The 109,136-nt window shown below is 46.9% G+C and overlaps 3 protein-coding genes across 8 annotated transcripts; 1 reads left to right on the top strand and 2 right to left on the bottom strand.

Annotated features, from left to right (window-relative positions):
• Nucleotides 1-1,973: 1,973 nt before the first annotated feature.
• LRRC20 (leucine rich repeat containing 20) lies at nt 1,974-73,695 on the bottom strand. 6 transcript variants are annotated; one of them, XM_072971363.1, is made up of 9 exons: nt 73,626-73,695; nt 72,676-73,409; nt 72,349-72,406; nt 70,177-70,264; nt 62,684-62,759; nt 55,996-56,141; nt 37,840-37,989; nt 22,835-23,002; nt 1,974-4,518 (listed from the first exon to the last, which is right to left on the bottom strand). In XM_072971363.1, exons 6-9 carry the CDS (start codon nt 56,075-56,077, stop codon nt 4,364-4,366), a joined length of 555 nt encoding a protein of 184 aa, XP_072827464.1. In that variant the 5' UTR covers nt 56,078-56,141; nt 62,684-62,759; nt 70,177-70,264; nt 72,349-72,406; nt 72,676-73,409; nt 73,626-73,695; the 3' UTR covers nt 1,974-4,363. The 6 variants fall into 6 exon arrangements, with proteins under 6 accessions (XP_072827464.1, XP_072827466.1, XP_072827465.1 ...); XM_072971365.1 differs by lacking the exon at nt 72,349-72,406; XM_072971364.1 differs by lacking the exon at nt 72,676-73,409 and having other exon boundaries at nt 73,626-73,694.
• A 108-nt stretch (nt 73,696-73,803) lies between these two features.
• On the top strand, nt 73,804-90,464 carry EIF4EBP2 (eukaryotic translation initiation factor 4E binding protein 2). The gene is made up of 3 exons (XM_015246623.3): nt 73,804-74,239; nt 88,447-88,632; nt 89,634-90,464. The coding sequence occupies exons 1-3, from the start codon at nt 74,095-74,097 to the stop codon at nt 89,663-89,665; spliced, it is 363 nt and encodes a 120-aa protein (XP_015102109.3). The 5' UTR covers nt 73,804-74,094; the 3' UTR covers nt 89,666-90,464.
• A 9,117-nt stretch (nt 90,465-99,581) lies between these two features.
• NODAL (nodal growth differentiation factor) lies at nt 99,582-106,558 on the bottom strand. The gene is made up of 3 exons (XM_006212877.4): nt 106,363-106,558; nt 101,336-102,033; nt 99,582-99,734 (listed from the first exon to the last, which is right to left on the bottom strand). Exons 1-3 carry the CDS (start codon nt 106,556-106,558, stop codon nt 99,582-99,584), a joined length of 1,047 nt encoding a protein of 348 aa, XP_006212939.2.
• Between the last annotated feature and the right edge of the window lie 2,578 nt (nt 106,559-109,136).

The following is a 109,136-nucleotide window of genomic DNA, read 5'->3' as shown; positions in this document are numbered from 1 at the left end:
TCATCGGGAGAGTGAGCACCACGGGGGTGTTGCTCATAGTAAAGAAGAAAACACAAGTGCTTGCCCAGTGCTGATGAACAGCTGGTGCTCAACGAGTGGCCCTGCTCGGACGGGAAGCGGCTGGGCTTGTGTTGGTTTTCTGAGAGATGGTTCTGGCCTACCTGGCCCCGAGGCCCACATCCACAACCCGATCCCGCTGCTCCTGGAGCCGGCCCAGCGGCCGCATGTGACATCATCTCCCAGGCCTGCCCTTCCCGGCCTCGGCATCTCTCCCAGGGCTCTGGCCAGGCCTTCTGGGGTGGCTGCCAACACTTACCCTTCCAGGAACTACTCCCAGCCCCAGGGCCGGCTTTCTGAGAAGGGACAGGCATGTTTCATGTAAAGGGCAGCTCCAGAGTAGGGCCCTAGCATCCGATACTGTATCTGGGGGAGACTGAGAACCAAAACCCTCTATGTGTGGTGATGGGTGTTAGACTTATTATGGTGGTTGTTTTGCAGCACATACATCTATCAAATCATCATGTCACACATCTGAAGCTAATACAATCTTAGATGTCAGATGTAGTCTCAAACAAAACAACCCTGTAGCCCCACACAGCTTACTGTCAACATTACTGTGACTTTGTATTCCACCATCTTCAACATTACAGTGCTATTCCAGGAAACTTGCCCAGGAAGTAATAGTTGTAAATTACTTTATTGTTCATTCTAGAAGACTCCTGAAATAATTATTTAAAGGCACATCAAACTGCTCAGCTTTTCAGTAAACAGTGTCAAAAGAGGTTACACCGTAAGACTCTTTGAATCCCTCGCATTAGAATGTCTCCTTATGGTGCCCACCGGTCCTAAACTATGTCATGACCTTTATGCGATCCTAGTCAAGGTGCCCTTCCCTGCACTGAAAGTCCCAAACCAGACTCCAGAATCTCCTCACTACCATGACTTTGCCCTCTCAACTCTGATATGCCAGAAAGACTTGGTAGAGCTGTCCCTTACTGGGAGAAGAGTCAGCTCAGCTTTGTAGGACCAACAGGTAGAGCTATGTTTTTGCTGAGCCAGCATTCAGCAGGAAGAGAGTCAGGTGGGCGTCTTCTGTCTGACCTTTGGGGTGGGGGTGGTAGCAGCCTGAGCCCAGGCTGGTCCACAGGGAACAGTTACAGCAGAGCCCCCAGAATCAGAGAAACAGTGACCATGTAAGTTCTGGAAAAACCCTCAGGGATCTCCGAGTGCAGCCCCTTCCCTTTACAGGCAGGTAACTGGATCAGAGACGATTAAAGGACTTGTCCAACTCACAGAGCTAGCTGGGGTTATTACATGGATTCAACGAGTTAACATCTGTAACTTGCTTAGATGCTGCCTGGTACCCACTAAGTCCTCTGTTTGTTAAATACAGATGATGGAGTGTTTGGCCTAAAACTCAAGGCAATCTCAGGTTGATCCTCCAAATTTAGAAAACAAAAACTGACTTTGACTCTGAACCTAGAAGCGGTTTCTAACTTGCACCAGAACACTCGGAGGGCTTGTTAAAACAGAGTGCTGGGCGGCACCCCCAGAGCATTTGATTCTGTAGATGGGGGGTCGGGAGACGCCAAGATGTGCACATCCAACCAGCTCCCTGGCTGATGCTGCCGGTCCAGAGACCCCTCCTTGAGAACCTAGGAGCCTGAGAAGTAAATTGTAAGGGTGGCATCGGTCAGGGAGAAGTTAGGGGACAGCGGGCCCCTTTGTCCTTTTGAGTACCTGTCCCCCCAAGGCTGATGTTTAGTGCTCTGCAGCAGCACGGCTTCAGGACAGGCATCAGCTCTGCCCAGCTGTGCCTGTACCCAGTGTGAATATTCTGAGCCTCACCCTCTTCTAGCTTCTTTATCTCATGCTTTCAGCCTCTTCGCTGGTGGATAGGATTAACATCCGGGCCATGTAAGATCTGTGCCCTGAGAATGAATCAACACCAACCAGGCAGATGAAACCAAGGCATTCTTTATTGCAGACTGAAGCTAAGGGCTCACTCACACAGTGGGCTCTGACTTGGGGGCTTCTCTGCCTGCCCAAGGGCAAACTCTCCAAGCAGAGTGGAAGACAGCTTCCAGAAGCAACCCCTTCAAAGGACCTGTGGTGAGGACCTGGGGAAGCAGCAGCTGGGCATGCAGAGGTTACCCAGAAAGTCAAGGTTCCAGAGGGCGGGGCAAACCTAGCCCTCATCTCCTGTGGCTTTGTGTCAGTCCCTTCACTGGGAGTGCCACGCAGACTCTGAAGAGATCTAAGAGGCCAGGGTCTCTGGGGGCTGGTTTAGGGAGGGGGATGAGCACAGACTCAGAGCCCTGGCATTGCAGGGGGAGAGCTGAGAACCTTTGCCCTCCGCTCTGAGGACATCCCCAGGGTCACCGCCAGGCCCTTGCTTCTCAAACAGTAAAGTGCTTGCAGGAATAACCTGGCGATCTTTTGAAATGCAGGTTCTGATTCTGGAGCGCTGAGGTGGGGCCTGGGATTCTGCATTTCCAATGAGCTCCTCTGGATGCCCATGCTGCTGGCCCACAGGCCACACGTGAGCTGCAAGGCTCTGGCCATACAGTGCCTCTGTGAGTGTCAGAAAAGTGCACCCCTTCTTCAACAAAGAGAAGCCCCACACCAAGACACAGGTTGGATGGGGCTAGGACAGCCTGGGCTGGACTGCAGGCCCACTTGTCCCCAGTGTCCAGGGCTGAACTTGGAAGCCCTAGAAATCGTTTTGACCTCCTCACCCTGAAAACTCTTTTCCCAGAGCTTGGCCAACGAGGCCTTGGGAGACGAGCAGGCTGAACAAGGCATCTCTTGGGACGCCAAGTGCTCAATGATGGACCAACAATGGCCCAACCTGTCAGCCACTTGTCAAGAGACAGGGGGCCTGGGCAGGGGCAGGCCTCAGAGCTGGGGAGGGGGCACGGGACTGGGAGCATTCTGAGAAAGGGTTAGTGCTCTGAGCAGTGGTCTGAGCTACGAACAGCCTAACCCTAGGAGTGGAAAAGTGGCCACTGCCCCATGGATGTAGGATTTGGGTGGCCTGGCTTCCCCAAGTCCTAGGGCCTAAGGAGTCTCCCACAGACCAGACCTGGTGGGCTCTGAGCTCCAAGTCTGCTTGCTCCACAGATGAGAAGGTGGGAGGTAGATACCTGGTGATGCAGAGGTCAGGAGTTCTCCAAACCACAGGTGTTGTCAGGAAGCAAGAGCCCCGGGTCCTTTCCTGGTACAGGGACCAGTTGCCCCTGTTTACCAGGTACTGTCCCAGTGTTAGCTATGAAAGTCCCATGTCCCAGGAAAACCTTCAGTCCTGGGAAAACCAAGATGGTTGGTCATCCTATTGCCTGGCCACACCCTAGACTCCAAGATGACTAGGTCATCAGGGCTTTGGGTGGTGGCCTGGAAGCTGGCCAGCCACAAATCCAATGGTCCATAGTGCCCCGACGTGGATCAGTGACAAGGCAACCAGACTGCTGCTGGAGGGGCACTGTGTTGAGGGTGGCACAGGCACAGATGGCTTTGTTTCTCTCCAGGCCACCTCTCCTGCAGCTCAAGGGCCGACACCAGGCACACGCAGTCACTCCAGAAGGAAGGATGGAGCATTTAGGGCTTCCTACCCTGCCGATTTCTTAATCACGAGGAAGGGCAGAGCCAACTTGATTTGCTCCTCAGTGTCCAGCCTGCTAGTCCTTGGGCTCCTACACAAACATTCTCTGCCCTGCTGCAGCGCCAGGCCACACTCTCTCCGCAGCTTTCCTACAACTCCTGGTTCCAGTTCCCACCAATCCAAGGACCCACAGGCCTGAAGATGGGGTACTGTGGAGGGCCTCATCTGGGTCAGTTCTCAGGAAGCAATAAATAGATGGAGGTTGTCTTCTGTCCCTCTCAGGGCAGCGGCTGGCTCTCATCATTAGAAACAAGGCCTCAAAACCCACACTGGCCCAGAAAATGTTCAGCGATGCTCATCCGTGGGCCCAGAAGGTATCGATGATTTGAAGGTAACTTGGTGCTCCCCTCAAAACCTCCAAGGAACCCAAAGGAGGAAAAGGTTCCCCCACTGCCACCCCTTTTCTTAAATTACAAGGCTCAGAGAAGGTGAGGATCTGCCCAGGTTTGCACAGAAGCTTTGAGTGCCCAGAGTCTGGACTCCTGCCCACCTCCTGGCCTCCTGCCTCTGGGCATCCCAGGGCCCACTGCTGCTCTATGCTATCTATCCTGGACCGCTGCACCCCTCCCGCCATGCACTACTCAGCCCACCCACCCCCAGCCCCCCAAGCTTGGCCTCCCATGGGCCTGTGGGACTCCCTCCTTTCAGGGAACCAGGCCAGGTGGCCTCTGCCCCTTGCTGGGCGGGCATGAGGAGGGAGGCCTAGCGTGGGGGGGCCCGCGCACCCTCTGGAGACATGAGCATGTCGAACTTGATGAGTGGCGGGGCGATGACGCGTACCTCGGCGTTCAGTGGGTTGAAGCGCAGGTTGACGCTGCGCAAGGCGGGCATGGCAGCCAGCTTCTCCACAGGCACGTCTGTTGAGGAAAGAGGGACAGATCAGGGGGCGGGGCCAAGTGGGCAGAGTAGAAGGATGATGGATCACCTGACGCGGGCTCAGTGCCTGGCGCCCGGCCCTGTGTGAGGGGCCATCGGGGCCCACCAGGCCTGCCTGTACTCTTAACAGTACTCAATGAATATTAGATACAATTATTAAAGGAAATTGAGGCCCAGAAATAAGTCATTTCCAGAATGCAAGGCTATGAGCAGACGCTACTCTGGGGAGGAAGGAAAAGCAAAATCAACTGATACCAGTTCCCACCCACCGTCTGCTTTCTCTGGAGCTCATTCGGATGCTAATGTCACACAGCTGCCAGCAGCCTGCTCCTCTATGCCCTTTACTGGGTGGGGCAGCTGCTGGAGTGGGGGCTGAAGGAAGGGGCTGCCTGTGGCATTTCTTGGCTCTCTTCATGCAAAACTGGGCTCCCATTCTTCCTACCAATAATGGCTGAGAAGAAAAGGGCTAATTACTTGGAAGCTTCTCTTTCTTCATATTAGTACCACAGCCATGGCCAACAGTGGGCAGGTGAGACAAACACTATCCCCTCTGCCCTTGATAGCCCAGAGAAGAAAACCTTCTTGCCTTGGGCTTTTAAGAAGTCAGGTCATTTCACAGGGTATTATAACCTACATGTAACACGGGAGGAAATCCAGGCCCAGGGAGGCTGAGCTGTTAAATAGGCCCAGCAAAGGAGGTTGCTTCTGGGAACTGATATTTGAGGCCCCATGCTAGGTTGTTCCTCATAATGACCCATTTTGCAGAATAGGAAAGTGAGTCTCAGATTCTCCGTGCTGACCAAGGTTCTCTAAATCTGCTCTGGCTCCCCTGGATTTCTCAACTAAGCCTGACTTTTGTGCTTCCATGTTCATCTCTCATTGTCCAATTTTAGCAAGAATCCTGCTATGTTGTTTAGCCAGAATCCTCCTCCCTCAATATCTAAACAGGTTTCTGATCCCCCAGCACTCCCCAGGTGATGTCTGATCACCCTGGCCAGCCTTCAGCAGGAACCCTGTAAGGTCTGTTTAGCCAGGACCCCCTCTCACCCTTGATGATTCCTTTTAAATTTTTCATCCACTGACCTCCACCCTTCTCTCTCCTTGGCTATAAATTTCCACTTGTCCATACTGTATTTGGAATTGAGCTCCATTCTGTACTGAAGTCTCTTTCCCCCTATTGCGACAGTCCTGGATAAAATCTGTTTTTACTGCTTTAACCATTGTTCAGCTCTGGTTTTTCTTTGACAAGGTCCAGGATCACTAAGCCGGTCAGTGGTGAAAGCAGGACAGTTCCTGATCCCAAAGCCCACAGGCTTTATCCCACAACACAGGGGCAAGGCCAAGGCCAGAGCCGGTGCTCTCGCTGGCCACTGAGCCCCCAGAAGGTGATCACAGGTAAGTTTCACTGAGCAACTCACTAAGAACTGAACCCCAGGCTGAGGGCATCATACCCCCAACTGTCAATACAGCCTCATTCCAGATATGAGGACTGAGGCTCAGAGCTGCTAAGTCACCCATCTCCCCACATGCCACTGGGGACCACTGCTTCTGCCTCAGTTTCTCCAGAGTGGGTTGAACTAGGGGGCTGCTAAGGACTTTTCTCTCTCTGGACTCCATGACTCCTCCATCTCGCAGTCAGGGAGGCCTGTGGGCTGCAGAGCTGTTGTTCATGAGACAGGGGTGGGTGGGGAGGGACCCCCTGTGATGCCCCTGCAGAGATTTGCCAGGCGTGGCACAAAGACCAGCTGCACCCCAGCCTTGGAGCAAATCTCCATGACTCCAGGCCTAGAGAGAGCAGTGCTGCCTGATTTCTCAGCCTGTCATTTCCAAGTACCACCCATTGAGCTGGCCTCTTCAGGGTCTGAAGCATTCTCCAAACCACTCTGCTGAAGGACAGTGATGGATTAAGTGTATCCCTTTCCCCTGAATTAACTGCTAAAGTCGTTCGAGCAGCTTAGAGGAAGGAGCAGTGGGGCCACCAGACTGTGTCAAAGCTGGCAGAATCAACAAATCAGACAAGCCAAGTTAGCAAGCAAGAAGCCCAAGAGGGAGTTTCTGGATAAAGCCTAAAGAACATTTACACTCAGAACACTCTGACAAGAGGGGAGATGCCTGGAGTATGGAGAAGAGGATCTGAAATGATCTGCATTTTATGGATGGGGAAACTGAGGCTGGAGAGGCTACATAAGCTTCCCAGGGCAACATGGCACATCAGTGTCATGGTGGAAACAGAAGCTAGGTCCCTGGACTTTGGTCCCCCTAGAGAGGAAGAGAAGCCAAAGTCCTGCTGATCCTCAAATTCTGGCTCAAAGGCCCCTGCCCCTGTCACTCACTTCTGCTGGTCCCCATCGAAACTCCCATTAACACTTTACATGAGACCTGTATCACACATCACACTCTGCATCCTGGGACATGTTTGTTCACCCCGTACGTGCTCACAGATGCTCAATAGCTAATTGCTGAATGAATTAATGAATGAATGTTTTACCTCCTGAGCTATATCATAAGTTCCTTCAGGTTCAGGACCACGCTGAGCTGGGCACACAGTGGACCCACCATCAACACCACTTGATTAAACAATTCTGACCTCAGTACATTCAAGAGTTAGGGCCCTTTCCCCAGCCTGACCCATTCTGGGCACAGCCCAGAATGCCTGTGGACCAAGGTTGTGACCCTTTAGCACCAGTAATCCAATTTAGAAAATGAGAAAATATTGATGAGCAAGAAGAAAATTACCCATAGAAAATCACCACCTAGAACTAATCACTGCTAATGTGAGGCATACGTCATGACGAACTTTTTAACATACGTATGTGTATATGTGCGTGCACATCTATGTTTTAAAAAAATGGACCCCCAGATACTATGCTTTTCTTGATGACACACTGTTAACATCTCTTCTCGTTACAAGTTGGTGACATTATTATGGCTGCATGGTAGTCCACGGAATGGAGAGACCACACTTGGGCTCCTGTTTCTATTGTTGGACATTCAGGTTGTTTCCAACTTTCACTGTTACAAACAGTGAGAGGCTATGAGTCCACAAGGCACTGGGGTTACTTTTTCTCTTTCAGCCTGTGATTCTAGGATGTAGGATGTGGGGTTCTAAAATCCTTTTATGAACCCAGAGTAATGGTCCTTTGACTTTCCCAGGGCCCCCAGGTGCACGGTCACAGTGGTGAGTAATGGACTTCTATTGCGAGCTCTAGTATCCTGGGTGGGGACTAAAGCCACCCCGTGGCCCATGGAAGGGAAGAAGGACCCCAGCCTGGATTAAACACCATGAATGCTGACACCGGGGGGCACAGTCCACTGTATCTTCCCATCATCTCACAAGGCTGTAGCCAGAGACCCCATGCTCTATTGCCCCTCCTCCCACCTGAGCAGAGGGATCCAGCTTCTTACCCACTCAGACAGCCCTCCCAGACTCCTGCCTATGTCTATGGAAGCTTAAGATAATAGCAGCAGAATCAGAGTGGGCAGTATTTAGAGAAAATTACTTCTCTGAGGCCAGCTCGACCTCCCTTCAATAATTGTTGGTACTATTGACTGGCAAACTTGTTTCATGCCAGTGGGACCAGTTAGAGGCAAGATGATAGAAATGATCGATCCAGAAAAGTATTCTTCATGTGTGTGGTGCCCATGGACTAAATGGATGCTGAAAGGAGGAGGGGTCTGCACCCAGGGAAGTGGTAAAGGGTACTGAGCACAGAGGTAATCCAGCAGAGAGCAGTGATTTCTGAGACCCACTTTGGGTGGGGCTGGGCCCCAACACATCTAAGGTCCCTCCTGGAATTGGGATCAGAGGCTCTCCAACCAGTTCTCTGGCTTCCTTGGCCGCTTAGAAACAAATCATGGCGCCTACAGGCTGCCCAGGGTGGATACACTGGAGAGTTTACATGTGGCTAGCTGTCCCACATCTTATCCAGACAATCTCTTTCCAGCCAGAATGCTCAATTTTCCATCCCCAAGGGATCTCAGCCAGTGAGTGTGGAGCCTGCACCTTCGAAACACCTCCTTACAGTGGCAGCTGGGGTGCTAGGTAAAGATGTGGAGGCAGCGCCCCAGCCCTAGTGCTTCAGGCCTGTGGACAACATCTGGAAGGCCGTCTAAGCCTCCCTGGGTGGCTGTGGGCACATTCGTGCTCGAGAATCCAGGTTTGCCTGTCAGCCAAGGCTGTCCCCATACCCTGCCTTGACGTAGCTCTTGGTGCCTGGAGATCTAAACAACAAAGATCAAGGATACTGTGCTGAGCTGAGCTTCACGCCCCATTCAAAATGCCACAAGAGATGAGCAGACAAACTGTGGTAACCTGGTGGGGCAGAGAATCATGCCTGTAACACTCAGGCCACACTCACAGCTGGGTCTATGCCTGAGCCCCACCCCCACCCCATGGAGCCCTGGACTGGGCATCCTGGTGGGGGCAAGGGAGACACAGGAAGAAAGCAGAAGCAGCCCCCGTGCCCAGGAAGCTCACAGGACGCTGCCTGCCATTGACAGTCCTGCAAACAGAGTCCTGCAGCCCTTGGGGAAGGCTGTGCGGCTTGGGGCACTCTAAGTCCCTGCTGAAAGAGGCTGTTTGGGAGAGTGGACAGGGCAGAGACCCAGACCCTGACCTTGGATCTGCTACTTGGAGTCGTGCAACCTCAGGCAGGCTCCTTAACCTCTCTGAACCTCAGCCTCCCATCTTTAGACAGTCCTCTGCTTCATGGGGCCGCAGGGGCCAGCCAAAGAGACCATTCGGTGCTCCCCAGGGAGGTGCGTGGAAAGTGAGCAGGCATCCCATTAAGAGGATGAGGAGCACAGAGTATTTTAAGAATCCACTAATGAACCTACACTTTCTGCCACCCAAGAACAAACGCAGGGAAAGACAAACAAAGAGGGAGAAAGTCTTCTACAGTGATTCCCTCCTCCACCGCAGGCTAGCCGGCACGGTGGGCCCATGGCCCGAGTGCAGCCACCTGCGAGAGCCGCCTCCTGCACACTTGCCCCACCAGGATCCGATGTGCAGTCAAAGCTGGGCTATAACGACTCTCTTCAGAAATAACACAGCCCTCTTGTTGGCTGCTCCAGACACAGCCAAGTAAGTAGCTCAAACTGCAGGCCCTCACCTGGCATTTATCTTCCTGGTCAGGTTTCCAGTCTTTGCTTTCCTGTGCCCATCCCCATTTCCTCTGAAGTCCTTGTTGTCTCTCCACCTTCCACTGCAATTGGGCCCCTGGAGGCCCCTGCAGCCCTCCACCCCTACCCCAGGGTGCTCTGGCCTCTTTCAGTTCCTCCAACTGCTTCAGTCAGATACTCTGGGGAGGACCTCAGAAAACAATGACAATTTGCTGTCACCTCCTATTGTGTCTGTGGGCCCCTCCCCTTGAAGCTGGTGGTGTAGGTGTGTCTAACACTGGCACCAAGGACCAGAGCTGCCCATCTGCTCTGCGTACGCCAAGAGTCTGCAAGTGAGAGGTGACAAACTTGCAGGATGGAAAAGGAATGATCTCCCCTGAAGGTTCTCCTGGGTGGGGGCAGAATGTGAATGGTTCCTTTGTAAATCCTCTCCATGCTTGGAAATAAAGTCTGCTACCAACTTTACAACTCTCTCTGCTCAGGTTTCAGAACATTGTCAGAGAAATTACAATTGGGAAAAGAAGAAGAAAAGCTCCTGGGTGGGGAGGGATAGACTGGGATTTCAAAATTGTAGAACAGATAAACAAGATTATATATACTGTATAGCACAGGGAAATATATACAAGATCTTATGGTAGCTCACAGAGAAAAAAATGTGACAATGAATATATGTATGTTCATGAATAACTGAAAAATTGTGCTCTACACTGGAATTTGATACAACATTGTAAAATGATTATAAATCAATAAAAAATGTTAAAAAAGAAAGAAAGAAAGAAAGGAAAGAAAGAAAGGAAAGAGAGAAAGAGAGAGAGAAAGAGAGAGAGAAAGAGAGAAAGAGAGAAAGAGAGAAAGAGAGAAAGAGAGAAAGAAAGAAAGAAAGAAAGAAAGAAAGAAAGAAAGAAAGAAAGAAAGAAAGAAAGAAAGAAAGAAAGAGCGCCTACGATAAGCACCAGGTGGGAATAGTTACGTAGGGCTATACCAGCTTCTGGAAACCAGCTTCTGGGAAACAAAGTGAATTGAAGGTGGTGGGTAGGGAAGTGGGTGGAGTGGTCAGGACACCAACAAGGAAGTGGTGGGCTGGCTAAGGTTTCATAACCCACCTCTCGTGGGGGAAACCCTGATTTGTAGCATTTACTGATTTTTCATAGTGTAAATGTGCCTACCACGACCAATTTCAAGCTATCAGGATAAGTCACAGAACTTGAGCAAGCGCCTCCAGGACTGAGGAGCTGAGTGGAGTAGCCCATCCAGGCAGGACCACAGACTACTGAGCAAGAGGTGCCAGAGCTCAGGCCAACTCCTGTCCACTTTGGAATTCTTTGGAATCAACTTGACCTGTGGGAACTGGCCCACTGTTTTGCTGTCTGTACGTTCTCAGTTGCCTTTGGTTCATCGACAAAGTTTCTTCTGAAAATTCCAGGTGGGCGGGTCGCACTACAGGGAAAGCAGGAGGGGGCGATTATGGGCACTAGGGCAGCAGAGCACCATGCCCAGGGTCCAGTAGGGTCAGTGGAAAAGAGCCCCCCAGAGCTCACCTCTGCCACCCTCCCAGGTCTCATGGCTGGGCTCATTGCTTTTCTCATCCTGATGTAGCCACACATGCGTGCACACACACGCATGCATGTATCACACACAGCAGACGCCGGGAGGACGAGGAAGAAGGAACTTACAGCTTCTTCAGGGACAGAATGTGCTTGTTGATGGAAGGTTCTGGTTTAGCTCAGTGGTACTGTCTTGCATGCACATTGGAATCATCTGGGGAGTCTTAAAAAAATCATTAATCCCCAAACCCACCATCAGAGATTCTGACTTAATTAGCACAGCGTATGGCCTGGACACAGGTGTTTCTTTAATCTCCTGAGTGATTTGAATGCACAGCTAGTCTGAGCACCACTGGTCTTCCCAGTGAGGCTTAATGAGAGAATCTGGTGAAAATACCCACATAGCATTTCCATCCTAGGATGCCGCCTACTTACTTCACTGTGTGAGGCAGAACTGTCAGGAGCTAGGCTGATTGCCTTCGTTCGTGACTGAGGGAACTCTGCCTCAATATCGTACACTGGTTTCTCCACCCCAAGGGACTTTCCCTCCAACAAAAGTTAATGTGCTTCAGCCATAACTTTCCTGTGGCTTTCAATCTCCCTCCAGCTACATGCAAAAATTGTCTCTCCTCATAAGAAGAAAAGGGACTGTTGATGGGAATGCAGTTTGGTGCAGCCACTATAGAAAACAGTATGGAGATTCCTTAAAAAACTAAAAATAGACTTACTATATGATCCAGCAATCCCACTCCTGGGCATACATCCAGAGGGAACTCTAATTCGAAAAGATACATGCATTCCAATGTTCATAGCGGCATTATACACAACAGCCAAGACATGGAAGCAACCTAAATGTCCATCAACAGATGACTGGATAAAGAAGCTGTGGTATATTTATACAGTGGAATACTACTTGGCCTTAAAAAGGATAAAACAATGCCATTTGCAGCAACATGGATGGACCTGGCAATCATCATTCTAAGTGAAGTAAACCAGAAAGAGAAAGAAAAATACCATATGATAGCACTCACATGTGGAATCTAATAAAAGAAAAAAGACACTAATGAGCTTATCTATAAAACAGAAACAGACTCACAGACATAGTAAACAATTTTATGGCTACTGGGTGGAAAGGGGGTGGGAAGGGATACAGTGGGAGTTCGAGATTTGCAAATACTAACTAGTACACATAAAATAGATAACCAACAAGTTTCTTCTGTATAGCACAGGGAACTATATTCAATATCTTGTAGTCACCTATAATGAAAAATAATATGAAAACAAATATGTGTATGTACATGTATGACTGAAACATTATGCTGTACACCAGAAATTGATACAACATTGTAAACTGACTATACTTTAATTTAAAAAAAATTCTCTCCTTACTCAAAGCACTGTCCTCAACAGCCAGGGTTCTGAAGCAAGACTGTCTGGATTGGGACCCTGGTTTTGCCCAGGCAGCATGACCTTGGCTAAGTTATTTAACTTCCCTGTGCCTCAGTTTCCTCACCTGGGGAGAATAATGGTATCTGCCTCATAAGATTGTCAAGAGCGTTAAACAAGAGCATACTTGAAAATGCTTAGAGAAGATCCAGATGTGAAATAAACAATCACTAAGTATCAGCCAGTGTAACTGACCATGCCACAAGCCTGTGAGAACAGGGAGCAGCCTTTGTCCATCTCTGCCTCCAGCACAGTGACTAGCACAGAGCAAACTGCTCAATCAAAAAACAACTCGTGAATGAACACTTCCCAAATGTCTAAATCCATGTTCCTGCCCCCTAAGAGCCTCTTATTCCCTGAATAAGGCCCTTGCAAGGCTGAGCTTTGAGTCAGAGCATCTGGGCTGCTCTCCAGCACTCTGGACAGGGACAGACAGTCCCTTAGACTGGCTTGCCTAAGGACGCATGGAAATGTTTTGTTTTGTTTCAAGCAAAAGTCAAGAACTTTTCTTGCTGTTCGCCTGTGTGCTACCAACAGAGTGCCAAGAGCATCCTGGATAATTGGAGCTTCTGGGTAATCAAGGTTTTACCACGCAGTGGTTGGCACAGAGAATGCCATTTGGGCAGGGACCAAGTGTGTGAAAGGTCTTCTGCCCAGAGATCTGGCTTGCTAGTTCCCTCCAGGCAGACACATGTAGGCAGGAGTCGCAAACAGGAGATTCCCTCCCTTTCGTGTCTGGCAGCTACCTCTAATTTGCACTAATTGCTGTTAAAGTCTGTTTGTTTACTCCCGGGCCTCTCCCTTGAGTGACTCCACAGCCAGCAAGTGCTCCTGTACTGTGTCTAATGATGGCTTCACGATCGATGCCTGTACGGACTGCTCACTGCCTGTGGGCACAGTTCAGGGCTCTGGCTGGCCTAGACAAGGGTGTGCTGAGCAGTGGGATGAGCCTGCTGTGCCATGCAGGTAGCTGCCACCTGGGAGGGTAAATCATCTTCCCTTGGGCACCGCGACACTCAGTGCTTGGGGGACAGGGCAGGGCTCAGGCTGCTACCAGTTGGCTGTGCTCAGGGGAGATCCAAATCCAAATCCCCAATACAATGCAGATGTATTGCACTCCCTCTCCACTTCCCCCCGGATGGGCTTGGAGCCCCAGATCCAGGGGCAGGAGAAATGTGTCAGGGGTTTGACGTCTTCCCAGACCTACCTAGTCAAATGCTTGCCAGGCCTGAAGCTACACAACCCAACCGCTCCTTCTTCTCAGTTCCTAAGTGCCTGTTTCAAATCCTTCCTCACCAGACCCATGAGTGGGACCTGGAATGACAGTGCAGCCTGCTTCAGGCTGCCTGTGTGTGGTGGGGGAGGCGAGGTGGGTTTCAAGGCATCTGGGAGGGTGCCCCGATTCTGCCAGGAGCTGGCCACTCAGAATCCTCCAGAAAGACAACTTTGACAAACCTTTCCTGGTCAGGTGAGCCCTGCTTTGGATCCTGTGTCCCCTGGTTAGCCTCTGCCCCACCGTTCAGCAGTGTCCCCTGCCACCTCTCTCCTGGCTCCAGGGTAAATGCAAGAAGAGGCCCAGCAGGCTGAAGGACAAGGAGTTGGAGAGGGTCTGAGCAGACAGCATACAGTCAGGATTTCGGGTGGGCTGGATGTCTGGAGGAGGGTGGAGCTGTCCTCCCATCTCTGCAGTGGGCAGGAGCTGGAGGCTCGCAGGGGTGAGGTGACTAGCTCATGCTAATGGTGTAAGTGGGGCTTCAGATCTGTGCCTTTTTTGTTACAAAACTCTGAGAACCCAAGGGAGGGGAAGGAGGACTGCAACGTGGTCAGGGTTGAGTGGAGTCCAAGTCAGAGGCTCTTTACCCCGGAGTGGACCCCAAACCACCAGGAGAGGAGTGGAGGCAGGCAGAAGAGGAGCCTGCCCTGACTTCTGTTTTGGTTATCACCACAGGGCATCCCTTTCTGCACCATCCAGAGGGAGGTCAGCGGGCAGCCAGGGAAACACTGAGAAGCCTTTCCTGCCTGTGCGCCAAGCTGCCTCTTGGGCACAGGGAAAGCTCCAAGGGCAGCTGGCACCAAACGATCAAGGAGCCCGCCCCAGCAAGCTGTGGAGACCTGAGCCCCCACCATGCCACTGCCTGTCTGCCAGGAGGCAGGGCCTTGTGTCCAGAAGCATTTGTTTTGAAGGTCCTGGGTTTACACCCCAGTATCTCCTCTAAAAATAAATAAATAAGTAAACCTAATTACCTCTCCCTGAAAAAAAAAATTAAAAAACAAAAACAAAACAAAAAAACAGAAGCATTTGTTTTGGCCATGATTCCTTACTTCCTGCCTCCCTGTCCTACTGAGCATTCGTAGGTCTCCAGAGTGGGCAGCAAGCCTGACCTCTCAAAGCCTTGAGGCCTCGGCACAGTCTCCCCTTAAGGTAATATCTCCCTGGGGGTGGGTCTCTCCTATAGGGCCTGGCATCTTCCACTGACCAGGACCAGGGCTTGGCTAAGCCTCATGTGGTATCAAATGGAAAATTTTGGTAGAGCTCAAAAGATACAACCAGCCAGATTTCCCTAGTTACCCTAACAGCTCTGGCTACTGACAGAACAGCTTGTTGGTACAGAAAGACACACATACCAGTCACCAATTCACGTGCATTTTAGGCCAGCCCCACCCTCAACAGAGCCCGGTAGCTTCATGGGGAAGGGTCAGGAGGCCATGAGGCCAGCTTCTCTGCTTTGACCTGTCTTGGGAGCTAATGGCCTTTGGTGGCAGCCAGGGAGCTTCAGGAAGTGTGCTTACCAGTTGGTCCCTTGTAAACACCAGCCAAAAGGCCTTGTAGTGCAAACCCTCGAAAGGAGAGCTGCTTTCTCTGTAATGACAGGGCTTGTGCCAGGGCCAAGTAAGGCCAGCGTGGGAAAACTCTCCCCTTTCGACCTAGCCAATAGCTTACAGGTGCCTACCAGACACGGGGCACTTGCACCTACTACCCCAGGTGCCACCCTCCTCTTCCATCCATGAGGACCTGGCAGACTCTGGAGTGCCAAAGACCTGGGTTCCAATCCTGCCTCCACTGTGCTGTGCTGCCTGCTTAACCTCTCTGAGCCTCTCTCTCTTCCCAGCTGTCCAGTGGAGATAACGCCCCCAACCCAGAGGAGAGGCCTGAGCAGATTAAATGAGATAATTACAGAGAAGCTGTGCCAGGCAGCCATAACTATTAGGTTTCAAAAAGACTGTGCAATTTTATCTTTTCAGATCAAATAGAGCATTATCTCCACTTCTGCTTTTCTAGGGTTTCCTTTGTTAAAAAAAACTATTTCCTGGGCTCCAGTGAAAGAACTAGTAGTGAAACTCTCCCCCTGTCCCACCAGAAGCTGTGGAACAAAGGATTGGTTCCATTCGCTCCAGCTCCTCTGGGAAGCCCTCCCAGCCAAGCCTCCATGCGCACCACTCACTCAGCACTTGGCACCTAGTGTTTGTGGCTCTTCCCCTCAACCACAGGAGAGCAACCAGAACCTGCAGAGCTTCTCACTAAGGGGCAGCTTGGTAGAGCCCCCAAATGAAATAAATTCACGTTCCCTCTGCCCACATGATGCTGAACAATTTATTCCATGAAACAGGGTGAGGCTGCAACAGTGATGTCAATGGCAGGGGAGGATGATCCTGAGGTCCATTTGTGCCCCAGGCTCGGGAGGACAGGGCAAAGACTGCATCCTGGAGCATCTCTTCTACTGATGGAGACCAGCGTGAAACTGCGGCTCCCTGGACAGATGTGCACCTCACCCTCAGTCCCTATCCCCACCTGCCCAGAGAAGGGAGAAGACGCTTTAACACATGGCCTGGGCCCCCAGTGATACACTGGGCCATGGAAAGGGTACAGGTGCCCCCGAGGGCCAGGTGTGCTCCCTCCAAGTCCCCACAGTGCCCCCGACTCTTATCCTTATATCCCAGGGGACAAGGATACTGCACTTTGTGGAAATCTTATGTTTGAGGGATGGTGCCATGGCCCAGATAAACTATGATGAAAGACTGGGAGGGAGCGGGCTGTGAAATATGAATGGAGGAACCAGTTGCAATAGATGATTCAGGAGGCAGAGCAGGCAGGACTAGGTACTGACTGGATAGGTGTGGGGTAAGGGGAAGACAGGAAAAGCATCAGTTGCAGAGAGATTCTCAAGCAACACACCACTGCCCCACCGAGGGCACTTGTTGGAAATGCAGGTTCCTGGGCCCTATTCATAGAAATTCTGATCTAGTAGGTCTGAGAGAAGACCCAGGAGCCTTACTTGTTAACAAGCGCTCCAGGGGGATCCACACCCTGAGGAGTTTTGTGAGGCTTAAGGAGTGATGTGCTTGAGTCAGCTGCTGGGAGCTGGCACATGGTACTCTAGGAAAAGGTCCTGCACTTCTCAGGCCCTGCTGTTCAGAGAAATCACTTGGGGATTTTGCTCGGGTGCGATTCTGATTCAGGTTGCAGGTTGGAAGTGCAGCCTGAGGTTCCAAGTTTCTAACAGGCTCCCGGGTGACGGCCACACTGCTGCTGGTCTGTGGATGACACTTTGAGAGGCCAGAACCTTGACAGGGGTTCTCAGACTTCAATCTCCATCTGCATCACCTGGGGAGGGGTATTAAAACAAATTGCTGTTCCCCACCATTTCTGCTTGAGATCTGTGGAGGGGCCTGAGAATATGTGTTCCTAACAAGTTCCCAGGTGATGCTGCTGGTCCTGGGACCCCAATTTGAGAAATATCAGCCTTGACAGTAAAAAGTGAAACTGTATGAGGGCAGAATTAAGTAAATGCAGTCTAAAGCATTCCTATGGAATAGAGATGTAGGTTTCCCTCACTATTTGAAAGTAGAGCATTCCTGCTAAAGCTTTCTTCTAAAAAAAAAAAAGAGGGGGTACTTTATTTTATTTGTTTATTTATTGAGGAGGTACCGGGGACCAAATCCAGGACCTTGTGCATGCTAAGCACGCGCTCTACCATTTGAGCAATAACACCCACTGAAAGCTTTCGTAAGCAGAAATGATGTAAAATGAGGAAGTAATTACCTTAGAACACATCTTACCAGTGGACACACAAAATAAATTGAGATAAAGCACAGATGCTCACAGACACAGTATAGCTCAGTGACAGAGCGCATGCTTAGGATACGCAAGGTCCTGGGTTAGATCCCAAGTACCTCTATTAAAAAAAAAAAACTCGCTGCAAAACAAATGTTGAATACTATTTGTGCTTTCCTCCTTTTTTTGGTAAAAGCAAAAATTCTCCTCAGTCTTTTAGTGAAAACAGGCACTAGTGCAGGTCTTTCCTAAAAGTGAAGTGGCGCAAAGCAAACTTTCGAAAAGCAGGAGTTACAATACTTTTCTTTTTCAAAGTGCTGTTGCTCTATTTGTTAAATTTCCAATAAGAATTTGTTCTGTGATTGCTTGCTCTTTGGAACAGTGGGTACATGGAGGGGGAAAAAGCAGCGAACTGAGGGTTATGGAAAGTTAAATTTTAGTTTAACCGAAGTAGTCTCCTGCTTAGCAAAGTGAAATGTCCTAAATGCTTGGTTTTCCCTTCACCCCTGCATGTTCCAGGAATGTGTTGAATTGCTCTGCAAGACTGAGTACTTGTGAGCAAGTTATTGGGACTGAACGCTGCTCCCGCACCCATTTTCCAATCATGTGTGATGGCTGCCAAGGTGAAAAACTAACTTTCTGGTTTTCACAGGATCGGTAACCCATCTTCTCCCCATGTTATCAGTCACAGTTAGACTATATGCTTCTACCTTCTCCGAAACCTTCCCAGGGCTCTCTGAGGAGCCCCATCTCACAACGACACACGGACAGCCACCCTCTGCCTGGGAGTCCTCACCCAGGCACACTCAGACCTTCCGACCATATCTTATCTAGTAGTTTATTCTCTGCTTCCACTCAGACCTCCCCCTGACCCACAGCCTGTAAGCAGTTTGAGGTCAGAACCTGCATCTCATTCATCTGTAGCTCGTATTTCTGCAGAGACTCTCTCTCCCCAAGCAGTCTTGTTTATACATATTCAGAAGCTTCCATATACCTTTTTTTGTAGTTTGGAAAATATCAGGAACATCCAAAATCTCAGAGGCTAATAATTCACTGTGGTCTGAATAAATACTCTAAGCTACATACTTTTTTCTCCCTCTCCGGAGTGCCTGGAGAAAACAACCGTGTCCTGGACCCCAAGGACCCAGGAAGCCTCCTAGCTGGATGGGGGCACATGCTGTGTGTGTGCCAGGGGGTCAGCTGGGGGAAGGAGGAGTCCTCTGACTTGCACCACTTCCTGTCCACCTGCACCTGGCCTGGACCTGCAGACTCAGGGGGTTTGGCCACAGGCAGAGAAAATGGTAAGACATGAGACAGGAATTCGGGACCAAGAGCGCAGGCCGTGCAGGCGGGTGAGCTGGGATGAAGTGGAGATGAAGGGTCAGATGGTATTGAACCTGTCATCTACCTGGCTCCACACTCTGGTGAGTGGAGCTCATCCCCTCAGCCAAGGCCTCACTGCCCGTCCTCACGCCACCCCACCAACCAGTCAGCAGGAGGCTGCAGTGCTGGTGACCACCGTGGACAGAGATGCAGGTGGAGCTGAGAGGTGGGGGGGATGTAGCATACTTGAGGGGTGTGAGTGGCAGGACAGGTAGCGAGGCTGGCTGAGAACAGATCCCAAATCTCTGTGGGACAACTCATAGAAGCGGCTTTCAGTATTTTTTCATCATGACCCATGGTAAGGAATACATTTTACATCATGATCCAGTACCTATGTCTGTGCGCGTATAGTAAAACTGAAATAAAAAGTCACAAAGCAGTACGTACCATGCTACAAGTGATGTACTCCATCACGTGCTGATCTCACCCTACTAATCTGACTTCATGACTCCTTAGTGGGTCATAGCCGGCAACTTGAAACAATCTGCCCTATTGTGTGTCAGCCATTTCGGAAGGCCTTTGAGCCTTTGGAATTTCTGCTCTGCACAATGCTCCCCACTGACTGTGTGCCTGCTGTATGCAGACACCATGCTCATGCTGGGTGGGGGCGGCTCCGGGATGGGAGGCCACAGAGACTACATCACACACACAGACCAGAGGACTGTCTGTACAAGGTGGCAGCAATGAGGCTGCCACATGCTATCTAGATGTACGACCTGAGGGCATCCTGCTACCGGTGAGCAGCAAGGACGGGGACCCCCTGCCCCCAGGTTGAATCAGAAAACAGACAGCAGTGTCCCTGTCCCTCCCAGCCTGCATACCCTGTTGTGGTCCTGTCCCTTCTCCCTTCCACGCTGTCTCCTCTTCCTGCACCATGGCCCTGAGAGTGGAGGAAGATCTGACAGCAGCACTATTCAGAAACAAGAAGCTGATGCCGCTGCCCCCGGGCAGCTTCTGGGCCTTCCCGAGGCCAGGCAGAGGCATCTTTTAAGGAGGTCCCTTCAGAGGTTCCTTCGGATGCACCTAGGGGCTTGTTTCAGAGCTGCTTGTTCTCTATTGAACTAAAGTTTAAAGGTGTCTTACGCATCTCCAATTTATTTCTTTAAAACATTTTTATTTTCGTTTTCCACTACCCTCTGAGGGCTCCGAAGTGGAAAAATAAGCCACTCTTAAGGCATTCTAAGCTCCTACTGCAATTATCCCAATGAGACCCTGCAGGAGATCGGCTACAATCTGTGAACGGCGCAAAGCTGTTTCCATAATGAAGGACCGAGCCGCCCTCACCTTCCTCACTGTGATTTTTGCCCTCTTCCCTCCAACGGGGCTGTGAAGGCTGTGGCCTGGCCTTCCACTGCCTTAGGAGTTAGGAAGCCATCCACGTAACTAGGATGGATCAGAGAGAGGTAGAAGATAGAAGTGAGGGGATTCCCGAGAGGGAACCACAGCTGCCTCTACGTGCCCCTTCTCTCCACCCGTGCAGGGAGAACACCCAGGGCCCACAGTGGAGCAGGTCCTGGGGTCAGCCAAGCGCCTCTGGGAGCCACTGGGCACTTGGGGAGAAACAGGAGGCTCTGCTGAATGGGGGCAGTTCCCAGCATCTCCACTTCCCCCAGGCCTGGCCCAGGCTGGGCAGCAGGGGTCTCTGCACAGACTGAACTGATGGGGAAACACAACCCAGTGCCGGATGTCTCTTTCACCTGGCCAGGTTTGCAATAAACACTCGGCCATGAAGGCAGGGGGAATGTCTTAGCGCCTCAGTTTCTACATCTATCAAACGGGACGATTACCCTGTTGCCTTGGGCCTGCACACAAGCATTCTCGGTAAACTATAAGATGCTTCCATGGGTAGAGTTATTGCTGTCACTCTGAAGAAAGGCAGAGATATGTTTACGAGAGAATGAGTCACAACAGCTGAATTTTTTCCTCTGGGAGCTGTTGCCGCTAAGGGATGCTGTCAGCCTTGTGGGAGAAGGATTGGGGGATCTGTGTTGCCTGGTACCACCCACTTTGGGGATAGTCACTTCTGTACTGCAGCCAGTACAGACGCCCACTCCCTAGCTCTCCTGCTTGGGGAAAAGGCACCTTCTGGGGTGTGGTGGGGAGACCCTCCATTTTAAAGCTGAGGAGAAGCTGAGGCTCAGAGAGGTGACATGAGTCTTCCAAGGCTGCAGGTAGGAAGTGGGGAAGCCACAGGCCAACACTTGTCCCGACCTGCCTGCCTGCACGATGCATGCAGCTCTGGCCTCAACATCAATCAGAAATAGCCCCTGCTTGGTTACTGCTCCATTTGGATAAGTGGCCGAAGGAAGTGGAGGCATCAGGAATGGGCTCTAAGAACAAGATGGAGGGAGGAAAGGCCGAGCAAGGAGGACCTGGCTGAGAATGAAGGGCTCAGCAAGAGACCCCGGGGGTCAGGACAGCACAGGCGGAAGCGCCTTGCAGTAAAAAGGCACTTCTAGGCATGTTCCTTCTGCTTCAAGACAGCACAAGGGTCTGAGTGATCGGGGGGCCAAACCAGGGGCCAGCCACTCAGGGATCCTGGTCTTGGGAGAGCAAGACTGAACCAGAGCCCACCCCAGGCCTTCCCAGAGGTAAGGGAACCCCACCTCGGGCACAGGGCTGAGTTTTAGAATCATGTATTCTCATCCTGGCACTTCTGCAGTCTTACTGTGCAACCCAAGGCTCTCTAACCCCGCAGAGGTTTATTCGTCTCAGTTTATTCGTCTGTAAAAGGATGGACCCACAAACTCAGAGGTTGGCCATTCCCACCTTCCACTCAGTGAGGGCGGGAGCCCTGCTGGCAGCATCCCTGATAGATGGGCCGCTCATCAGTGCACGAGGCAGGCCACCCTCCATCAAGCAGCTCCAGACCACTAGAGACCTCTTGCTTTTAATCAAATGGCATAATGGTTGTGAAAGAGCTTACAAAAATAAAAGCATAACTGAAGGAGGCTATTATCAACACCATCAAAACCAGAGGCAACATGAGAGAGGGAGAAATGGGGCTGAAGGTGGGCTTCCTGGGCCCGCCCAGGTCGCTGCGGGAGGGAGCTGAGGAGGAGGGGTATAGAGGGCCCCTGTGAGTGCTGGGCTCTCTCTCAGGAGATTGGACAGCAGCTGGAGACACACTCAGGTCCTGCTGAGAAGGAGGTAACTGCTACAAAAGGAGGAAAAGAACCACTCCCCTCACTCAGAGGAACCCAGCACACTGGAGTCTGCTATTTGCAGAAAGCTCATCTCCAACCCAGAGGGCGAGACCCTCTGGTTCCCTGGGGGAGCATATTTACACGGGAAGGCACAGAGGGGCTGTTCTGAATATGTTTGCCTATCGGCTCCTGCTTAATAACAGTAAAGAGCTCACTGTGAAGCCAGGGACTTGGGCAGGAGTCAAAGCACAGAGGGTCCAAGCTGAAGAGTCACAGTCACAGCCGAGACTCACAGAGACGCGAGAGGGAGAGCTCGTGACCCAGTGTGGCCCAGCTAGTTCAGGGCTCGCTGTGGGGAAAGCCCAGGCCTGCCACCTGCCAGGGGAAAGCAAGTGTCCAACCCGGCCCCTGGCAGGTGGCAGGGCCTCCTAACGGTTACCTTCCCAGGCTCCGTGCCCTGTGCTCAGGAATCTCAGACCAGAAAGCCCAACCTTGCCCAGAGCCCCGTGTCTTGTGCCCTGTGAGCCTCACTCAGGAAAGGGAGCTCAGAGGAGGAACGGCAGACAGAGGGAGACAAGGGGCCAGGTAGGCTGGGTCCACTCACCCACGATCTCGTTCTCCTCCAGATTGATGGTCTCCAGAGCAGGCAGTGTGGTGAGCTGCTCCGGGAAGTCATGGAACTGGTTCCGGGACAGGTCGATGGCCTTGAGGTGCTGTAGGGTGCTGACCTCATTGGGGAGGCGGTGCAGGAAGTTCCCTTCCAGGCGGAGCTCTGCCAGGTGGGGAGGAAGAGAAAGGGCGGGTCAAAGGGGAGCCACCCAGAGACCGCATTGACTGCCGGCCACTAGGGCCAGAAGGCAGAGAGGGAACTAAGGCCAAAAGGAAGTCCCCCCAGGGGCTAATTCCATATTAATGCAAAAGGAGAGGTAACTCCCTCCACCACTGCTACCCCTCATTCCAGCTGGGCTCCCTGCTTTTGGCTTTGGAATGGAAGGCTCTCCCGACAGAAGCCTGGGCCTCAACGTGCTGGCACGTGCCTTAGACAGGGCTTCAACTCCAGGCCTTGATGGGACAGGTCAGGACAGGCAGCCCCCAGGCTCCCACACCCCACAGCCCATCTGACGGACCCCACCTCCCACTACCCTTCTGCTCAGCGAGCCACCAGGGGCAGCCAAGTTCTTTCTGCATCAAGTGACCCTGCTCCCCAGCCTAGTCACTGCTGGACAGATGATCGTGGGCTCCTGCTCTTAGAGTGTCTACTACCAAAGCTGACGGCAGCCCACGCAGGGTCCTGTGTGAGGGGTGAGCTGGGACGGTGGGAGGCCCTCTGCTGGGAACCAAGGCAGGGCTGGGGGCTGTGGAGGCTGACGCTGAAATGTGTGATCTACCTGGAGAAAAGGTGGGGTGCCCCCAGGGCCCTGTGCAAGGAGAAGGGATGGGGCGGACACTGAGATACAACAGGCCCCCTGCCTCGCCATGCCGGGGCTCTGGCAGACAGGAACTGCATCTGATTCATCTTTGTTCCCTACAATCAGTCCCCAGAGGGACGCCTTGTGGTCAATTAGCAAATATCTGATGAATGATGACTCTTCTCCCCTGCAAGAGGCAAACAGGTAACCAGGGGGCCTGGCCTGCCTCTTATTCTCCATCTTCAGGAATATCCTGAAGGCAAGACTCCATCAGCAGAACCAGGGCTGGTCCCACACAAACCCGGACCTCCAGCAGCCAGGTTCTTAGATAGCCACGCCTTCAACTAGACAACAGCCCTGCCCAGATCACAGTTATCAGGTCACAGTGCTGGAAGGGACATGAGAGAACATCTAGTCCTGTGCTCCCCAAGTGCACCTCTGCCAGACAGCATTTCCTCAGACTCTGAGCACGCTGCCACCTGGGTCTCCAGGTGGCTCCCTCTGTCCAGAATGCTCTTTACCAATATATTTGCAAGACTGGCGCATTACTCCATTTGTGTTTGCTCAAATGTCATCCAACCTGAAGTAGGATCATGTCCCATGGGTTCCTATCCCCTTCCCAGAGGTATCTGCATTCATAGCATCTGTCAGTACCTAATGCATCCCCGTGTTTGTATGCTGCCAGCCTCTGCCCACGAGAACGGAAGCTGCATGACAGTGGGGCTTCATCTCCGCTGTAGAAACATGCCCCTACCTGTGCCCGGTGAGTACTGTGTAAATATTTGATGAGCACACAAATGAATAAATGAGTGCATATGAGTATCACTCACAAATTTTTGCCAAAGTTCTGTTCCACACATATCCTTGTTTTTCCTTGAATTGATTTGTTCCTTTTTTACTTATATATAAAAATGGGAAAAGTTGTTATTGCCTTCCACACAAACAGTGTTGCTTAATTCTTGCTGGACACTGTTACCAAGTGAAGAATCTGGGCCCCAGGCAGATGTGCACCCGTGGAGGGGATGTGCGGAGAACCCTGCAGGCGGGAGTGAGCTGGTACGGGGCCAGCCGGGGCCAGCCGGGGCCAGGCAGGGGGCAGCTGCCTCGTGGAGTCTCTCAGAAGCCACTTCCCTGGAAAGAATATTTGTTCTCGGGTGAGAATGTGGCCCATTCTTCCCAGCTGTTTGGTTCCTGTTTAGGGCATTTCTCCAAGCCCTTGTTTTCTAGGAAAGTGCCTACCATGCTGGATGTGGGCTGGTGGCCACAGCACCTCCAAATCCCCGACTTCCAGCCAAGCAGCCAGTGGGGCCTGTAATGGGCCACTTCGGGAGCTGGCCTGGCCCCCACGGGGCAGCAGAGGGCACAGTTCCACTTGCCGAGCTGGACAGCAGGCGCCACTCAGTGTTACAGATAGGGAGGTGGCCACTGTGCTCAGCTGTCACACGGTCAGGAATCCCATCACTCTGAGAAGGCTTCCTCACATCCTGGCCCCGGACCCTGCCTTCCAGGAACCTGCTGCATTCCCCTGGCAGGTCCTGTCCACTGGGTTACACAGATGAGGTTGGGGTTGGGGGCTTGTAGTGAGAGGCCGTACGGGGTGGGCGTGACAGACTCAGGCTCTGGGGCCTGGTGTCTCCGGGTCCTGATTCAGGTTCTGTCACGTTCTGACTGTGTGACCTTGGGCAAATTGTTTTTCTTTATCTCTGCCTCTGTTTCTTCATCTGTAAGATGAGGACAGGACTAGACTTTCTATAGGATTGCTGTGAATTGATACATGAGAAAGGCTTTGACCAGTGCTAGGCACACAGTCAATGCTATGGGGCTGATACCATGCTAACTGCTTTCTGTGCAGGGTCTCCTTTAAGTCTCGTGACCGCCCCACAAGGTCAGCATTAGCATCATCCCCATTCTGCAGATGAGATGACTGAGGCTTGGGGAAGTTCAGTACTTAAGGCCAAATCCTGCAGCTGTTAAGTTGCAGAGCTGGGGTTTGAACCCAGGTCCACCACCTCCAAAGACCACATGCAGATCATAGCGAGGCTGGGGGAGGAATTGGATAGACTTAAGACGGGGGAGAAGAGGTCTACCCACTACAGGGTTCTCCCCTCCTGCAGCTACGGCGACTCCTCATGCAGACTCAGAAAGCTGCCCTACCCGCACCCAGCGAGGCCTCTCTTCTGAACTTCAAGCCCTTCTGGTAACAGCCATGGACATGACCACCTGGAGGCTCCCAGAGATGGCAAACTCACAACACGACTCAGGTCCACAGCACAAGCTCTCATCTTACCCCAGCCCACTCACCTCCAACCACCATCACCTCTTCCACACTCTCCAGCATGGGCATCAGCCCCACCATCTCCAAATCTGCCAACCTCTACCCCTCTCCTCCCTACTTCTGGAACCTTCTTTCCCAAGGGAAGGGCTTCTGGACATCCCATGCACCAGCGTTTGGAGGGTGGGAAAGAGACTCTCCCCCCTCTCAATTTTGTTTCCCTCCAAACACATCCTTAGGGCAGAAGCAGCCCCTGTCACCTGGACCCCTCTGCCAGCCTCCTCCCTGGCCTCCTGCTCCTCCTCCAGTTGCTCTCCAATCCATGCCATACAGTGGGGCCCATTTACCTCACGAGTGCAATTCTGAGCTCACAAACTTTCAGTGGCTCCCTAAGAGACCTGCTCCCCAAGACCTGCTCCCCAGGCCTTCAAAGCCCTTTGTGAGCAGGCCCCACAGCTCTCTGCTCCTACAGGCCCAGTGCTCACATCTGGGTATGTGCTCCAGGCTGCCCTGGAACGTACTCTGGTATGATCTCAACTAAAGCGAAACATCCCAGGAAAAGTCACACAACATCATTTTGCCAGAATCCAGCACGGCTCGGAATCCCATAAAGAAGTGGTAACCAGTTTATCTTTATTTTAGGACTTACAATGAGTCCCACACACTGCCAGGAGCTGACGCTAATTATCACATTTGATCCCCAGAACAGCTGTGCAAGATTTATCTTATCCGCTCCATTTGACAGAAGCAGAAACTGTGGCTCAGAGGGGTTAAGTAATTTGCACAAGATCACAATGCCAGGAGGCAGGGATGCCAGGATTAGAATGTCCCAGATGATCCAATGTTGGTCACAAAACATGGGACAAAGGAGCTGGTGACAAAGGAGACAGGAGGGACAGGTATGAAGGTTTACTGAGTGACACTATGTGCCATGTGATTTATTAGTTGTTCATGAAATTTCATATAATGCTCCCAATAAATTTCTATCTCAATTAATGGATGAGAGCACTGAGGCTCACAGAGGTTAAGTGACCTGCCCAAGGTCGCACATGCCTAGGAGATCCATGCCTGGTGGTCAGATGTTCCCCATGTTCCTTGAGATTCACAGATAAACGAAGGGGAAAAGAGATAGGCAGCCCTGCTTCCTTAGGGACGTGGGGTTGGGGAGGGGTCCACCCAGACACCAAGAGTAGCACAGGGCTGGGTGGAACGTTCAGGGAGCAGGGTCTCTGGGGGAGGCTGAAGACGCTTCCACGTGAAGCCCAGTTTGCACATCCTCCAGACCAAAGATAGCTTGAGCCATCCTGCTGGGGAGATGTGCCTGGGATCAGCTGGGGGCGTCTCCACAGCTGGGGAGCTGAAAAGCTTTTCATCTGACTGATATCGTTTTAATAAAAGCTCAGTGCGTCCTGCCAGGTCTCTTTCTGGGCTGTTCAATAGCTTTTCTCTGTGTCTCTATCTTGCCGCATTCATGACTCAAAGGCTCTGCAAATCTCCTGCCCTTGTGTGCGGCTAGAATGAATGTCACCCCAAGGTTTTTGTGTGATCACACCCACTCCTCTCAGGGCTGGGGGAGAAGCAGGAGGACAGGGACCCTCTGCCTAGAACACTCAACACATATTCCCTGAGCTGGGCCTGGAACCACTGAATAGTGGTCACAGCTTCACTAGATGAAAAGATCTGCCCTAATCACCTCCCTGCTCACCCTGGGCAGGCCAAACAGCTTCTACAGTCTGGGTTTTCTTGACTGTAAAATGATGTATATCCTTTCTCTTTCCTACTCCTTAGGAAAGGAAGGAGTTAAACGTTTATTGAGCACCTGTTATATGTTAAGTGCTATACACATATCGTCTCCTTTAATTTCCATAGCAACTCAGGAGTAAGTTTTATCACCTCTTTTTTCAGAGATGAAAAACCTAGAGGCTCAGAGACATTAGTTGATTTGCCCAACATTGCACAGTTAGTAAGTGGGGTAGCTGAAATCTGATACTGGATCTGTCTGGCTCCGAAGACACTGTGGGCTGCCTCCAGAGGGCAAAGGACTTTAAAAGCAGAGTTGAATGAGAGAATGATGACCCTGAGGTTGGAGAGGCTCAGAGCCTGGCAGACCTGTGGGAGGCTTAACAAACTAATGTCAGTTCCCTATATTCTGACACCACACGTGTCAGAAGGCCAAGACTGCTCCCTTCGCCAGCATGGTTAATTAAAAAGCCCAAGCCAAACAAGGCATTCCTGCGCCAGCGCTGTTTGCTCAAGATCCACTCTGAACAGCAGGCTCTTCTTCCTAAGCTCTCTTGCCCCTCATGACTTTACGGCTTGATTCCATCTGGTCGGACCCTATTCTGGAAAAGGGCAACATCCACTTCCATCAAATCACGGACTATTTGCTCACTAGGTGATCCATCCCAGAGGTACAGCAGATCCTCCTGAAAAGTTCACAGTCTGGGCTCCTCGGGTCAATGTTCTTGGGAGGAGCAGGCAGGGTCTGGACATGACTCCATAGGGGGGCCTGTTACATAACAACGAACAGAGCTACTCATCTTGAGCACTCACCACACACCGGTACTCTCTTTTCTGTGTAGCCACATCATACCTCAACTTAATTCTTACGACGGCCCACTAGAGTAGACGTGGAATGATTCCCATTTTACAGATCACGACATTAGAAATGGCAGAGCCAGGTTCTGACCTCAGGCCAGTGTGGCTCCAGGGTCCACAGTTTTAGCCATGCCACTTTCTGACTCTCTGCCCCCTGACACACACAAGGCCGCTCAGCCAGCTACCACGGATAGCATTTGCAGCTGGTTTGTCTTGGAGAAGCTTCAGAAAGACGCACTGCTTAAAATTAGATGTTGCTGCTCAAATTTGCTATCACCAAGGGAGATATCTGTCATCATTGTTTTAATATTTTTCCCGCTCTGTGCATAGACCTCCTGGGCTTTGTTTGTGCTAGAGTCATCTTCTCGAGAAAATTCACGTCCAGTCCTCGATCACCACTGATCGCAGCAAGTCGCCTAGCACTCAGGCGTGTGAACAGTGCCCATAACCAGCACAGAAAGCAAATGCTATCTCAACTGTAAATACAAGATTTTGTCATTTTAAGCCACTGAGATTTGAAATTATTTGTTCTTAATGCAAAACTGTCTTATCCTGACTGATACAGTTTGTTTCACTTTAAATGCATTTTCTGCCTCTAATAGCAATGAGTGCTTATTATAAAAATAGAGACATCACAAAAAGATGGAACACAGCAAAATGTGTTTCCACCCCTAAAGAGTACCAATGTTGTCTGGTATTCATTCTTCCATATTTTTCTAGGCACATGCTAATGGATGGATGGATATGGATGGATGGATGAATGGATAGATGGATAGACAGATAGATAACTGTTTTAAAAAACAAAATGGGATCATTCACTACCTATTTTTTGAGACCTGCTTTTTTCACTCAATAAAGCTTAAGCAGCTTTCCAAGTCATTGCTTGGTGCATCCCTCTCTAGAGATCACTGCTCTAGAGATTAAGAGACTTGCAAATACAAAATTATGCCCCTGTCCCAGCTTCACATTCCCCGGGGAAGGCTACTCTCTGAAGCCTAGCCTTTCCTCAGTGGCAGACTCCAAGAAAAGGCTCACCTGCAAGGAGAACGAGCTGCATCCATCTGAAGGGCAGCCTCTCCCCCAGCTACGAAGCTTTTCTGAAAAGCAAAAGGCGCAGAGAGAGTAGCAGCTGAGCAGGCAGGGCTCGCACCCTTAGTGTTCAGCTCCTTAGCTGCATTAGGGCAATCAAAGGAGCTGTGCTGAGATTGGGAAGGAAGAGGAAGCTTTCCATTACTGAGCTTCAAAGGGGACCCAGATCTGCTCTGAAAAGGCAGTGTCAACCCACTCCAATTAATCAGGCTCATACTGCATCAAGAAAGTGTTGAAGTCCTGGGATTGAGTAGGGGAGGGTTTCCAGGAAAGAGTTCTTGTACCAGATACCCAGCCTCACTGGGGGTGGGGCTTCTAACAAAAAGTAATGATGATGGGTAACATCTAATAAGCACTACCACGTTCCAGGTACTTGTTCTATGGGGTTTACACGCAATCGTTTTAATTTTCCTATAACCCATTATCCCCAATGTACAGAGAGATAAACAACTTGTCTGAGGTGACACACACTCCAACCTCTCCTCCAGATAAAGTGACTTTCCTCTCCCTACCCCCATACCAGAATGTGAAACCCAGCCAAGTTTCCCAAGAGAATTGGGCCTTTCTGGCAACTTGTGTTTTCCAGTTTTGCATCCCTAATCCCTGGGCACCTGTCCTCAGAGTGGACACTCAGCAAATCCCTGCGTATTCAGCGGTGAATGAGTAATGGGCAAGGAACCGTAAGGACCATGGTTCTGGTCTAATTCTTCATGTGTCCTCGGGCCCATCCTCTCTCTGGATGGCCTCCATGAGGTCTTCCCTGTCCACTTACAGCGGGGCTGTGAGGGTGAGTGGAGAGTGCTGTGAAAAGCAGGACATACTGCACAAAACAGTATTTATTAAGCACCTACTGCATGTTCAGCCTTGTACTTGAGCATGAAAAGAATAATCTTAGAAAAGTAAAAGCACTCATAAAAAACATTGTTTTAAAAAGTTAAAAAACCCGAAAAGTAAAAGCACTCAATATATGGAACTGTTTCTGTTTGAGAGGCACCAGATCCACGAGATTTAATTACTGAATTATGGAGCTTTTTGTGGAAACAAAATTGAAAGTTAACATTAAAGCAGAAATCAAAAGGTAAAATAAAACAAGAGGAGCTGGATGCAGCTGAGACACGTGGCTTGCAGGAAAGTCAATCAGACACAGTGATACCGGAGCAGCCTTTCCTCATTCACTGAAAACATAGTGCTCAGCACCCACATGGGGCAGGATCTGCGTAACTGCAGGAAAATAGTGGTGGGTACTAGACCCCTCCCTCAACAAGCTTGTACACTAGTGGGGGGGAGAAAGTAATAAACAAGAAAAATAAAATAAATAAATAGGATTATTTCAGATTTCTGGGAAGGCATTTCAGGGCAGAGTGAGGGATGAGAAGGAACCAGTTCTGCAACGTGCCCGGTGAAAAGCTATCAGAGGAAATGCCAAGTAGAAAGGCCCTGAGGCAGGAAAGAACTTGGCACATCCAAGGAACAGAAGAGGTCAGTGTGCCTGGAGTAGGGAGTGGTAGAGAAAAGGCATTAGAGATGAGGTTGCAACCAGGTTATTCAGAACCCAGAAACCTTGGAAAGAGAGTGGGTGCACTCTAAGTGAGATGGGAAGCCAAAGACAGCACTGTGCGGATGTGCACGTGACCTGGTGGGGCCTGATGTTGTTGCTGTAGATTACATGGGGGTTTCTGAGCACACAATGATGTCATCTGCAAATAGGGACAGTTTTATTTCTTTATTTCCAATCCACATACCTTTTCTTTTTCTTGTCTCATTGTAGTGGTTAGAACTCTTAGGCTGAGTCAAGTCCACATCCTTACCTTGTTCCCAGTCTTACAGGGAAAGCATTTCATCATTAAGTTTGATGTTAGCTGTAGAATTTCTGTAGATGCTCTTTACCAAGCTGAGTATATTCCCCTGTATTCCTTGTTTACTCAGAGTTGTTTTTTTTTATCATGAAGGGTCTTGGAGTTTGTCAAATGCTTTTTCTTTGTCAACAGATACAATTGTGTGATTCTTCTTTAGTCCTTTGATGTGATTATACTGATTCATTTTCAAATGTTTAACCAGTCTTGTACATTTGGAAAAACTGGTAAACCCCACTTGATCATGGCATATAATTCTTTTTATGATGCATTGTTAGATTTGATTCCTAATATTTTGCTGAGAATCTTTGTGCCTTAGTTCATGAGAGATATTGGACTGTAATTTTCTTTTAAATAGTCTTTATCTGAATTTGAAATCAAAGTAATACTAGCTGCATGAAAGAGGTTGGAAAGTGTGCACTTCTCCTCTACTTTCTGGAGGAGACTATGTAAAACTGATGTTAATTCTTGCTTAAAAGTTTGATAGAATTCTCCAGTGAGATAATATGGGCCTAGAGATTTCTTTCAGGGGATCTTTTTATTTATGAATTCAATTTCTTTCATGGTTATAGGACTGCTCAGATTGTCTATTTCATCTTGGTTGCATTTTGGTAGTTTGTGGTTTTCAAGGAACTGGACCATTTCTTCTAAGCTGTCAAATTTATGAGAGCCAAGCTGTTCACAATAGATCTGGTAGGTTTTGAGTGGGAACCAAACCATGGAGCTGATTCCAGGTGCCCCCTCCAGGGCAGGACAAGGAAAGCAGGTTCCCTGGGAGGGATGCCCCCGTATCTGCCAAAGGCCCGGTCTTGTCTAACCCCTGGGAATTTCTGTCTAACCCCAACCCGGGCACTTGAGGTTTTCCCGTTGTTTCCACTTTAAAGGAAGAACAAAAGTGTGGTTGTAGCCCCAGCCACTTGATCACCTGGTGCACCGAGCTTCTAACTAAACACAGTCGCAGCCACATCTAGCTTTGCTTCTCCTCCTTGGGCTCACAACTCAGTCTTTCTTATTGGTGGGGTCACAGTTACACCCAGGGTCTCTGTACCCTCTTTTTTTTTAACTGAAGTAGAGTCAGTTTACAATGCTGTGTCAATTCCTGGTGTACAGCATGGTGATTCAGTCATACATATACATACATATATTCCTTTTTGTATTCTTTCTTACTATAGGTTACTATAAGATATTGAATATAGTTCCCTGGGTTATACAGTAGAAACCTGTTTATCTATTTTTTATATAGTAGTGTGTATCTGCAAATCTTGAACTCCCAATTTATCCCTTCCCACCCTCTTTCACCCCTGGTAAACATAAGTTTGTTTTCTATGTCTGAGTCTGTTTCTGTTTTGTAAATAAGTTCATTTCTGTCATTTTTTTGGATTCCACATAAAAGCAGAATAAAAGTGATTCATATGGTATTTTTCTTTCTTTCTTAGCGCCCTCTTATCCCAGGGGGCTATATTAGGGGAGCTCCAGATGTTTCTTTCTCCTCTGGTTCAGTGTCAAACAACCTGGGCTCCTAGGAGAGAAAGGGGCTCTGGGAGAAGACCTTCCTCCATCCTCATCCCAAGACTGCTTCCAGCCAGAGAGCAGCCAGGCATGACTCCCTTATTTATTATCTCTTCTGAACTGTGGTTTCCGGTGTCTGTTAAATGGATCTCTCCTTCCCCAAGTTCCTCTTATTACTTCCGCATCATCCTTATCTTGGACAACCGCCAGAGCTGATTCAGAGGCCTCAGACTGACCCAGAGGAGAGACAAGGCCTTCTGATTCCATTAAGGGAGAGATGAGGCCGGCCTGCGGTAATTACGCAGCCAGGCAGTAAAGGAATGTGCCAGAGCTCCCGAAATACCTGCCCAGTGAGGATCAGTCAGTGCCTTGGCTGCCACCCTGTGTCAATGAGCAATTCTGTTCCTGCCTACAAGGGCCCTCCTGCAGGGCAGAGTCAGCTGGTCAGGGGGACAATAATTGTCCTTCAAATGGCCCATGCTCAGCACTGAGAAAGCTTCACACAGAGACAGCAGCTGACCACGGGGGACAGAGGGGACAGGAGTGAAGTTTCCGAAAGCCACCGCCATTCCTTGGGTGGACAGAGGGAAGGGGTGAGAAAACTTCTAACTGAGGAGGGTCTGGGCTAGACTAAAATGAAGTGCTAACCATCCTGCCCCCATGGAAAGGATCAGGTGGCTCTCACTGCACCAACATGAACCAATTCCTAAAATCTACTGCTGACTTAAAAGGCAAGTTGCAAAACCATGCATATACTCTAATCTCATTTGTAGTTTATAAAGGAGCTCTGAATCTGGACCCACAGTCCTAGCCCCTTTCTTTCTCGCCGTGTGACCTCAGGCAAGTTACTTAAGCTCTCTGTGCCTCAGCTTCCTCCTGTAAAACAAAAACAATAAAAGTACTGATCTTGCAGAGTTGCAAAGATTTAAACAATTTTATACTTGCTAAGAGCTTACAACAGCGCCTGCCTAGGGTGGCATATCGTAAACACTACTACCATTGACAATGTTTATGTTCACATTGGCCTAAAATATCTCTAGAACTGGTACCGTGGCAGCCTCTTGGCAAGGGAATTGAATATATAGCACAGGAATAAGAGGGAGACTTAATATCCCAAACCTTGGAATAGGGTGTTTATCTATTGCCTTTTTAAAAAGAAATAATAGGGACATGCTTTCAAATGAAGCCTCAGAGCTTTACTAGAGAAACTCCCAAGGGAGGTGGAGGGTACTTTTCTAAATCTCTGAGCCAGGAGCAAAGGAGATCTGTGCTTAGAGCTCAGAACAGAGAAGTGAAGGAGACTTCGAAGTCCCATGTCACATGGTGGGTGAGAAGAGTGAGCCTGGACCCTGGAGGACTGAGGCATCAGTTTATGCAGAGTTGCAAACAACATCCCTGGGTTCCAGGTGTGCAAACGAGTCCCAGGCCAGGGGGGCAGAGGGACTGTTGGGCTCTGCTGATCTCCAGGGGTTGACAAGATGCAGGATGAAGGAGAAATTCTCCTGCCTGTGTGGCAGGGATACCTCTCCAGGCTGCCTCCAACTCCTCTCCAAAGGGAATTGACTTTATTTATTTCTGTCACTTTCTAAGAAGAGGATATAGTTTGGTTTATACGGATACATAAACAAAGATAACAAATTAATAGCAGATGAGATGTATACACTGCCTTGAAATAATACAATTTTGCCCATTTTAGGATGAGAAAATGGAAGCTCAGAGTGGTCCAATAATTTGCCCAAAGTCACAGAGCTTAGAAATGCCAGGGCCAGGTTTTCAGACCCCATTAGCAAACTCTTTCCTCATGGTTCCGAGCACAGTGCCTGGCAAACAGTGGGCACTTGAGAGCTAAGCAGGTAAGGAATGCTAAAAACTACCACCCATCAGAAGTCCAGTTAACATCAGCTAAGAAGTCACTGTGCCCTGCAAGATACCCCACCCCTCATGCCTTTCACAGTGAGATTTTACAGCAACTCCCATCAAGAGGTGGAGTTCAGCTCCCCACCTCTTAAGTCTGGGCTGACCTAGTGACCACTTTGACCAAAAGAGTGCAGCAGAAGTCACGTTCAGTTTCTTCAAATCAGCTTCTCCTTTCCCTTTGCCTGCATCCACCCCTGGGTACCAGATGTATCGGGGCCCTGGGAGTAGAAATCCAGGCCTCAGAGTGAGCAGAGAGCTCATGATGTGCAGCCCCCTCTGGCACCAAATGTAATCATTTAAAGATGATCCAACTCTGAGGGGCTGTGACCCTAGTAGAAGGAAGTCCCCAGGGTGCCCACAGGATACAACTTGGCCTGCTGGGCGTAAGCAGGTGGCTCTATCCCCAGCACCAAAGCAGTCCACCTCCTCTGTCAAGCATCGGAAGAGGATGTTAGTGGGCTGCGTGGAGCCCAGCAAAGCCTATTCAAGCCTCCTCTTCACACACAAAAGGAGATGGTGTTTCTATTTGAAAGAGAAACCACAATAGAGGTTGGGGCCAGAGCCATCTCTGTGGGAGCCAAGCGGGCCTCTCAGCTCCAGCCCCTGCCCTGCCTGGTCACCATCCCTTAGTCTGCTGCTGCCTCTGCGAAATCCAATTCCTGGGCACACCACTGCCTTCCTCTGTAATCCGAGGTGGCGTTGGGGAGACAGGAGCCACCAGAGCTTGGGAGGGACTTCAAACAGCATCCTTCCACAGACTTCTTTTTTTTTTTTTTTTGGTCTGTGGGAGATCATTAGGTCTATTTATTTATTTATTATTAGTTTTTTGTTTGTCTGTTTTTTAATGGAGGTATTGGAGATTGAACCCAGGACCTCGTCCATGCTAAGCATGCACTCTACCACTTGAGCTATACCCCCTTTTTTTCTTTCTTTTTTTTTTTCACAGACTTCTGATGGAAGGATATTATGATAAGTGTATTTCTGCACCTGAGGCACAAATACAGGGGCCCTAAACGCCTTTCTTTGGTGCTCGCTGCCGTGCTCCCTGGAGAGGGCCTACCTACTCATCCTGCCACATGTCAAATCCTCTCAAAGGGACCCTAAGCTAACACAGGTGGCCTGGAAAGGCTGCCCTGCCTGGGTGTACTGTTCTGAGAGACCGGACAAGCCCCTTCTTTCCCTGACCTTCCTTCTCCACCCATGAAATGAGATGGCAGAGACAGCTCTAATATTTTATGGGAGATTCATCCAACTGGTGGCCCGTGGGCTAAGTCTAACTCGCAAAATGTATTTTACTGGCCTCCAAATTATGTAAAAATTGATAAAATTCACATAAAAATCCATATTTCCAGCTTCAATTGCATAAAACAATCAGAACAGTCTTGTGGCATATCGGCAGAAGCCGAGCAGGGCAGGGACCAGTTGGCCACAGTCTCCACCACGCCCTCTTGTTATCTGCCCAATCTGAGTCACTCATCACTTCTATGCTAGTCTCTTAGGCATTTGCATTTATAACCCCTGAATGACAGTCTCAACCTTGGCTGTCAGCACTTTAGAATGTCTGATAAAGGTTTTAACAGATGCCTAGGCCCAGGCCTACACACCCACACACACATTCTGATTCAACTGGTCTTGGGGTAGAATCAAAGCAATGGTGTTTACAGAAAAGCTCCTCTGATGATTCTAACTGCAGCCAGGCTGAGAACTGCTCATCCGAGGGCCCTGCTGGCTGGGAGGACCCGTCTCACCTGTGCAAAGAAACAGCCACCAGAGAAGGAAGGATGAGAAAAGTGAGCCTGGTCAAACTTACCCACAGGTGCCTCTGGGGAACCAAGTCTTGCCCTGGAATCCTCCCAGCCCCAGTCATAAGTACTTAAGCTTTTTAGGCACAAATGCAATGAGCTTTGCGAGCTTCAGTCAGAAATAACTACCCAGACGGATCCCTCCACCTTCCTTGTGTCTGCACCCAGTCCAGGTCCTGCCCGTTGCTCCCTCCTGAGCCACTGTGCAAGCTGCTTCCGGTCCCTGGACAGGGTGTGTCAATTCACGCTTCCCTCTCCCCTCTAGGCTCCGCCCGAGGCTCGCTCTTCCTCCAGGAAGCTGCGTGAGATGTGCGTGCTCAAGTCCCTCAGGTTCCATCAGCATTTTACATACTGGTTTCTCTAACCAGGCTCTTAGGCCTTTTTCATGCCCCTATCAGATAGAGAATCCCAGAAGGCAGGAATCGCCTCTCTTACACCTCCTGTGCCCTCCCCAGTTCTCCCACTCCACCATTTCACAAACACACACCAAGCGCCCAGGCTGCAGCTCCACCCCACTGGTCCCTGAGCGGCAGTGGGCTCTCTCAGGATGGAGAGACTCCTCTCTGGAGAGGGTGTGGGCACTGCAGGGGCCACTGCATCCTGCTCATCTACCCAGAGGAGCCATTTCAAATGAATCTACAGTGCCCACCTGCTGGCCTCCTGCCCACCTCCCTGCCAAGCACCCGAGTCCGCTTGCTCTGTGTGTGTGTGTGTGCCCAGCAAGGAAAAGAACATCTTGTCAGCTGTCACCCCTGAACTGAGAAGGCAACATGGAGAAAGCAATGGGAGAACAATGCTAGATTGAGGGCGGTCACAAGGGGGCTCACACAGGTCTACTGATAAATAACTACTCCTGAGATGCAGAACCCCAAATACCCCACTGGTCTGTTCAGAACAAGACAGTCACTCCAGGACCCACTCCCTTGACCATTAATCAATCTGAGTCACAGCCAGCCAGAGACAGGAATGACACTTAGAGATTCCCAGGCTGCAGGGAAGACACAGGTCTTAAGGACAGACCTTAAAAGCTTCCCCTGGGAATGAGTTCCTGAGTCTAGCTGACTGGCAACCAGCCCTGGTGACACTCCCCAGGCAGGGCCGGAGCCTGAAGCACGAGGGCCAGCAGCAGGCCCTTCTGGCCTGAGCTGACCAGGGCTCACCTCTGAGCTGGCAGAACGTGGTCATGAACTTGCTGGTGAGGGATTTGAGCTCGTTGTTGGCCAGCGTGATGAGGTGGATCTGGTCAGTGACATTCCGCAGGACCTTATAGATGCCGATGGGGAAGGAAACCAGCTTGCACTCGGCCAGATCTGTAGCCAAAGGACAAAGGCCAGAGTCAGCAGCCACAGGTGCTCATGGACTTACCCCAAACCCATGTACCCCGACAGCCCGTCTCTCCTCCCAGCCTCCCTCCTCTCCTACCTGTCTTCCCTGTACCAGGCTCGAGACCCGGCCCTCCCTCCTCCAAGAGCCTTCATCACCATTAATCACACTTGTCCCAGCCTCACACCTTGAACCTTAGGGCTTATTCTAGCACTTTCTCTAATAGTACAGCTGCTAGCCAGAATGCAGAAGGAAGAGATCTGCCGGGACAGTGGTGACCAGCACTTGTAGCCATGTGCCTGAGGCCCCACAGGGTCCATAAGTCTCTCCAGGATCATCAGACCCAACTGTGAAGCTGCAGCCTTAAGGGTACTTTGTAGGAGTCTACTCCTTTCAAAACAGGCAATTGTGCTCTGATCTGCCTCCCCATCCTGTCATTCTGAAGACAAGCAGGGCAGCCTCTGTGGAGAACAGTCTGGCAGTTCCTCAAATGGTCAAACCTAGAGTTACCATATGACCCAGCAATTCCACTTCCAGGAATACTCCCGAGAAAAATGAAACCAGTTTTCTCCTCACAAAACACAGTACACGTGAATGTTCAACAGCAGTGTTAGTCATAATGGCCAAAAAATGGATGAACAACCCATGTGTCCATCAACAAATGAATGGATAAGCAAAATGTGGTATCTCCATAAAAGTAAATAAAAGGAAATGAAGTACCAATATATGCTACAACATAGACAGGCCTTGAAAACATGATGGTAAGTGAAAGAAGCCAATCTCAAAGGACAATACTTTGTATGAGGCCATTTATATGAAACATCCAGAATAGGCAAATGTAGAGACAGAAAGGAGATTAGGGGTGACCTAGGGGTAGGGGTATGAAAGGTGGCAACTAAGGGGTGAGGGGGTTCTTTGCAGGGGTAATGCAAATGTTCTAAAATTGCATCTGGTGATAATTACACAACTCTAAATACACTCAAACCACCGAACTGTACACCTTAAGTGGATGGATTGTACATATATGAATTATATCTCAGTAAAGGAATTTCATATATATGGCAGCAGAGAGACACTGAAAGCATGGAGGCTCAGAAATAAGGCTGTCCAGCTCATCTAAGTCACTTAACTTTCCTGAGCCTCTATTTCCTCATCTGTAAAATGGGGGTATCATCATCTACCTAGCAAGGCTGTAAGGAAAAGTGAATAGAAAAAAAGTATTCAGTGTACTAACCAAGTGCCTGTCATGTACAAGGTCCTAGCTTCAATCCCCAGTACCTCTATTAAAAAAAAAAAAAAGAATCCCCTGTACCTCCATTAAAAAAAAAAAGACTCTCTAAAAGTGAAGGTGAGGTGATAACCAATTTTATAAGGCTGCAATAATTAAGACAGAGGATAACAGGAAAATAGATCATAGAAAGAAAAAATGTAGTCCAGAAAATATAGCCCATGAATGTCATAATTTAATAAATGCTAAAGGAATCCTCACAAATAAATTGGGAAAGGGAAGGATTAATAACTGATGTCAGAATAACCAATTGACAATTTTGGGAAAACAAGAGAGAGTGACTCTCAATTAACCTAAGAATCAAAATAAAACTCCAGACAGAATTACATTTTAAATATTTTTTTGAAATCAAACCAAAAAAATCAGAAGTAAACACAATTTAACTTTTGTACAACCTCTCAGGTGAGGATAACTTTCTAAACCTAGGAGCCATAAAAGGATCACAAAGGGACAGATCAACAAACCTAGCTATAAAAAACATAAAACACCAGGATGCTTAAAAAAAAAAAAAAGCAAGAAACAGGTTGTGAAAAAGGATCTATCAATAGGATGCATAAAGAGTTATCCTATTATTTAAAATGCTCAATATAATTCAATTTACAAAATTAAGACCACCAGATAATAGATCTTCACTAGGGAGAAAATAAAATTAGAAACAAATATATGGCCCCAATATGTGCTACCAAACTGCTTTCCAGACTGTGTATACCAATTTACAGACATCCTGGCCAACAAGTAAGAGGATCATTAAAAAAAACAAAAAACAGCTTTGCTAATGTGATCAGAGGAAATGGTATCCCTTGCTCTACTTTGTAATTCTTTCATAATAAGACTGATTATCTTTTATTGTTAATTAACCATTTTTATTTCCCCTGTGGAATCCTGTTCGGGTCTCTTGCTTTTTTTCTGTTTGGAATTCTCACCTTCCACTTATTATTTCACATGTGCCAGGTTGTCAGAGCTGTCCTCGCTGTACGCAGGAAACTGCAAGTGAGTGCCTTGCCCAGGGTCATTCAGCTAAAATAGGGAAGTAAGAGTTGGACGCAGGGTCCTAACCATTGTACAATCCTGCACTCTTGAGTCAATAACATACCCAGGTGCCTGCCTCTAGGCCAGAGAAGGGGAGTTCATGCTGAGCACCTCAGTGGGAAGCCAGAGCCATGGCTCAAACTCCTGGAGGCCTTTCCAGGTGGGCACCTGTGATCTGGAGACAGGCTCTGGAGCCTTCTTCACAAGCCAGTCAGCTTTTACCCTCAGGAAATTCTCCAGGTCTAATCCAGAGCATGGGTACCTTCTCTACTGGCTATAACTGTTTACAGTAGAGAAAAGCCCCCTGGCTTGAGCCAAGTTCAATGCTGGGGCTTACAGGGGGAGACAGCACTACTTCCAGAGGACACAGCCAGGATGTGGCTGGGGGCCAGGTCCCACTAAGGGAGGGGGACCCTACCCAGGGAAGAGAAGACCCAATCTGGAGACAGATGAGTTGTCCTCCAGGAGCCATGGGATGTCACCAAGAGAAGAATCCCATTCTCTATGGGTCCTCAGAGCTGATGGGACAGGGCAGAGTTCATCAGTCACAAAGAAAAGGTTCCCTGTGGGACGTGGGTGCCCCATCATGGGGTGTGATCAGGAAGGGTCACCACAGAGAAGATTCCTGAACCAGATGGAGGCCGGGTGATCTCCAAGCTCTCACTCAACTCAATAAAACAAACATAGCTAACATCATGAATATGGACCATGTGCCAGGCACTGTAGTAGGCACTTCTTAATGTATTAACTCACTAAATTCCTATAACAATGATGAGTTACCTTCATAGGAGGAAAGTGAGGCCCATGTTGATAGGTATATTGTCCAAGGTCATTTTCATAAGATGATGGAGTGCAAAGAATTGGAATGCAAAGATTCCGGTCATTGGTAGGGTGATCAACTTGTCCTGGTTCACCCAATTTTAGCCTGGTTCCAATTTTAGCACCAAAGGTTCTGCACCCTGAGGGACCTCTCCTTAGTCCCAGACAACTCAGGACAGTTGGTTGCCCTAGATTTGGGCTGCATGCTGATGGATGAGACAACACTAGAGTCAGAGAGGAGAGAGGGAAGGCAACCCAGGCATGGGCCATGGCAGGAGCAAAGGCCCTCTGGGGCTCCACCTTTAAGCCCTGCCTCCTCCTGCAGTTTCTGGGAGCCTCACCAGAGAGGAAGGCTCTAGCTCTGAATCATTTCATGCTACTTGGTGTTGCATGCATGCCCACAGACCCCAACAGGGGCTCAGGGGTAACAACGACAGGGGGCAACATCAGCCTCCTCCATCAACATCTGGACAGCAGAAGGATTCAACCGTGCCTTTCCCCAGGGCACCCCCCCAATCACCCACACTTAAGCTACAGTGAAGACCAGAGACCCTGTGGGGAAGGCCCTCTAATAAACACAAGGTATAATTATCCTTATAATTATAATTATTATTGCAAGAAGGCCAAACTGCATGTCCCCCAACCTCTAATTAGGGCAGTACTTTGTGTTAATAAAAAAGCTTTTTAATTCAAGATACACGAGTCCTTCATTAAAGGTTATCTTGTTAATTCTAATGAATGCCCGATGAAAAGTAACTGGTGGGCAGAACGGGGGCAAAACAAGCAAAATCCAAGCAGTAAGCAGAACGTTCTGCGGGAAGTCAGGAGGGCTGAGTCAAGCTTGTGTTGTTCTCTAGAAACACAGAACTCTGACCCCTGCTCAGTCCCTGCTGAGAGGTGGGCCTGGACACAGGGCCCCGCAGCGGGAAGATGAGAGGGTAATGAGCCCCTACAGCCAAGTCAAGGGGCCCAAGGGAAAAGGTCGGGGACTCAGGATGGCAGGCCCATGGGCCTCGTGGTCTGACCAAGAAGCAAGGAAATCTGCCTCCAGTGTGACCCAGTCCCACCCAGAATATCTTTTTTTTTTTTCACAAAATGTCTATTTTCACAAATGTCTTTTTTCATGGACTCTCAGGATTAGGAGACTGGATGTTACTTAGCCCATGTTTTCCAAACTTCCCAGGAAGAATCATCTGGAGAGGTGGGTCCTAGGCCTCTATCCCTGAGATTCTGCCTCAGTGGGTCAGGAATGGTGCCAAGGCATTTGTGTTTCTAACAGGTATTACCAAGTGACTCTTACCAATAAGCAAACTGAGTAACAACGCCTCCAATTAAGACCCGAAATTCTCTTAATGCCTCCACTGGAGGGCTCAGAGTTCTTGAATACTTTTGGTGATGGGGAGCTCACCTCCCTTCCACAGAATGTTTTTAACTGTTAGAGAGTTCTTTCATGAACCATATGATAACTGCTACCCTGCCACTACCTGGTGATCCTTCTGCCCTCTTGGATCATACATAGATATCTGCCCCTACGTGACAATCCTCTTCATTAGACAAGGATGAAGTTGATTAAAGCTTTTCAGGCAAGAACATCCCAGAAACTTCAATCTCCATGGTTTTAGAAGCTCCCTTCAGAGAGCTGGGACTGGACCAACTCAGACTGAGCCCCAACCAGAACTTGCTCCTGTGCAGGTTTTCAGTCTTTGACATATGACTGCAGCCACCTTTCACTGACACCAGCTGCGTGCCCAAAACTGCCCAGGGCCTCAGACCTACCATCTCATTTACTCCTCAAAACTACCCCATAAAGTCAGGTATATACTTACCTCCATTTAACAGAGGAGAAAACTGACCCTCAGAGATGTTAAAGATTAGATTGCTCAAGGTCACATGATTGATCCAAGGTCACCCAGTTAATGAAGTAAGAGTTTATAGTTATAAGGTGCTTCCTTACGTGCAAGGCAGTGATCTCAGCACTGTCACAGTAACTCTTCTTACAATTTTATTTTTAGTTTTTTTTATTGAGGTATAGTTGATTACAATGTTATATAAGTTTCAGGTGTACAAGTGATTCACAACTTTTAAAGGTTATACTCCATTTATACTGATAAAATATTGGCTAAATTCCCATATTGTATAATATATCCTTGAAGCTTTTTTCATACCTAATAGTCTGAACCTCTTAATTCCCTACCCCAATCTTGCCCCTCCCCTCTTCCCTCTACCCACTGGGAACCACTAGTCTGTTCTCTATACTTGAGTCTGTCTCTTGTTTCTTATATCCACTAGTTTGTTGTATTTTTCAGGTTTCACATTTAAGTGTTACCATACAGTATTTGTCTTTCTCTGACTTATTTCACAAGCACAATACCCTCTAAGCCCAACCATGTTGTCGCAAATGACAAAATTTCATTCTTTTTTATAGCTGAGTAATACCATATTAACTCAATCCTCACCACAGCTTCATGAGATGGGAACTAATATCACCAACTTCGTTTTTAGAGGAAGAATCTGAGGCACAGATCTGCGGGCTTGGTTAGTAAGAGGCATAGCTGGCCCCGAACGCATGTCCCTAACCACCATAAACACAGCCTCCCTACAATATGTAACTCTCACTTGGGATGGTCAGCTGCTCTGAAACAAAAGAGAAGATTGTGAGTTCCAAAGAGCAGGCAGGTTTTCTGAGATTTACAGAAGATTCCTGTGCACACTGCTATATTGTAGTTACCACGGAGCTATACTAAGGGGGCTTAGAGTTGAAAAAGATGGTGAAAGAATTATCCTGTATCAGAGCCTGAATGTGTCACTTATGGGCTATGGAATCTCAGGCAGGACCCTTCGACTCTCATGTCCTTGGTTTACATCTCAAGGAGATGCCAAGGTAGGAGCTGATTATCTATCTCCAAGACCCCTCCCAGCTGCCATCGTGGGTTTCAGCTGGTGGGTCTCAGGCTGGCTACACACTGGGTCAATCACCTATAGGCTCTTGATACCTGAGTCTCTTTCCCAGAGATTGTGGCTTAATTAGTGTGAGCTGGGGCTTGGGAATCAGGGTTTCTCAAGCTCCCCTGGTGACTCTAATATGCAGCCAGGGTAGAGAACTCCGCACTACACCATCACCTCTCAGACTACAATGTGCCAACAGATTATCTGGGGATCTTGCTAAGACGAGGCTTCTTATGCTGCCAGACTGGGGTGGGACCTGAGATCCTGCGTTCCTACCAGACAAATCCAAGGACCACTCTCAGTAGCAAGGGCTAGTGCAAGGCAGTGGTTCTCAGAGTGGGGTCCCTGGACCCACAGCATCAGCATCTCCCCAGAACTTGTTAGAAATGCACATTCTCAGGCCCCACCCCAGACCTACAGAATCAGCTCTGGGGGCGGGGCCCAGCCATCTGTGTTTTAACAAGCCCTCAAGTTCAAGTTGGAGAATCACTGGCATAGAGGGACTGGGCCTCCACCAGCTGTGGTGACTTGGCCCTGACTGATGGTGATGATGATGGCAATCGCAACTTAACTCACATTAACAAAGTGCAGGGGCTTTAAGTGTGCTCATTCGTGGAAGGTTATTTTGCCCTGGGTGCCTCCTGCTTTCCCTCAGATCAGGCTGTTTCAAGACAGAGCCACTGTCTCTTCATTCTTCTCTCTTGCTTGCTCATGTTTCTGGCTCTGAGGGAGGAACAGGTGGCCCTCAGTGTAAGTGGCTGGACTCAGGTCCCGGCCCCTCTGCTATCAGCCGTGGGGTCTCAGGGAAACAATTTTTCTGGGGGTTTTGTCTCCTCTTCTGTAAATGAGGGTTTCGACCATGGAATTTTGTGGTGGTGGCGGGGGGGGGGGTGTCTCAACCAGGCTGGACATTCTGGGACTCCCTGTTTTTACTGGGCAAAGATCTTTGGCCAGTGCTCTTGTCAAAGCAAAGAGATGGCAAGCTGCGGCCACGCGTTTCTGAATTGTCCTTCCTTAGAATGTGCTGGAATATGCACTCTAATGGGGGTACCTGAGGCTCAGTGGAGCTGGCCACCCATGTCCATGAGTAAAGAGCGGGGATTTGAACCCAGGGTAGTCCGACTCCAAAGCCCACGGTCTTTCCACAGCCCCACACTGCACTCACTCTTCCTATCATGGTCAGAAGATAGTCCTAAAAAAAGTAAGATAATAATAACTTACGCTTATATGCTTCTTCCCATGTGCCCAAGACTTTTCTAAGCATCTGACACACCTTATCTAATTTAATCTTCACAACAACCTCATGAAGTAGGTAGTACTACATTCATCCCTGTTTAATCACTGTAGAAACGGAGGCCGAGTTGGTGAATAGAGGAGGTGCAGCTGGAACCCAGACAGTCTGGCTGCTCTACCTGAGAGAGCTCAGTCCAGCAGACCAGGACGTGGGGTCGTGTGAGGGCAGCAGAAAAGAGGCCCTGGGTGAAATGGGACTCTCGTTCAGGAGGCTGGTACAGAGAAAACAGATTTCTCTGGAACGTGAGTTGAAAACTTAAACATGGGTCTGCTGGGGACAGCCAGCAGCCCAAACTCCCAGCACCTCCATGTGTATTCCAGGGCTAGGGGCTGGGAGTTGGCATCCTGGCATAAGAAGCAAAACTGTAAACAGCTGGGCCTCTGGGCCTCGGGCTGCCAGCCTGTGAAACGCCGTTTGATCTCCAAAACTGGGAGGCACGGGGAGCAGAGAGCGAGCAAACAGCAGTCACCAAGGACTGGCGTCAGTGCACCACTGCACACAGTTGGGCTGGACTCTCACTGGTACTTATGCACAGTGTTCACAGAGCGAACTAACTCTAGAAGACTGAAGACAAAAAGAGTCCTGGCCCCATTGTCAAATCCCCTTCCCCAGAGACAACTGCTTTAGGGATTTTTGGGGATTTTGATGGTGTTTAATTCCCAATCTCTAGCACAGCCTTTCCTCGGAAAACCCATCTGTCTCATACCACCTGGAGAGGAAAGGTCACAGGAGGAGTTCACCAAGCACTGCAGAAGTCCAGAAAGTTCCACCACAATAGCAGTTATACTGGGCCCTGTCAGGGAGGCAGAGAGAGAAGGGCAAAAGGCACTCAGGAAAGGGGAAATGTGCATGGTGTCTTCTGGGAACAGGGGAGACCACTGAATTTGAACATGGCCACAGGCTTGGGGATGTTTCTTTTATCGCCTACTTTATAGATCTCTGTATTGTGTGATATTTTTACAACAAGCATTTATTACTTCTTACAGATGTCCTCAGTTTAAAGAAACTAGCATCCCTAACATCCAGCTACCCATGGGGAATGTGCTCAAAGAGCTGGACCAGTGGAGAGCCGTCTCGATGGGGACGTGGGGAACAGGGTAAAACCCCACCAGGGCCAAGCTCAGAGAGGCTACTGCAGAGCACGGCCAACAGCCCAACAACAAGTGCTGCACACACGAGAAACCGGAATCTTAGAGGTTCTTTTTCCCCAACCTACTACAGAGTCCCAGCCTCTCTGGTAAATGCTGGGACTGCAGAGTGTCTGCCTCCAAAAGCAAAGCTGAGCTTCTGGCCCCTGGCCAGCAGCCAGCACAGCCAACAGTCAGGACAAGCCCTAACCACACAGGAACAGCCAGAGCCCTAAAAAGGAGAAAGTGCCTACGGCATGGGCCTGAGAGCTCTCTCTTCCAGATCCAAGCTGAGGCTTTTCTTAGGCTGGGGATTTCTTGCTATGGGATCTCAGGCAAGTTACTTAACCCCAGCTTGAATTTCTCCTGCAATAAAATGAGAACAAGAATTCATGCAAAAACCTTCACATGCATGTTCCTAGCAGCGTCATCACAATAACCAAAAAGTAGAAATAGTTCAAATGTGTATCAGCTGAGGAATGGATAAGCAGTGCGGTAGCTTCATATACTAGAATATCACTTGGTCATAAAAAGGAATGAAGTGAGGGAGGGTGTAGCTCAAGAGGTAGAGCACATGCTTAGCATGCATGAGGTCCTGGGTTCAATCCCCAGTGCTTCCTCTAAAAATAAATATATAAATAAACCTAATTACCTGCCGCCCCCCCCCAAAAAAAGAGTGACAGTGAAATAATCATTAATTATATATATATATATATATATTTATTTATATATATATATATATATATATAATTAATGATTATTTCACTGTCACTTTATATATATATATATATATTTATATATATATAAAAACAGGAATTTATATATATATAAAAACAGGAATACATTTATATATATATAAAAACAGGAATGGTGTGCTGATACAACATGGATGAACCTCAGAAACATTATGCTAAGTGAAAGAAGCCAGTCACAAGATTCCCTTTATATAAAATGTCTAGAATAAGCAAAGCCATAGAGACAAAAGGAGACTGATGGCTGCAAGGGGCTTGAGGAGATGGGGGAAATTGGGAGTGACTGCTTAACGGTACAGGGTTTCTTTCTGGGGTGATGAGAAAATGTTCTAAGATTGATGGTCACGATGATTACACAACCTTGTGAATATACGAAAAACCACAGAATGTTACACTTCAAAATTGTGAATTTAATGGTATGTGAATTATTCCTCAACTTACAAAAAAATGAGGACAAGATGATCCAACTATCATGGTTGTTCTGAGCAGGAAATACAATGTCCACAAGGGGCTAAACACTGCATGGCAGACGGTGTGTACTCAGTAAACAGGAGATGCTGTTAGGAGGATCCAAAGACATTGTTTTGATGTGAGAATTCATTACAGGGTTGTGCTTCAGCTCTGCTGCTCCCTGAAGAAGGAAGAGGATCTCTGGCAGTCACTTATTTTAACAACCCCACAACAAGGAAACAACTCTGTGCGTGTGTGTGCGCGTATGCGTGTGTGTGTGTGCGTGTTATCATGGGATCTGGGACTTGCCAAAACAATCCCTGCTTCTTCCTAGCAAGCCAGCCAACAACCTTAAAAAAAAAAAAAAGCTATATTTAATTAAAATCAAATAATCCCACACAGAAGACAACGAAGTGATGCACGATCACTGATTTGAGATATTAAATTATTTAATTCAATCCATGACTCATCGTAACACATAGGACAAAAGGGAACAGAAACGGCAGCCATGATGATGCCGACAGGGCGGCCACCAACAGCTCTGAGGCTATCACAGCTGGTCGGAGCAGAGGCCACATGCTGAGTCAGACTTGGAGAGGCCTGGGCAGGCCCTGAGGTCTTCTACAAGGACAACAGCAGCCAACACTGACTAAGCATCATCTCATTTAATCCTGACTACAACCTCCAAGGAAGGGCGTTGTTGAACAGTCCCCTTTTTGCAGAAAAGGAAACTAAGGCCCAGAGGTTAAGAATTTGTTCAAGGTCACACAATTAAGTAAAGAAGAGGTAGAGCTTGGCTTCCTCTCAAGGATGTTGCCTTGCAGAGCAAGTCTGGAGACCTGGATCTGCTGCTGCCCTTAACACAGGTGACCTCGAGCAAGTCACTCCTGGACCTTGATCTGATCATGTGAAAAATACAGGGAATGAATTCAACTCGTCTCTCTCCAAGTGCGCTTGTCTCTCTCCAAGTACAGAACACATAAATTTGGCAACTACAGATCAAACTTCTCACACTGTCACATGCTCATGAGTCACCTGGAGATCTTGTTAGGATGCAGGTTCTGATTCAGCAGGTCTGGGGTGGGGCCTAGGGATCTGCATTCCTAACAAGCTCCCCAGTGATGCTGATGCTGCTGATCCTCAGACCACACTTTGAGAAGGACTTAGATGGTGATCACTTTACAAATGACAACAGTCACACAATGAGAAAGTCCCATTTCAAATTCTCACTCCAGAGTCAGTCATCACCCCTAAAGTCCTTGCTTTACCTCCTCTTTATGGGGGAGCAGATTCAGGCCCCACAAGAATACCTAAGATTCCATAACTGTGTTCTGCTTTCATATTTATCTAGATGGTTATCAACTATTAATGAAAAATTACGTTGATTTTCCTTTTACAGTAATAATATAAAGTTCTCTTTAAGTTGTATCTAAGCTAAATTTATTTAAAGAAAAATGATCATAGTTAATACTTTCATGGCACTGAGCACATGCCGGCCACCATTCTAAACATTTACAGGCATTACACAATTTTCATCCTCCCAAAAACTCTAGAAAGTAAGGACCTTTTACAGATGAGAAAACTGAGACTTAGATCAGACTTAACTTGATAAGATCAAGCAGTTTGCCCAAGATCACACAGCTAATGAGTGGCTGAGCCAGGCTTCAAACCAGGGCAGCCTGACTTCAGAGTCGATCACATTACTCCACCGATGACAGAGTACAGCTGGCCCTCTGACTTGGCCCAAACCGTGACCATCACATGCACATGGTTAAAGGGAGGCAAACACTTGTTCCTTGCAGGCAGGGACAGTGACCTTTCACCTCTCCACCTCCCCAACACCCTCAGTGCCCGGCAAAATGCCCAGCCTACAGGAGAAGCCAACAAATGTCCCAGAATAAATTTCCCTGGTCTGACTCATTGGGCAGAGGAGACCTGGCTGTCTCCTTGCAGTAGCTGAGGCTGCTGACCACAGGGCAGGAGTCCACATGCACGGGTAGGTGTCACCAGGGGTAATGAAATGCCAGACAATTCAGCCTGGAGCCCACTTCCGAGCGGGGTGGAGGGTGAGGGGGCTGTGGCTGACAGCTGGGGAGACTGCACTTACTCAACAAAGGCGGCGTCCCGGGCATGACAGAGCTGCAGATATTGACTGGATTTCTACAATGCCTTTTATCTTCCTCAAATAATCACTCAGGCTTGTAATAATAAGGAATTCTACCCTGCAAGGAATGCTTTCTCAGAGCAGTAATTGGGCTTCCTGAGGTCACAGCTGGACAACTGAATGGACCCAGGAAGCGGTAGCAAACGCCTCCAAGCAGCGCCTTGTGCTCAGCATCTGACCTAGCCAAACACCAGGGCCTGGCTGAGGGCCACACGCTCCCCCACATCCACCTGCCAGTCCTTGAACTCACCACCCAGATGTGGCTCACACCATTCCCAGTCTAGAATCCCCTTCCCTCTCCTCTCTGCCCCGACAAATCCTCAAGCCAGCCCAGCCCCACCTCCCCCAGGCAGGGCGCCCCAACCACCTCACCTCCAACCTCAGGACACCTGCCTTAGTGCTCGTGTTGGACCACCATCTCCCAGCTGGTAAGTATCTGCAGACTTGCCTCCAGGACCCGTGAGCAGTGAATGTGCCTGGGGGAGCACGTGTCCTCCTGCTGACTACCCTCGAGCCTAGCACAGAGCTGGGCAAACACTTTTGAACTTAACTATACCCTCAACCACTGGGAAGCTTTGTCTTGGGGGGTCCCCCTTATAAAATGAAAGTTCAAAAGCCCTTTTGGGGAATGAAGGAAAGAATGAGCTAATGTCTTGGCTTTGAGCTCATGGCAAGAACAATGCTGTCTATGACACAGATATGATTATTCTAATATGGTTTTACTGTTACCTGAAAGAAACCAGCTTTATAACCATGTGGCTGTTTCTCCACTGAGGAATCCCTCTCCCTGGCCTCCTCACCCTGCCCCCACCCTCCATCCCCATCACCTGAATACTGCTTCCCATTCAAGAACCTGTGGGAACTCATGCCACACAGGGTGAACACACCCTCTGCAGCCCAGCATTCCTGCCAAGGATGTGGGTCCCACCTCCCTTTTTATATATCCTGCTTGCAACTCTGCTCCCACTCTCCAGCTGAGCCAGATTGCTCACTGTTCCCTGCAAATTCTTTCTTTTCCCACGTCTGTATTTTTGCTACTTCTGTTCCCCATTGAGTAGAACATCCTCCTTTATCCTTAAAATCTTTTTCTGGAAAAGAAGAGAAAAGGAGAAACAAGGTCTTATTTAAATGCCACCTCTCCAAGAAGCCTTTACTCAGGTCCTCAACTGATGTAACTGCTACTGCCCATAAGTGCCCTTCGCATGTTTGCTGCCTCTGTCTGGGCACCTCTGTCTGTGTCTTAGTGAGGATGATGAATGTGTTTGTCTCACTCTTCCTGCTTGGGTGGAGAGCTCCTTGAGGGCAGGGATTAGGTCCCACTGAGATGGGTGGCATGTTCCAGAGGGCACAGGAGGCCAACAGACTCCAGTTCGAATTTCAGCACAAGACTTTTTCTGCTGTGAGAATCCAGGCAAACCCCTGCATCTCATGAAGTCTGTTTCCCCTTCTATGAGTGACATGAAAACACCACCTGTCCAGAGCTATTGATAAATCAGAAGCAATCATTCATGCAACAAAGATCTCCTGAGTATCCAGTACATGCTAGTACCATCCAAGGATACGATGGTGAGCAAGACAGAGTCCCTGACCTCAAGAAGCTTGCACGTTAGTGTGGGAAGAGTGGTAATGCAGAGGCAAATATAAGAAAGAATGTCAGGCAATGATACCGCTCTCAAAAAAATAAAATGGTATAATGGGAGAGCAAGTAAGAAGGGGGACTAAGGCAATCAACACTAGGGTGGTCAGGAAGGGCTTCTCAGAGGAAGCAGCATTTAGCCAAGATAAGAATAAAAAGAAAAAGAAGCAGGGCATACAAAGATCCGGGCAAAAGACAATCCAAGCAGAAATACCAGCAAGCGAATGGCCTAATGAGACACCTGCTGGAACTCAGTAACAGCTCTCACCTCCTTCTCCTCTAATCTTCCTGTCCTCTGCAGAGCTACACAGAAAGACACAACGCACATTGAATATGTGTTTGCCAAAATGGACTTGGCAGAATGAGGAATCCTGGGATAAACTGAAGCATGAAAAAAATATGCATGTTAGCAAAACACAGTCAACCAAGATGAGGCAGATGCCAATTAAGTGGCTCTTAGTTCCTCATCTTTGATGATAATGACCTTTTGGAGCACCTGTCTCAGAACACACTACAATTTCCTGATGTCTAAAGGAAGTCAGAGAGCAGTCATTTCAGCCTATGTCACCACATCTACAGCTCAGGGTTTGTCATGGCTCCATTCCAGAATGACTGGCTTTGCCAGGCCCCTGCGTCATGTACCTCCATCCCCAGCTGCCTTGTCAGCCAGAGCCATGTTGCATTTCTGGCAGTATTTGATTTTTTTAAATTTTTAAAAATTAAAGTATATTTGATTTACAATGTTGTGTTAATTTTCAGGTGTACAGCAAAGTGATTCAGTTATATACATACATACATATATATACACACTTTTTCAGATTCTTTTCCATTATAGGTTATGATAAGATATTGAATATAGTTCCCTGTGTGGAAAGAAGGTCCTTGTTAATTTATCTATTTTATGTATAGTAGTATGTATATGTTAATCCCCAACTCCTAATTTATCATCCCACTTCTCCTTTGGCAACCATGATACGTTTTCTATGTCTGTGAGTCTATTTCTTGTTTGTAAATAAGTTCATTTGCATCACTTATTTAGATCACACACATAAGTGACATCATATGTTATTTGCCTTTCTCTTATTTACTTCATTTAGTATGATAATCTCTAGGTCCATCCATTTGCTGCAAATGGCATTATTTCATTCTCTTTTGTAGCTGAGTAATATTCCATTGTGTATATACATATACCACAGCTTCTTTATCCAGTCATCTGTCAATGGACATTTAACTTGTTTCCATGTCTTGGCTATTGTAAACAGTGCTGTTATGAACACTGGGGTGTGTGTATCTTTTTGAATTAGTGAGGAGTGGGATTGCTGGATCACATGGTAACTCAGTTTTTTAAGGAACCCCCATACTGTTACATAGTGGCTGGAAGTATTAGATTTTAATAAACTCCTCAGTCTTGCTAAATCACTGCCCCCCACCAAGGCTAACACTTTCATACTTGAGCAACGCAAGCTTTTGATGCCACAGAATTATCTATTCAACTACCTCTCTGAGGCAGAGCATTTTCATTCTTCTACCAGCATACATTTTTCAAAAGCTGATAATTATGCTTCCTAATACTGCACTTCCTCAGTACCTTTCCTCAAAAGACTGCAAAATCAGATCCCTGTGAGAGTCAGCTAGGAATGCAGACACAGGGTGTGAGCTGGCCTGGAAGCCCTTGGCAGGACCTGTGCACTCACAACAGCCTGGTCAAGTCCTTGTCTCAGCCACCTGTCACCTACCAGTGACAGGGCGCCATCTGCTGGTGGGAACAGGAGAAAAGTGGCCAAAGTGAGGTGAGCCTGGGTGGAGGGAGGGAAGGCGGACAAGGAAGGAGGAAAGTCGGGGAACACATCCCTTCTCTCATTAGCCTTAGTCTCCCCACTTGGTTATCTCACAGCTCCTAGCCTAGTCGCTCAGTTCCCTGAGGATGGATCAAGACCATGTTCCTATTCATTCCTGCTCTCTCTCCCTCTCCACCGCCCCCTTTCTCTCTCACACACATACACACACAGAGCTATCCAGAGGCCTGCCTAGCCCCCCAGAACCCGCCAGAAGAAGGAAGTTCCAGGTCGTAAATAGTAACAGTGGTTCCCAAAATAAAATTCGAGGCAGGGGAGAATCACACAGGTTCATGTTAAAATGCAGGTTGCTTTGCACCCTCTGAGATTCTACTTTGAAAGTGGAAGCAGCTCATGGGGGCTGCCCCACCTTCTCCTTACCACCTGAGACATCCTACATGGCCAGGCAGACATTAGCCTCTGATTACTTTCCTCCTTTCAGGGAATGGGGTAGGTCAACTGTGGTTCCGAAACAATGTGAGACGAGAGGCAAGGTAAGGGGGAAGAGGGAGCTTCAAGTTGCTGGGGTCTCTGAGTTCTCCTCTTCCTCGACCCCCAGATGCTCAAGGGAGGCAGTGGGGTACACGGGAGAAGGCAGGGCTAAGCCGCACAGAGCTGTGAACTCTGGCTCCACCTCTAAACTGTTGTATCACCCTCAGATCGCCCAACCCTCAGCCCCAGGATCTATAAAACAGGGAAACGCCTACTTCCAAAGCAACATGGCAGAGAGAAGCTGAACAGTTTCATGCTACGGAACACTTAGAAACACTGGATAAAAAAGTTCCATGCCTCAGTTTCTTCATCTGTAAAATGAGGATGTTAATATCACCTCTGTCATAAAAATTCTTGTGAGGATTAAGTGAGTCAAAACCAGTAAAGTGCTGATGACGATGCCTGGCATTAAATAAGAGTGAGCCCCAGGAGTTAAATAATTGAGAGAAATTTCAAAGAGAGAGTGATAGGCAGGTATTGATGCTTTGCTGGCCAGGGCTGGTATGACAGTCTGGGCAACCAGGTGCTAAGGTTTAAAGGCCCAGAACGGAGCAGAAAGGCACCTCTGGACCTGCTTCAGGTGGGAAGCAGAAGCTGAAGACTCCTGCAGAAAGCTGGGATTCTGAAAGACTACCTTTAGTGCAAGAGTGAACTAGGGAGGAAATACACTTTTTGATCATTTGAAAGCTGTTTGGTCTTTGCCCAAGCACTGAAAGAATAAAAGATCCCCTAAGATTCCACATCACAGGCTTCTAGAGTGGCAGGTGGTCCTTTCCCTAAAATCTATTCTTCTCTACTTGTAAAAGTAACATGTTCATCAGAGAACATTCAGAAAATGTAGAAGAGTATCTTCTAATACCCATTTGCGCTTATTTCTTTCCAATTTTTATCTATGTATATATACATGTTTAACATAATTAGCATCTTACCATCTATATAGTTTGGGGTCCTTATTCTTTTCCAATTCACATTATACATGAGAATTTGCCACTCTTCATTCAAGCACATAGTGAAATTTTACGTGCTATGGTTAATAGCTACATAAATTGCACAATATAGCTGTAACAAACGTTACTGAAGCCATTTTCCAGTGCTGGTTTTTTCGGCTGTTTCAGATTGCTATTTTATATGACCCTCATATTGGGTTACTTCACTTCTCTTTCAAGACCCACTTCAATCCACACCTCCTCCACAAAGCCTTCCCAGATTCCTTCAACACCCATCAATATCTCCCGCCTCTGAATTATGACCACCTGTGGACCATCCGACACAACTCAGCATGGAGCCCGTGTGTCACTCACTGCTCTCATAGCGGCAGGCCAGTCTCAGGTGGAGAAGTCCACTGCACATATCCCTGGGAGCCCCCCAGCACCTTGCACACAGCAGGTGCTTGATACATGCTGACTCCTTAGACCCCAGACCCCTCAGATCGCATGAGCCTGATGAGCTCCACCTGCCAAAAGGTCAGGATTGCAGGTGTCCACAGTGGGCAGCTCCAACATCCTGCTTCTTTGCTGGGCACTAACTTTAAAGACCCAGCCACCTCCATGGGAAAGTCTCGAGCTTTGGCCAAGACCACCAAGGCTCAAGCGTTTAACTCCTCTCCCAAACTGGCCAGAGCTTCGTGGTGCTCACAACCCCGGCGATCAGCAGCCATCTGCCTCCCACCCTGGGACAGAGTGGTGGGGAGAGGGCCCAGTCCTCATTTGAAGACCAAGGCCAGTCACGCTAGGCTAGTCATGCCTGGTATCATCCACCAAGGGGAGGTTGTGAAAATTCAACCAGGCAGCACTTGTGAGGCACCTGCACAGGGCCTGGTACCAGGGCTACTCGGCAGGGCCAGCCACTGTCACCTGGTCCAAGGGCACATACATACACACTTGGCATCATCAGGAGTCTGAGACAGGCAGACGGGCTTCCGGTGGATGGAATCACTCACTCAGTGTTTTTCAACTTCTTTGCCCATGACCTATAGTAAGAACTATGTCTTATGCTGAGACCCTGTATACACAAACTAATCACACCTGCAGTAAAAGTCCATGGAACGCTGCTCCTCATGACAAGGGGTGCACACAGATACTGTCTCTATCTCATTTCCAAGCTGATTCCACGAACTGTGTACAGGGTGCCCTGCAGCTGGACAGGCCGTGCCTTCACTCACCCAGGGTGTCAGAGCCGCTCTCCACCGTCTCGTTGACCTTCCTTGCAACTCTGGCCACAGCCTCACCCATCTTCCTCAGCATGCAGACGTGGGTGTCCTGCCGCCAGCCACCAGGCTGGTCTGCCACTCACAAGGGGACCTGCTGCCTGGGGAAGACACGGGGCTGTGAAGCACTCGCCCACCAGGCAGGGACCCACCCCTGATCCATCCTCCTCAGGGACCCAGGCTGTGCGAAAGGCCGAAGAAGAGAGATATAGCAACTAGATGGAAATAAAAAAATCTAGGTGTCCTAACTCCCAGAGTAGGAGTTTTCCTACCATACCTGCTCCCTCTTTCCCCATCTCCAGTACTCATCCTCAATAACCACAAACGTATTAAGCATCTACTAGGCAGAGCATAAGAATGAAGAGAACAGAAATGCAGCAAATAGCTTTGACTTGTGATTCTGAAAAAGATGAGTTTTCTAAGGCACATCACTGAGGTAATCCTGGCCTTACAGCAGAGAAGAAAGGGAAGGTAAATCTCCCAAGCTGTCCAGGGTCTGTGCTAACCTGAGCAGGGTCTAGGATGATCACTTTCAACTGGGCACTATGCCTGCAATTCTACTAGTTGCCACCAGGTGGGGGAAGTGGTTCCCTAGGCCATAGAGCCTGTTGATGAAAACTAGTAAGATTAAAAACCACCTCCCGTGGCAAGCTCGGACACTCACCCTATAGTGTGGGTCAGAGACTGCACATCAAGGCAGGAACGGGGATAGCCTGCAAAGTCTGGGTATCAGAGCAAGTCACTAGGAGGAGGGGCCCCTTACATTCCAGAGGATGCCCTGGGTACAGCACAGATGTGCCCTAGACCTCCAAGAGATTCTGGCTGCCCAGTCTCATGCAGTTCCATGAAAGAAAAATCATGCCAGCCAGTGGGAGCAATCAGTGTACAAGGTAGCCCTCCTGGAACCAGACCCCAACCACAGGGCCCCAAGACAACCCAACCCCATAGGCCCAAGTTCTGGGCTCCTTGAGCTATCTGGTCAATCCTACAGGGGTAGTGGTAGCAGAAAATCAGAGTGTCCTTAAGGAGAGAAACAGGAACCACCAGCCCACATGGGTCTGTTCCGGGCTTGGGGTTCCAGGCACCAGAGGGCAGCAATAGAAAATTTCAAGGGAAGCACTCCAGACCCTGGAGACCCTTTGGCACAGGGTCACACTATGACTGTCCCAGCAAGATATCCCTCTTCAGACATCCCCAACTTCTGTTTCCTCAGAGTGTTCACCATAGTCCCAGGAAATGTTTAAATCCAACAAACATGTCCTGGGCCCTTCTATAAGGCCCACACTGAGCAAGTAAAGGTACAGAGACTTGGCATCAGCCAGAATTAGCTTCCCATCAGGTAAGAGAGACTCAGTGACAAGAGGTAGAATGAGCAAGATGCTAGAGGCCACAATGCCAGGCCTGAGGAACACGTGTGGCCTCTGCCATGAAGGCACATGGCATGGCTGGGAAGAGGAAACAGAGGCAGGGACTGAGCAGAAGTACCCAAAATGATCAGAAGGAGGGAGACAGGCAATCAGTCTAGGGAGGGGCTAGAGGCCCTCCTATAAGTCTACCTTCTGTTTCTCTGCCAGGAACTAGGGAAAGGTTTTTGAGGAGAGCAGCCTAGTTCAGCCACACTTTTGGAAAATTATCAGTGTTGTGAGCAGTTCCATTTGTAAGCAGGAAATACCACCTTTCTTGCTGGGTTGTTTTGAGAAGTAAATGATACATAGCTTTTGAGAAAGGTCTTTGCAAACTGTTAAGCACTTCCCACACTAAGGCATTACTAAATATGTGATCAAACAGGTACAGACAGTAAGTTAGGATATAATAAATGGAATGCCAGAAAAAAGTTGTCCTGCTTTGTGAGAGCTAGCAATACATACGGCCCACCTGTTATCTATAACCTGGTTTTACCTGGATACAAGGTTGGGGGAGGGGTGATTTTTGCTTAAACCCTGACCGCAGCCTCCTGCTACGGCTCCCACCCTCATTAGGGAGAACTCTACCTTATCTGAAGCCCTGAGATCTCTGCAAAGGAGCTGCTGCGACACCCCGTCCGCACCAGCTGCTCCTATATTTAGTTACTGGTGTGGTCACTTGGGAACTTTAGAGCCTGGCAGTCGCTCCAAAGGGCAACTCGAGCCTCCGGAGCCATGTGTGCAAGCTCCCCCCACCGCCGGCTCCAGCGGGTCCGCTGGACCATGCCAAGCGAAGGAGCCACTGAGGAGGTGAGAGGCAGCCGGCTGGATCGGACCCAAGTAGCCCGCTCGAGGGCAGTCAGAGTCAACCCACTTTTCCACCCAAGGGAAAGAAGCCCGCTGGGGTGTGTGCGGGATGGGCTTGGCTCCTTGTTTTTAAGTCTTGGGGTTCTCAGCGCCCCGCGCGTGCTTCTCAGAGGGCATCTAAGCATTCTTGGGCTGCGCCTTCCAGGACTGAGCGCAATGGTGAGGCCAGGGTCCCAAGGCCTCGCGCAAGGGGCCTGCCTCACCATCTATCCCACCCTCCAGCGTCCGCAGCCAATGGCTCTTCGTTGCCGGCCCTCCGCTCGCCTGGCAGGCGGAGACTGGGGAGAATAAAGCAAAGGGGAGAACGCTGGTGATAGCAGAGGGTCGGGGATTCCCTGCTCCCCAGAGATTGAGAGGCACGCTCTGGGACAGGGGTCTGCAGCTCCCCAGAGCGGAAGCCCATCCTCAAAGTGTGGCTTCAGGGACGAAATTTACAACAGCCTCTCCCAGCAGGGGCGCCTCTCGCAGGGAACGGAGGCCCCCTCCGGACGGCTTCCCCGGGCTCCCTATTCCCTGGTACCGCTGCGCCCGCTCCCCCGAGCCAGCCAGGGTCCAGCCTCACTCTGCAAGCCAGAGCCGGCGCGGCGCGGCGCGGCGCAAGGACCCCTTAGCACTGCAAAAGCCGCAGCTGGTGCACCGCTGCTCCTTCCACAGGGTGACTTGGGGGAGGGGAGGGTGCGCTCCGGAAACGGGGATACTTCTCTCCCTCTCTCCCCCAGCCCCTCCAGCGCTCAGCCTCAGACTACGTTTACTTTGCGGAGCACGAAGGTGGGGCCCCGTTCTGGGCCGCTCTCCGCTTCACTTACGGCGACAATGCCTCCTAGCGCCCTGCGCAGCGCAGTCACGCTCCCTCGGCCGCCGGCGGCGCCCCATGCAACAGCGGTTCATTGGAGCCTGCCGGGAGGGGCGCGAGAGGCTGCGGACTCTGAGCACACGGCCGTTCCGCCAATCGCCGCGCCAGAAGCGGCGCCGGGGCGGGAGCAGGCCGCAGGCCGGGCAGCGCGCGTCCAATCAGCGCATCGGTCCTCACGCCGCTCCTGGGAGCGGCACGCCCGGAAAGGCGGCCGGCGCGCTCTCGTCTACAGGGTGGATCCGCTTTGTGTTAGGCTTCTAAAGGGAAAATGCTTGGGAGCGCGGAGTGTAGACGGGAACGTGCAACAGATCCCAGGATCATCAGGACTGTGTCTCAGGGGAGCGGAGTTGAATTAGTCAGATCAGGGTACTTTGAGAAACGAGAAGATAGGGAATAGGAAGCTTTTCCAGCGATGTCTTGCAGGCACCCATTCAGGTTTTTACAGACAATAATTCTGGCTACACTAAATTACTTCACCCCTGTAAATCCCAATGTTCTACTCTATAAGATAGGATTTAAAATGTATACACACCTACTTCACAGGGTCACTGTCAGGATTAATACATGAAAAGTTTAGTGCTTGAATCATGAAGGTCTCTCAAGGCTGAGGATCAAAACTGTCAGTGTCATTTCCATAATTGTATTGACTTAACCAAGTCAGAATGTCCCCCAGATTCAAAGTGGAGAAATCAGCTCCATCTCCTGATGGCAGGAGCAGCAAAGTTAAAGGCAAGGAACACCGATACAGGGACGGATAGAGAACTGGGGCTGTTTTGTAGCTTACTGCAGTGCTCAGTAAATATTCCCACAATGTCTAACACATAGTGGGTGCTCGGTAAGTATTTATCAACAGTCACAATATTTACAGACTTCATTCAATGCAATTAATTGGGCAAATTTTATCCCTCACTCATGAGTATCCATTACCACCTTCAGTTTCAGAAGAGCAAATGAGGAAATCAGGAAGACAGGGCCTTGCAGGAGGAAACCCTACTGAGGCTTCTCTGTGAAGAAGTTTAGCTGGCCTCAAACAGCCTCCTCTTAAGGGAGCCAGAGCATCTTATAGGACTGGGTCCCTTACAGACCAGGTCCAAGCCTGGTCTCCTCATTGGGAGCCATATATCTTTACCTATGAACAGAGAGAGACTTAGATGTTAGCCAGCACTTGCACATGTAGCCCCTGTTAAGCCTGATAGCCTTGTCAGCTGCCTGCTATATAGGAAACAATTTGGTGTGATGGCAAAATTGTTATCTAGCTATTTCCTGGAGGATCTACCCCTCCACCAAGCAGGATAAATTCTCACGGCACTTGTGGGAGGGACGTACCCTGTGGACAGAGCCAGCAGCTAATCTCCTATGACTGAAAGCCCTGATGGGGAACAATTCACATCAGAGAATTACTAGAATCAGTCTCCAGCCCTGGTGTGGTTTGAATTGTGTCCCCTCAAAAAGATACGTTGTAATCTTAACCACCCGGCCTCAGATTGCAACCTTCTTTTGAGATAGGGTCTCTATAGAGGTAATCAAATTAAAATGAGATCAGCGGGTAGACCCTAATCCAATATGACTGATATCCTTGTAAAAAGAGGAAATTTGGACAGAGACACACATAAAGGGATGACAATGTGAAGGGCCACAGGGAGAAGAGCCCCATTTACAAGTCAAGGGTTGAGACCTGGAACAGATCCTTCTCTCACCTTCATCACCTTGATTTGTCAACCCTGCTGACACCTGATTTCAGACTTCTAGTCTCCAGAACTGCAAGACAGCAAACTATCGTTGCTAAGCCACCTAGTTTTGGGAACTCTGTTACTAAATTAATACAAGGCCTTCAATCTCTCCTTTTCTATTCTATTCTCCTCATATTTGTCTTTATTGTACACTGGGGTAGAAACAAAATATGAAGTCTCAGTGACATGGGTGAGTCAGACTCCATGCAACATCCTTTGCCTCCCTGAGTCCTTCACCTGGGGCCACAACTCTGCCTGGAGCTAAGTGACCAATAGCCAAGAGCTCAAGGTCACTCCAAATCACTGCCGTCGGAAACAGACAAATGGTTCACCCCTGTCCCTCTTTTAGAAAGTTCAGCCTGGTGAGAGGTACCCACCATGGGCCCAACCCAGGTACTGCAAGGTTTGCAAAGATGATCAAGAAGTAGTCAGTACTCTTGAAACATTATGCTGCATAGCAGAAATTGACACAACATTGTAAACTGACTATACTTCAATACATACATACGTATATAAAAAAGAAGCAGTCAGTACCCTCAAGACACTGGTACTTTGTTATGGGGAATAATATTCATATAAAAAGTGACTGTAATAAGTGTTTCTTACCAATGCTGGGCTACCTTCTGGATATTTGCTATATCTGAGCCCAAATACCACCATCCCCTCCCCCCCAGTGGTGAGCTTGAGTCACCTGGATGGACTTAGAGAGGGTGTCTGCACATCTTTTCCCAACTCTGCATTCAGTGGCATCACCTAGGTTATTAGAAATAGGCATAGTGGGAGAATTTACAGTATGGAAGTCAGCACACACCACAAATCAGGACATTTTTTTTCTGGGAGAGACAGTTTACTTCCTTTTTCCTTTAAATTGACTCACTTTTTAGCGTAAAGATGTTTATTTTTAAAGGAAACTTTATATCATTACTACTATCATTTGACATGGATAGAAAATAACCTTAAAAATAAACAGTAAATTAAATTGCAATGAAAGTGGAAAACATTAAAAAAATATATAATTAAAATGAATCAGTGTTATTAAATTATAGCAAATTGTTGCCTGCTAAAAAAATAATAAAATAAAATAAAATGTCAAACATGAAAAAAAAAATTGTTGCCGGCTAAAGGTCTGCTCCAAAGCTGTTCTCTTTGTTACAAAAGGAGTCCAGCAAGTGTGAGGGAGATGGTAAAGCACACCAGTGCCTTGGTCAATACAAAATGACTGAATGAGATTTGAAAAGGGAAGAACTCTCTCACATCAGTGCTCCTGGACCTCTGAGAATTCAGTTCCTTGGGAAAACCGGCGTATTGCAACCACGAAAAATTTGAGTTCAGCAGTACCACGTAAAGATTTTCAAGAACAGGCTGCTCTCAATGTGCCCATCAATTGCATGGGAGTAAAAGGATATCTGAATAAGTCTTAAAGGATGGGCTGGATTTCAACAGGCACAGAAGAACAAGAAGGAGGTAAGAGTGGGAAGGGAGTCGGGAAGAGAAGACCTACTGGAGGAGGACATGCTAGTTTAGGGATGAATAAAGAGGAGGAGGATTTAAGATATATCGCGAAGGATGTTAAGAGGATGTCCATCTGGGGCTGTCCAACAAAGTCCTGGAAGTAGAAGTCAGGAGATTCACAGACAGACCAGGGCTGGAGGTCAAGGCTGCAGTCTCATAGGTTGAAAGAGGAACAGGTTGAGGGGTGGAGGGTGGTCAAGAGTTTAGCATGTCCAACACTGTGTTTGAGATGAGACAGACACAGCCACCAGGGTGTCAATAACAATGCCAACACTTACCTCCTGTTGAGTCACCTGGCGCCACGCTGGGAGCCACACTTCACAGGCATTTTCTTACAGGCTGCAGAAGACCACCCTGTGAGGTAACAACTAGTGTTATCTCCATTTTGGGGTTGTGAAAAATGAGCACAGAGACTAAATGACTTGCCGAGTCTAAATGACTTGCCGAGTCACATGGCTTGTACATGGCAGAGTCAGGATTCAAATCCTGTCTATCTGACTCCATCCACAGGGGTGTCGATTCCTGGAGCTACCCCTGGGAATAAGTCAGGGGAGGAGGCAGAGGCCGGGGAGGGGGAGAGTCCCATGCAGTACTATACAGGGCCTTTAAGCCATCACATCCTCCCTCCCAGTGCCCTCAGGGAAGACAGCATCCCCAACAGGCTTTTCCCAGCCTGTCTGTAGATTCAGACATGTCTGGACCTGTCCGTCTGGGAGGTTTGTTGGGTGAGAGTCTGTGGGGCTATTTGCACAAGAAATCAGAGAGCCTCATGGGAAAGTGCTCCCCAGAAGGAAAGAAGATAGCAAGGTGCTTACCCCAAGCACAATGGGTCACCTTTGGAAAAGACGGACAGTTAAAAACATTTTAAATAGTGTTTTTTCTCCCTGACTACAAAAATGTTACTTGCAGAAGGCAGAAAATTTGCAAAACACAAAAAACCACAATGGAATAAAATCACCTATAACCCTATCTCTCAAAGGGAGATAGCTTCTGTTATCAATGGGATGCATGTCCCTCCAGTCTTGTCTCTATCTATACACTTTTTCAAGAAAATGGTCACTTTGCACTTATGGTTTAGAAACCTGTTTATTTCCATAGGAAGAATTCCTAGCAATGAATTCCTAGCAATTACGACAAAAACAAGCATATATTTAAGTTTTTTAACGAAAATGCTATGACCTCTGGCAGGGCTGAGACTAGGGAAAGGTACCAAAGGCTTCCAAAGTACAAAATTTAAGGAGGGCACATATGCCCACAGCCACAGAAAGTCGAACTCTGACAGCAGGTATCTGCAGAAAAGTTAGGGTCTATTTGCAGGGCACCTAGCGAGGGAGTGGAAGATGAGTCTCAGATCCACTCCATCTTGGTCTTTGAGTTTGGAATGTTTTATGGGGCAAGAACAAAGAGACTAGGATTAATCATCGTCTTGTGACATTTCTTAATCATGATTTCGGGAGTTAGAATATCTCTGGTTTATAATTTTCTGGCCAGGTGGTCCATGGCTCAGAGGTCTGTTAGCTCAGCTCGCCCTGGAGAAACAGCCTGAGTTTGTACATTAATGATGATTTCTACAGCAGTAATTTTAGTACATTAACGATGTTATCGACAACAGCAATCTTAGTCATCTGGCTCTGCTGGCTGGGTGTTCAGTTAGCACAGGACTGAGGTCGGGACAAGAAAGGGACTGAGTTCAGAGGAGGCTAGCAAGAAAATGCATTTGGATAGAGATTAACCACAGACTTTGTAAGGGAACTCAGTTTTAGGGGGGCTCGGTTTCACACTCACTCTCTGCTGCCAATCCTACACAGCCATGGCCTGAAAGTGCCTCTTTAGGTCTTGCCTCACCCTAGCCCCACCCCTAGCTTCTGCATCCTAGTGAGAAACTGAAAACCAAAGACAGGACTGCTCTGTGACTTGGAAACAAAGCCAGAGTGGAGAGTGTTCTCCCTAACAAGTGTTGAAGGACAAGTATATCAAAAACACACACAGGACACCCCTAATTTATTCTCAAGGAGCATATCAATTAGGGTACATCTAGGCTGCTATAAAAGACCTCCAAATGCTTCAGCTTAAATGAAATAGTCTGTTTCTTCTATGAAACAGGTGATCTAGGGAAGCTCTGCTCCAAAAGGTCATCAAAAAACCAAGATGGCCAGTTACTCTATCATCTTCAATATGTTCCTTTCTTCTCTGGGTCCAAGGCTGCTATTGCAGTTATACTATTTCCGAGCTGGCAGGAAGAGGAAAAGAAATATGTCTAGAGTAAGCCACTTTGCCTTTAAGGAGATGACCCATATGTTACACGCAGCAGTCTCTTACGTCGTGTAGCCTGGACTTGGTCATGTGACCACACCTAACTGCAAGGGAGGCTGGGAAATGTAGTCTACGGCTGAATGTTCACGGGCCTGGCTAAAACTTGTGAAAAGGGGAAAAGGATACTGAGGAACAATTAGAGGTCTCTGTCCAAGGGAGGGATTTGGGGTAGGGGGGAAGCACTTACGGTTTGGGGGTGGATGAGGGGGCAGCTATCAATTAAACAATCACACAGTTATAACTGTGTAAGTCATAGGGTAGTAAGGCACACAATGGCATGAGAGCCTCTAACCAGGAGATTGGGCCTTGGCATCTTGGTTGATGAGAAGACTCATCTCAGTGGGATGGGAATGATAAGGGATGAGTAGGAGTAAACTAGGTGAATGTTAGAGAATATACTGATTTTCTATGCTGCATATAGAAAACAGTAACACATTTACACAGCTTTTTCTTTTTTAAACAACAAACTTACCGACTTAAAAATAATACATTTTCTATCTCACAGTCTCTGTGGGTCAGGAGTCCCAGCACGACTTAGCTGGGTCCTCTGCAAGGCTGCAATCAAGGTGTGAGGCAGGGTTGTGTTCTCACATGGAGGCCTGATTGGGGAAGGGTCACCTCCAGGCTCCCTCAGGTTGTTGACAGAATTCATTTTCTGATGACTGTAGGACTCAGAGTAGCTTGCTTCTTCAAAACCAGCAACAGAGAGAGAGCGAGGGAGAGAGGCTCTAGCAAGATGAAGTCTTACATAACTTAATCACAAAAGGGACATTCTCTCACCTTTGCCATATTCTATGGGTTAGAAGCAAGTCACAGGTCCCACCCACACTTGTGGATGTGAACACCAGAAGTTAGGGGTCATGGGGGTCACCTTAAAGTCTGCTCATCACAGAGAACAACAAGGCAATGAGAATAGCATGTGCAAAAGTCCTGTGAGAGGAGGGAGCATGGTCTGTGTGAGGAACAGGAGCACAGAAAGTGAGATGGAGAAAGGCAGGAGATGAAGCCAGACTATGGAGGGCCTTATTCTAAATCCCAAGAGGTACAGGAAGCCATAGAAGAGAGGGTTGTGGTGCAATACAATACACACTGCCAGCCATTGCTACCCCAGGGCTTCCAAGGCTAACTCAGTGTGGACAGAAAAATAACTCCATCTAAATTCAGCCAGAAGACCTGGATGCAAGGAGTCCTCACCACAGTAGGTGGATCCCATGGAAGCTTCATAAGGTTTGCCCTCATTCACCCCTGAATCTGGAGCCAGGGCCGTATCAAGAGCTCAGTAGATATTTCCAAATGAATTCACTGATGGAGACATGGAAGCCAAGTAGCTTGTCCAGAGCCTGCTTGGAGAATCAGATCCCCAGTTATCAAGTTCAGTCTTCCACCTTGAACTCGACAGTACCCACCCAATCATGGCAAAGGATTCCCATCAAAAAACCCGGGCTCCACCCAAGAGAAGTCAGAAGCTCCTGGGGCAGGGTGCTTCTTGACTCAATTTGGCAACCACCCATTCTTGGCTGCTAGGCTCTGTACACTGTGCCTTGCCTTTGGGCTGTGGCTGGTATAGGGTGTGGTCCACCATTCATTGTAGATGACAGTGCATTTCCATTTTAAAAGTGCTCTCTGGTTGGAGCTTAAGCTACCCAAACCAGCACATGCCACTGGATGTGGTATGGCATTAGGTATACTGCCCAGTTTCACTCTGCAGGACAGAGGTGATAGAGGAAGGGTTGTACCTATCAGAAATCTACTAAATATTGGGATGGAGAGAGAAGGACAGGAACTACAGGGGTGGAACTGCAGTAAATAGGCAAATAATAAACTGGCTTCAACAGAGGACTTATTAATACCAAAGTCACTGTGAACAGACCGTACCTCATTTTCTGAAGTCTACAACTACAGACTTTGGCTGATATTGCCTGATATGTACTCCGAAGGGGGAAACACTGAAACTGAAGCATGGCCCCCACAGTCAGACATGCTGTTCTCCAGTCTGCCCCTCTTCTCCAAGCCTCATGGGCCCCAGCATCCTTTTGGACCCAGACTGGCGCCTAACCACCATTCTCATTGGCTAAACCTTGGCTGGGCCTGACATTAAATCCTCTAAAGAGTACGCTCTGAATGAGGACCTCCTCCTCCTATTTTTCAGATGCAAGAACAGGTTGAGACTCTTGGTCACACAGCAAGTGGGTGGGAGAGCCAGCATTTGAAACAAAGCACACGTGAAATCAAAGGCTATGCACAGTGGACTGTTCCCAACCACAGCAAGAGGCTAGAGAATTTCCAGAGACACATCAGCTTCTCTGAGGCTGCTTCCTTATCTGTAAAACAGGCATAATAATACCCACCTGGTATGGAAGTTGGGCATATTAGAGATAAGATCTCTAGAAGGCCTAGAACAGCATCTGACTCAGCCTAGCTGTCTATAAATGTTATCTATGATTATTATCACCTTCTGTACACATTCTGCCCTTTATGTGTCAGGAGCTCAAGAAATGGATGCTGCTCATCCCCAAGCGGTTCAGCAGATGTGATGACAAAGAGTGGGTACCCAACAGGAGGATGTGCAAAAGGTGACCAGCCAGAAGCTTGAGCACTACTCCCAGCACCACAGGTCCTGGCTGTCTACCTCAGGGAAGTCATAACCTGTTTGAGCCTCAGTCTCTCTATCTCTTAAAATGTAGGAATAGTAATATCAATAACAATAACGAAAAGAATAATAAGCAGCCTGCATCCATCACAGGGTTGTGGCTCAGCTTAAGTGAGATAATAGTCTGAAAGTGCTTGGTAAGGTGAAAAAGTGTTATCCAAAGGTAAGGGACTATTATCCCTATGATGATACAGAATGTGGGTGACCTCATTACAGAGCATATAAACAGCCTCCTCTTGCCACAGGAAAGACAGAGCCAGAGAGAACAGAGGCAACAGGTAACTACAGGAGAGTTCGAAGGAATGAGTTTTGGGAAGCTGTGATAGCTAAACACTGGAATAGGCTACAGAAGGGATACCCCTGGGCTGGGGACATCCAGGCCACTTCCATTTTTTGAAACTGAAGTTATATTAATAAGTAAACACTATATTGTAAGTAAAAGTTCCAAGCAAGGGCTGCCCAAACGTGGTATATATTGCGTGTTCTATCCTGGCAGTATATTGGGTATGAATCCAGGGGTCACAATTGCATCAGCAGCTTTCTAATCACCCACTATCTGGATACCCTCATTCAGAGATAAGATTCTGCTTCCAATTCCAACGCGTGGGTTTCTTCCTCACTACCAAGCAATTCTCCAACACCAGCTGAGTGCCCTATAATTCAACTTAATTATGACAGTAACTACCAGGAGATAGTATCAGATGCCACAGGTAAAGTGCTCAGTCGCACAAGACTGCTCCCCTACCCCCTCCCAAGTTCAGATGCCAGTCTCAAGTCCAGGTTGTCAGCACACTTCTGACCAGCTGGCTATAGACTGGAGGTTACAGTTATCTCCTCCTTGGGTTTAATTAATTTGCTAGAGCGGCTCATGGAACTCAGAGAAACACTTTACTTACTAGATTACTGGTTTATTATAAAAGGATATAACTCAGAAACGGCTGGATATAAAAGATGCTTAGGGCCAGATATGGGGAAAGGGTTTGGAGCTTCCATGCCCTCTCTGGGCAAACCATTCTCCCCCAGTCACCATGTATTCACCAACCTGGAAGCTCTTGTGAACCCCACCCCTGCCCCCAAATCATTTTGGTTTTCTTTATGGAGGCTTCATTGCTTACCCACGATTGATTAGATCATTGGCCATTGGTGACTGAATTCAATCTCCAGCCCCTTTCCCCTCCCCAGAGGTCAGTGGCGTAGAACTGAAAGTTCCAACTCTCCAATTACTTGGTTGGTTCCTCTGGTGACCAACCCCCATCCTTAGGTGACCTAGAGGCATTCCAACACCTCATTAACATAACAAAAGACACTTGCTACTCTCAACACTTAGGAAATTCCAAGGGTTTTAGGAGCTCTGTGCTAGGAACAGGGACTGAAAATCAATATATATCTTTTATTATAAATCACAATATTACAAGAGATAATACACAGCCTGTATATTTGAGGCCATGCAAGACCCTCCTAGTCCCCATAGGTTCTGGGGGAGAGAGCAGAGAGATATCTTTTTCCTTTAAATTCTCATCTGATAAACAGAATGTGGTATAGCCATAAATGGAATACTACTCAGCCACAAAAAGCAATGGATTACTGCTGCAGCAACACATTGTGCTGTGTGAAGAGGCCAGGTATAAAACATGTTGTACATATAGCAGGATTCCATTTATATAAAGTTTTAAAATAGGCAAAGCTAATCTGTAGTGATAGGCAGTAGATCAGTGATTATTGGGAATTTTGGGGTGAGAGGATCTTGATTGAAGTGGTATTTACAGAAATGTAAACATTTGTCAAAATTCATCGACTTGAAAGAGGTGCACATAAATTGTACCATAACCCAGTTGATAAATAGAAATTCTCATCTGAATCAGGCCACTTATGACAGAACTGCATACTTGAAAGAGGTGCACATAAATTGTACCATAACCCAGTTGATAAATAGAAATTCTCATCTGAATCAGGCCACTTATGACAGAACTGCCCACAACTGTGTCTAATGTTCATATCTCAGCCTCTACAAGGATTCCTTAAAGTTAAAACACCACGGACCACAGGCTGGTTCTGAGCCAGGCCAGGGATGACTCAACGTGAGGAGGGGCCCAGTTCTTCCCTTTGAGTAGTTCACAGTCTTGCAGGAAACCAGATGCTTAAGCAGACAACATTATCCACAAGGTTGGTACAAGTGACCTCAGTGTGCACAGGGCACTGTGGGAGATCTAAGGGAAGGAACCAACCCTTGCTGGGGGAAGGAAAGTCAAGGAAAGCCAACCCATACCGAGTATTAAACAGGAGTCTGGGTTAGGCAGGGAAGGGGAGGTGGGGAGGACAGTGTCACTTCTGGCAGAATGTTTGCTCCACTGAGCGGGGGCACCTCTGTCTTATTTATTGCTATACTTCCTCCCCTAGAAAGCACTGACACACAGCAGGTCCTCAGTAAGGATGTGTTGAGTGAATAGACAATATAAGCAAAGACAGGGTCTGAAAACTATGGTCCGCAGGCCAAACCCAGCTGGCCACTTGTTTTTGTAAATGAAGTCTTATTGGATCCATGCTCGTTTGTTCACATGTTGTCTAAGGCTGCTTTCTCGCTACAACAACAAAACTTGAAAACTTGTGACAGAGACTGTATGGCTTGCAAAGCCTAAAATATTTACGCTCTGCCCTTTATAGAAAAAGTTTCCTAACCCCTGAGCAAAGGCAAGGAGGGGATGCTTTTAGGGTTAATCTCAAGGGCTAAAAGGAAGAAAATTAGGTCAGTTAAGGACAACGATGGGAATGAATTATCCAGTTACAAAATGTTTATACACATTGACTTACCTTTTATGGTGGATACGTAGATTAGTGCCCTTGACTCCTGTTCTAACTTCCTTCTGGTCCGTCTTCTTATACCGCAGAGGCTGGAAGGCTAAAAATCGGCATGTATTATGTTCCCTTGCAGTAAAACCCCCAGGATGCATTTCAGGGGTTGGGGTTACACCAATCAAACACCTCCACATAAGATTTGAAAGCAGAACTGAGTGAAGTGGGGAGAGAGACAGTGCTGCTCCGGGTACCTATTTAGCCGGTATGGATCTAGCAGACTCCATGTGGCTTTGAACCTGACAGTCTGGCAGCAGCTGCCTGACTCTGAATGTGGCTGAGAGGGGAGAGAAGTCATTTATTATTTCTCAGCTTCCTGACTCTCATCCAGGTTGCAGCTCTCCTGGAGGCTCAATTCTGCAGGGTTTTGAGGATTATTCCTGGAGGCCTAGCCTGGAGCCTATTCTAGTTCATCCAGTTTGTTTTAAGCACCTACTTCTCTGAATCAACCTTTTCTGTTATTGTAACTGAAGTTGCCAAGACAATTCAATGGGGAAAGAATAGCCTTGTCAACAAATGGTACCAGGTCAACTGGCTATCCACGTGCAAAAGAATGAAGTTGGATCCTTACCTCACACCATTCATAAAAACTTACTCAAAATGGAGCAAAGACCTAAATGTAATAGCCAAAACTATAAAACTCTTAGAAGGAAACATAGGCATAAATTTTTGTGACCTTGGGTTAAGCAATGATTTCTTAGATATGACACCAAATGCACAAGCAACCAAAGGAAAAAAAAATAGATCAACTCGACTTCATTGAAATTTAAAACTTTTGTGCTCCAGAGGACACCATCAAGAAAGTGAAAAGACAATGCACAGAATGGGACTAATTATTTGAAAATCATATATCTGATGAGGCTCCAGTTTTCAGAATAGACAAAAACCAGTTAAAACTCAATAAAAAGACAAATGACCCAATTTTTTAAATGGGTCAATTATTTTAATAGACATTCCTCCAAAGAAAAGATGATTTGAAATGGCCAATAAGCACATGAAAAGATGCTCAATATCATTAAGCCATCAGGAGATGCAAATCAAAACCAGAACGAGATATCACTTCACACCCACTAGAATAGCTATAGTCAAAAAGACAAATAATAACGAGTATTGACAAGGATGTGGAGAAACTTGGACCCTTATACACTGCTAGTGAGAATATAAAATGGTGCAGCCACTCTAAAAAACAGAAATGCCAAGTTCCCCAAATGGTTGAACCTAGAGTTACATGACCCAGCAATTCCATTCCTAGGTATATACCCAAGAGAATTGAAAACATATATTCACACAAAAACTTGTACGCAAACGTTCACAGCAGCATTACTCATAATAACCAAAAAGTGGAAACAATCTAAATTTCCATCAACTGACAGATGGATAAACACAATGTAGAGTATTATTCAGCCATAAAAAGGATCCAACTACTGATATATGCTACACCTGGTTAAACAATGAAAACATGCTAAGTGGAAGAAACCAGTCACAAAAGACCACATGTTATATGATTTCATTTACAGGAAATGTCCAAAATAGGGAAATCTATACAAATAGAAAGTGGATGAGTGGTGGCCTGGGTCTGAGGAGGTTGGGAATAAACGGTGGGTGACAGCTAATGCATACTGGGTATCTTCTGGTGTGACAAAATGTTCTGAAATTAGATAATGGAAATGATTGCACAACTTTGTGAATATACTAAAACCCACTGAATTATATACCTTAAAAGACTGGAATTCTATGGTTGATTATTTTAATCTCAGAAAGGCTGTTATCAAAAAGAGGAGCAGGTTGTGAAAAAATCAGCTGAGTGAGCTTTTTTTTTAGGGTTTTTTAGGGTTTTCTAGAGGTGATGAAATCCATACCATGTACATAACACAAATCCATGCACACACACATACATACAAATACACACTCATATTTAATCTCAAAACCAGAACAGGTGACTATGATACCTTCTAATTGGGAAAGGAAGACATCAGAGGTCCTAAGAAAATTCTAACCCTCCGTTAATTTCAATATGACTGCTAGGAGGCAATTATTTGCTAAAGACTTCTGTGCTTAACTCACAGGACTACTCAGTGAAGTAATAACTTTATCTCCATATTATAGATGAGGTGCAGAAAGTGTAAGTACCTTGCCTGTGGTTACACAGCATGCTAATGGAAGATCTCCTTTCTCTACTCCAGGCTGCCTGTCAAAATGAATAAAAAATAGGTAATACTCTTCTGTCCCTGAAACTTCAAAATTATACCCTGGTGTCATTACTTCTTTTCATTCCATACTCCGACCCAATCTCTATGTCCAACTATCCTACCGATTTCACCCTCTGCTCTGGCCAGAAAGATCTCCCTGTTCTCCCTCAACACCCCAAAATCTGTAATCAAACGAGAGATCAAGGAGGGGTGTATATTGTAATCATGCACTTTGTAAGCTCTACACAGATGTAAACTAACATCTCACCTTTTCCTTCCTCTAGAAAGTGCCTTCTTTCTTGACATATGCAAAGCCTGGAGAACTTTCAAGAGTGAGCTCAGTCCCCTCCAACTCTGGGGACCTCCAGACTGCAGGGTAGGCAAGGGGCTCTTCTTCCTGGAATCCTCGACATTCATCACAAATCCATTCCATGTCATGCCCTGGCCCGACCTGATCAACCACAATATTTGCTTTGCTGTGTAAGTTCTTTTGTCTGTGCCTTTGTTAAGAAGTAGGAGATGTTTTTTCTTTTTTTTAATTTTTTCTTTCAGAGTCCACTGAGGCATTTTATTTGCATGTATGTATTACATCCCTTAAAAAAAAAAAAAAAGAATCCAAGGATTTTCCCTCCTGTATGTTTTTGTCTTGGTTCTTCATGTTCCATGATGAGGTTGTCAGTACAATGAAACCAAACTGATAGGACAGGAGCAGGTTATTCTGCCATTTTTCTAGATCTTTGAGTTGCACGTAAAATCTGGGCTGATCTCTCCACGTTGATTTAGCCTGCCTGTGAGGTTCACAACAATTTTTCCAGCTCTGTGATCATCGATGATTTCAAATTTGCCAATGTAACCATGCTTTTTACCACAGTTAGGAACCGGACATGTCAAGTGGTCTGCTATTAATCTCTTTTTCTTTTCTTAATGCTTATATGTTGCATTATGTCTGTATATAGGGACTGTCTCCAGAAGATACACAATAAACTGGTACAGTGGTTCATCCTGGAAAGAGCAATAGGGAAACTGGAAGACGGTGGCACCGGAAACCTTTCTGCTCTGATTGTTTTTTAATACACCGCATGTATTGCCTACATTTAATACTGAGCAATTAAAAGTAAAATTACAGTTTTGTTTAGATGTATAGGAAACAGAAGTCAGCTCAAGTAGAGTAGTTCTGACTGACAATTAAAAAAAAAAACACAAGTTTTCCGCGCCTACCTTCGCACAACGCAAACACTTCGCTCTGGTTCCGCAAGGTTCACCACCCGCCGCGACGGCTTAAGCCCCGCCCCGCCCCGCCCCGCCCCGCCCCGCCCCGCCGCTCAGGCCTGTCCCTCGTGACGTCACGTCCGGCCGACAATCTCTCCTGAACTCCCTCTGGCTCCCGCCTTCGCCCGCTTCCGGTTGTCGTCGTCGCCGCTGCTGCCGCTGCTGCTGCTGCTGCTGCTGAGGCTGCTGGCGGAGGCCGGAGGATCGGGCGGCGGCGGCGGCGGCGGCTGAGAGGGCGGCGGCGGGAGCGGAGCGGGACAAGGGAGCGAGAGGAAGCAAGCGAGGAGCGAGCGGAGCACGCCCAGCCCCGCCCGCCGGAGCAGCCGGAGCAGCCCGGGCCCCCAGCCGCCGCCGCCGTCACCGCCGCCGCCAGCCTGCCCGCCCGCGGGACAAAGCCCGAGAGCCCGCGCCCAGAGCCATGTCCTCGTCCGCCGGCAGCGGCCACCAGCCCAGCCAGAGCCGCGCTATCCCCACCCGCACCGTGCCCATCAGCGACGCCGCGCAGCTACCTCATGACTATTGCACCACGCCCGGGGGGACGCTCTTCTCCACCACACCGGGAGGTGAGCGCCGGCCGCCCGCGAAGCCCTCGCCCGGAGCCTGCAGCCGGCTACCGAGCGCGTCCGCGCTATCCCCTCAGTTTCCCGCCACGGTCCTTTAACTCAGGGCGTGTCCACGCTGGGCCGCTTGGGCCATTCCGGCTTCACCGAAGCCCCTCCCCTGTAGGCGCACAAAGCCCCCCTGAGACTGCTTTCGGGAACCTTAACTTCGCGTTCTCTGTCGCCTGCAACTAGATTCAGCGCGTGCCCGCTCTGGAAACGTGGCTCTCTTGTCGCGAAAAAAAGCCCTTGTTACCGCTTCGTGGCAGGTTTACGCATTCGACCCAGTCTTCTACCCCTCCTCCTTCTGCTCCCGGGCAAATTCGCCTACATTTGGCCTTGCACTTACTCCACATTATCTCTGCCTCTTAATATATTTTGTATTTGTGCACATTTATGCTTGATTTTGGAGCTGTCTCTCGGGACTTTTTAGAAAGGAAGTTGGGGAGAGTAATTCGCTTCTGGGACCCTGCGATGACTTGTTTTGCTGCTTTTAGAACACCAGGAGGAGGCTGGAATGCGGAGTTTGGAAGCCTCGCCCAGTGTTATCCTGCTTTGACAGCATTGTTTACTTTGCTGGACGAGGCCTCACGGGTGGGGGGGGGAGTCCCCAGGCTGGAAGAGGAGTGATTAAAAAATGCTCAAGTAATAGCCCAGGGAAAGGAGCGCTGGCACCCTTGAGGGTAGAGTTTTGGTGGTGACGCTTTTGGAGATTGAAGAGGGCATTGTCAAGGAGGGCGCCCTCACAGGTGGGATTTTTTTATTTGATCGGGGTTCCTGATCATTGCTTTTCAAAGTAGACCAGGAACTGTTTACGAGGAAGAACACTGGGGTAGAGGTGAAGAGCGTTGAATTAATTGGTCACGGGAAGAGGGAGCTCAAAGGTTGTCTGTCCCCTGACTGGGCTTTTCTCCAGAGGGAGGAGACTGGAGAATGATCTTGAGGGACATTATGAGGGGAATGGTGCTTCATTTTTAACTTTGTAACTTTGCCTTTTGGTGATGGGGGTGGCCTCTCACTAGAGGGTTGAGGCTTTGCTGGCAGCCCCTCCTGCCTACAAGATTGCTGGCTTCGTTCCTGTGGGCTGGGCTCACCAGTTGTACTCCAACCAATCCCCTGCAGTTAAGCTTCGGTGATCGGTTGCACAATAGCAAGGCCCCATAGAGCAAGAAGACATCCTTGTCAACAGGGGATAAAAATTTAGGAGAGAGCCCTGCAGAGGAATCCAGCCTGGCCACCTTAGGGGTGGGGTAGCTGCCTTGGAAGACTTTTAAATAACCCAGGCAGGAGAAGTTAATCAATATGTACAGAAAGCTGGGCTTAAGGAAGTTTTAACTTTTGCAGAACAGTGAAGTTTCTAGTGAAGTGGCTTACGTCATTAGAGAAAACTCCCTCCTGACCTGATCTGGTCAAGGCTAGCCCCTGAGCATGCTGAAATCTGGCCTTTTAATCATGAAAGATTTTGGTAGATCAGAATCCGCTCCAGATAAAATTGTCCTGAACTTGAACTGACAGCTTTTAAAAAATGGATGTTTTCCAAGGTGATGGAAAGGGATTTATGACTTCTCCCAGAATTCTTTGTGAATTCTGTAATGCCTGTGCTTCCAGTAGTTCAGAACATATGTCATAGTAGTAACTGTACTCAGATTATTTATTTGAGGATGGAATGAAGCTTTTAGCTGCATATTAATCTATCCCCCTGAGGGAAGAACCACAGGGGCACCCTTTTGGCATATTTCAAATAGCCAAGCCACCTTGCTTTTATAGTATGGGCATAGTTTTTAAGTGTGCTCTAAAGATAAAAGCTGTCTCATAGTCTGGATTAGTTCCTACAGTGTGTAGAAAGATTCTGCCAGAAATACTAATTCATTTACCCTATCTCCCTACAGACATAGTCACCACTGCTTTCTCAAGTATCACTTAACCTGTCTCCTTACACTTTCTACAGTTTTTGATTTCAGATTTAAATACTTGTCATCCTAGCTCATCTGTTACATTGAGCCAGTATTTATTGGTAGAGCACATTGTAATCTTTAAATTTTTAACAAGAGGACTTACATAATGTGTTTATAGGATATAGCACTGTTGGGATTGGATTTAACCACTATTTTATAGCAGTTAACTCAGTGCTCCTTAGGTGTTCAGTACTTAGTGATTTAATTTCCCCCCTTTGGAAAATTTCCAATTTTCTGGTGGTTTATTCATTTCTCTTGTTACATTTCCCCTCTCTTTTCCCAGGTAATTTTCCTCTGCCCAACCAGCGTTGTTATTTGGTCACCTCTAGGCACTTGCATTAATCTTAAATGAGTTTTGTGAGCCCAGTGCAGTGCTTTGCACAGAATAGGACCAGAGAAAAGTAGGAAATGCAGTCTTTGCTCTAAATGGTCTTAAACTCTTGGTCGGGATTAGAGATAGAAAAGCTTTTTAGTTCTACAACAAACAAACAAACAAAATTGTAAAGAGTCAAATGCTAACATGTATTTCAGACTTGAAAACATTAGAAAAGTGATAGTAGGCTTATATTCGAAATCTCCATTTAGTAGGAAGGAAAGGAATTAGAATTTCCTGTCTCAAACTTCTGGAAACCTTCTGGAGTGTCATACACATGTCAGAGCATTCCAGGATAAGATGATGTGCTAAATGCCCTAAATGATCAGACTGGGCAGGGACATTCACAACATAGTGAACTTACGATCTCTTCCCCTGAGAGGGTATCTCTTACCCTTAAGAAGGTTTCTCAAAATTACCTTCCTTTGATTTGGAAAATGAGAGGTGGGTGAAAACACTTGCTGTAACCTCTTCTATTTCTCATCTTTTTGGAAGAGTACCTTTTCTCATTATTAAAGAAGAGTAACATTTTTGAGTAAATTCAAGACAAAAAAAAATCCCTTGGATTTTATTTTGTTTTGTTTTTTCTGCCTGTGGAGGAATGGACATGAAATTTGGTTCTTCCTTTGAGAAGCTACTACTATCCTCAATGAAAGGTAAAGTTACTAGAGTCAGCTTTACTTTTATAACACTCTGGCTATCTGGAAGGGAACCTAATGCTTTCATTTTATAATTGAGAGAAACAGATCCAGAGAAATTAAATAACTTGTTAGTATCATACAGCTAACTAATGTCAGTCAGTGTGTAGCCTCAAATTTAGTGTCCTGATCCCTATTCCAGTTTTTTCCCCTACTATATTAAGATGAATATTTTCCTGAAAAGGGAAGTTTGCAAACATTTAAAGAGACTCTTCTACCTCTAGAATGCTAGCCAATGCAATGCTTTCTGCTACCTTATTTCTTAATAAGTTCTGAACTGTTTCCTTGTGGGAGAGTTGTGCTCTTGGGAATGAGCAGAAACATAGAGACCTGTTTTTGCCTTTCTTTTCCTGCATATCATCCTCATCAGCTGTGGAAAAGTATGCTGTTGCCATAACAAGAGCACCAGAGGGGAACTAACTATGATGATCTGAAATCTTGTTCATAACCTTGTACTTCCTCTCTGCCAGCTAGAGTTGCTGTGATTGGTTCACTGGAGCAGAATTACCTGATGGCCAAGGGTCTGGGAATAAAGAAGACAGGAAGAAAGGAAAAGAATCCATGTGGAGTGAGCTGTAATAAAGTCAGAGTATTTGAGGGGAATCCTGAGTGTTAATCTGGATCCTTTCTTGGGAGAAATGAATAGAGCCCTCTGTAGATTTGGGAAAGGAAGGCCAGTTTCTCACTGTCATAAAACTTTCAATTCAGTGACCTTGGGATGAGTTTATTTTAGGCCAAAAACTTCTAAACATACTTGTTTGGCTCTCTAAGGTTCAGGTATTAACCAAAGAACTTCATGATTACATGTGAAAAGTGCACAAAAAAACATGATGCAAGGTGTCTAGTCACTTTGCCCTGTGTTTGAGGAAGATGGCATTACTTATTTCAGAGTAACAAAAAAATTTGTTGTCGTTCCGGAGGAGATCCGGCTTTAGTCTCATATTCATCAGCTGCCAAAGTATATATTAGAACTTGTAGCTCAGTTTTATGTTGGGTGCATATTTGCTGATGAGGGACTGAATTCTGAGCCAGGGAAGGCAGCAGTCCTTACCTGCAAGGTATAGAACAGTGCATTCATTATGTTTAAGGGAGTGCCTTGCCTGCCCCGAGTCAGGTGCAGGGAAGACAGCTCTTCCAGGCTGATAATGCAGCATACACGACAGATGTGCACAGTTCCCGGCAGATGTGCACAGCTCCCATCAGCTCTCCTGAGGCCTGTGTGTGAAACAGGATGAGTCTAAGCTGGCACTACCAGGATGGTTCCAAAAGAACTTTTTTTAAAAAAAAAAAACATTTTTTTTATTGAGTTACAGTCATTTTGCAACATTGTGTCAAATTCCAGTGTAGAGCACAATTTTTCAGTTATACATGAATGTACATATATTCATTGTCACATTTTTTTTCTCTGTGAGCTACCACAAGATTTTGTTTATATTTCCCTGTGCTATACAGTATAATCTTGTTTATCTATTCTACATCCAAAAGAACTTTTTGAGGACTGTAGTCTTAAAGACAGTTTTATGGGAGGGGTCCTGCATGGTTTAGAGACACTACAGGCTTGACTATACATGTGTGTGAGAGAAGATTTGCAAATCAGACAGGGTAAAGTTAATGTGGGAAAACTCATCTGGTTGGAGAGGAAGAGAGCCTGAGCAGGACAGTAGTTTGTTGGTGAAGGATAGAACTTTTTCTTGGCTTCCTAGTCTTTAGATGAACAGATTAATGTTTAAAAGATTTTTGCTGCTCCATTCATAACAGAACAAGTCAGTTGAAACTTGCAGTCAATTCAACTTGTTAAATAGGTAAGGCCCAGGCTACCTGTTTCAAATTGGTGCATCACAGAACTTCGTGAAGACCCCTTAAAACCTGTGTTTTAACACCCAGCTATCTATCCGATGTGTGGCTAGTTTTTAAAGGCCCTCTTCACCTCACAGCTTGAAGCCAAAACTCAGAAATGTGAGTGTTTGCATCTAAATAATCTTTCAGATCTTTAGGACAAATGCTCTAACAAAAACTGTTTATTTCATTGAGTGTTTGTAAAAGTAAAAACCTTAACAAGCAAGGATCAGTTACCCAGAAAATACAGTTCAATTCTTGTAGATTCCTTGGGATTTTCTGTGTACAAGATCACATCATCTGTGAATAGAGAGTTTTATTTCTTCCTTGTCAATTTCTTTTTTTTTTTCTTCTTTTTTTGCCTAATTGCCCTGGCTAGAACTAGAACCTTCATTAGAGTGTTGAATAAAAACAGCAGAGAATGAGAACAAACACCCTTGACATCTTCTCAATATTAGGGGGCAACCACCAGTCTTTCATCATTAGATAAGATGGTAGTTGTGGTTTTTCATAGATGCCCTTTATCAGGTTCAGGAAGTTCCTTTATATTCCTAGTCTATTGAATGTTTTTATTATGAAATAGTATTGGGTTTTGTCAAATGCATATTTTTTTTTACATCTATTGAGATGATCATGTGATTTTTGTTTTCTATTCTATTGATATGATGTGTTATGTTAATTATTTTTGAATGTTGAACCAGCCTCACATTCCTGGGATTAATCTCACTTGGTCATGGTATACAATCTTTTTTGTATGTTGCTGAATTCGGTTTACTAATATTTGGTTGAGGATTTTTGCATCTGTATTCATAAGGGATATTAGTCTGTATTTTTCTTGCGATACCTTTGTCCGGTTTTAGTATCAAGATAATACCTCATTCAATTTTAATCTTTTTAAAAATGTCCTGTTTATAACAGGAATGCTGACTGGTGAAGATAGATCATTGCTTTCTAGGCCCTAAGAGATATCTGTCAGAGAGTGTGAGAGGCTTGTGATTCCTTTTAAGATGTCATAATTAATCTTTTGGGCCTCAGAGAGGTGCTCATCTCATCACCAGAAAATGTTTATGTTAGAGCTGGGTTGCTTTTACATTGAAATGAAACCTCTCTCTGGTCTGATAAGTTCCGAGAACCATTATGAATAGGCAGCACATAAAAACAGTGACCTAGATCAGTGATCTCCAGAGGCTTTTGCCTCTTACAAACTTCATTGACAGAGTTAAAGTTCCTTACTGTAAGTAAAAGTAGAAGATGTTGATAGATAAGCATTGCTTATATATTTTTTAAGGTGCCCAAGAGGAATGAACTTGGGAGGAAAACAAATAGTGGAGATGAAAGCCAGGCTTGAATCTGAGTGCTTTCCCCATACCAAAGCAGTGAGCCTTCATTAATTATTAGCATTATAGAGGCTGAACCACAACATCTGTGAAATCTAATCCAAAGAATTGATCCAGGCTACAGTCAACAGTCTGGCAGATCAAATCAGCATTTTCCTGGAATCAGAGCCAGGCATTTCTTGTGGAGAAAATTTATTTCAAGAGGAATGTTGACACCCAAACAGACATGGACATATATGATGTACTTTATTTTGACCCAGATTTTCTGATGGTCAAGGCTAGATAGATTTAAAATCAGTTGGCATTTATTTGAGATTAGTTAGTGGTGTGTGTATCACTTTGGACCTGGTACTAACTAAAAAGATCATTTGTTTCAAATCATTTTGCAGCAGAGGCTCAAGAGAGCCAAATTTGCTTAGAGAACCTTGCTTATTTATGTTGGTCTCCTGACTCCTGTCACCATGTGATCTTTTACAAATACGTTTAGCTTCTTTGGATGTTAATTTCTTCACCTGTAAAATGACAGGCTTCTGCTAGACACTGTCTAAGGACTCTGTTAACGCTAGACCTTCTCAATAGGTACATAGTAATTAGCAACTTCCCTTTCAGCCTAGGTGTGTGTCCTGCTATAGCAGTGTCCTGCGGGATTGGGCAGGGAGCCATTCTTTGACATTAATATCTTGGAAACCTTTGGTCCCAGTTACTGAGATTTGGAGTTAATCAAAGGGCAGTAAGACTGGCTTTTCACAAACCTTGAATGTCTTCCATTTGCCATAATTATTTAGCCATACTAAGTTATAAGATCCTGAGGCTCCAGTTGTGCCTTTTGTTGATGTTGAAAATTGTCCCTCTCTTGCTTTTATTAGCACTTTACGGATTTGGTGGTTGTACACACTGAACATGGTTTGGCCACCGTCAACCTCCCTGGAGGATACGGGGTTAGGCAGCTTTTAGCCTCCTCTAGGTTATCTATCTGGCATAGAGGTTTTAGGAGTCAGTCTTTTCATCCAGAGACTCCAGGAAAAAACAGATGTTGTTTAAAACTGAAATTCATTCAAGAATGTTCTCTAACACTTCAGTCAAACACAGACCTTGTTAATCACCCTCCCAAGCTGGAAGAATAAAAAGCAGAGAAAATCACTTTTTTTGTAAGTCCTTTCTATATTTTCACTTATTTTCCCTTCTTAGTATTGAAGGGGGACCGGGGCTGAGAGAAGTGGGGAAGAGGCAGACTACTTTTCTGAGTATATTAGAAGCACTTGCTGCTTGTTCATCTTGTATCTGTTTCTCATCTCTTGGTGGGCGCTTATATGAGGCTTTAATGGAGACTTGTCAAGAATTCCTAATGGAATACTGAGATTACTTGCCAAGTGCTTTGTTTTTTTTTAAATTCAGTCTCTAGATTTGAAGGATACCTTCCTTCCTCATGGCTTTAGTGTGGGTATGTTATGTATATATTTATATTTGCAAATACTTTTTTTTGTATTTTTTGTATTCTCTTTGTGCAAATACTTTTTTAAGTCATTCCCCCAACCAGTTCCTTATAATTTTATTTTTAACACTTGATCTAAATTTTTTTTTTGGTGGAAGGGAAGCTTTAAACAACAGATTTATTCTTACATTTCTAAAGGCTAGAAGTCTGAAATCAAGTATATTTCTTATTGTAATAAAATATAAAAACATAAAATTTACAATTTTAACAATTTTTAAGTGTACAGTTCCATGGCACTAAGTACATTCTCATTGCTGTGCAACCGTCACCACCATCCATCTCCAGGACTTTTTCCTCTTCCCAAACTGGAACTTCATACTCATTAAACAATAACTCCCCATTACCTACCCACCTCCAGCCTCTGGCAACCGCCATTCTACTTTCTGTCTGAATTTGACTAGTCCAGGTACCTTGATACGTGGAATCATATTATCTTTTGTGACTGACTTGCTTGACTTACAAAATGTTTTTGATATTCATGCAGTCATTCTTTTATTTTTCTTTCACATTTATTTTTTGTACCTATGAAAGTTAAGTTTAAAAGTCATATAGTATTATTAGGCTAATAACAAAAAGCAACATTCTTATGCCACATCCCCTCATCTCCAGTTCCGCTCCCCAGAGAAACAAATCATTTTAAACTCTTTCGGCTATTTTTTTTTAAAATTGAAGTATAGTCAGTTTATAATATTGTGTCAATTTCTGGTGTACAGCACAATGCTTCAGTCATACATGAATATACATATATTTGTTTTCATATGTCTTTCAGCTGTTTCTTCTAGCATTTACCTCTGGGTTTCTAAATAACATGATTTAATGCTATTGCTCAATTTTAGATATTAACAATTAGTTTTCTACTATGGAAGATGAGAGATTAGTTGCTGTATACACCCTTCTTCCAATTTATGTACTACTACCTCCCATCATCCTAATTTAACTTTTTTAATCCATTTTGGTTAAATTAATATTTATTAAATTTAGTAAATATTAAATACAGATGTGGCTGGTGCTATTAGTTTCTAGCCCAACAGTTTTTCTCTCTTCTTTAGTGCTACCTCAGATTTCCTCATTTTTTTTTTAAAACGAAAGTATGCCAAGCTACAGAAAATACACCCTGACTACTCTGTGTCTTCCCCAGTGTCTGTTCTGGTGGGCACCTGACCCAGTTCTGGCCTAATGATTGTAGGGAGGGGATCCGCTAAGGGTTTTCTGAGGAAGATTTTCCTCTTGGGTGGAGAAAGTCCCCTGAGGGGAGCCCTGTTTGACTCCACACTCTCCCTCCCTGCCTAGGATATTGCGGGGTGGGTGTGGGTTCATCTCAGTCTTCTTGAAGGGTTTTGTCACTAGCTATTCAAGCTATTCAATTTGGGCAAGTTACTTAATGTTTCTTGTTCTGAGCTATCTATTTGCATGAGTAGAAATGTAATTCTAATTCTGGAAGCAGCTTTAGCTAAACAATTTTATGATTAGGACCCTGCAAAAGTATAACTACTACCCTGTCAGTTAACCATGTTACAGTGGACTTTCTCTAGGTGGTTTTATTTCAGGTTATACAATTTCTTAGGTGTAATACATGGATTAATTGTCATTTAAACTAAGCTGTTTGGTCTTGAAAGAGGCCCTTAGGCTTGCATGACCTTGTTTGTGTACTAACCATCTTGGCAAGCATAATTTTGGGCCCTGTTTATTGGCCTTCTTGTTCCCTGCCATTTGAAAATCACTAGTTTTTAGATCAAAAGGTAGAAGCTTTTTTTTCCTCCTCTGTTCTCCATCAAAGGAATTAAGTTTTACTCTGTTATCCTAGTAATGTCAGCATTTAGAAAGTCAGGGTATTAGATTTATCCTAATATCTGGTCACCAAGGAATGAAGAACATTTATAGATATGTGATGTTAACTTAGATCTGAAGAGTCGTATTTGTTCTGAAATCCAAACATAAAGACTAAAGTAATACATGAACGTTTTAAAAACAAAGTAGAAAAGGAAAAATTGAACAGAAGTTCATAAAATGCAAAATAAAATGGTAATAGACTGCCACTTTTAACAGTTTCTATTTATAATAATTTTATTGGTTACACCACTGTTGCTGTAAATATGTTTACCACAATTTCTTGATTTTTTTTTAACGTTAGATAATACTGTTGACACCCTGTTATGAAAATGAGGAATATAGGAGACTTTCATTTCTTTCTGCCTCTCTCATTTCCCCTCCTTTCTCCATTTACCAATTTCTGTAAATTATTTTATCATTTTTGGTTCTTCTGGGAAGTTACCTTTAAAACTAAGTAATATAGTTAAACCTCTGTGTCTCAGTCTGTCAATTTTAGCACTCCACCATGAGATTATATTATCCACCCGTCCTGCCTCTACTTACCTGGTAGGTCAACCTTTCCATTGTTTTTACAGTATCAGGGTCTGTAACAGTTACATACTCTTCCTTAACTATGATAGTTCATTTTTATTATGGTTTGATTGTAAATATTGAAAAACTAGTAAATAGCATATACAATACTATGAATTTTTTAGCTTTTAAATGTAAAACCAGAGTATGATGATTTTCATAGACAAGGAAATGGAAGACTAACTGGAATGAAAAAGTTTCCATTGTCAATGTCAAATAGATTTTTTTTAATATTCCATCAGTTGATTAAAATTATGCTCCATTTTAATATTGTATTATATGCAAAGTATCGATTTCTTGTGTTTTTTTTTAACCTTCTTTAGAAATTTATGGTTAACTTGTTTCTAGTTTGTTGTGGATGCATTGGTTGACACTGAGTTGGGCTGACATGAATGTGGCCAGCAGTTTAAGTTTGAATTACTAAGAAGTTCTTGCTTCAGCAAATGTATGTCTATGCATGTACATATATAAGACACCCTGAATATTTTAGGTTTTTAAATTAGTTGTCTTGCAATTCACATAATTTCACAGTAAATACAATATCCAACATAGGAAATGGTTTTTTTCCTGGCATTTTATGTATAGTCAAGTCTTAATGTTTTTCTTTTACTAGTTTTGGTTTTTTGAATGTCAGATGCTTTTGAGTTAACACCATAGAATCCTTAGTTACTGACAGGTTGACTCTTGTTTTGCCATGTATCTGCTACAAATTAATTAGCTTACTGTGATCTAAAATTCAAACAGTTAAAATACTGTGGTTTTGTACTCATATTATCCCTGGCCATATTTGAGAATATTAATAGCATCTGTTAAGATCCTAGTTCTTCCAGGTGTCTTCTCTTCTGAATTATTTACTTTGTGTGCATTTTAAAACCAAATGTCTTTAAAATCCACTAAAAACTCATTAGAACTAATAGGTGAGTTCAGTAAGGTTGCAAGATACAGGATTGGTATACAAAATTGTGTTTCTATACACATGCAATGAACAATCCAAAAATGAAATCAAGAAAATAACTTGGAATAACATAAAAATAATAAAATACATAAGTATAAGTTTAACCAAAAAAAAGCACAAACCTTACATTGTGGAAACTATAAAACATTGTTGAAAGAAAGAAGACCTGAATAAATAAACATTCTGTGTTCATGGATTGGAAGACTTAATACTGTTAAGATGGCATTACTCCCCAAATTAATCTGTTCAGCACAATCCCCATCAACATCTCAGCTGGCTTCTTTGCAGAAGTTGACCCTAAAATTCAAAAGGAACTTTTAGAGACCTAAAATAGCCCAAGCAATCTTGAAAAAGAAAAACAAAGTTAGAAAACTCATACTTCGTGATTTCAGAAGTTATTATAGATCGGGACAGTAATACTATCTCATCAGGATACACATATAGATCAATGGAAGTCCAGAAATAAACCCTCACAATTATGGCCAATTGATCTTTGACAAGGGTGCTGAGACAATTAAATGGGGGAAGAAAGAGCTAAAGCTATAAAACTTAGAAGAAAAGGTAGGCACAAATCCTTATGACCTTGGTTAAGCAATAGTTTTAGATATGATACCAAAAGCACAAGCAACAAAAGAAAAAGATATAAGTTGGACTTCATTAAAAATTTAAAACTTTGGGGCTTTGAAGAATACCATCACGGAAGTGAAAAGGAATCCCACAGAGCAGGAGAAAATATTTGCAAGTTATTTGAATAAGAAATTTGTATTCATAATATATAAAGAACTCTTATAATTCAGTGGTTAAAAAGATAACCCATTTAAAAATAGGCAAAGGATGTTTTTCCAAAGAAGCTACACATTTGAATGGCCAATAGGCATGTATGAAAAGATGCTCAACATCATTAGCCATCAGGGAAATGCAAACTAAAATCAAACCATCCTGAGATACCACTTCATAGCCACTAGGATAGCTGTAATTAAAAAGATGAGAAGTGTTAGCTACAATGTATGTAAATTGGAACCCTCACACTGCTGCTGGGAATGGAAAATGGTGCAGCCACTTTGGAAACCAGTCTGCTAGTAACTCAGCAAGTTAAGCCATATGATCCAGCAGTTTTGCTCTTAGGTTTGCACCCAAGAGAAATGAAAACATATGTCCACATAAAACTTATATATGAATGTTTATAGCAGCATTATTCAAAGTGGAAGCAACCCAAATGTCCATCAACTGATTAACTGATAAAATGTGATACATACTATATACAATGGAATATTATTTGACAATAAAAAGAAATGAAGTACAGTTGATCCCTGAACAACATAGGGGTTAATCCAATTATACCTTAAGAGTTGGCCTTTCACATCCATGGATTCAACCAACCACTGACTATGTAGGACTATAGTATTTACTGTTGAGAAATAGTTCAAACTTGCATTATTCAAGAGTCATCTGTACACTGATAAAACCTTCAAGTGAAAGAAGCAGTCATAAAAGACCACATATTGCATGATTCCGTTTATATAAAATGCCCTGAATAGGCAATTCTGTAGAGACAGAAAACATTAGTGGTTACCTAGTGCTAGAGAAGTTGGAGAAAGACGGGGTGGGACTGCTAAATGTGTATAGGTTATCTTTTGGGGATGATGACAGTGTTCTAAAATAGACTGTGGTGATGGTTGCACGGTTCTGTGAATATACTGAAAACTATTAAATTACACACTTTAAATAAATGAATTGTACATGAATTATATCTCGAAGCAGTAAAAATGTATTTTATTGCCTCTGTAAAGTCATAGGAGTTCTTTAAAGTTCCTCATATCTCACACATTAAGATAGGCTCTCTACTACTTATTTCCTACTTGGTTCAATTACAGTTCTTTGCTCTGTATGTTGTTAGTAATATATAATTTAGAAGTAGAAAGCTTGCTTTTTTAATCTTGCACTTTTTTTTAACCACCTCACCCCCCAGAGTTTCTAAGCTTGGTGTATTACAGAACTCAGAATAATCTTGTTCCAGCTTGCAAGTTGAATGTTAGTAAGAACATCTCACAGCGAAATCTCACCCTTCTGAAACCTAGCCATGAACAAAAGTGAGGGCGACACAAGAAATCCATCCACTAAGTGCAGAATCCATCCACCCTTTTTCCAACCCTTTGTTCATTGGAAAGCAATCAGACCCCTTCCAAGCCTATTTGCTCTTATTTTACATAGCGTTAAATTAAGCAGGTGACCAGTTTCTAAACCCAACAGATTAGATGCATCAAGGTAAAATGGGTGTAAAGGGGGTGTGCTATAGACTGAATTATGCCCTTCCCATTCATGTATTGAAGCACTAACCTCCACAGTGTAATGATATTTAGAGATGGGGGCCTTGGGAGGTAATAAGGTTAAGATGAAGTCCTGAGGTGGGGCCCTCATGTTGGGATTAGTGCCCTATAAGAAGAGACACCAGAGAGCTTGCTCCCCTCTCCCCCATGAGAGGACACAATGAGATGGTGTATGTTTACACATCCAGAAGAGAGCTCTCAGCAGAAATAGATGATACTGGCATCTTTCAAGAACTGTGAGGAAATACATTTCTGTGTAAGACACTCAGTCTATGGTACTTGCTAAGACATGGAAGAAAGATGGTTCATAGCCTAATAGTGAGGGAGGAGACAAAGGAACCATGGTGGGGAGGGGCACAAGCACAGCCTTGCCAATCTGTATCCTGTACAGTGTAAGGAAAATACAGTGTATTACAGTTTGAGAGCATCAACTGAATAGGCCCTGAGACTTCTTAGGTCACAACATAGTATAATAAATGATTTTCATAATGACCCTGATTCATCAAGAAGGGGCTGAATTGTTTTCTGTTTAAGGTGGTAGAAAGTTTTAAATCTGTATTCGAAAATTTTCTGTTCAAAATAATTCAGATTATTCATTTTTTGAAAATTAAACTGTTTTTTGTTCTCCAGAATGATTCATTCCTCATAATTTCAGATGCCTTTTTGAGTTGTTACTATGTTCTTATTTCTCAAAGCACCCTCCAAAGAAGATGAAGGTAAATTTCTACTTTTCTTACCCTAAAATTATGCTTGAAACAGGATGTAAAACTTCTGTCTTCTTTAAACCCTGTTTTCCAGGAACCCGAATCATTTATGATCGAAAGTTTCTATTGGATCGTCGCAATTCTCCCATGGCTCAGACCCCTCCCTGCCATCTGCCCAATATCCCAGGAGTCACCAGCCCTGGCACCTTAATTGAAGACTCCAAAGTAGAAGTAAACAATTTGAACAACTTGAACAATCATGACAGGAAACATGCAGTTGGTAAGAGAATGCCGATATTGAAGACCAAGTGGTAGTCCTGGGATTCGAGTGTCAGTCTGCTGTAGGTTGAAAAAATGTTGATGCTTCATAACTGACGCTCAGTTGTATGTCTCTAAGGTTCCCACCTCACCCCACTCCCATCACCATGACTTACTGAAATGTTCTAGCAACCCTGAGTTCTAAAGCATAATCAGATCTAATCTAGGTAGGGGGTGAAGAAGAATGCAAAATCAGGGAATGGTAAATCCCAAAGATGACTCCTTGAAACTGGTCTTTGTTGGACTAGGGATAACCCACACACAGAAATGTAACAGAATTGAATAGCCCTCATTTCCATCACCTTTGGGAAATAGACCTTGTTTCTTAAAAGAAGAATGTCCCTTTTATGGTGTAAGGAAAAGTGGTATGGTTTTTCCCCCTCATTTTCTAGGACTGCCTATAATTCAGTACCCCCACCTTCACACACACATACACACACACACACACACACACACATTTTTAGTAATGGGTCCTTTCTGTCTCTGGAAACGAGATAGAAATGGCCAGCTCCTGCAGTACACCTTGGCTTACACTGCATGATCCCTGTAGACAAGCCAGTGTTCTGCCTCAAATTCCAAATGAGGTTTTAATGGACAGAGTGTCGATTCAGGGCAGGGCCAAAGTTCAGAGCCTCCAGAAGAGTGTGCTGACGCAATAGATGGCCAAGTGCTCCCCAGGAGCTCCTGGATAGTCAACCTGTGGACAAAGGGACACTTGGAAAGTTTTCACTTGTATTCTTTCCCTCGGTTGCTCCTCCTCCCCAAGGGTGATTTGACTGCCGGTCTTTTTCCCCCCAGATTAGAAAGACCAACTAAAGCAAAGTAGAATAGTTGTTCTAAGGCAGCAGAAAATGAGACAGTTTGAATTATTTTTTAACCCTCGTGCAGAGGGGATGACAGTTAAATCAAACAGTTTGCTTTTCCTCTTTGTGCTCAGGTTCTCCTTTTCTTCATTCTAACCAGGGGATGATGCTCAGTTTGAGATGGACATCTGACTGTCCTGAGAGCATCAGAAGAAAAGCAGCAACACTGATACCTGTGTGTACCTGATTTGGCTGATAGGATCAACAGTGCAAAGACCGAAGAGGCAGTACCAGCAGTCCCCGTTGCAGTCTCCACCTCCTCCTCTTCCTCCGGGTGCCAAAGGATGCGAAGATGAGCTGCATCTGATCATTTCTTCTCCCTGTTTCCTATTCCCCTTCCCAGTTAGACAGTTAGATTGAAGGCCCTTGGCATATTTCTGTAGAACTAAGAGCGCACAGAGGAAAACAGTTAACTCTGGTTCCTGTCCACCCTGCCCCATTTTTTTTTTAATCCCAAGTCAACCTACCAATTACTGGCTGGCTGGGAAGTCTGGGGAAGTGATATGGAGTTTTGATGTGTTCAGCATCATTCATATTCTTACCCTCTGTCTCTCTCACCCATGTTTCAGTGCTGCAAGAATCTGGATTTGGGGGCTTGAAAACCATTAGAGGGAAATGGTAAACAGGAAGAGAGCTGCTTTCCCTTTACCTTGAAGTGTTTGTCCTTGGGGACAGAGCACAGTTTGTACAATTCTAGTAGCATTACCCTGTGGCACTGTTCTGAGGTCCATTTCCCCTCCTTCCTCTGGGAGGAATGTCTTGTCTTTAGTATTAACATTTCATCTTCCCGTTCCTTTACTTAGCACAGTTGTGCAACAATTTCGTTACATCAGAAAAGAGTCCTCAGTAACTAGCTGTTCTTTCCTCCTTTTCTCCCGTTCCTCCCTGCTTGCATCTCATTGCTTGCAGTCGTTTTATACTCTGAGCTCTCTGGGTGATTTCATCTGCTCCCAGAGCAGGCCCGTACCACGTGACAGAGGCACTTCGGATATGACCGATCATAGTATTCTGCAGGGGGATAACCCAAGAATGACCTCGGAAGACATTGAACCCTCTGAGTACCCAGGCTCAGTAGTCATTATTTTTCAGTCCAGTGAGCATTGTGATATTTGTTGTCTCTGATTGTAGTTTCTTGAATTTTAAGTTTAAAGTTGACTTTCAGAATCCTCTTAGAAAAGATCTAAACTTTTTTCCTTTGTGGACCTGCTTTCTTTGGCTGCTGAGATAGACAAACATGGGCTTAAAAATGTGTTCCTCCCAGTTTGCTTGCCCTTCACATGGTACTCTGAATTTCCTTTTCCTTCACTGCCTCCCTCCCTCTCTCTCTCCTTCCCTTTTCTCTGCCAGGCCATTTTTTAAATAGACATCGAAGATACCTCAAATGTTGGTATCTGATAATATCTGTCTCTCTTCTTATCTGAGGAGTGACCTTTTATTTTTAAGATGAGTACAGACCTATTTTTACATAAGTTTTCAGTACAATTTTGAACAGCAACTTTTTAATTACACATCTTCCGGTGTTAGGAAGGTGAGAAATGTCCCTAGGCGAGTCTGCTGTTCCATGTCACCATCCCTTGTCTCCCCTAGTCCCTTAAGAGCTCTTTTCCTTCTCCTAGTTTTGGGTGTGCATGTTTGGAGTTTGTAGTGGGTGGTTTGTGAAACTGGACCATTCTGCCTTCCCTGGGTCCTTCACGAAAGCCTCATTCTTTTCCCTTACCCTTTGCTGCTTCATTCCCCCCCACCCCCCACCCCCGCACGCTGCTGTTCTGACTATTAACTGGCACAGTAATCCTGGGAGAGTGACTACCCTCAGAGAAAGACAAGTAAAAGAGCCACTGATGTCCTGGGAATTTCTGGTTGGATTTGGTGCCCTGAACCCTCTTATTAAGAGATCAGATCCTGGGGTGAGAATAACAGACCAACTGGCTAAGAAAGCAAGCTGTTTGTTTTTCTTTTGAGCGATGAAAAGACCTTGTTTGCGAATACATTTTAGACAGAAGAGAGGAAGAATGTCTGAAGAACTTTGTTCTGTTTTCTGCTACAAAAGGTGAATAGTTCAAAGAGTGAAGCCTTTTGTGATGGTTGACGTCTCAGGAATAAGCTGGATCTCCAAAGTTTTGGAGATGCTTTCAGTCTCAAAAATTGATGATTAGAAAATATTTTTTTGTATATTTGTTTAATGTGTTCCTGTTCTGATTTTAATTAAACTCCAAATTTCACTTTATATACTCTTGGAAAAACTTAAGGTGCATCAGTAACTTGCATGAGAAGCTTGTTCAGGATCTCATTGTCCTCTGGGAGCTTGATTCTTTGGGAATGAAGCTTTCATTTTTCTCAGACCCTGGCCTTGGTGTCCTGTGGAATCTGACTCAACTACAGCTGGTCAGTGTTAGTGAGCAGAAGTGCGTCCCCTGTTTGGTCTTGACTGCTATGCGTGAAAACTTGGCTTCCTCACTGAGCAACAAGGAGTGAATTTAAAAGATGTCAGTCAGCTTGAGTAGTCTCAAGATGCTGTGTTCCCCTTTTTTGCTACCTTGAGGAACTTCTGCAGGTGGCCCCCTAATCAGAGGCCATATTTCTAGTACTTCTTGGGCGTGTCAGCTGTATAATATAGCAGCTTTCCAGTCCTTTAGCTGTCTCTGTAAGGACCTCCATACTGCTTGGTGCATTTCTTTCCTGGAGGCCACTGCTACTAGAGATACTTTGGTCTCCATAAATCGATGCTTTAAAGATAATTTCACGAGGCAGTAGATAAACTTCCAACAGATGACAACTTTGTGCGATGCCTCACAGAAGCATTTTCAGGGCAAGCCAGAATCCAATGGGTGGCTTACTCCTGGATGTTTGGAAAGAATCTCCCAGTTGAACCCCTAAATGAATAACCTATCCGGGCCTTTTCTTGGGGAGGGAACACCCTTAAGGGTATCATTGAGTGAGATGGTTCTTAAAATCTTAGTGATCTTTTGTACTTTCCTTTTTATGAGGAGAACATGTTTCTGTGCTTGTGGGGACAATCCATCTTCATGAGAAATGACCTTCCTTCCAGATTCCAGCAGGAGACATGCATTGTTGTGACTCTACCTCCTTCATAGGGTGGTGGTACACTGAGTTCACCACTTTCTCATATTCTGTTTATATGGCTATAATGTGCTCAAGAGCACAGTTTAGAGAAGCTGGCTTCTAGCTATTAGGCTTCCAAGCCAAGAGTTTCGTCCTTTCACCTGTGTTATCTGTTGCTATGTAACAGGTTACCCCCAAACTAAATCTTAAAAGAGCAAGCATTGGCGGTTTCTGTGGGTTAGGAGTTGGGAACCAGCTTAGCATGATGGTTCTGGCCCAGGATCGTAAGAAATTGTGGTCAAAACATCAGCAAAGTCTACAGTCACCTGGGGTTTGAGAATCCACTCCCAGACTCTTTGTGGCTATTGGCAAGATACCTCAATCTCTCCCTATGTGGGTCTCTTTTGTCTCTTTTTAGAGCAGTGTGAGTCTCCTCATACCATGGCAGCTGGCTCCCCCTGAGGGAGTGATTCCAGAGAGAGGGCAAGGAGGACTCTGCAGTGCCTTTTATGACAGTCTCTGAAAGCACACACCATCACTCCTTCCTTATTCTGTTCCTTAGAAGCAAACCACTAAGCCCAGCCTATACTCAAGGGGACGGGAATCACACACACCCTACTGAATGGAGCAGTAAGAATCTGTGGATAGATCTTAAAACCGCCTCACCTCCAACAGAAGGTGAAACCAGATCAACAAGGGGCGGGGGTAGGTTAAAACTAGATGATATACTGAGAGAGGTGGTGTTACTAAAAACAATTCTCTAAGATGTGCATCAGCAAACAAAAAAAGACTCCCCATGGCCACCTGCCTGTTTTGAGAGGGGTGATGAGAAAAGGCAGTTCCCGGGAGGATGTATCTATACGTTTGCCTGATGTATACTACCAGTGGTCCAGGGATGCTTTTTGCAAGTCCTTGGCTTGGGATCTCTAAGGCTCGATACCATTTACTCGTTATCTCCTTTAGCCAGGAATTGACAAAGGGAAGTGAATCCTTCTAGTTGAGCCACGTAAGTGGACTTTGAATCAGAGTTGTCAAGCAAAGGGAGCAAATGTGTATTAGATGTTGGTTACTGGGCTGAAGAAAAGCCAACCGTTTAGATTCAGGGTGAAATAGCTGATAGCATCCGGAAGCCAGGTGTGTGCCAGAGTCCATGCTTAGCACCTGCTCTTGCCAACCATACCAGCTGAAGCAGACTTGGGTCGGGTGTCACCCAAGAAGCTGCTCGATAAAGTAGGGGACATCTGGGAATTAGAAACACCTGTCTGTGCTTGATTGTTCAGGTTAACTGTGTGCTCACCTCATCCTGAGCTTTCTGATGGAAATGAGGTCTTAAAGAGAACCAGCCGTATCTTCACTCTGGAGAGAAACTTAGATGAGGCTTGTCAGTTCAGCACCTTCTTAGTGAATGTCTGCTCTGTGTTTCTGGCACCTGTGTGCAACCAAGCTTTGGAGAGTTCAGACATCTTAAGGATGTAAATTCTTGTTTAACTTTATACTCCACCTTTTGCACTTACCTATAGCTGTGCTTGCTTTAGAGTATACTTGAGTAAAAAGCATTGCTGCTGAAGCAGCTATTTTAAAAAAAGTACTTCTCCCAGAAGTAAGGAACTCATCTTTAAAGCACCTTCAAATGAATTTGTTTCCTTCTAATTTTTTTCATAACAGTCGGTCTTTTATATTTGCTGTTGGCTTACCAGCTCTTTGGATCTCTGAGACCTTACCTTCCCAATTCAAACATTTCCATTAGAATGCAACCTGCTAGACATTTGAGCTTTCACCCCAGAGGCTTTCATTTGGCCAATGCATATTGACTCCCTGCTTTGAATCAAGGCACCTGGTGTAAGGGGCTCATCGTGTTGGCAGCAGTATCCCAGAAATGGAATCTTTTTCCATTGTCCCTGTCTTGGAGACTTGATGGGGATTAGGTATCTTGGCTGCTTGAAACCAAGGCCCTCAGCTCTTTGCATTCCCCTCTAGACAGGAGGCCCACTGCTTTTCTTTACCTGGGTCAGAACTTTCCCCTCTTGGCATGTTTCTCTACCACATGCATATGGGCAGCTATTTATTATCTGCGAAACCCAATCTCTTACCCACCCATGACATCTGAGAGGAAGGAGTATTTGTTTTAAAGAAGCACTGTTTCTTTGGGAGGGCAATTTCTATCTGGACTTTGAAAGGGGCATAGTTACTGTGCATTACCACCCCCCACTACCACGAAATTCTTTCCCTCTCTCTTTTAATAAAAGGTGGCATTAGACTTTGAGGCAGTTGGGTCCCAGTTCTTTAGAATGCTTATCCCCCCAGCAGCATTTCCTGTTCTAGCCATGTTTTCCAGGTGACTATTGGAGTTTCCCTGAGGCTGGCTCACAAATGTTTCTCACTGCAGACTAAGGGTGATTGGTACACACTTGATTTTTCAATCATTCATGTCACCTTTCCCACGCTATGGAAATTACGTTTCTCTCTCTAGGCTGGTCCTGGAAAATTGATACCTTTTGGCAAAGCTTAGATTTAGGAGAAGTCTTTTCAAGTCCTTGTTCAGGTGGTCTGTGGTTTTCTCTTTGCTTCCTCTGCCTGCAACCCTGGCAGATCATACTGTTTGGATCCCAAATAGAAAATAGTAGTGAGATGAAACACATTCCTGGGGTATTTAAACTCTTACTCTGCCACCTTTCTAAGAGTGGGAGGCTGGCAGAGAGATGCTGCAATGCTTGATAATCATTTGGCCACATTGGAATTTCCAAAGGGAGCTCTTGCTGGTGCTTAAAACCAAAATTCCCGGACATCTGAGTTTCCATGAATGTAGCACAGGTTGCCCCAATGTACCTTCTTCCTCTCCATCTTAATCTTTAAAAACAAAAACCCAGGCCCAGGCCAAGGGTAATTTTTACTTGAAACCAGGAGACTAGGGGAGGAACACTAGCAACAAGGGACAAGCTGTGTGGGTGAGCCATCCTGCTCCTGCTGTCTGTTCCCATCACTGAGGACTGTGAGCCAGTGCCTTTCCTTCACCCGGAGATGGAGCCTATCTCTTTCCACCTGGGTGAGGAGACCCTCTGCTACCCAGGGGTAAACCTTAAAGAGGGTGTCTCGGAGAGCCCAGAAGACACTCATATATTTGGGTGTCCATTTTAAGCATCTTTAAAATATTTTATATATTAAAAAAATGCCCTTCCCTGTTTTCATGCCACCAGTGGCCCAGTTCCATCCAGTCTGAGTGGAAAAGCAGAGACTGCCAGTACTTTCCTTGGTCTTCCCTTCATCTCCCTTGATGTGAGTGTCCCCTGACCCCTCCCATCCATTTCATTGTAGTGGATGGAGAGCAGAGGGCACCATGCAGTCCTGAGTGATTCCGTGATCAGGTTTTTGTTTTTCTGTGTTTCCAAACCAGCAAGTGTTTGGAAATTAGGGGGAAAAAAAATTAAATTCTCACCAACGGTTGCTGTTACAGTTAAATCAATAAAGATCTTGAGTATCACCTTGGTGTTTTAATTTTTTTTTTTTTTAATTTCAGGTGAAGTCCTGTTGACACATTTTGGGCATCTTGGCTGGTAAGGGAGAGGGGCAGAGGCAGTTGGCAGCTTCATGTGTCACTTCTCAGGACTCAGAGCACTCTGTCCCCCTGGCTCTATCTCTGCAAGGAGGTGATATTTCCCTTCCCTCAGGAGTTTGGAGGTGAACATGTTCCTACTGGGGCTGGGTGCACCCAAGGTCCTCCTCTAGGTGCCAGCCTGGGGAAGCCCAAACAACAGCTTTCCTCAAGAGGGCTGCCTCTGCCTCTCAGGAGCACGTGTTTGAAATCCATCATATCTGACATCTTAAAGCATACTGTGCTGCATGAGCATCAGATTCCTTGCTATTATTAATCCAGTGAGGCTCCCGTATTAGTATTGAGAGCAAGAATCCTGTCCTTTCATGTTTTAGATGTTATAAACAGATCCACAGAACAAAAAACAGTATAGACGGTTAGGGCACAGGCTTTGGGGTAAGACAGACTTGAATTCCCACTGTGCCACTTAGTAGCAGCCACGTCCTCTCCAACAGGATTCTCGATAATCTGTCTAACCTTCAGTTTCCTTCTCTAAAAGAGGGTTAAGGTAAGTACATCTTAGGTGGTTTTGACGCTCAGATAAGATCGTGGAAAGGACAACCTAGTGGCAGGGATGTGAAGAGCTCAGTAACAGCTCAGTTGGTGTGACAAGCAGAGGTCAGTTAACTGGGTCTGCTTCTCCCGAGAGTGTGCAAGTTTGAGAGTGGAACAGGCTTGTGTGACCTCTAGAAGGACTTAAGAATCTCTTCAAGGGAAGACAGGGCCAAATAATTTTGAAAGAACTTTCATACATCCTTTACTCTGCCCCAAAGGCAAATAGGATATCAACTTCAAAGACTATTTAGAATAGAGGGATAAGGCTTTTACTGCTAATCAAAGACGATACTATATAAGATGGAGATTAACCCCTGACTGGTGCTGCTATGTGGGTCACCACCACTTCCCACCTCTTGTGTATTTCGGCTTTCATCTTTCCTCCGCTCCTCCCTATGCCAGGCCCACCCACTTCCCCAGCCAAGGAGAGTAATGCATCTAATTTCCCCTACTCGGCTACTGACTTTGGACTGCTATAGGAACAGTGGAAGGAGACCTTTGCCTTAAGAGCAAGTTAAAGTACCTCTGACTGTTCTCTGAGAGCCCCTTCCTGGCCCCTAGGTTAGGGTCGGACTCAGTTTTCAAAAGCACTGATACCTTGGACTTTGTAACAAAGCCTGCACCAGCTTGCAGGGTCCAGAGCACAGAGCTGTGTTGCTAGGCTCAGCCCCAAATACTTCCGGCCAGACAGCCGAATGCCCCTGCTGCTGACACATCACACACTGAGCTTTCAGCGGGAGTCAGCAAAATGTCCTTTCACTCCTTTGTGCCTGTGTCTTCTGCTTGATAAGAGGCAACGTCCTGTCGTCAGTGGGGTTTGTTCTCTGAGTCACTAGAGCTGCTAACTGTAAACACTCCCACAAGCTGTAGCCACAAATAGCTTGACCTTTCGCTTTCCTGGCCCCAGCCACAGAGGGACAAGTTGGGCACCCAGTTAGTAAAGAGGATGCTGTAAAGCCCTGGGATGGGATTTTTACTCCCAAGAACTTCAGTTTGGTAGTGGAATTGGGATTCAAATGACCCAGAGCTAAGGGAGTAAAAACCCCCAGAGGTTATTAAGGATGGTGCCCCTAGGGCTCTGTAGTCCTGAGCTTGGCTCTTGGCCCTGCCACTCCTAGCTGTGGGGTCAGGCCAGTAGGCCTCACTGGGGTCTCATTTAGGAAAGGATGGGACAAAAGCTGATCTCACAAGGCCTCCCCAACTCAACTGTTCTCTAAGCAGAGTCAAAAGCAGGATCCTATTGTGATTCTGAATTGTGGTGAGGGCAGGTTATTTCCACTTCAGGGAATGAGCACTAGATCAGGACATAGGTTTTTCAAGCCCAGGCCTGGCTGTAGCCTAGCCAACCCCTGCCTGGGCCAGGATTACTACCTTGACTCAACCAAGTCAAGTCTGAGTCACCGCTAAACTCAACAAGTGTTCCCACACGACTGGAATCATTTTCCTAAGGTTAGAACATTAGTTGACGGGCTTCCTAGGAAAGCAGGGTAGGTTCACTGTGGACTGACATTCCCAATAAAATGGCCCCCTCGCCCTGCCAAACCAAAAAAATACAGCCCCTGTTTTGGCAGTGCTCAGTGAGGCCAGCTGGTAAGAGAAAAGCAAAACCGATGCCTTTGGGGCTTTTTCATCCAGAAGGCGGAGATGTGTGCTCAGGTGTTTTGGTGGTAGAACTTCCTACAAGAAAGCCTGGGTTCCTTTTGCTGTGCTATTATGTGGAACCTGAAATTAACCCTGAGCAACAAAAGAGCTGATAAAGGTTAGATAAAGGGGATATGGCAGGGCCTCAGCTGAGCAGGCTTCATGAGACTTGGAGATGGGGATAAGCCCAGAAGACAGTCTGTGGCTGAAAGCTCATGGCTCTTCTGAGCCTATCAAAGAGCATTTAACAGAAATGCATTAGGATCCACCTGCTTTCATTTCACAAGACAAGGCTGAGCAGTGAATTACTCATCTGAGGTCACACAGCTCAGTGGCTGAGCTGAGACTATAGCCCGATTCTCCTACAACCCGGGGCAGGGCCTTCACCCCTATGGATAGGAAGCTCAGGGGCCTCCTTAATAGCACGCATTGACAGATTGAGGTGAACTGTCACCAACTTTAATAGACTCGGATGGTGTCTGCCAAAGCAGACTGACTTGGAGATGCCCTTGGGCTCCAGGTTCTGTAGTCCATTGTGGCCAGTTCTCTTGGATGAGTTCCTGCCTTGCCCTTCAAAGGCACCAGCTGGCCTAGGAGGACTATACAATGGCTGTATTGTTTGTACAACTCATTAGCAGAGATCCACTCCAGAGAGCCTCTGGACAAGATTGCTACAGGCCAGCCAGAAGTTGCAGGAGCTCCCCTACTCAGCCTGAGGCAACCAGAGCCAACTGTTTTTAATTTCACCTAGTGATACTTAATCTTGGTGGGGGCGGAGGGGTGGTTTATGTTAAAGGCCACTTCTGACAATACACAGAAGTTACGGACAACCTTGTCCCACCTCACCAATAAATGCACATATGCTCCAACTCCTGCATACAATTTCCAGGGCTTCACATGTTGAAAACAGTCAGCTAATGGACTCTTGCACTGACTGGTGCTTTCACACACCACTGTCTGTTCAGCAAAGAGAATACCCAACAAGCCTGCTTCACAGTTTTTCTCCTCCCTCTCCTCTGTGCTCAGCCAGACTCCACAGAGCCTTTATGCTCACGGCAGCAGCCCTTCCTCCTTAGATCTGATGGACAGAGCAACTTTTCCCCCTCTTTGTTTCTCCTCATAGCATTAGATGGCTATCATGTCTTCCAGGAGCTTCCCAGCCTTCCAGGGTATGGGCAAATCCAGCACACCTGCAGGAGCTCCTCACAGGCACCCACATTCTTCCACGATCATGTCTTTATGATGGTCTAGAAGGACTCTACCATTGTCCATGTACAGCATACTCAAGGGCCTGGTCTTCACTGGGGCACAGCAGGTGGAAGGTACCCTGTAGGGTTGGTACCGTTTCAGCAGACTCTGTGAAAGGGAGGAGATGAGAGTCAATTCACATCCCAGTAGTCAGGTCAGAACAGTGTCATTTCTGGGTAAAGGGGGAGAAAGTTACAGAGAGTTAAAATTAGTTTCTGGGTGCAAAAGTAGAAGAAAATTCTTTTCGTAGAGGAGTCAGAATGCCAATACATCATCAACTCTCACATCTAAAATAACTTTTTTTTTAAACAGTCTTTAAACAGAAGATTCTAAAAGCTGTATATGAGTAGAGCAGTAGCTAATTTATCTGTTCTCATATTGTTCTAGTCTAGAGTGAATACCAGCTTTAAAAACATTCCAAGAAACTCCTGGTTTAGTTCCAGAAATACGAAGCAGAAGAGAGTCATGTGAAAATTCTTGTGGGATTTGCTTTGTTGCCCAGAGAAAGGCAAACAGAGTCAACGGGAGAAAAGGTAACAAGCCCTTGGCATTCTGGTACTAGGCCTGTCCCTGTGGTCCAGTGGTGGCTTTTCAGATCAGTGTCAGTTCTGGTGACTGGGACCATTGGGTCTCTGTAGTTCCCTGTGGTTATACTACAGGTAGGCTGCAGCAGCGAAGTGGGGCCTGGGGGAGGCTCAGGAGGGCCTGTGCCCAGGAGGGGGTCCTCTAGGGCGCTGGTTCCCCCCACTGCCTCCCTCACATGTGCTCAGCTCAAATGTTCTCTAGAGCCTCTGAATCCCGCCTGAGGCTTGGCATGGAGGATGTACTACAGGTCCAAGAGATTCTCTAGGCTTCATGGAGTAAAATAAAAACACTTTGGTCCCATATGACCTTTGAGAGCAGGGCAAGACCACCATATTAGGCGCTATTCTTGGCTTTCTTCATCTCATTCTACCATTCATCCCCCTCCACCACCTTTCTAGACCATAGGCTGATTAGTGGCACCTAGTGGTAGCCTCTGGCTTTAACTACTTCTGCAAAACAGGGGGTCCAACTCCTGTTTTTAAGCAGCAAAAGTACAGTGGCTGGAACAGTAGTATCTCTACTTTGCCTCATAAACATGGCCCCCATTGCATCAATGAATTCTAGACTTCTAGTAATAACAACACAACATCATGCCTGTTATCTGCTAACTATGACATATGCAGTTTGCATATCAAACTCATACAACCCTACATCAGCCCTATAAAACAGGACATTGCCATCTCCATTTTACAGGTGGGAAAACTGAAGCTCAGAGACAGTAAGCAACTTGATCAGTATCACACAGCTAATGAGTAAGAATCAAACCTAGGCCTTTCTGTCCCCAAACTCCAGATTCTGAACTTCCTTTCCTAGAATATCAGCACTGGGGAGGAGCTGAGACCCTCTAGTCTACGTGCTCCACCCATAATTTTATGAAATGAAGAAAAAGTCCCTCAAGGCTACCTGACAGGGCATGACTCCACCTAGACTCTTTGAGGATGTTATCACTGGTCAGCTCTACGTCCTTAAAGCCCAGCAAGGACTTGGCACATTGTAGGTGCTTGAATAACCGTGCATGTGAACCTAGTAACTTAACAGCAAAACTGGAGTCCTGTCCCCCTGATCTGGTGGCAAGGCCACTTCTCCCCTACAGCCTACCGCCTCCCCAGGCCTTGGCATCACACCTGGATGTATGCGTGGTTGGTCGGATGGAACTCCTCCCCTACGGGGTTAGGACACTCGCCCTCGCAGCGATAAGCATTGTACTGCTTAGGGTAGATGATCCAGGAGCCCCATCCAATCAGATTGAAGTCCACCTGGAACTTGACCTTCCGACACAGTTGGCTTCTGTCCTGCAAGTGATATCGACGGTGCCTTCTGCCCCTCTCCTGGAAAAGCTGTCCCTCCTGGACCCGCCAGGAGCTCTGAGCTTCCCACAGCAGGGTGGAGCCCCCCAGCCGCCTCTGCTCTGGGGAGAGGTTGGAGTAGAGCATGAGGACCACGTCGGTGACAGGTGGTGTGGGAGGCCGCCGCCAACACTCCCCAGCCAAACTGGACATCTGCTCCCCAAGCTCCCTAGGGTGCTTCAGCCACTTGGAGATTGGCCTGGTCACTTCCAGGACCATGCTGCCTGAGGAAAAGGTAATCTGGGACAGAGTAACAGTGAATAGGTCCATTCGAAGACGTTCCAGGCAGTCGGGTGGGTCCTGATCCTTGTCCAGCTTCGGCTGGTGGAAAATCTCAATGGACAGTGGGACATCAGGAGGAAGGGCCACAGGGCTGGACAGCTGTAGCCGGAGCTCAGCCCACGCCAGATCCTCTTCTTGGCCCAGGAAGGAGAAGTCAAAAGCAAAGGTCCAGTTCTGCCCATCCACATCCACATCTGGGTAGGAAAAAACCAGGAAGAAAGCAAGCTGAGTGAGGGCCTCCTGCAGCCTCAGTCAGTGTAGCAACAATCATAGCTCATGACTGAGCCCTTACCTAGTATGAATCATCTCTCTTAACCCTCACTCCAACCCTATGAGCTGGGAAAGTTATCAAACCCATATTACAGATGAGGAAAATTGAGACTCAAAGGTTAAATTACCTGCCCAAGGTGTCATTCTTGGAAGGAGGCAAAACCAAAAATAAGCCCAAATGCAAAGCCCAACCCCCAAATCACTGTTCTGCAGCCCCCTACTCAAGACACCCAGAGAACAATTGGTAAAAATTGGATGAGTTGGATGAGTTGTAGAAACTCTCTCCTCTCACACATGCAGTCTAAGGCCAAACCCTGCGCTTTCTGACCAAAACCCTGTGCTTCCACTGACCCTGTGGCCCTGGAGCAAGTCATCTTTCCAGGCTCTGTCTTCTCATTGGAAAGGTTGGCCTGTTTCATAGGCACAATGAGGTTGATACGCAGATCATGGACAGAGTAAGAGCTCCCAGGAAGGCACAGGCAATAGAAGCCAAAGACTGGCCACCATTTTCCCAACCAATTCCTAAAGACTGAGGGAGACACCTGAAGAGTTCTTGGCATACTTACAAATAGGTTTCTAAAGACATTCTAAGCTTGACTATGCACTGAGCTCGCACTTTCCCACCCAGTGGTCTCTCCTACCTGCCTGCAGTGTGCTCACCCCTCCCACCCCAGGTCATCCACACACCTGGGGCAGACAGCAATCACACACCCAACACAATGAAATCCAAACCGGATGAAAAGGAATGGAGAAGTACATTCCATTTATTTTAGTCCTGGACTAATTTGGTCTGATGTCTGAAAATGGCACGTATTTGTGGATTTGGGGGTCATCTAAAAATGATCTGTAATTTTTTTCAAGCCCAGTTTCTTCTTTGCAATGGAAGTGGTAATGCCCTACCCTTCCCTGCATTATCACAAGGGCCCAGGGAAATAAAGATGTTTGAAGGTCTATTGCTAAATAAAAGGTAGAAGTTATTCATTAGAAATAAAAACAGTAACCCTTTCGTGAATCACTCCTGAAGGTAATGACAATCTCCGAATTAGGTCCACTCTGAGGAGACCACATAACAGTTTATTTTTTTATTGTCTCATAGAACATCTTCTGTCAGATAGTAAGTGAATTTCTCTGGGAAGTCCAGCCTACATTAATTAGAAGGGGGTAATTCCCAGCTTCAACCTTCTGATAGCTTTCCCCTGCCCATCTCTAGATGCTCTTTTTCACTTAATTTCCACTTCCCTCCTCGTTAGCACCTGCAGGGGGCAATAACCGGCCACTGACTAGCAACTCCCCCAGAGGTGTGGGGAGGAGGCTGCCATTACCCACTAACCATTGCAGCACCACCTGGCCACCTGGGGATTAAGCGGGACATGTAGCAACTCCTGCCTACCTACACCAGGAGTTAAAATATATTATCTCAAGTATCCACAAATGGCCTCTTACGGAAAGCATTCCAGCTTAGTGGTTAAGAGCAGGGGCCTGGTGTCTCCTGTGATGGATCAAATTTTGCCATTTGCTGTTTCACACAGCAGCAAGCCTTTTCTGGGCCTTAGTTTCCCTGTTGGTAGGAGGGAGATGGCCCCAATATCCACCTCACAGGGCTACTGTAATCTACTGAAATAATGAGTGTAAAGTGCTTTGCCCAGCACAGCCACTAAAGTTCAATAAATGTTAGCCATCATCAACTGCCTCATTATTACCCAGATCCAAGTCAGAAATGAAGATGTCTAGGCAGTGAGGACCTGGACAGAGGAATTAGGTCATCTGTTACCAGCTTGGCAGTGTGTATGCAGGAGCAGTGTGTATGGAGGGGCAGGGAGGAGGTTGCTACCTTCTGCTGGAAGAGTCTGTGACCCTACAACCGCTTCTGCAGCCAAGGGCTCCCTGGGACACAGTGCTGACAAGTACTCTTAGATCCGGCCCTGGTTCATCTTAGAATAAGGGGAGGGGATCTAATCTTTGAGGGTCACTGATGCCTGATAAAAGCTAAGAATGCTCTCCCCAGAAAAAACTTCATATTCTACTTACACAATAAATGTGATTTGGGGGTGGTTAGAAGGAAGGGGTTTATGGACACCCCAAAACCCATCCATGCATTGAATGCAGACTTGACCACATGGGTCCCAGTGAAATCTTGACCCATTTCCAATTTTAAAGGAGGCAGTGGTGAGGCTTGTGACCTTGGGTTCCTTTCCCCTCAAATGGTGTTGAGTTAGCATTAGGGGCTCTGTAGAAAAGCAGGGTGGGCATGACACTGTGTTCCCACCCTACATTATTATAAATTATAAGGGTAAATACCTTTAACTGCTTCCCTCATGCCAAGTGTTTTACAAGCACTGTCTCTTTAAATCCTCCTCACTATTAACACCATTTTGAAGATGACAGAACTGAAGGTTGAAGGTGAAGATGGCTAAACAGTGACACAGATGGACACCTAATTTGGTTAGACTCCCAGTATTCATCAGTACTCATTTCTCCTTATCCTGTCCAGCTTACAAAGCAACCCAAGAGGGAAAGGAGCTGGTTTAGAACATCCCTTCTCCATCAGTCTCCCTCCAGGCCTGCTCTTTCTGCTTTAAAAAAAACAAGCCAAATTACAGTGTTAATGTGCGTAGGGATAAGGTATAGCTCAAGTGGTAGAGAGCCTGCCCAGCATGCACAGGGTCCTGGGTTCAATCTCCAGTACTGTCTCTAAAAATAAATAAGTAAAACTAATTACCCCCCCACACACAAAACAAACAATATGAATGTACTTAATGTCACTGTGCACATAACAAAATCTGCCATTTCACCCTTTTTGTGTGTATTATGCCACACACACAAATGAGGCAGAAAGCCAGGCCCTTTATTTCACAAGAGAATTTTAGAGACATCAACTGACACTCTAGGATACACGGGGAATTCATTGGAAAGTAGGGTTTGAGGAACCAGAATTCAGTTTTCCAGACTCCCAGAGACTGTTGAATCGCCACAGAGTTCCTCCAGAAGGAGGGAGTGAACCGGAAAAAATGCGCCTCCCCCTCTTTGCTCAGCCAGCTAGCCCCCACCCCCAACCTTCTGGTTTTTGGCGGACGGCCGAGCTCTCCAGCAATTTTCAAATAGCTCCGCCCTCCCCCCCAGCCCCCACCCCGTGTCCCTAGTCTAGCTAGTCCCCAGATGACCGTTCCTGAGAGGGTCACCGGCCCTGTGACCCCAGACGCGGCAGGCCAGGGAGCCAGGAGCCCCCACCCCAGATCACAAGGGGCTGGCGGGTGGGCAGTCAAATCAGATTATGGAATGTGTATTTCGCCCGAGCCCCGGGGAGGGCCGTCTGGCCCTGGTAGGCAGAAGGAGGCGCAGGGAAGCAGGGGCTACCCCGGACGTCAGGATGTGGATTGTGCGGGGCAGAGGAGCCCCATGAGAAGGGCTCCCACTTCTCAACATCTACCTGCGCCCCAGGACGCCCTGTCCCATCCTCATAGGCGATCTTTCCAAGGTCACGATGGGAGTGACCCCACTCTCTCCAAATCTAGGCCCCGACACAGTGTCACCCAGGACACTGACATTTCCTCAGCCTGGGATCGATGACCCAAGCCTGTCTCATTCTCGTTTTCGGGGCACCCCATCTCTAATCCCGGATCTCTGAACCTTAATTCCCGATGTTGCATGCTTGATACCCAGTTTTGAAGCTCACTCTCAGCCTGAGACACTCCCAAAGCCAGACCCTGGGTCCATTCACCCTCACTAGCGAAAAGGAAAAAATAAAATCGACAAAATAATTGTAATTGTAGCGATAATATTACTGTGCCTGGTTTTGTGCTGAGCGTTTTATGTGCCTTGTTCCTAGCTCTCGCCAGTTCTATAAGGGAGGTACTACTATCCCCATGCTACAGATGCGCAAACCGAGGCGCCCGGATATTAACAGTAGTTTAACAAAACCTCACAGATAAAGAAGCGGCATAATCAGGCTTCCACCCTATAATCCTGCGCTCTACTCACCCTAAACAAGACCAGAACGCAGAGGTCTAGGTCCAGCACACACCCGGGACGACAGAATCCCCTCCACCCACCAACACTGCGCCCCGAGCTAATATGCAGACCGAGATACCCGCAGACCCAGCCCCTCGACGTGCCCTCGGAGCGCGCGGCTACGTCCTCAACGGCGGCGTCCCCGGCAAGGAGCCGCAGCCCCCGCCGCACCGGCGCCCTTCCGGAGTCCAGGGGCCGGAGCGCCCAAGGCGCCCCTGGATGCCTGGCGGGGCGGGGCAGCCTACCTTGAGCCTGCAGGCTGCGGATGATGTCCGCCCGGGGCTGCGGCTCGCGGTACAGGCTCAGCATATACGCGAGAGGGGACGGCGACGAGGGCTGCCCCAACATGCGTAGGGGCACTGGGGCCACTGTCGTGGCACCTGCCTGGAGGAGAGCCCCCCAGGCGTACAGGAGGAACAGCGGCAGGCGGTGGGCATGCATGGTGCGCTAGCTGGGCCTGAAGCGGCGCCTCCGCCCCCTTATATCCTGAGCCTTCGCAGCCGCCCCGCCCCTGCCCTCCCTCCCAGGGGGAAGCTTTAACATCTCATAACTACCCTTCTCCGTCCCCAGAGGTGACCCCCCCAGGGGCCACCTGCTGGGGCCGGGTGAGACCAGAGCCTGGTAGGGAGGGGACCCGCCAAGCTGGAGGAGTTGTTAGGTCCGGGGATCGTCTGGTTTGCCCGGTCTGCGCACGCTGGCACTCTGCTACTCCAAGTACGAAAGGCTTTTTTCTGAGACACAGCAGGCTTGTCGCCAGCAAACTCCTAGGTCAGCATTATGGCTTCCTCCCTCTGCCCCTCCTGGGATCCCTGCCCCTTTACGCTTCCTCCAGGTTCCAGATGGATGTCTGGTTCAACCAGAAGCAGGTAGGCAATGGAGGCTGTGGATCCTCGTGGCTCTCAGGCAGGATGCAGCCCCACACGGGCCTGGGATGCTTCAGCCCAGCCTCGCCCTGTGCAGCCTTGCAAGACACTATCCAGATGGCCTCTGGGAGCACCCCTAACCTTATCTGACAGCGCCTGTCTGGAGGGCCCGTCTCGGAAAAAGTACTGTGAGTTGCTATAACAAAGAAGGTGAGCGCCAGAGGAAGGTCCACGAGGACCTGCTTCATATATCGAAGGGCTCTCCTGGAGAAGACTGAGGGCGTGTGTGACGGGGATGGAGGATGGACTTCTCCATTAGAGAAGGTGGAGCCCAGAGTCTGGTGGTCCTCTCACAAGTAGAGCGCATTTGGTGGCATCAGTGTCTTCCTTCACAGGTGCACATCATCCCCGGGATTTCAGGAGGAAGGTGTTGCCCGTGTTGTCCATGTCCTGCAGTCCCTGCTTGCCCTGGCAGTTGCCCTGGAGACCTGGGTTTCAGCTCAGGACCTCTCACTGTCCTCTCTCTGGGCCCTGCTTTCCTCACCTACATAGGAGTGATCCTAATTTGGCCTCCCTTCAGGTGCAAAGTCAGGTCAAAGCTGGAATTACCTTTAAAGAAATGTAAATCCCTGCCCCCTTGTCAAGCCCCAACAGTTTTCTGCAACACAAGAGGGCTCTTTCTACCCCCACCCACCCCACCCCCTCTCTTGTCCTTCCCTAGCCTTAACAAGCACAGTAGCAGCTGGCCAGCATTTACTGAAACACCATGTGCCAGGCACACCTAGTCTTCTTTCACAGGATGTCTCCAGCTCCAGAAAACCACAAGCTCAGCCCTGAGCAGCTGTTAGACAGTGGAAGGAGGCCCAGCAGGCTCAGCCAGGAGCTCCAAACCTATGTCCGGGTGGAAGCCAGCCCAGCCAGCAGAAAGGGACCTCACCTGGGAGAGACGTGGGTTGTAAATCTGTGCTGACCAGGGGACCGGGACGATCTGCTCAACCGGACGACTGTTAGTTACTTTTAAAGCTGGGGACTGTCTTGCTCATCGTGCTCCTACAGTACGTTTCATGGTTGGGACCCAAAGAATCTTAGCTGAGTGAATTAATCAGTGAATGGCACTGTGTCCAGACTTGTCTAAACATAGGTATCAACTGGGGTGCGTGTAAAATTGCTGATTCCTGAGTCCCCACTCCAGGCCTTCAGAATCAGAACTTGGAGAGAGAGCTTGGTAATCTACATATTTGACGAAGCATCCTCATCCCCATGATTCTTATCAGACAACTTGGAGAACCTGGGTGGGCTAGGGTCTAGTTGCAGTTTGGAACCCACCTCTCTGCATTGGGTTTTCTCATTGTAAACCCCGACTGGAGATACCTCCTTCCATGCAGATTAAATTAAATGAGTGCTAAAAGGCTTTGCAAGCTCTGAAAACCTGGTGTTTTTGTAAAGCCTTTTGCACGTGGATATTATTATGGGTGCTCCATGGTTGTCATCTGACTTCCTCAGTCTGGGAACTTTCAAACGAGATTGTCAGCCTCAGCTCTCTGTATCAGACCCCCTCCTCAGAGTCAGAAGGCACCCTCACCCAGGTTATGAGTATATAAATAAAAAGCAGTGAGAGATTGTGGTTAGACAGATGTACAGGAATCAGCCTCCCCAAAACCCAGATCTCCCAATCCCCATGTGTCCTCAAAGCCAGATAGTCCCTGTTTAAACGGGGATGTGCAGCACACAGCAGTCATCCACCAAGACTGTGGAAGGAACAAAATAGATCATAGACCTACTTCCCATTCTGGACCAGAAGGTTCTTGAAATTAAGGATAAAGCTTTATTTACCCTGTGTCCCTCACACTATATGGCATAGAGTAGGTACTCAATAAAAATTTCAGTTAAAATGAATGATAATAATAATAGCTAACATTTATTGAGCACCTAATGCAGTAGGCATTCTGGTAATCGTTGCATTGATTTTATTGTCATTCCCACTTCAGGGATGAGAAAACAGAGGCTCAGAGGGAAGCAGGTAACTTGCTCAAGGCCACACATTTGCAAGTGAAAACAGCCAGTATGTGAAGGGCAGCTCTGCTCTTTACCCAAATCCATGCTTTTAGCCCTGTCGCTTCCCTGTAGATGAGAGAGTGGACATAGGCCTTGTACTA

Source organism: Vicugna pacos, chromosome 11, assembly GCF_048564905.1.
Source record: "Vicugna pacos chromosome 11, VicPac4, whole genome shotgun sequence".
Lineage (NCBI taxonomy): Eukaryota > Metazoa > Chordata > Mammalia > Artiodactyla > Camelidae > Vicugna > Vicugna pacos.
The sequence above is the reverse complement of the archived record's forward strand: the minus strand, read 5'-3'. Positions and strand labels throughout refer to the sequence as shown.

What these genes read in the sequence shown, in the direction of transcription:
- LRRC20 (XM_072971363.1), bottom strand. Translation starts at nt 56,077, where the DNA reads ATGCTGAGGAAGATGGGTGAGGCTGTGGCCAGAGTTGCAAGGAAGGTC. An exon ending in GAGCGGCTCTGACACCCTGG is followed by an intron (nt 37,990 to 55,995) that starts GTGAGTGAAGGC and finishes CTTTGGCTACAG; the next exon opens with ATCTGGCCGAGTGCAAGCTG. An exon ending in CACGTTCTGCCAGCTCAGAG is followed by an intron (nt 23,003 to 37,839) that starts GTGAGCCCTGGT and finishes CCCACCTGGCAG; the next exon opens with AGCTCCGCCTGGAAGGGAAC.
- EIF4EBP2 (XM_015246623.3), top strand. Translation starts at nt 74,095, where the DNA reads ATGTCCTCGTCCGCCGGCAGCGGCCACCAGCCCAGCCAGAGCCGCGCT. An exon ending in CTTCTCCACCACACCGGGAG is followed by an intron (nt 74,240 to 88,446) that starts GTGAGCGCCGGC and finishes CCTGTTTTCCAG; the next exon opens with GAACCCGAATCATTTATGAT. An exon ending in TGACAGGAAACATGCAGTTG is followed by an intron (nt 88,633 to 89,633) that starts GTAAGAGAATGC and finishes CATTCTAACCAG; the next exon opens with GGGATGATGCTCAGTTTGAG.
- NODAL (XM_006212877.4), bottom strand. Translation starts at nt 106,558, where the DNA reads ATGCATGCCCACCGCCTGCCGCTGTTCCTCCTGTACGCCTGGGGGGCT. An exon ending in CCGCAGCCTGCAGGCTCAAG is followed by an intron (nt 102,034 to 106,362) that starts GTAGGCTGCCCC and finishes TTTCCTACCCAG; the next exon opens with ATGTGGATGTGGATGGGCAG. An exon ending in CCAACCACGCATACATCCAG is followed by an intron (nt 99,735 to 101,335) that starts GTGTGATGCCAA and finishes TCCCTTTCACAG; the next exon opens with AGTCTGCTGAAACGGTACCA.